This window comes from Ipomoea nil, unplaced genomic scaffold (genome assembly GCF_001879475.1).
Source record: "Ipomoea nil cultivar Tokyo-kokei standard unplaced genomic scaffold, Asagao_1.1 scaffold3069, whole genome shotgun sequence".
Lineage (NCBI taxonomy): Eukaryota > Viridiplantae > Streptophyta > Magnoliopsida > Solanales > Convolvulaceae > Ipomoea > Ipomoea nil.
Window position 1 is genome coordinate 1,010,199 of NW_017619497.1, and position 141,722 is coordinate 1,151,920.

General features: G+C 35.4%; 16 protein-coding genes and 1 long non-coding RNA gene across 26 annotated transcripts; 6 read left to right on the forward strand and 11 right to left on the reverse strand.

Annotated features, from left to right (window-relative positions):
• Window positions 1-1,909: 1,909 nt before the first annotated feature.
• LOC109165443 lies at window positions 1,910-5,334 on the reverse strand. The gene is made up of 4 exons (XR_002051551.1): window positions 5,256-5,334; window positions 3,569-3,571; window positions 2,828-2,833; window positions 1,910-1,921 (listed from the first exon to the last, which is right to left on the reverse strand). It is a non-coding gene; the product is annotated as an uncharacterized LOC109165443 (long non-coding RNA).
• LOC109165442 (translation initiation factor IF-2-like) lies at window positions 5,257-10,575 on the forward strand. The gene is made up of 4 exons (XM_019314199.1): window positions 5,257-5,520; window positions 5,630-6,577; window positions 9,990-10,073; window positions 10,160-10,575. Exons 1-4 carry the CDS (start codon window positions 5,380-5,382, stop codon window positions 10,286-10,288), a joined length of 1,302 nt encoding a protein of 433 aa, XP_019169744.1. The 5' UTR covers window positions 5,257-5,379; the 3' UTR covers window positions 10,289-10,575.
• A 4,270-nt stretch (window positions 10,576-14,845) lies between these two features.
• On the forward strand, window positions 14,846-15,445 carry LOC109164730 (E3 ubiquitin-protein ligase PUB23-like). The gene has a single exon (XM_019313277.1). The coding sequence runs from the start codon at window positions 14,846-14,848 to the stop codon at window positions 15,443-15,445; it is 600 nt and encodes a 199-aa protein (XP_019168822.1).
• Window positions 15,446-16,220: 775 nt separating this feature from the next.
• Window positions 16,221-21,449, reverse strand: LOC109165440 (golgin candidate 2). 2 transcript variants are annotated; one of them, XM_019314195.1, is made up of 10 exons: window positions 21,204-21,448; window positions 19,944-21,056; window positions 19,234-19,344; window positions 19,031-19,090; window positions 18,430-18,487; window positions 18,004-18,047; window positions 17,816-17,908; window positions 17,446-17,571; window positions 16,837-16,884; window positions 16,221-16,752 (listed from the first exon to the last, which is right to left on the reverse strand). In XM_019314195.1, exons 1-10 carry the CDS (start codon window positions 21,255-21,257, stop codon window positions 16,381-16,383), a joined length of 2,079 nt encoding a protein of 692 aa, XP_019169740.1. In that variant the 5' UTR covers window positions 21,258-21,448; the 3' UTR covers window positions 16,221-16,380. The 2 variants fall into 2 exon arrangements, with proteins under 2 accessions (XP_019169740.1, XP_019169741.1); XM_019314196.1 differs by having other exon boundaries at window positions 16,594-16,741; window positions 21,204-21,449.
• Window positions 21,450-22,867: 1,418 nt separating this feature from the next.
• On the reverse strand, window positions 22,868-26,142 carry LOC109165441 (phosphomethylethanolamine N-methyltransferase-like). Of its 2 annotated transcripts, none has more exons than XM_019314198.1 (12): window positions 25,726-26,142; window positions 25,523-25,635; window positions 25,277-25,414; window positions 25,046-25,183; window positions 24,616-24,759; window positions 24,395-24,505; window positions 24,156-24,297; window positions 23,787-24,067; window positions 23,538-23,699; window positions 23,399-23,452; window positions 23,252-23,326; window positions 22,868-23,167 (listed from the first exon to the last, which is right to left on the reverse strand). In XM_019314198.1, exons 1-12 carry the CDS (start codon window positions 25,742-25,744, stop codon window positions 23,072-23,074), a joined length of 1,473 nt encoding a protein of 490 aa, XP_019169743.1. In that variant the 5' UTR covers window positions 25,745-26,142; the 3' UTR covers window positions 22,868-23,071. The 2 variants fall into 2 exon arrangements, with proteins under 2 accessions (XP_019169743.1, XP_019169742.1); XM_019314197.1 differs by having other exon boundaries at window positions 25,523-25,638.
• A 6,026-nt stretch (window positions 26,143-32,168) lies between these two features.
• LOC109164976 (GTPase activating protein 1-like) lies at window positions 32,169-33,385 on the reverse strand. The gene is made up of 3 exons (XM_019313548.1): window positions 32,954-33,385; window positions 32,757-32,852; window positions 32,169-32,641 (listed from the first exon to the last, which is right to left on the reverse strand). Exons 1-3 carry the CDS (start codon window positions 33,296-33,298, stop codon window positions 32,342-32,344), a joined length of 741 nt encoding a protein of 246 aa, XP_019169093.1. The 5' UTR covers window positions 33,299-33,385; the 3' UTR covers window positions 32,169-32,341.
• Window positions 33,386-51,593: 18,208 nt separating this feature from the next.
• Window positions 51,594-56,765, forward strand: LOC109165833 (protection of telomeres protein 1a-like). Its single transcript, XM_019314785.1, has 10 exons — window positions 51,594-51,854; window positions 51,976-52,112; window positions 52,567-52,783; window positions 52,862-52,926; window positions 53,072-53,160; window positions 53,574-53,855; window positions 54,150-54,226; window positions 54,319-54,380; window positions 55,797-55,949; window positions 56,265-56,765. The coding sequence occupies exons 1-10, from the start codon at window positions 51,728-51,730 to the stop codon at window positions 56,487-56,489; spliced, it is 1,434 nt and encodes a 477-aa protein (XP_019170330.1). The 5' UTR covers window positions 51,594-51,727; the 3' UTR covers window positions 56,490-56,765.
• A 1,508-nt stretch (window positions 56,766-58,273) lies between these two features.
• LOC109165734 (ERAD-associated E3 ubiquitin-protein ligase component HRD3A) lies at window positions 58,274-61,978 on the reverse strand. 2 transcript variants are annotated; one of them, XR_002051584.1, is made up of 7 exons: window positions 61,372-61,978; window positions 60,346-60,834; window positions 60,003-60,218; window positions 59,291-59,614; window positions 58,944-59,186; window positions 58,487-58,852; window positions 58,274-58,417 (listed from the first exon to the last, which is right to left on the reverse strand). XR_002051584.1 is itself a non-coding variant. In XM_019314640.1 (6 exons), the coding sequence occupies exons 1-6, from the start codon at window positions 61,906-61,908 to the stop codon at window positions 58,625-58,627; spliced, it is 2,037 nt and encodes a 678-aa protein (XP_019170185.1). In that variant the 5' UTR covers window positions 61,909-61,978; the 3' UTR covers window positions 58,274-58,624. The 2 variants fall into 2 exon arrangements, 1 of the variants encoding a protein (XP_019170185.1); XM_019314640.1 differs by having other exon boundaries at window positions 58,274-58,852.
• Window positions 61,979-65,303: 3,325 nt separating this feature from the next.
• Window positions 65,304-65,927, forward strand: LOC109164731. Its single transcript, XM_019313279.1, has one exon. It carries the CDS (start codon window positions 65,304-65,306, stop codon window positions 65,925-65,927), a length of 624 nt encoding a protein of 207 aa, XP_019168824.1.
• A 6,800-nt stretch (window positions 65,928-72,727) lies between these two features.
• Window positions 72,728-73,594, reverse strand: LOC109164732. The gene has a single exon (XM_019313280.1). The coding sequence runs from the start codon at window positions 73,592-73,594 to the stop codon at window positions 72,728-72,730; it is 867 nt and encodes a 288-aa protein (XP_019168825.1).
• A 170-nt stretch (window positions 73,595-73,764) lies between these two features.
• On the reverse strand, window positions 73,765-75,367 carry LOC109164733. The gene is made up of 5 exons (XM_019313281.1): window positions 75,334-75,367; window positions 74,983-75,216; window positions 74,712-74,891; window positions 74,422-74,485; window positions 73,765-74,287 (listed from the first exon to the last, which is right to left on the reverse strand). Exons 1-5 carry the CDS (start codon window positions 75,365-75,367, stop codon window positions 73,765-73,767), a joined length of 1,035 nt encoding a protein of 344 aa, XP_019168826.1.
• On the reverse strand, window positions 74,685-79,167 carry LOC109165555 (aldose 1-epimerase-like). Of its 2 annotated transcripts, XM_019314371.1 has the most exons (6): window positions 78,902-79,167; window positions 78,750-78,799; window positions 78,468-78,594; window positions 77,451-77,555; window positions 76,710-77,353; window positions 74,685-74,705 (listed from the first exon to the last, which is right to left on the reverse strand). In XM_019314371.1, the coding sequence occupies exons 1-5, from the start codon at window positions 79,122-79,124 to the stop codon at window positions 76,731-76,733; spliced, it is 1,128 nt and encodes a 375-aa protein (XP_019169916.1). In that variant the 5' UTR covers window positions 79,125-79,167; the 3' UTR covers window positions 74,685-74,705; window positions 76,710-76,730. The 2 variants fall into 2 exon arrangements, with proteins under 2 accessions (XP_019169916.1, XP_019169915.1); XM_019314370.1 differs by lacking the exon at window positions 74,685-74,705 and having other exon boundaries at window positions 76,519-77,353.
• A 1,905-nt stretch (window positions 79,168-81,072) lies between these two features.
• LOC109165557 lies at window positions 81,073-81,783 on the reverse strand. 2 transcript variants are annotated; one of them, XM_019314373.1, is made up of 2 exons: window positions 81,589-81,783; window positions 81,073-81,362 (listed from the first exon to the last, which is right to left on the reverse strand). In XM_019314373.1, the coding sequence occupies exons 1-2, from the start codon at window positions 81,737-81,739 to the stop codon at window positions 81,103-81,105; spliced, it is 411 nt and encodes a 136-aa protein (XP_019169918.1). In that variant the 5' UTR covers window positions 81,740-81,783; the 3' UTR covers window positions 81,073-81,102. The 2 variants fall into 2 exon arrangements, with proteins under 2 accessions (XP_019169918.1, XP_019169917.1); XM_019314372.1 differs by having other exon boundaries at window positions 81,073-81,387; window positions 81,587-81,783.
• A 2,301-nt stretch (window positions 81,784-84,084) lies between these two features.
• LOC109165554 lies at window positions 84,085-99,608 on the reverse strand. Of its 2 annotated transcripts, XM_019314368.1 has the most exons (43): window positions 99,391-99,608; window positions 98,290-98,365; window positions 97,513-97,593; window positions 97,336-97,416; window positions 96,892-96,968; window positions 96,757-96,811; window positions 96,613-96,661; window positions 96,249-96,386; window positions 95,880-95,961; window positions 95,630-95,708; window positions 95,498-95,535; window positions 95,228-95,422; window positions 94,963-95,038; window positions 94,756-94,836; window positions 94,555-94,635; window positions 94,211-94,287; window positions 94,042-94,096; window positions 93,889-93,937; window positions 93,591-93,728; window positions 93,072-93,153; window positions 92,827-92,905; window positions 92,100-92,146; window positions 91,657-91,868; window positions 91,210-91,297; window positions 90,988-91,107; window positions 90,785-90,903; window positions 90,637-90,709; window positions 90,424-90,543; window positions 90,053-90,121; window positions 89,780-89,950; window positions 89,649-89,696; window positions 87,679-87,820; window positions 87,452-87,549; window positions 87,217-87,361; window positions 86,729-86,814; window positions 86,542-86,652; window positions 86,280-86,354; window positions 86,046-86,111; window positions 85,766-85,954; window positions 85,578-85,688; window positions 84,667-84,747; window positions 84,352-84,542; window positions 84,085-84,321 (listed from the first exon to the last, which is right to left on the reverse strand). In XM_019314368.1, the coding sequence occupies exons 1-42, from the start codon at window positions 99,490-99,492 to the stop codon at window positions 84,360-84,362; spliced, it is 4,125 nt and encodes a 1,374-aa protein (XP_019169913.1). In that variant the 5' UTR covers window positions 99,493-99,608; the 3' UTR covers window positions 84,085-84,321; window positions 84,352-84,359. The 2 variants fall into 2 exon arrangements, with proteins under 2 accessions (XP_019169913.1, XP_019169912.1); XM_019314367.1 differs by having other exon boundaries at window positions 84,085-84,542.
• Window positions 99,609-119,131: 19,523 nt separating this feature from the next.
• Window positions 119,132-120,296, forward strand: LOC109165289 (uncharacterized protein At3g17950-like). Its single transcript, XM_019313980.1, has 2 exons — window positions 119,132-119,475; window positions 119,577-120,296. Exons 1-2 carry the CDS (start codon window positions 119,392-119,394, stop codon window positions 120,126-120,128), a joined length of 636 nt encoding a protein of 211 aa, XP_019169525.1. The 5' UTR covers window positions 119,132-119,391; the 3' UTR covers window positions 120,129-120,296.
• Window positions 120,297-124,374: 4,078 nt separating this feature from the next.
• On the forward strand, window positions 124,375-129,440 carry LOC109165283 (serine/threonine-protein kinase 11-interacting protein-like). Of its 4 annotated transcripts, XM_019313973.1 has the most exons (7): window positions 124,375-124,959; window positions 125,238-125,495; window positions 125,755-125,997; window positions 126,169-126,318; window positions 126,420-126,748; window positions 126,839-128,013; window positions 129,112-129,440. In XM_019313973.1, the coding sequence occupies exons 1-6, from the start codon at window positions 124,519-124,521 to the stop codon at window positions 127,263-127,265; spliced, it is 1,848 nt and encodes a 615-aa protein (XP_019169518.1). In that variant the 5' UTR covers window positions 124,375-124,518; the 3' UTR covers window positions 127,266-128,013; window positions 129,112-129,440. The 4 variants fall into 4 exon arrangements, with proteins under 4 accessions (XP_019169518.1, XP_019169515.1, XP_019169516.1 ...); XM_019313970.1 differs by having other exon boundaries at window positions 126,420-128,013; XM_019313971.1 differs by lacking the exon at window positions 129,112-129,440 and adding an exon at window positions 128,321-128,495 and having other exon boundaries at window positions 126,420-128,013.
• Window positions 129,441-129,638: 198 nt separating this feature from the next.
• LOC109165285 (surfeit locus protein 1) lies at window positions 129,639-134,284 on the reverse strand. The gene is made up of 6 exons (XM_019313977.1): window positions 133,979-134,284; window positions 133,762-133,859; window positions 133,069-133,307; window positions 131,909-132,083; window positions 131,534-131,820; window positions 129,639-130,142 (listed from the first exon to the last, which is right to left on the reverse strand). The coding sequence occupies exons 1-6, from the start codon at window positions 134,133-134,135 to the stop codon at window positions 130,073-130,075; spliced, it is 1,026 nt and encodes a 341-aa protein (XP_019169522.1). The 5' UTR covers window positions 134,136-134,284; the 3' UTR covers window positions 129,639-130,072.
• Between the last annotated feature and the right edge of the window lie 7,438 nt (window positions 134,285-141,722).

The window sequence follows — 141,722 nt, forward strand, 5'->3', positions numbered from 1 at the left end:
AAAATTCAAAATTATAAGGAAGGATTTGAGGTGAGGAAACATGCGATTCTACTGTCATGCCTAAGGAGGATTAAGGGGAGACAAAACACAATTTCAGGTTCTAAGATCACCAACACCAATTCGGAGATTACAAGCCAGTGTCATAGTTAGAGTAACCCCGAATTGAAGACAAGAGTCACCCCACTTTCGTGATGCATCAACTCCCTACAATGAAGCCCAGACAATCTAAATCCCTAAATTCTCTACTCTCATAGAAGAACAAAGGGGTTGCAAGAAGGGGTTATGGGATATCATTCCAACTTTCATTGCGATTGGATTCCCTACAAGATTAGTGCTAAGAATGTTGTGCACCACACCTTAACACAAGAATACAAAAAATCTCTCACATGCAACATTCGGAACCCTAATTTGGGTTCTACCCCTTTTATGCAATAGATATCAAATAGACATTAGAATATCGTATCATCCTCAACTCAAATCCTAACTCACTCATATTCTTAGCAAGTAAAACAAAGACATAAAAGAAATAGATCATCATGAAAGAAACAAAGATTAAAACAATAAATAAATTTATCTTCAAAATGAAAATGATTCTACAACCCTTTTTGGGGGATAGATCTTCAAATAAGAGGAGTTTATGCTTGGGGATATATCTTGAAGGATACAGTAACTAAACAAGATAACACGAGCACATATTAACAAGAAATAAATACGAAATAAAGAAATAGAACTTAAGCTAGGGATCATTATCATCTAGATGCATAGCAAAATCTAAATATTTGGGGAAAATCACACAACCAAGGAATTGATGGGATGCACATTGGTATCTTAGTCTATAAGCCACTCTCGTGGTAAATAAATAAGAATTAGAACAAGAAATTGCCCCACTCTCGTGATGTATCAATTTCAAGTTCTTCAAACACAAAAAGCATTTAAAGCCCCCAATTTTTCCTATTTTTATAAGCAGATATTGAGTTTATGCAACGAGTGGCTCAGAATCTTAACTCAACTCTTTTTTTTTTTTTTTGTGGCCAAAATTCTTCCAAAAATAATGTTAATGAATGTTGTACACCAAACATTAACAATATGCAAACACAAATCTTTTACAAACATATGAACCCTATGCTAGAGTTATCCTTTTTTGCAATGATCACAAATTAAGCATCAAGATAGATAATACAACCCTAACTCAAGTCCATAAACTAATTACTCACACATATTAAGTATAAACATTATAAAAGCACAAGAATAAATCATAAATAGCATAAATGAAAGAGATAAAAAGAAAAGAGAACTTATCTAATAAAATGAAAGAACAATCTTGAAATTCATACTTCAAATCCAAGATTACAAGCTTCAAAAGTGTTAAGGAACCTAAATCTAAGCTTAATCTAACCCTAAAATATGAAAGGAAATGGTAGAAAATGACTAGGGCTCAACCATGGTTCAGAATTATGAAAATAAAGCTCAATTCGTGCTTAAACGGGTGGTAGAGCAGGTAGGGATCGAACTGCCTGGTCAACGATAGTCCAACTCCTTCCAAAATGTTTAAAAAATTCATTTTATATGCCAAAGGCGGACTCCCTTTTGGACGGCCATCCAAGAGGTCGTCCAACCCCCTCCTAAAATGCTCAGAAATTCGGTTGGCACGGCCTCCAGCATGGTCGTGCACTTTCCTATGCATTTTGACCTAAAAAATTTTAGAATTTGACTTGATAGTTTTTATCAAAGTTGTAGCCCTTCGAGTTTACTTTCAAATTGAATAAGAATCATTTTATTTGGACATTTTTATGCTGATATATGATCAAAATACTAAGATGTCAACATATTGAGCGGGAATTACAACTCCATGATCTTTTGCTACACTTTTGCCTTGGTTTGCTCATGTGATCAAAACCATTGAATACACCACTCTTTGCCTCTCTTGAAAGTATTTTAGCCCTCTCTTTAGCTTCACCTTGTCTACATTTGACTCAAGAATCATTCAAAATGCCCCAATAAACATGCAATTGTTTTCAATTCTGCAATTTATGCACCATACGATATAAACAAATGAATTAAAACAAATTTTTCCTAAAGCCAAAATATTTTTCAATCAAAATATGTCTATATATGGTGTAAAAACATGGACATGAATGCACTTATTATGCAATTTCTAAAGGAATGCATGAAAGTCTCTCCGAAGGTAAACCAAACTAAATACTGCTGGTTCCATCGACAAGTTGGGCACGACACTGACGAGTGTCACATTATGAAGAGACAAGTAGATGAGCTCATTCAGAGGGGATATTTTAGTTAATTTGTGAAGCGCCTAGTTAGGGTAACAACAACAACATCAGCAACAAGGCTAACCCAATAATGTGTGGTGAAAGAGCGAGTGCCCCGAGCCATCCGATTTTGGCACAAAAAAGAAAGAGTATGACAAGATCGCAGAGATGAGACAAGGAGTTAGAAGATGAACCCGCATAATATATATATATATATATATATATATATATATATATATATATATATATATATATAAACAAAAAAAAAAAACAAAAAACAAACCATCCACTAAGAAGTAGAAGATCCATAGCAAGATTTGTGTAACTATTGATCATGGGCCGTCTAGATTAATATTTTCATCTAGAAACAAAATACGTCACTTCCATTTTAATTCAAGTCTTGAAAGATTACAACGGTCGATGCCCTGTCTCGACCATTCTCATCCAAAAAAATCATCATGCCCTAATTGTGTGGGCGGTCAGACCTCGCCCATCCGACGGATGTTATGGTCACTTAGCTACGAGAGCACTGAAAGTGTTGGTTAGGGGCTCACTATTACACACAACTCTAACGAGAACATAGGGTTTGACCCCTACGACACCTAATGAGCAATGGATTCCATTGAGAAATACTTGGAGATTTGCCCAATGACATCTTTGACGCACATGTACCCAAGTCCAAAATCATGATAATTCGAGTTAGAAGTGTGTGATTTATCTTGGCGTGAACCGTGGAGCGGGTTGAAAAAAAAAAGAGTGGAAAAAGAAGGTGGGAGAGGGAGTTGAAAATTTGTTCGAGTCTCGCGCTCAGCCTACTCGAATCCCAACTCTTATATGTGCAACGATTAAGATAAGAAAATAAATATATAAATAAAAAGCAAAGCAAAAAAAATAAATCAAGGGGGAGGGGCAAAGGACCTTCCTTGGCCGCCCAATGTCAATAAAAATAAAAATAAAAAAAAATAATTAATTAAAAGAATTATTTTATTATTAGAAGGTCAAATTATTATTACTCCTTAGCAACTCCTCTATGCTCGTAGTTTGGGAGTAGGGAGTTGGTGACGAGATATTTGATGAGTCTGCACTATTATTACTCCTTAGTTGATTTCGATGTGCTTGCAGCTCGAGAGTAGAGGGTTGGTGACAGGAGGACAAGGTACTGGACCTGACCCGGAACGCTCTTGGTGTAACATGAAGGAGTCAAATCAACTAATGCAATTAGATAGTAACGGTTAAGAGTCAAGCAAAGAGCATGTGGAACGGTGCACTTAACGTAGAGCACAATCCACTTATTATAGCACCGCCTCATCAAATTAAAGAGCAGGAGTTATGGAGGGTCAGCGCACTTATATGGAGAAGAACATTGCACTTATGGAGGAGAACGTCACACTTATTAGGAGGTCGTTGCTGTTATTATTATTACTAGTAATTCACCCGCGCGATGGACGGAAAAAATTATGTTATTATAAATATAAAAAAAATAGAAAAACTAAAATATTTTAAATTATTTAATATAATAATATTTTTGAACTTCCATTGGTCAAGTATTTATTATTTTTATCGAATACAAAATTATAATTATAATTATAATTAATATTAAAATTATAATTTTGTATGGTTAATATAATCTCTAATTATGTGCATATTCAAATAAACTTATAGAGAGAATTTACATAATTACATTGATTTATTCTTAATTGTATTTCATCTATATTATAATTTTCACAATACGAATAATAACTAAGATAATTACATTTGGAAAGCAAATTTCAAATTTTGTATGTGTAAATTTAAACTCTAACTGGACACATTTTTTATATGATTATATAATATATAGCTATTTTATTTTTCAAAAGTATATTTTTTTATATGATTATATAATATATTGCTATTTTATTTTTTAAATGTTGTGTTTTTTTTTTTTTTTTTATAATAAAGGATGTTGTGGCATTAATTGTAACATTAATTATTTCCCAAACCATATAGCTTTATTATGTAAAGGATAACCGTCATGTTTTGTAGTTATCCACCAGTATAAAAGTTAGGCCCATGTGCTAGGTGCGGGACATACTCTAAATTTTGTATTTAGAACCATAGCAACAAAACTCTACTTGTTTCTATCTACTTGCTTCCTTAAACATATTCTGGTATTAATATTACTGTCACTTATCATTGCCCTTACTCGATGAGAAGTATGAAGGTAAGAATTCTATGAGCATTGAAAGTTTGAGTTTGCATGAAATTTCTTGTGGTCTAGTGGCACTGGTGTAGTATATACTATCAGATATGACTACGAATATAATACTAGGATCAGTTCCGGGTCGGGTTTCTCTCCTTGTTTGCTTGTTGGGTTAAGTTCTCGAACTCGGGACTCCTGACAGTGGATCGGTGGCCTCCGAACAAATAGTACTAGTTCTTAAGTAGGTGAAAAGTCTGTCATTCAGTAATAAATGCGGTATTTATAGTGAAGGAGAGGAGACATGCTCTGGGCCCTCGGTATAGAGGGCACGTGGTGCTTATACACAAGGTTAGACCAGGGACAAAGGGGTTGCAGGCACATGTCGTAATATGTTTGAGGAGATATGACCATATCAAGGATAGTTCATTAGGTCGGTTCACACATCGCTCTCCAGGAGACCCGCGGGAGTGCCCACCCGAGAAGTCGGGTGAGAGTTTAGGTCGAGAAGTTACAAGATGTGGTCAGGTCAAGTCCGCCTATCATCAAGGATCCACGGCCGACCATCGTACCTACAGTCGGGAAATAATCACTATTAGGCAAGAAGTGACTCTCCCAAATGAAAGGTCATGGATTCAATTTTCAGTAGAGATAATTTTGACTCTTTGTGTTTTAGTAGGTTGAGAAAGTAATTATGAACAGATACTACATTATAACATAGTCAGTACTAATCAAAAAATAAATAAATATTACTAATTAATGACGTCATATCGTGGATGTCCAAATAATATAATTGAGCCTGCATTTTGAACTGTCCAGATCTCACTCTCTCTTTTTCTTCTTACCATTTCAAATCCCTAGATACCCAAAATCCTAAATTTATCCACCCTATATATATACACACATATCCACAGGTGTCAATCACAACACTCTTCAATGGACCCACTATTATCTTTAACGGATCCACTACTACTTGCCGGCGCCGCCGATTCACCACCGCCTGCTGCTGCTCCGGTGGTAGCTGAAATGGCTAACCTCACCGCTGCTCCTGTCGACAGCCAGCCACCTTTCGCCGAGGTACCATGTTTTTCGCAGCTCAATTTGCTCTCAATTCTTGTTAAGTTTTGATTTTTTGATTTTTCCCCCCTCAGAGTATTTGATTGTTCTTGTTGGGTGTGTGAAACAGATGATAACATCGGCGATAACCGCGTTAAACGAGCCGGGCGGGTCGAGTAGCAGAGCCATAGCGAAGTACATAGAGCGAGTCTACTCGAATCTTCCACCCGGTCACTCGTCCTTGTTGACTCAGCACCTCAAGCGCATGAAGAGCGGCGGTGAGCTTGTCATGGTTAAGCACTCTTACATGCTCCCTGGATCTGCTCCTCCCCCACCGGATTTTACTCCCGGCTCGAAGAGAAAGCCCGGTCGCCCTCCCAAAGGCAGATCCGAGGCCCAGCCCGAGTCGTGGGCTCCGGATGGGCCGGCGGATATCCCGGCAGAATCCGTGTTTGGTTTGGTTGGATTAGATGGTGGGCCCGCGGTTCCTGTTTCTACGGCCGCTGCGGCTAACGTTGTTCCTGTTCCGGCTCGGAGGGGCCGTGGACGGCCAAAGAAGTTGAATTCCGACGGAAAAAGCACCGGAATTCTTCCGACGCCGCAAAATTTGAACCAGAATGGAGGAGGAAGGAGGCCGGGGCGTCCTCCAAAGACCGGATTTGTGCCGGCGTTAGGTGTTTCCGGTAGGCCCAGAGGTCGACCTAAGAGAATCGCTCCTTCTACCGGAATGGGGAAGTTGAGAGGCCGAGGCCGACCCAAGGCGATTGCCGCCGTCGGCATTGCTAAGAAGCTCGGAAGGCCACGTGGCCGGCCGGCAAAAAACACTGTGCTTATGGGCGGCGCTACGGTTGGAGCTATCAATGTTCCCATTATTGATGGTGAGGCGAGGAATGCAGCCTTTCCTGCTACAAATGGAGTATTGCTCCCTCCAAAACGACGAGGTCGTCCTCCTAAGCTGCCAACTCGCACTGCTGCAGGCCCTACAATGCGAAGGGGACAACTTCCCAGGTCTGCTGTTAATGGTGGGATCAGGAAGCCCAGAAAGCTCAGTGGAAAGCCACTTGGTCGCCCAAGAAAGGTAAAATTCTTCACATTTTCTGCTAGAGCCTAGAGCTTATGTGAAAGTTATGGCCTTGATAGGATGCTAGTTTTCGGACCCTTTGGTATAGCTTATTGCCCACCTAAATCATGCATTCTTTACTTTCTGTCAATAGTATTATTTCTTGTTCTTGTTAATCTCAATACCCTAAGGTCCGTTTACTAACAAAAACTGTTCTCTGTTTTTTAATTTTTCAGTTTTCATTTTCTGTTTTTTGTTTAAAAAACTTGTTTACTAACAGAAAATTGTTCTCTGTTTTTTGTTTTCTAATTTTGTTGAGCTAATATTTAAAATATATTTTTTGGATATATTCATTTGAATGACATGTATATGAATATATTACTTTTACTTTGAATTCTAATATATATGTGAGATTTCAATATCCGATATCTGGACCGAACTTGTATTATGATGTAACATAATTAAAAATATTCAAACTAATAATCTATTGAGTTTAATCAAAATCTAAAACATTATATAGAGTTTAATTCTTAATTTTGATAATGTAAATAATGTTTAACTTTAAAGTGTAAGCAAATAAATTATATTTAAATAAGTAAAGTAAGTAAAAAAGATATAAGATAGTGATAAGTAAAATAAGATGATAATGAATGTAATCATAGTAATGTGGTTATAGTGACATATAACTTAATAGATGATAGATGATTCTATTTTCCATTTCGAAAACAGTTTTTGAGTGTGTTCCAGTTTTCTAGAAATTTCCAGAAATTATTTTCAGTTTTCAAAATGGAAAATTGTGTTTGTTGAGCATATAATCATTAATGTGCAATCCAACTATTAGCTTAGGCTTTTCGTTGAGATGGATCACATGCTTCAATTGTGTTAGTAAACATGTTTTCCAGTTCCCGAAAATTTTTAGAAATTTCCAGTTAGTAAATGGCCCCCTAATATATCAATTTATCTTGTTATGTCTTTTTACAATTATAAGCTTTTTAAATAGCTAATTTTACGAAACTTTTTAATTTCAATTAGTTTACTTATTAGCTATTAGCTTTTCAGCAAGTTGTGTCAAACAGAGCCTTAGTGCAGTTTACTTATGAATGTTCTGCATCTCTACTGGAAACTTAACATGAATTATAAATCTTAAGTAACATTATAGTAGAGCATTGTTTATGTATATGTGATGATGATATGCTAAGTGAGATTTCTGCCTGGATGTTCTCATCTCTCAACTTTTTAGGATTAGTGTTATTGCCCATTTCCATAATGTTAAATTTACAATATGCAGTTACTAGGAACTATTAGAGTGTGGTCATCTAATGCTTCAAAATAATATCAAACATAAGATGAATTCTATATCCTCTGTTTTCGGTGCCAAAAAGGGTGAATTATATATCTATATCTATATCCTAACACAATAAAAAGGACCTTATGTGCACTTAGTAGCTTTTATAAGAGAATATTTCTTTATCCAATGAAGTTTCTATTTCAAAAAGGTTTTTTAAGTTTGTGGATAAGCTTGCTAAACTTAGCGTTGTTCCCAGTTATAACCAATTTTAATATTATCTATAAGCCTAATTTAATTTGACTGGAAAAGAGGGAGAAGCTTTAACCACACTATTATTGTCTGTGATGACCTGAATGCTGAGTATCTCTAGTTTAGCTTAACCTTTATTTTATTTTATTTTATTTTTTTCAGATTTTTATTGGATTGAGTTTTTATTTTTTAACCCATTCTTGTGCAAAATGTAAGCTTTTATATCAATTCATTATTCAGGGTAGTTTTGACTTTTATATAGAATAAAAGCTCTTTTGTTTTTAAATAAAAGATAATGATCTATAAAGCTAATTTAATTTGACTGGAAAAGAGGGAGTAGCTTTAACCACACTATTATTGTATGTGATGACCTGAATGCTGAGTATCTCTAGTTTAGCTTAAACTTTATTTTTATTTTATTTTTTTTCAGATTTTTATTGGATGAGTTTTTATTTTTTTAACCCCATGCTTGTGCAAAATGTAATCTTTTATATCAATTTATTATTCAGGTAGTTTTGACTTTTATAGAATAAAAGCTCTTTTGTTTTTAAATAAAAGATTAATAATTCATGTTTACTTGTTATTAGGCCTTTGGGCTGATAAAACTTTATAAATGCAAGAGCTCTAGCTCTCAAGATTTGTCATTGGCTGAGCTTGAAAGTCATTACGAACCACACTGAAATTAGTTCGATATGGTTTCACGCTGCTTGCATGTCTGCTATTAATTATACATATCTTTCCTTCCCTTCATTATAGACCGAGACATCCTGATTATTTCCAGCTATTTAGTCAGCTTCTGTAATCATAGTTCAAGATGAAAAATTATAGATTTAGGAAAGAGCATGTAAATAATTTTTCCAAAAAGCTTATTATTGTTGTGTTCTCTGATTTGAAATGTTGTAAATTTACTTAGCATTAAGCAAAGCTGTGAAGTATAGATTAATGGTTATGATATCCTTTTCCCTCTCATAAAAGTGATCGTTACTGCATGTTACATCTGGTGTTGTAAGATTGTAATCTCTTATTATCAATGCAACTATTATTATTTTTTTTGACATGATGCAACTATTATTATAGTTAATAGGGGAAATGGCATTTTTAGTCTCTTAGTTATACCTGTAGTGTAGAATACTAGAATCAGTCCCTAAGTTATTAGAGGTATAAAATTAGTCCATCTGATTTAGCCCTAGTGGCTTTTTAGTCCCATCTGATAGAAATTGTTAACTTTTTTCAGAAAAAGAAAAGTGTGAGCCCTAATTTGGTATAGTCTTTTTGGTTATTTGCATAGGCTTGTTCCTCCTACAAAATGATTTGGTCAACCCACTTCATTCTCAGCTAAAAAAGTGTGAGAATCAGTCCAAGATTGAACTGGTTCTTGCACTTTTTTAGGTGGGAATGAAGTGGGTCAACCAAATCATTTTGCAGGAGGAAGAAGGCTATGCAAATTACAAAAAAAAAAGATCTTTTGCCAGATTACGGTTCACACCTTCGGTTAATCAGTTAACAATTTCTGTTAGACAAGACTATAAACGTCACTTGGGCAAAAACTAAAGGACTAATTTTACACCCCTAATAATTTAGGGACTGACTCTATGCCACAGGTATACAATCATTATTCCATGGACCATGAATAAAAAGTACATTTTTAATATACTAAAGGTATATTATTTGTATACTGAAAGTACATTATTTGAGTATTGAAGCTACATTATTTTGTATGCTATCAAATAATGTACATTCAGTATACGTAAATAATGTACCTTTAGTATATTAAAATGTACTCTGCAAAAAATTTGCCCACGGGTAGGGATTGAAAATGCCATTTTCCCTACTCCCTATTGGGTTGCAAACTACTACTTATTCAATAACTGCCTCCATGTTTGCCGGTGACAGGATGCAACACCGATAGCCGCTAAGGCTCTGGATTCTCAGCAGTTGGCGGCTTTTCAGGACCTTAAGATCAAATTTGAAAACCTGGTTAGTCAAAATCCTAGAATTGCGTTAATCTTGTGTACCCGCTTCTGCCCCTAATATTCATCTATGGATTTTGATGCATTTGACAGAAAACGAAAGTGATGGAGACTGCTAGCATTATAAAACCGTGCTTAAACAGTGAAGCAATGCCAGTGACCGCAATAGCGGCCTTGCAGGAGCTTGAAGCTTTGGCAGCAGGCGATGCGAATCCCGTGTAAGAAGGAATGGTTGGCTTAGGCTGTGTAGTGTTAACATTGTTTAAATTTACATGTTGTCTGTGCAGAGATAAAGCCCTCCAAATAATGGTAATCTGTAGTGTCTTTAGTGGAAGAACATAATTTGGTAATTTTTGATGTGTAGGTTTGAATTTCACTTTCTGTGTGTTGACATGTATTATCATTCCAGATTTTATCTCTTGTGATGAATTGTGTCATTGTGTTCAAGGCCTAAAGCCAACCATTTTGGGTGCATTGGTTTAAGCCCAGTAACAAGTACTATTTACTTACAGTATGCATATGGTTATGAACATTCAGTAGAACTCTATGTTCGTCTAAGTTACAATCCTTCCAGATGTTCTGTCGGGCTTGGGGGTCTTGGGGTTGGAGATTCTGTGTTCATTTTCTGTCGGGCTGGGGCTTGAGGGGTCATGGGGTTGGAGATTCTTTAATATACCGTTCATGTATATATTGTATTCATTTAAGATTGGTCCTAAAACTTTTAGTTTGAACGAATAAATATTAATTAAGAAAATTTCTAAGATGTTGATTATACTCGATATCATTTAAAAGTAAATAGTTTTGAGTTTATATTAGGTACAAATTAAAGTTAATATTATCTTCACACTTTTTGACTCTAAATTTGTATAAGAGACATGATACCGATTGACACCTTAGTCTTCTCATAAAAATTATTAAATGTCTTAAAAACAGCATTTTATGTTAAAAAAGTCTTAAAGATAAATATTCCAAAACCAAATCATTTTGGGGCATTGAGCTCAAAGTGAAAATTAAAACCAAATTTTGCATATAGTTTTAACCAATTGTTGTTTCCAGTCAATTATTTTCATTTCAACTGCATGAGGTTTAAATGATGATCAATGAAGAACAATCTAAACGATAAAATGATAATGTTGATAATAGGTTCATATTATCTCACATAATTTTTATAAAATATGAATATTGTAATATCAAAGTATTTCTATTGGTAGGTTTTTTTTTTTTTTTTGGTTGATTTTATTATTATTATTAACGCTAGGATTTTTTTCCTCGATTTCTGGAGTAATTGTTTCTATTTCCTATCAAAATTTATCCACTCAATTTGTAATTCATCTCAATATCTCTTCAAATAATCATAGGGATAAAAAAAAATTAAATGTCCAAAATAATCTCAATCAATATTATCCATATCCACATCCAAATTATCAATAATCATATCCTCCTACACCTCCTAATCATGATTATCCACCCACCTCATTATCGATCCATATTATTCTCCCAATTTCTATTATCCTCCTCCCAATTATAACCGGATTTCTAATGGACCAAGAAGTAATAGTACAAATACGCCCTCTCCCATTCAAATGTCTCAATTTTCCTCATTCTTTACGTGCACAAACTAGTTTACATAATTTGACATTTGATACTTCATGATACTCGACTACCAAAATAATTAAAGACTAATCATCTCAACGCGAGTGTACAACAAATTTGGTCCTCTCAAGATGACATTGTTTTATCAAATTTGTGGCTTACAATTATCAAAAATTTTTAAAAAAAGACACTAATCAATTCGGAAATACTTATTAGCAACCTATTGCAAAGTACTACAATGACCATCGTCCTGAAGGAACAATATATCGAGAATTGACAAGTAAAAGCACATTTAATTTTAATCACATAAGAAAGAAGGTTTCCGGTTGCAACTCAATCTTAAAAAAAAAAAAAAAAAAAAAAAAAAAAAAAAAGAACAAAGAGGTCAACCAATCGAAGTGAATGACGAGGATGTGTTGGTAAGCGTTCATGTAGAATATAAAAGCAATTATAAGGTGTATGTTGCACTTTCCTTATGAACATGTATGGTACTTGTTTAAAAATTGTCCATCTTTGAATCTAATGTGTCTTCTAGTATCTGCACAATTAAAAAATTGAAGACGTCGTCATCTGAACAATACATGTCTACTACGATTGAAGTGTCTAAAGCAAGATTGTTGATTTTGAGGACGTTGAAGTTTGCACACGTCCTACTAGGCAAAACGCTGCTAAGAGAAAAGGAGAAAAAAAAAAAAAACAAACAAACAAAAACAAACTAGGAACTTCCAAACAAGATTTACAGCTATATCATGAAAAAGATATTTCCACATTGAATTTCATGTATTTGTAATTTTTATTTATGTTCTCGTATTTTAATTTAATTTACTTCATAATTGAATTTAATGTGATTTTGTTTGTTTCAATTAAATTATTAAAATTTTATTTTTTAATTCAAAAATTATGTTATGTTATTTATTTTGATTTAAAATTATAATTATAAATTTGAAATAAAAATTATAGTAAAGTGAATAAAATAATAGATGATATGGAGGATTAACGCTCACAAAATGGAGAGAAAATGGAAGGGATTGAGATGCCCTTAGCTTGTTCTAAGGGAAGTGAAATCAGGGTAAGAAATGTGAGATTTTCAAATATAGTATTTAGGAAGTGTTTGGTTCAATGGATGTTTTAAAATAATGTAACAATTTCAGAAATCTCATATATAAAACTATAAAAGTAATTGCGAAGGGAATGTGATTCTCATGGACATTATCAAAAATGAACTAAAAGCAAACGTCACATTCCCTACAATAATCTTACCCAAAAGTTATATCGTGGAACGGTGTTGTTACATACTCTCAATACATCCTTATTTTTTTCAATTTTAAATTTATTTTTCTCTTTTTATTTTTGTACAAAATAAAATTAATATACAAAAAATATAGAGTTAATACCCAAAATCGTCCTCGACTATAGTGGTTTTTCTCAATTTCGTCCTAAACGACTTTGGTGACCTAATATCGTCCCAGACTTTTGTGTTTCGCTCAATTTAGTCCCAGACTTTTGTGTTTTTGCTCAATTTAGTCCCTCATTTGTTATTCTGTCCATTTGGTGTTAAATAAATAGACAATTCAGTAATTTTAATATTGGCATCTCTTTACTCATAGACATGTGAACTGCGAAATCCCTTTTTTTTTTATGAATTACTCCTAGAACTACTCCTAAAACTACGAATATAAAATTTGATTTGCAGGTCCAGGAGTAATTATGGGTGTAATTCGTACAAGAAAAAGGAATTTAGCACTTCACAAGTTGAAAGTAAAGAGAGATCAATATTGACATTACTGAATTGTCCCTTTATTTAACACCGATTTGACGGAATAACAAATGGAGGACTAAATTGAGCAAAACACAAAAGTCTGAGACGATATTAGGTCACCAAAGTCGTCTAGGACGAAATTGAGAAAAACCACTATAGTCGAGGACGATTTTGGGTATTAACTCAAAAAATATATCATTAAAAACTCTAGTTGAGATCATTTAAATGACACCCATATTGATATATTTAAAAAAAAATTAAATAAACCTATAGTTAAATAAAGTCATTACTTTAGTGTAATGTTTATATAAATAAAGCTATGTTTTTATGAACATATAGAAATAACATTATGATCTACTACAAAATGAATGAAAATAGATATGATGTACTTGCATTTTAGTTTTTATATACATTAAGATTTAGGTTTATGATTATATATAACAAATATTATGAACATAGTACATGATTAATGTTCTTAATTAAATATGATGTGCATGTAATGTAATTTTATGTACATTACATTTTATTTTTATAAACATATAGAATGAATATTATGAAAATAAACCAAGTTTTCCGCAATTTAATTTGCCAATCTTACCTTCCCTTCAATTGGGGCAAGGAAATGTGATACTTTGTATTACATTATTCACATTCCTAAGTTATTATATATATTTTTTTGAATGCTCCTAAGTTATTATATAAGATAACTTAAATCAAATACTTTAATTCACCAACTACCTTGTAGTATGATGGTATCCCAATTATCATTTCATTTGGATGGTCATAAGTTCAAATTCTGATAATGGAGACTTAGATTCAATCAGCTCAAAATATTTGAGAGAGTATAGAATAAAAACTACATTGAGTATTCCAAAAAAAAAAAAAAAAAAAAAAAACTTTAATTCATATTTGGTAACATTCATGGGAATAATATTTTCTCACATTCTTAAATTATGTGAGATTTCCAAAGCAAGAGTGTTACATTACATCAAAACATACTTTAAACCAAACACCCCTTTGTGAATTATTTTAGGGTGAATCAACGATTTGGTCCCTCACTTATTCGCGACTTGTCAATGTTGTCCCTGAATCACATATTCATCAATTTAGTCCCCGAAAATAATTGTTTTTCGTCAAATCAGTCCCTATGGCCGTATTCCGTCAAGTCTCAGGCGAGAGCTCCGATTTGCCCTGGACATTTTGGTCTTTTCACGCCTTCTTCTTCATTCCATCGTCACCGACGTCAACTTCACTTCTGATGATGAGTTGTTGACCCCAAACGTCACTCTCCGGCGAGTCATCCAGTCGTGGTGCACCCACCACGCCTCCCACGGCGTCGAGTGTTTCCCCACCCCAAAGCCTCCGGTGACCAAGTCTCACATCCTAAAGCTCCTCCAGCAAGCCAAGTCGACGCCGGAAATGCAGTGATGCTTCTCAAATCAATGCTCGAAACCACAACCTTAAACCCCTCGTTATCACAGCTCACGACAAACTTAAACCCCTCATTTTTCCACCAAGTTGTCCAAATCTTGCGAGACAATTTCTCCCGCAAGGCCTCCAAATCCGCGCTGCACCTACTGGCCAACGTTTGCCAGAGAGGGAGGAACCGGATCAAGGCGGCGGAGGCCGGGGCGGCGACCGTGCTGATCGATCTACTGCTGCACACGAACGAGAAACGATATTGCGAGTGGAGTCTGAGCGTACTGGAGCAGCTTTGCCGGTGCGCGGCGGGGCTGGCGGTGGTGTCGAGGAAAATCCTGAGGGTGTCGCAGGTGGCGAATGAGAGAGGTCTGAGGATCTTGTACTCCATCGCCAAGTTCTCTGCTACTCCCAGTGTGGTGCAAGAGATGTTGCAGCTGGGAGTGGGGGCGAAGCTGTGTTTGGTTATACAAGTGGATTGTGGGGTTGGGAAGAACAAGGAGAGAGCTGCTGAGATTCTCAAATTGCATGCTAAGGAATGGAAAAAAAAATATTTTTATGCTTGTAAAGAATTACTCCGTATTCAGCTTCTTTGCTATGTTGAGTGACAATGATAACTTCATGCAACACCTACAATGTATGCATTCCATGAATCCTGTTGTTGGAGGCTAGTGACCTCTTCACATTTTATGTCTTGTCCTGCAGAAAATCCATATGTGCTTTTGATATCTTCACTGTCTGGCATTTGTCGCATCCAAAAGTGGACACAGCGAAATCCGGCCTCTTCCAAGCAGTCTTTAATTTCAGGCAATGACCATCTGGGCATTTTTTAAAAACATGGTTTTTTTGTTTTGAAGTGAAATAGCCATGAAGCAGAGACTGAAAATCAATCTTCTAACGGAAGAAAAGCATACCGTGAAATTAGGAGCTCCCTCCGGCTAGCTTGAGCTTCTCCGGCGAAGCTTTGTCGGAGTTAATGAAGAAGAAGAAGTGAAAAGACCAAAATGCCCAGGGCAAATCGGAGCTCTGGCCTGAGACTTGACGGAATACGGCCATAGGAATTGATTTGACGAAAAACAATTATTTTCGGGGACTAAATCGATGAGTACGTGATTCAGGGGCAACATTGACAAGTCGCGAATAAATGAGGGACCAAATCGTTGATTCACCCATTATTTTACTAACGACCTATGAAACTCTTGCAAATTTTTAAACAAATTCTCTTCAAAATAAATTAATAAAAAGCATAACTTAATTAAAAATATTTTGTACTACACGAAGTGATGAAGATTTTTTCATTTCTGATTTTTGATTTTTTTTTTTTTAATTTTTATTGTTTTGCATAATGCACTACTATTTGCATGAAACTAATCCAGTTAAGCCTTGGCCAAACTCCAGACCTCATGCTTATGATACCAGCATTTATATAATTTTCTATATAACTGTGTATAATACTTTGCCAATAACTGATAACCAAACACCTATTATTACATCAAAATGAGGTGAAATTGACATAAATCCACCCAGCCACAAACAAAACAAATTAGATCCTTGCAGTGTTATTGATATTCTCCAGGGAAACTGCAGCACCAGTGGCCACTTCAGACACTGAAGAATTAGACCTTAAAATGTACATGACCCAGAGGTGAAGACAGGCGAGGTAAACGAGCGACCATATTCTCGCCTGCGAGTTTCGTCTCAGGAAAACGGCGCCTGCAGAAAAGATGGAGTCTAGTTGCCAAACCAATGACCAGAAATGTTGCTGACCTGAATGCATTCTTTCCTCGAATGGAGACTTCAGTTTTGGATTTCGAAGGCTCCAATCGCCCGACTCCAAATCGCTGGTTGATGAGGTACTAGGAATGTCGGCTGAATCCAGCATTGACTTGTTTTCGTCCAGTGTCCTTGAAACAGCCTAGATAGATGAAACCATGACCAAGGTTTAGTTTTAAAGTTACGGGAGATGAAAAATGTACTTCAAGAATGATTGATGACTTGCCTCGATTTTAAACAATAGTGTCGCCTTCTGAGAGGAGAGTGACTCAACCTGAAAGAATGAGAGAGATGTTCGATTTATTTGTCAGTTTGGCATTTCGCTCATCCAACAAAAACGAATGTAACTTCAAACTCATAGTAAACAAGCAGATGTATACCAAAGAAAGGGGAAATGTGCCCGCATGGGCAGCTCAACTGGTCATAGAGGTGAAAGTTGGAAAGAATGACATGGGATCGAGTCTCACCAGCGGCAGTGTGGGAGCAACCTCTCAAAGTGAGGGGGGCTCCTTGTGCGGTGAGTTACCATGATTTACATCCTCCCAGATGCTCTGTCGGGCCGGGGTGTGGGGGGCCCTTAGGGTTGGGGTTCAACCTTTTGGAAAGAAGAAAGGGGAAATGTTCATTTTATTTGAACATAAATGGCTATTAATGGCTATTAAGATCTTTGTAAATGCTCTGATAAATACACTTGAGGAACCACTTTCCATCCACCAACTTAAATAAAGACTAAATATAATGCGTTCTTCTGATTAAACTCTGCCATTTCAAAACAATTTCACAGCAACCAAGGGTTTCAGTTACAGATTGAATGATGGATGTTTGGAATTCAAACCTGGGCCTGTTTCTGAATCAAATGGTCAGTCAATTGACCAAGCCTACGCTTTAGCTCAACTTCCACTTCAGTAGGACTCTCCAGTTCTCTCTTAGTTGTATCAATGCTCGTTTCCAGTGTCTTTGCCTATGTTGAATCAAGTTTAAAAGGTAATAAATTAGTTTCAGTAACATACACAAATCAAAGCTGATTAAAATTACTAATATAATCATTGTCACAACTCACAAGGTTATACTAAATCACATAATAACATAAAGTGACTTGGTACCAGTTCTAACGGATTTGGCAAAAAAGTTCTCTATCAGGAGGATGTTTATCTCAAAATACGTTCATTTTATAAGGTCATACTTTTCACGAAAAGTCAGTGCACCTTTTCTTGCAATATGCCCACTTTATCTGTTAAGAAAGAGTACTCCGCCTCAAGTATCTCCCGTTCAAATTCAACTCCTTTTGATGCAACCAACTACAAGTTGTTTCCATAAACAAAAAGCGCAGTAAGTTGATATTACAAAACAAATCTTACTCCATTTACTACTTGAAAGCACAGAAATTACTTACTTTATCTCCACTTTCTTTAGTTTGAGAAATCTTCCTTCTTAGTTCTACAACAGGAAAACAAATCTTTAATTGGTAATAGATCGAATTCATTTCTTAAAGATTCTAAATTCCTATTTGAATCCTAATGAAACCAACTGAACTGACTTTTAGGATGAAATAATTAGTTTCTTGTGAACTGTGTCACTGTGAGCAGATAACAACAAAGCAAACACATTCGGAACCACTTGAGCCCAAAAGAATACGGAGTATTAATGCAAACCATTTATAGACCTTATTTCACCTTGCACAATAGCCCAAGATTGAAAGTCCAAGTAATTCCACATATTTTAATATATATGAATAATACCAAAATGCATAATGTATCTTTAAAGCTTTAACAAGCATTTTTTGTTATGTAAAATTCAAACAGAACCTTAAAGGTTATACCTTCTTGAGCTGCTTCTTTCAGCTCAACTTGTTCACGAAGTTCAGTAACACGATTAACCTAAGTGCCAAAGAAAAAAAAAAAAAAAAAACATACATGAGATAATCAACAAGTAAAATATGTATACTTAAATAAACTGAAAAAGAAATTACTATGGAATGATCCAAGTAGAAAAAAGGGAACAAAGTTAAACACAACACATGCATCAAATGAGCACATACATTGAACAAAACATGATGCTTTGGTCACCCTTCCTCGGAATAATAGATAGCATGTGATTATGTGAACATCACCATTTAATTTTCATCACCCTCACCCCCACCTCCACCCCCCAACCAAAAAAGAAAACTCAAATCCTCACTGATTCACCACACAAGGGAGATTAATATAAAGAAAAAAGCACGACATGTGTCTTAAGGTAAGTGTAATCCATAAAAGATTCTACACCCCAGAAGAAAGAAGGAAAATGAGGGGCCAATTATATCAGGGTGCTAAGTAGCTAAACAAAGATATACTCCAGATTATTCAAATAGACAAATAGTCAACAATAAATGGTATTTTGAAACACCACATATAGTTGGAGTCAGCTTTTTCATATTGTACCTCTACTTCAAGATTCCATTGTGCAGTAGCAAGTGACTTTGCAAGCTCCGCATTAGCCGTCTGCAAGGTGTCACATGTGAATTAGATCCCAGCCTTCCAAATTTAAATTAATTTTAACATTTGAACTAGAAAATCCACGTCTAGAAACCAAGAAAAGAAGAGTAAATAGAGGCAAAACAGCTTAAAAAATTATCTGGAATTACCTCAAGTTTTGCTAGTCGTGTCAGGGTTTCCATTCTAGTGCTGTTGTGTTTTTGCTTCTCTAACTCAACAGCTTCCAATGTTTCCATCATTTTTGTCTGTAATTCAGAAGCCTAGAAAAGAACAACTAGTTATTACAGAGAAAAAAATTGATAGAATAACTAGACATTGTCAAGGATATTGAGCAATAAACAGAAATTAAGTTCTCAAAGAAAGTGGTTGTGATGAAAAGAATAAAATTTAGGTTAGTGAAGAGAATGATCAGTATGAAATAGGTTACCTTGCAAATGATCAATCAGTTTTCCTCAAATATAACTCTTTCCCAAATCCCAATGTTTAAAGTTCCAATATGTTTCCCATTGTACAATAGCAAAGCAAATTGTTTAAAGAATACTCAAAGCAATTGATATGGGTGGCAATCTTTTTGTAAGGTTAACTGATGCTGACTAAGTAATATGACCTTAGTTACAGAGGAACACTAATATTACAAAAATAAAGACATACGAAAAAGTAATAGTCTACATGTCAAGGCTCCATAGATAAGCTTAAGAAACAGAGCTTCACTGGGGAAAAGTTTTCTAGTTGAGGAGATTATATAACAAGTTCATTCAATCTTCTTCCAAAATATTACATAAACTGATAAACCTCAACTCAGTGACTTACAATTAGAAGCTGGAAAGAAATTATTGAGTCAGCTAGACCCTATGCTTACCTCTTGTGCTTGTTGCTTGGCCCGCACTTCAAGTATTTTTTCTAAACTCTGCTTCTCCCCTTCCAATTTAGCTACCATATCCTCACGCTCTCTTATTGCTTCAATTGCTTTTGCAGCCGCTTTTTCTGCCAGAATCTGCTGCCTTCTTTTTCTCCTTTCTTCTCTTTCATGTTCGCTTCCTGATGAAGATGTTGAATCCGTCTCAGAGTCTGATTCTCCATCACTTGGTGAAGAAGAGTTTATCTTCAGAGAACTTTGAGAACCCACTGTAGGGCCATTTTTAAACCTCTGATTATCGTTTGTCTGCGTCTTTAGATCCAACTGCCCATTAATAGTGGCAGACTCCATCCCAATAGGGGAGCCCTTATCCCATCCAACATCTCCATCCTTTATAACATCCACATGCTGATCCATTGCTGTACTCTTTTCATCATTGTTCCCATGCAAAAGGTTCGAAGCCTCATTCCTTCCATCAGAATGACCTTTTTCTGAACTGTCTCCATCACTTTTTAATTCCGGGCTTGAGCTTCTTGACGACACATTTACCCCATCACTAAATCTCCCATCCCGCGCACTATCATTCCCCTTATTCCCTAATTGACCATCTGGCTCACTCGAACTCTTTGGAACATTATTATGAAACTTCAGGCTCTTTTTCTCACCTAATGCCAACAAACTGGAACCAGAACCCAAACTCCCTTGAATCCTACTGTCCTTCTTCAAACCCCGAACCCCTCCCGCTCTATTGCTAATGCGAGCAGTGCCCAGTGTGGGGGTTTTATTCGGAACACTCAGCAATTCCGTCCAATCAGTATCCGTAAGGGTACTAGTATTAGTACCCGGCGGCTTAGGGCTCAAACTTGCTGGTGTAACAACCTCCTTCTCCTTTTTATAATTGGAAACGCCGTAATTCTTACTATTCTCACTGCTAACCGCATTCAAATTCCGATCCTCCCGTAATTTTCCAGCAAAATCCTTGCTTTCTGGTATTTTCTTTTTTAGCTGGTCCTTCAATGGCTTACTCTCACTGGGTATAGCCGAGATTTCAAGATCTAACCCATCAGATCGGGCCTTTTCGCCCTTCTTAAGTGATTCAGCTGCTTGCTGATCAATCTAAGCCGTCCAGAAACAAATCAAGAACAATAAACATACTTAAATTCCTACTGACTGAGCAACAGTAAGAGCGAGCGTAAAACGAATCTAATCTAATTCTTAGAAAAAGAATTGCAGTAAATATACATGAATGTGGATAGACGGTACCTGCTGGAGGATATTCTCGGCAGCTTTGAGCTTGGAGGAGATCCAGTGAGCCATGAGGAATCGGATTGCTTGCGATTATTGTTTTATTCAAGAATCAAGATCAGTGGAACGCTAATTCCTCACGCTCGCTCGGTACATTTTACCCAAATGCTGGTAACGTTAATGAAGAGAAGACGAAGACGAAGACGATGCAGAATAGAAGGCTAAATTTACAATCTGAGGTCGTTTGGTGACGGTTGTTTGGGATTGAAACTGTTGGCCTCAAATACTTATATTCATTGTTTTTTTTTTTTTTTTTTTTGTTGCTTGCAAGAGTTAAAAAATAAATAAATAAATAAATAAAATAAGCCAAATATGAAAAATGTTAGAGGTACTTTCAAGAAGTATAACTAATGCCACGTTTGTTTCAAAAGTCCTAATTTCTAAAGTTAAAATAATCATGTGTATACATATATTATTTTTAAATTATAATAATTATTTGGAGACGGGTATCGCGTCAAGGACGGGGCAAATTATATGTTCTATACTTTCTCTATCAGTCCAAGTGTCAAGGACGGGACAAATTATATGTTCTATATTTTCTCTATTTGTTGCCAAGTGTCAAGGACGGGACAAATTATTGACTCTTGCCTGCAACAGATAGAGAAAGTATGAAATGCAACTCAATGAATACTCGTTTTCCATGTGAAGTCCTGGGAAGCTTCGAGAGTGCCACCCCTTATACTTTCTCTAACCCCCGGACATTTTTTTAGGGGAAGGGGCTGCGCTGAGGAAATGGGCAAGAACGGGCACTAGCCGACTGCTATGTCGCTTCCCGTAACAGTATGGCGAGTATCCAAAGAATTCGAGGTTTCAGCTCAATAATAATGGCGAGTATCCAAAGAATTGGAGGTTTCAGCTCAATAACAAGGACGATAAAAGTGCCAATACTCAAAACATAAGCGATTTCGAACATCATATACAACAAACGAGTTTTGTTATTTAATTAATGAATGTCATAAATTGATGATAAAGGACTTATGAGTTTGGCCTTATGAGTTTGAGTTCCTTGACCGAGTGGCTGGGACCTAAAACTAAAGAAAGCCCTTTCGCAACCTTCAGATGAGGGGCAGGGGGCAGATTAATATTTTTATAGCTTATTAAAGATGCTATAATTTTTAATAAAAAAAAAATTATAATACTTTTAAATTATTTAGGGGTTAAGAGCTACTTATGAGAAAAAAAAAATATAATATTAATTAAGTAATTGATTGATTGTTACTAAGAAAATCTGCTCCGTCTAGATAGGAGATTTTGCATTTAAAAAAAATTAGGAAAAACTGTTTTTCCTTAATCTATTTTGAAATCTTTCCTTAGAATTTTTGTCCAAAACAAATTCTTTTTTGGCAGAAAGTTTGAAATTCTAATGTTGGCAGAAAGTATGAAATTATTCTTTTTAAATCTCGTTGTTATTGGTTACTATTTTTACTTAACATGGGAGAGAAAATAATATTTTTCGGGTATCGAGAGAAACTTCAATTATTATCCTGATGTGTATTGATTAAACTAGTATAAATTGCACTTTACTTGGGGTTGAGGTTGTCATAGAGAAAATAATATTGTCATTACGGAAAAATGTTAAATAAGGAACAAGATTAAAATCACTGGCAGTATAGTAAAAGAAATGATCATTAAAACAAACTGGATTTCAGTCTTCAACATAACACATTATTATCATGGGAAGATACCAACTTATACAACATATGGTGCCATTATTACATAGCAAAACATTCACCCAAATTATTGAAAACGACACTAGGAGGTTTCATCAATACTAAGCCCATATGTTGTTGCTTGTTGTCATAATGTTCATTTCAGAAGACATCACTTCACTTCTTGGCAATGAACAAGCCCCATCTCTGCTCCCCGGATGAAGATCTCGCCAGCTTCGCCCTCCACCCATCAACGATATCATTGTAGTCCTCCTGCACATTCGTCGTAAGAAAGATTAGTCCCATCCCATGTAGTGAAAACACACACACACACATATAGCAGATGAGGGAGCATACTTCTGAGAAGTCTTGGATAAATGCTTCTTTTTCCTTCTCCACGGTGTCTAACTCCTTCTGGAGCACGTTCATGAACTGTAAACAAACGTGTTAGATCACATAGCCCGGATAAAAATCATTTTGTCATATGTAAGAATTAACAAACACCTGATGAGATCGATCCTCAGCAATGACGTCATTGAACCCAGCATCCTTGATCATCTGTTTTTTTGCACGGTTTTAATGTAATGTTAAAAGAATAAACGGATATTAATGCCCAGAAGACGATGACAATTTCTATGAATACCTGGCCATATGCTGCTACATCGTGTAAATCATATCCTCTGTGTTTAATATACTCGGCAAATTCTTGTGATGGAGTTCCAGCTGCTTTGCAGTAATCAGTAATGAGGAGTTTACCCCCTGGCTTCAGCCACCTGTAGAAAGACTTGAAAAGTGCAGGTTTGTCCTGAAAAAAATAGAAGCGACCCCCATAAGTGTACATAAATAGAGTTTAAACGAAGATTAAAGGTGTCCATGGAACAAGAGTTAATACATGAATGTGAAGAAAGGTGTCACGGCTGTAAATCACATCCAATGAGCCATCAGGGTATGATTTCCTGGTGCAATCAGCAACCTCAAACTCAACGGTGCATTTGAGGCCAATAGCACGTTCGATAGCGAATGAGATCATGTTAATAGAGAGGTCAATGCCAACAACATGAACCTCGTAGTTCTCAGCCATGTAGAAATCACCTCCTCCAATACCACAGCCAACATCTAGGACCTTTTGCCCCGGCTGGAGATCCAATTTGGCAACAAATTCTTTAGTTGTCTCTGTTCAAGAACAGAGACAACAAAATCAGAGAAGCAAACAACATATATAATTCTTATATGCACAAGATGTGTGATTCACAATCCATACCAAGCCCTCCTGTGCTCACATAGCCTTGTCCAAAGACTCGCTCATATCGTAAAATGCCACTGCAATTATATTGGACAGTGTCCAAGAACTTCTGGAATCCTCTGTCATCTTCCGAACTAACTTTCTGCCATGTCCAGCAAATCTGCAAGGTCAAAGCACCACAGAATGAATTTATTGTTGATCTGATTGAAAAAAACAAAAAGCAATGACAGATGGCATATGCAGCAGTAAAACTTCACCTGATTTTGATTCTTCTTGTTTCGTACATAAGCTCCAATGCACTTACAACCAATAAGAGAGAGTTCAAAAGACTTCCCTTTTCCAGCATTCAATTGGCATTCTTTGAAAACCTGTACTTTGCATAGATCAGTCTAGGGCAAAACATCCACAGAAACTCAAGTGGGTTTTTGAAAGGACAAACATCAATTAGGGTTGAGTTGAAAAGTAACAAAGTTTGCACCTTAGTATAATATCTAGGTTCTCGATAGTGAGTTGGGTTGTTCTTTCTCTTGTGGTCTCCAGATTGATGGAAGCATGATTCTCTGAAATATATGTGCCCTCCAACTTTCAACCATCTGACCATTCTCTCTACTAGCTTCACAACCTACAAGCAAGAAGATGGATGAACATATTTCACCTAAAAATCAACGGAAAATGACAAATTCAAGAATCAAGACAAGTTTGAGGAAAGTGGAGGAAGGTGACCCCCCACTAGAACCAGCAAGGGAGTTGAACCTTAATTTGCCAAATTTGCAAACCAAGTGATAAACATGTAACTATGATGTCTGTTCTATCAATAGTTCATATTGCAATAGCTTGAGTAACTCATCAATTTTCATATAGCAGGCAAAGCTATAGAAACTTCAAAGTAGAAGACTTGAAAAGCTCACCTCATTGTCAGAAAGATACATCAGTAACCAATTTGAGAATATCAAGTCCAGTGACTCATCAGAGAAGTTCAAATCTGGAGAGGTCACATCAGCACACATAAACTTGACATTTTTATAGTGCCCATTGATGACTTCATTCTGCAAAGTACAAACATTCAAAAGTAAGCAAAAACATAAAGAGAGAAAATGTGCAGAGAAAGAAAGGTAATCCTCAAAACAAGTGTCATAAACCTTCTTGATTGCACTTTCAATGAAGTCCAATGCTATAAGTTGCCCAGCTTTCTTGGCTAATTCACCAGTGAAACGGCCAATACCAGCACCTAGCTCCAACACTGATTTCCCTTCGTATGGGGGAAGCAGTGCAAGCACCTGGACATGAAACCATAATGAGACTCAACTCATTTGACTCAAAGAAAAACAACAAATATGTACAAAACAATCACAGTAAAAGTTGTATAAAGACAGTAAAAAACATACTTCAGGTCTCTCTTCTTTGTCAAGATCAACAGCCTTAGAGTCGAGCATCATAGCCTCCACCGTAAGATCAGCGGAGTGCTCCATCCAGTAATTCTTCTGGATCTCGCGTTCTTCTGCTAAACACAACCGCATTGAATCAAAACTCAAAACCAAAACCAAACATAAATCCAAAAACAAAACAAAAGACGTAAACACAATAATACCTTGAGTAATGGCAGCCATGATTATAGATTATAGATTGTAGATTATAGATTAAACAATGAAACTTTGATGATACTGGAGATGGATTGAGCAAACTTATAGAGAAATGAGAATGTAGGTAGTTGCAAATTAGGAGAAGAAATGGGGCTATCGGCCTTGGATTGCGATGCGAGATCTAGAAAAGGTCCTGGATCTATGGTCTTTCACTCTCCCTCTCTGATGCATCGGCTTGCAGAAATTTGCGCTGTGAATGTGTGGGTGTGAGTGAGTGATTCAACTGCAGTTTAAGAGCGAGAAATTGCGTTGAAACCAAAATAGTGTTTTCCGGTACAGAAAATGAGAAAAGAGTGGGGGCTGCTCTCTTCTGTGGCGGTTAATCGTTGTAGGCGTTGTGATGAGGAGACAAGAGTATCAAAACAGTGAAAGATTGGGAGTGGTGGAGTACTGGTGCATCAGTGATACTCTGTATGAATTATGATCCATTCATGAATGGACACGTAAGGCCTTTTTTTTTTTTTTGGTTGGTGTGAATCAACCCACTCTGCCACTAAAATTGTGTATTTGTGTTGGAGCTATAAAGACATGCATTAGTGTAAATCTAAATTTAAACTATTACAAATGAGATCGCGATGATCACGTCACTTCATGCAACCTGACATAGAAATATACTTTTAAATTAATATATCAACATTTGTATATCGCTTAATAAACATTAAAAAAAAAGTGTAAAATATATTATTATTTCTTTGATGCATGGGATGTGCTCAAGTGGGTTGAAGAGCACAACACGCTCAGGGGGCTAATGTATGAAACCATTAAGGAAATAAAACTGGGGCAAGGACGATTTTCAAGGATACAGTTCAGAGCTATTTGGCGTGAGCAAAATTATGTTGTAGACTGACTTGCCGGCATTGGTGCCCGCCTAGATGATAGTTGGAAAGAACACATCTCCCCCCCCCCCCCTCCCCCCACCCCCACCTCGGGGTTTAGTGAATTTTATCGACGACGACATGATGGGTATCCCCGTCACACATCGAGTGGTCACTGCTATGTAAACTGCATTAACCTGGGGTCCCCCTCCTTTGTAATCGAAAAAAAAAAAGAGATAATAATATATTTTACTCAAATATATTATTGGTGACCCCCTTGTAGCTACTATCTACATTAAGCATCCAGGCGTACTTATTATTTCTTTGATATCAAACAAAAGCACGTCAAGTAAGAACTCCAATTGTTCGCCCTAAAACCTTGTATAACTTGGAAGCAATCAATTTTAATTTGCACAAAATCAAGGCCTTTGACCTTGATCCAACTCAATGCCTCACGACATCAAGAGTCTCAGTCTCTTTTGGACTATAGATCATATCCCTCTTTACTAGGCAGTGTTTTTAGCCAGGCTTGACCCTTGCCCAGGACCCATGTTGGGAGGGGGCACACCCCACCCTCTACATATGTGTATATAGTATATGTATAAGTATATATAAGTAAATGATATACACAAATTTTATATAAAGACAATGTAGTTTAGTTGGTAGATAAAGTTGTTTCTATTATTATAAAGGTTATGGGTTCAAAACTTTTTGTAATGAATCATTTAAGCTAGTCAATGTCTTATCAATATAAAAAGTGTGTGATTTATAATGTATTTTATATTCAAACTATTTTATCCAATTAATTATGTTTCATATTTTATTATGAATATTTTTTATCGCGTTTTAAAATATTTTGATTTTTCACTCTTAGTTAAAAAGTTTTTAGCTCCATCAACTTTTATAAGTTTTGTTTTATAAATTTTTATTAATAATTGAGTTATTATTTATAAATGATAACAATGTTATTGTTTGTAAGTTTATTTAATTTTAAATTGTTTATTCTTTTTTGTTATATAAATTATACAGTAATTATTTATTTATGAAAACACTGATGCAATTATTGATTATTTTATATTTAGAAAAGCATCTACTCCGTATAATTTTTTTTTTCATAATTATTGTTGCATGTGTATGTAAAATTCTTAAAAACTTGTGAATCTTATTCAAGTTATTTGATATTAGTATTGTTTTTCTTTATGTAATTTAAAATTTAGGTATAAAATTATATGTTAACTTTAGGTATGGCCTATTTTTTTCGTCATGCCCCGAACTTATAAAATGATAGGACCGGGCATGTGTGTTATTTATAGATATTACCCAAAGGCTATTCTTTGCTCAAAGTTTCTATTGGAAATTTGATGAACATATGTCGTACCCAAAGACTATTCTTTGCTCAAAAAAAAATATGTCGTACTCTCCCATGATTTATGGCAATTGAATGTACATTATAAGAAAAATAAAGTGATATGAGAAATTAATTGCTCAATTTTTTTTTTCTTTGTCCTATTTTTATTAGGTTGGTCCTAATTTTACTTAACCGGTAAGAGTTGATTATATTTTGGCGTTGTTAGGCTTCAAGTTTGCCTATAAAATGAAATGAGCAACAAATATACATTGGTTCATCATATCAACCACATCTTTACTTGTTCTTTCAATTCCCTCATGGCTCTACAACATCAACTGTCTTGCAAATTTTAGCTACAATGAATTTGCCGATAGCCAGAAGACTAATCCTCCATCTAGGGATCGAACCCCCAACCTCATGCTTAAAGGATGAGGTGTTGAACCACCATGCCAACCATGTTGGTTACAAATTTCTTTGATAACATGCTTATCCTTGCATATTAAAAAGAGAGGAAACATTAACATGCTCAAGTGGGGGATACAAGAAAGCAAGCACCTTAGCATTTTCCTCATCTAGAAACCAACTGTCCTGCCAAATTTGAATATGTTTCCCATCACCCACTTTCCAACTAGAGTTCCTCCTTTTGACATCTTGGGTTTCCATTAAACTTGTCCAGATAAAAGATGGTTTAGTGCTATAAGAAAAAAGACTTTGGAAAGTATCTAGCATTGAAGAGCCTTGCAACCAATGAATCAGGGAGTTGGATAATTCGCCAAGATTGTTTACTTAACATGGTAATGTTAAAGTCCTATAATCTACGAAAACCCATACCACACACCATTTCATAGGAAGAAAAATGTGATCTCAATCATTCCACTACCTCATTATACTAGTTGTAAACATGCATGGTGTGCAATTTAAAAAATGTCCAATAAACAAAATAAGCTAATAAAACATAATTAAACATTGCAAAATAAAGAGACAAAAGGGAAATAGAACTTATTTATTGAAATGGATGGTAAAGTATTGAAATCCAAGCATGAATTCTTCAATACAAGCTTCCAATATGATAAAGAACCTAAATCTACACCTAATCTAACCTAAAATATGAAAGGAAATGAAGAAAATTGACTAGGGTTCGAATAGGCCGAGGGTTAGAACCAAGTAAAAATGGGTGAAAACAGGCTTAAAAAGTGAATAGGGGTAGCCCCACGGGCATACACCCGCCCGTGTACCCAAAAAAAATAAAAAAAATAAAAAATAAAAAAATAAAAAAACCTACTTCAGAGAGTAGTGCCTATGACTCTGTGAGGTACCCCTCTCCTTGTGAAATTTTCTGACAAAATGACTTTGTTGCTATTTTTGACCAATCTAAAGTCAGAATTGAATGATGCTGGATAGTTTCATAAACGTTGTAACACTTTGAGTTTTCTTTCCAATGGCGTAGAAATCACTTGATTTGGACATTCCCATGCTGATGAGATATGGTCAAAATACTAATTAAGACGCCAACATGTTGTGCGAGAATTGCAATACCTTGATCTTTTGCTATACTTTTGCCTTGGTTTGGCCAAATGACCAAGACCATTGAAAACATCATTCATTGGTTCTCTTGGAAGTATTTTAGCCATCTCTTTAGCTTCAAATTGGCTCCCATTGACTCCAAATACATCTAGAATGATCCAGTTGACTCCAATAATCTCTAAAATGAATGAAAATACTCCTTTTTTCTTCAAGTGAGAGGTATTGTACCTAAATGCACAAACAAAACAAATAAGAGATCTTTTAACATACATAATATCTACATTTTGGAACTTGAAAATGAGATTAAATATGGGGTAAAATGTAAGTGCTCAATGTTGCTTCCAATGGTATTGCCTCTCTACTTAAGCCATATGGTCAAACCACACATTCTTAGTTTGCCATACCAAAAAATTTACATGAGGATTCAACATGTAATATCTCACAAGCAGTGATCTTGCTGAATTGACTATAAAGTGCAAATGGGTCATTTGGGGATTGAGATGAGACACCTATGATGCATAAACATTACTTTGAAGCGTTGAACATGACAATAAGAGATTTGTTAATATTTACTAATCTATCAAGTTCGAGTATGACATTTGGAGGAAAAACTATCATGATTGGTGGCCTGGTAGGTATTTTAGACAAATACTATATATCATACCAAATGGATCAATACAAGATATCAAGGACGGAGCTAGAAATTTGGTTGAGGGGGGGCGAAACAGTACATACGGATTTAGAAATTTTTTCCAGTAAAGGCGAAACATTAAAACAAAAGAGATAATTTAAAAATAAATAAATAAATTACTTAAGAAATATAGTTATAAATATTGTTGGATATGGACGAAAAATAAAACACATCGAAACTTTATAAAAATATAATATTCATAACAAAATATGAAACATAATTAATGAATTGTAAAACTATGTCAATACCAAGATTTGAACCCTTGACTTCTCTATTGCCAAATATATGCTCTATCACCTAATCTAACTCATTCTTGTTAACATTTTATAATTTTTTTATACTAATACTAAAACGTGTACTATATATACATGCATATATACATACAAAGACTATATGGGGTGGGGGTGGGGGTGGGGTGGGGTGAGGGGGGCAGCTGCCCCCCTGGCTCTGTCCCTGCAAGATATTGTTGCTTCTAGCATGAACTCATTGTATTTGTGGAGTAGTTATAAAGTGCTTCAGTTGATTAAAAATCTCATATTACAAAGCATGGACGCAGTGGATAACTTTTCAGAACTTGATTCATTCGCAAAGTGGATTAATGATGTGCGTGATTGAGAGGTTGGCGGATCGAATGATGGATCATAGATATACAAATTCCGACTGGAAATATACTAATGTCGCGAGAGGATCCAATTGAAACAATTGTTGATAGTACGTTTTCTACGTTTCATTCTAGTAATTTTGATTTAAACACCCTTAATGGTAGTACTATTTTGGCACCAACACTTATTTAGTTGACCAAATCAATGATTTGTATATTGGCAATTGTATGTAGCTATATATAGAGTTAGCAACTCATGAGGCCTTAAGTCCTTAACGTGTGATGAGATGGAATGTTGAATATTGCTCTTTAATTATAAATATTGTTTACAATATAAAATTTTTAATAATTTGTATTTTAAAATTGTAAATGTATCAGAGGACATTTTACCTTCTTTTTTAATCTACATAAATGCAATGAATCCCGTTTTGTTGTTGCATTTATAAAATATTTTTATTTCGAAAATATTTTTATTTCGAGTAGTTCATATATATAATATAACATTTTTTTTTTTAAAGTTAATACTTCTTATAAGAATTTTATACTATTTTTGTATACTTTGTGTGTGTGTGTATCTATGTGTAGTTTTCATACTATAAGTACATTTTAATTATTTCAATTTAATTTTTTTGCATTTTATGTGCTATCTAGTAACATAATGTTTTATAATATATGTTGGTAGTATGTTGTGATGTTCAATATAAACAACCGATTAAGCATTGCTAAGGAAAAATGTGGATAGTGCTTCCGTGCAACCGATGCAGATTCACTATTAAATATGCAAAAATGCACCATATAAGGTTCAGAAATGCACCAATGCACTACACCTCATCACACCTAATGGTGCATTTTCGAACACTTTGTGGTGTATTTATGTGTACCTAATGGTTAAAAACTATACGGACGCACGAAAACTTGACCATATATATATATATATATATATATATATGGGCGGAGCTAGGATTTAGGAATGCGGGGGGCCAATTACGATAATTGTCAGAAAAGCAAGATCTTTTTGTTGGAGCTGAAATTTTTTAAAACTTTTGGATGAGACTATGGGAGTGGGGGTGGGGGGCTGAATTTTTTGGATGAGAATGAGGCTGAATTTTGGAGTAAAGAGTACTCTGGAAGCTTTTGGAGCTGGACTTTTTTCAAAGCTTACAGTAAGGGGGTGTTTGGTTGGGAGGAAGGAAATGAATTGCAATTAGGTGAAAAAAGAATAAGTTAGGAATAATGTAAGAATTCAAATTACATTATTTGGTAGAGAGGAATAAAAATTATTAGGGACGTGAAAGAAAAAATAGTATAAAGACTACAATATCCTTCCAAACATTTTAATTGAGACCTTCATTGCAATTCCCTCCAAGCAAACACAGTACGTAATTAAAGCCTTCATTGAATTACAATTCAATTACAACTAAACTACATCCAACCAAACAAGGGGGCAATTGGCAACAAAAAATAAAATAAAATCTTATAATATTAATATAAAGAAACAAAAATAAAAATTGGAGGGGGGCAAGGCCCCATGCATTGTATATGTGGCTCCGCCACTATAATAATATATATTATTAATGTATATATATTAAGACTGCTGCTTGGAGCCAGAAGGGAGATTAATCCACTGGATTTGGATATCAACCTCACCACTCTCGACGTTCTTCAATCTGAGACACATATCCTGTGTGACCTTCCCGTCTTTGATAACCACGCAGGATTCTGCAGCCAGGCAGTTTGATCTCCCCGGTGGAACTCTTGCAACTATTCTCTCCTCATCACTGTTATTATGATTATCCATCTTCAGGGCCTCTAGTAAATGCTTGATATCGATTTCTGCATATCCCATTTTGTCGTCCTTGCTAAATGTATCATGATCATACACAGTCTGCATGCAACATTAATTCATTATTATTCCATTAAAACACACATCCTGACTGTTGAACATATAACTATTAATGTGCAATCCAACTATCAGCTTAGACTTTTAATTAATTACCTACCACTTTAATGGGAAGACTGGGATCTGAAACATAAAGGGTCAGGTCTTCATTCCACTCAGGATTCACATCCCTCTTCAAAACATGAGTCCTCAGCTTCTGCATCATCATCATTCATAAAACATATATTTAGGTTCTGATCTCTGAATCAATGAAATTGTCTGATCGAACACAATCAAATCGATCCAGAAGATACGTACCTGTTTACCCATCTTGACAATAACGTAAGGATCGCTACTGCGAGCATCGCGCACGGCCAGGTTAATACCTCGTTTGATCCGAACTTTGAGAAGGCCTAGGAGGCTGTCCATCTCCACCTTGTTGCCGGCTGAGCCGCTGCGGCAGTGGCCGGACCCCTCCGACTTCTTGTGGCTGGACCCCTCCGACGATTTCTTGTGGCTGGACCCTTCCGACGACTTCTTGTGGCTGGACCCCTCCGCCGACGTCTTGTGGGACTCATCATTTCCTCCGCTTTTGCCACCGCTTCTGCCGCGCCGGAGCCGGTGAATCAATGCTATGGGTACTCTAATTCCCGGGGGACCCATCTCTTACTGGGCCCCAATAATCCTTCAATTCCCTAGCTGTTAATCGTGTATGTTTCTACGTAATAGTAATACTAAATTTACTTTTCTGATTTTCGAGGAGGTAGTGTAAATATATATATATATATATATTGGTTGTTGGTAATAATGGTGATCGTTTAGATGGTTATTACTGGCCAACCAATCAAAGTGGCGTTGTATGAAGAAAGAATGTACGGAAATGATATAATTTGAGAATAGTGCGGAGTGCAAAGTACTTGTAAAAAAACATGTAGCTAGCTATTTTCTTTCTTCCAATTAAATTCGCAACATTTAATTTGGTTCACATAATGGATTCATAGTTGTATGGTTTTGACTTTTGAGATTATGAATCTTATTTCATATGAAATGGAATAAGCAAATAATCAAACATTATAGTGTTTGGTTTAATTTGCTGAACAAACAAACTTCAAAATACAAGAATATTAGTCTTTATATAAAATGTTATTATATATATATATATATATATATATGTGTGTGTGTGTGTGTGTGTGTGTGTGTGTGTGTGTGTGTGTGTGTTGAAACTGGACTAGCTATGCATTCAACCAGAAGAACATGGATGCACACAGCAGATGGAGAACGGAAGGAGTGTTTATTGATTATGTGTATTACACAGAGAAGAAAGGAAGACGCAGCAATATATACAAGCCTAAGGGCCAAGAACGGTTATAACTGCCAAACAAAGTGAAAAGACTCTATTACCCTTCTTTAGTTGGAAGCTTAGTGAGTTGAGGTCTGACCTTACTGGTTTGCTACCTTGCTGCTTAGTGAGCTAAGTTGAATGCTTGGTGTCTCCTTCATCACCCCCCCCCCCCCCCCCCCCCCCGTAAGCTGGAGCATGCATGTCTTGGAGGCCCAGCTTATCATGGAAGGCATCAAAGAGGGGTCTGGATAGAGCTTTAGTAAATCCATCAGCAAGCTGCTTGTTGGAGGGAATGGCTAGCAGCTTGATCACCTTTTCATGCACTTTTTGTCTTACTAAATGGCAATCAATATCTATATGTTTAGTACGCTCATGAAACACAAAGTTTTCCCCAATAGCCACAGCCGATTTATTATCACAAAACAAAGCAACAGGATCATGAAATGTAACCTTCAAATCTGCCAACAGGAATAGCAGCCACTGAACTTCACAGGTAGTAGATGTCAAAGCCCTGTACTCAGCCTCAGAAGATGATCTTGAAACTGTGGCTTGTTTCTTTGTTTTCCAGGATATCAAGGATTGTCCAAGGTAAACACAGTAACCAGTGATAGATTTCCTGGTTTCTACACAAGATGCCCAATCTGAATCAGAGAAGCTTTGGAGTTTGATGTCAGAATTTGAAGGATAAAATAGCCCTTTTCCAGGTGAACCTTTCAGGTATCTCAAAACCCTGTGAGCTGCTATCAAATGAGTGTTTCTTGGCTTATCAACATGTTGGCTAAGCTGCTGCACAGCAAAGGAAATATCTGGCCTGGTATTGGTTAAGTAAAGAAGCCTGCCTACTAGCCTTCTGAAGTGTTCAGGCTTGTCCAACAATTCTCCTTCCAAAGCAGTTAGCCTCTGACCTGTATTGAAAGGAGTCATTGCAGGCTTTGCATCAAGGAATCCATACTCTTTCAGAATCTCTAATGTATACTTCCTCTGACACAGATTAAGCCCTTCAGGACTTCTAAAAACTTCAATCCCCAAAAAGAAATTGAGGTGACCAAGATCTTTTATTCTAAAAGATCTATCTAAGAATTGCTTCAACTTATCAATCTGCATAGAATCTGTTCCTGCTAGTAGAATATCATCAACATAAACCAGTAGGGCAGTGAAAGAAGATCCTGAGGTTTTGGTAAACAAGGAAGGATCTGCTGCTGATTGTTGGAAGCCATTATCTAGGAGGGACTTAGTAAGCTTGGCATTCCATTGCCTACTAGCTTGTTTAAGGCCATAAAGAGACCTTAGCAATCTACACACTTGTCTAGGTTTTTCACTGTGAAAACCAGGTGGTAAAATCATGTAGACCTCTTCATCAAGATCACCATGTAAAAAAGCATTGTTAATGTCCAATTGCTGAATGTCCCACCCTTTTGCAATGGCAATAGCCAAAAAGGTCCTGATGGTTGTCATTCTAGCCACAGGAGAGAAGGTCTCAACATAGTCTACACCTGATTGCTGTGTGTAACCCTTGGCAACCAACATGGCCTTATATCTCTCTATGGATCCATCTGCCTTAAGCTTAACTTTATAGACCCATCTACAACCAATTAGGGACTTTCCTGGAGGCAAATCTGTTAGAGTCCAAGTATTATTCTCCACCAGGGCTTTGATCTCACTGTCCATAGCTTGTCTGCATTCCTTGTGTTTTACTGCTTCATCATAACAGTGGGGCTCATGTGTGGCATTGATGGTCAGCACACATGCTTTGTGACTATCATTTAGATTATCATAAGAGATGTATCTGTCTATGGAATGAGGGGAGGTCCTCACACCTTGACTGAGTGTAGTTGTGGATTGACAATAATAGTCCTGCAATCTAGGTGGAATACTTCTTGTTCTGGATGATCTCCTAGGCTGCTGAGTAATAGGACTGTTAATCACAGGACTATTTTCTTCAGTAGAGTCAGAAACATCTTCTTCCATGGGATCATCTTCAATCATGGGGCCAGTTTCATATGCTGCTGTCATCTCATCATTATTTCTCAGCTCAACATTATACTGAATGTGTTCTTCATCAGGGTTGGATAAGCTGCTGCCAGTGTTGACCTGGTCATTAATAGTGATATCCAACTCAGTAGGGATCAAAGGTAATGAGAGACTGATTCTGTCAGTTGTGTAGCTGCCATCATTCTTTGTTAGCTTAAAAGGGAAGACCTGCTCATGAAATATAACATCCCTGGAAATGAACACAGTGTTATCAACAATATCATATAGCATATAACCCTTTATATGGGCTAGATGTCCTATGAAGACACATTTTCTGGTTCTTTCTTGCATTTTGCTCCTTCCCTGTGATATAGTGGCACCAAAACATAGGCATCCAAAACACCTAAATTGCTCATAATCCACAGATTTATCAAATAATATTTCAAAGGGTATTTTTCCATCAAGAACAGCAGTAGGCAATCTATTAATCAAAAAAATAGCATGGAGGACACAGTGGCCCCAAAGTTTCAAAGGTATGCCTGATTGGAACCTCAGTGCTCTTGCCACATTGAGTATATGTTGATGCTTCCTCTTAGCCACCCCATTCTGTTGAGGTGTATGCACACATGATCTCTGGTGCTCAATTCCTTTCTCAACAAAAAAAGTTGTCATGAAGAATTCACCTCCATTATCTGTTCTTACTGTCTTAACTTTGACTCCAAACTGTGTGTCAACATATGAATAAAAGTTATGGAAGATATGTTTTAACCTCTGACTTATGTTTCATCAAGTGTAGCCAAGTGAATCTACTATGATCATCAACCATGGTCAAAAAGTAGTGTTCTCCCTTAGGAGATGCAATGGCAAAGGGTCCCCACACATCCATATGTATTAAGTCAAAACATTTAGCAGTCCTAGAAGTACTTATGCGAAAAATGGACCTCTTATGTTTAGCAAAATGACAAGTGTTACAAACAAACTCAAAATGTTTGTGTAAACTGGCAGCTTTTATTCCTTTCAATTGTGGAATCTTATTCAAGGGATAATGCCCAAGTCTATTATGCCAAAGTTCAATGGCCAAGCTATTACAACTTTTCTTAGAAACTTTGTCAAAAGAATTGTTTCTTTTCTTTCCAGGAGGATGAACCGGCTGATACAAGCCATCCTTCTCCTTAGCAAAACCAACCATCATCCCAAGATGCCCCTGAATATTGCAAAAATCAGCCCCCACAACAATCTCACATCCTGACTGTTTTGTCAATTTGCTTGCAGATACAATATTGAAGGCAAAGGATGGTATATAAAGCACATTCTGCAGTAATATATTTTCATGCAATTTTATTTGTCCTATATGTGTGACAGTCACAGTTTCCTCATTTGGCAATCTAACAGAGATCCCTTGAGCTTCACAATAGTCATCAAAAAAATCTAGAGAACAGACAATGTGGTCTGTTGCTCCTGAATCTAAAATCCACATATCAGAAGTACTCAGAACAATATTAACACAATGGTTAGAAGAGCACCTGCCTTGATTGAAATCTGGTATGAGCTTGGGAGTAGTCACAGTGATGGCAGCATTAGTGGAGGACTGACCTTCCTGATTCTGCAAGAGGGATAGTAACTTCTGAACCTGCTCAGCAGATAATCCCACTTCACTCACCTGGTTCACAGAAGCACCTGCAACCTGCTGTATATCCTGATTCTGTTTTCCCTTGGTTTTATATCCTGGAATCCAACCTGGGGGGTAACCATGTTTCTTATAACACTTCTCCACTGTGTGTCCAAGCTTATCACAATAAGTGCATTTTGGAACATTCCTATTTCCATTATTGTTGAATCTCCTTTTGTTGTTAATAGCTGAGGCAGCCACAGCTACTTGTTCATCAGTGGATTGAACACTATGCACAGCATTGGATTGGACAGCTTCATAGTTCCTCTGGCTATTAGTGTTTCTGAGCTTCCTTTCCAATTTGAGTGTCATGTTAAGGACCTTTTCCATGTTTGGAATGGGATCCATGACAAGAACTCCAGCTTTAACTGTTTCAAAATCACTACAAGAAAAATCGCGGTTTGCGACGAAAGAATTCTGTCGCGAAAATGCGAAATTCCGTCGAAAATCGCGTTTCGCGACGGAATTTTACATTTTCGCGACGGAATCCATTCCGTATTGTCAAGGCTTGTCGTATTTCATTTCGTGACAGAAATAATCCGTCGCAAGCGGTGGCGACGAAAAATGGTGACGGAATTGTCCGTCGCGAAGTAGGCGACGGAAGTCATCCCGTCGCGAGTCCATCGCAATTTTGGCAACGGAAATGTTTCTTTCTGTCGCCTTCGCTTGAAAAATATTCCGTTGTAAAACTCATATTCCGTTGCATATTTCTGTCGTGAAATATAACGACGGAAATAATTATTGTCGTGATTCCGTCGCTAACCTTTCCGTTGCATATTTTTTCTTCCGTTACAAAATTTCGTCGTAAGAAAACGACGGAACAAATTTCCGTAGTGATTCCATCGCAAAATATTTGGTCGCAAAGTTTGTTTTCCGTCACAAAATTTCGTCGTACAAAAATAACGGAACTAATCACTGTCGTGATTCCGTCGCGTTTTGGGCAACAAAAATCTTTCCGTCACCAATTTCGTCTCTATAATGACAATGAATATTCCATCGCTAAAATCATATTTATTGCGATGCTGGTAAATTATTATTATTTTACTATTTTTTAATTTTGATTATTTTGTTAAAACTCTAATATTTGTATTTAAAATGTTAATATGCAAACTAAAATACAATATAATTTGTAATATAAAAGCGATACTACTTTGTAGTTCAAAAATTTAAATGTTGTACTTAATACCAAGTTCATATCTAAACATCAATATAGTAATCCATAAAAAAAAAAAAATCAATATCAAGTTGAATTCGGTTGTGATGAGGGTGGTGATGATACACCAGCTTTCTCACTCTCAAGAGCACCTAATCTTTGTTGTATAAGGACCATAGAAGCCTTCAAATTCTCAATCTCATCTTGCATCTTTGTAGAATTAGCATTGTCTAAAGGCACGAGGTTGATGTTATATTGTCTGATGTGTTAACATTTATTGAACCACGAATAAAGGTACCATATGAGCCAAGCTCATAAACTTTTCTTTTCTTATTATGTCCGCCAATTGCACCATAGTACAATCAACTCTCATCTACTTCACCTCCATTTTGTGTTAATACATCCAGTTGCAATGCAACTTATTCTGACAAAAAAAAAAAAAAAAAAAACACAATAACGCATAATTCGAACAATCCAAACATAATCACTTATAATTTAAACATTAAATTATAAGTTATAGCTGCTCTTTATTGATATGCACTTATAGTTGCTCTAGTTACAGGCTTTTATTGGACTAAAAGATTCCAATTATCCTTGCAATCTCTTTTGAACTTTACATGAATATGATTGTAAAAGTATTAGTCCCCATCTTATTTCTGATTCACTGTATTCATGAATTAGACCTGCCTCAATTGTGTAATAAATTAACAGACATTATCAACACTTATAGCAACACTACAACAACACATGTATGTAATTAAACATCTCTTCTCTTTATCATTGTAGAGAAGATAGCTATATCAAATTACCAATAAGATAGAATGATACTCGTTTTTTAAAGAAATGTGGTTTTTAATTGAAAATAAAATCAAATTTCATGGTTGTGTTTTAAAAAGTTTTACACCAATCACTAACTATTATTTTGATTCACATTTCTAGTGTGTAAACCCATGAACCAAACACATCCATAGTATTTTCCTAAATCTACTAACAAATGGATTTAGATTGCTGATTTAGAATCAGGCAAGTAGGAAATCGGCCACCTGAAGAAAGGGCAAAACATAAAAACAAACTTGACAATACTTCATTTGGCAAAAAAAAAAAAAAAAAAAAAAAAACATAATTAAGATTTAGTAAACACAAATGTTGCAAAAAGAAATTCCCACATTTTTACTGAAATTAATTCTCAACAGGAAAATCACATCTGCATAAAATTAATCCATCAAAACTCACATTCACAAGAAGAATTACACAGTGCAGGTACATACGCGTTCCCTCAAAATATGCCAATATCATCTATATCATTCTCAGATGATTAATTATAAAGTTAATTTTACCATCTTATTTCTTTTGTGTATATTTAGCAAACACATTCAATTTCTTCCAACCTACGAATTAAAAAAAAAAATCCTCTAATTTAAATCACAAATGTGAAAATTAGAAGAACAGAACAAACTCCTTAATACAACTAAACCATTGTCCATTACTAAACTAGAAGACAATCAAGACATACCTGCCGGTTGGTCACCGCCTTGCCGGAAGTTGATGTCGCTGCTGGCTTGATGCACGTAGCCACTCGCCAGTCGAAGTCTCAACTCTCAAATGAGTGTTGCAGAGTCGCAGCCGCAAAAAGCCAAAAAATACTTCTTTTTTTTTTTGTATATCCCAACAAAAAGTGGAGAATTGCAAAGGGTTCATCACCAAAAAGATACATTTACACCTAAATTAAAAGAATCACAAATCTGAATTACGAATGGTATCATCATTTGATTTTGATGTCATTTTCCTTTACTACTGATGGACAATTTAATTAAGTCCTCGCAAGTGCACGAGTCGATTATAGAGATAGTGTGCTTTAGCAAGGGTCGATCCCTCAGGGAATTGTACGATGCAATTTAATAACGGAATTGACTTGATAATGTAAAATACTAGAATCAAAAGGCAAAGATAACGAGCAATAAAATTCAAAAAAGTTAAGCAGTAGTATTAAACCAGAAAGCAGAATTGACAGAATAGATTAAAGGGAACGACAATCAAAATGGATAAGACTAAGTAGAAACGCAGGCAAAAATAAAGGCAGGAAAAACAATAAATTAACCATGAAACAAAATAGGGAATACGAGCTAGATTAACTAAATTAATTCCCTCTACAGATTAACTCATGCTAAATTAATCAAATTCAACACAATTAATCTCAACACTGAACATAAAATAAAGCTTAATTCAATCGGCAAATTAAACATTATCAAAACTAGAAGTTCATGATGATTTTCTTCATATTCCTAAACTAGCAAACTTAGCAACTCATTTCAAATCAATAATTGAAAGCAATTGGGAAGAAGAACAATTGAAAGCAACTTAAATCCTAACACTACTGCATGCAGACTAGAAATTTAGGAATTAACAAATACAGAATATTGCAATTAATCATCATTCTTAGGCACTAATCTTGATAATTAACATAATAATTAAAGAACTCAATTCACAGTTTTGGAATTAAAAAGAATTCCAAACAGTAGAACAAATTAAGGAAAAATAAAGAATGAGAAAAAGAAACAGAGGTATGCCGTTCAGGATTATTGCCCAATAATTTGGAAATAACTTTGCATTGGAGAGTTAAGTTCTAATCTTGACAATAGAAACTATTGGCAGAACAAATTAAATATGCTAACCATAAAAATGTACTAAATCTTGGAATTCGGCACACCACGAAGCAGTATTCGAAAATTAACAACTTAACAACTGAGGAATTTAAACAAATAGAATTGCTAAGAGTTGATGAAAAAGAAAGCAAAACCAGAAAAATATGATGCCAAATTCTCGCTGCTTCCTTGGAAATTCGCAGAGGTTGAACAAAGAGATTCAAGCCAACGACCGCCCTGGAAATCGTCGAAGCCGCCGATCGATTGTGGTATCAAGATGGTGTCCGGTTCGTGATGAATGATGGTCCCCCTTTTATACACTCATTCTCCAACCGCTTCTCCGAGCTCCGATGCGACTTTTGCTCTCTGCTTTTGACGGAAATTGTTGCAGCCGGAACTCTTGCGCTTTTCACGTACGTCGACTTGTGGAAGAGGCCGAAGGAATCTACTCTGTCAAATGGGTGGTCTTCAAGTCTTGGATCAAATGGATGGACTCACAAACATTAAAACTAACCAAATAATAATAAAATACTAAAAACACAATCTCTATTTATAAAACTAATTACAAATGAATTATAAAAGATTATTAACAATTTAAAATAATAATAAAGATAACTTAGTTATTTGAGATGACTAACGCAGTTTATTAACTAAACTAACAAAATAATAATAATTATAATAATAGTAAATCTATTGCTAATGCATTCAAAAAAAAATCTATTGCTAATAATAATAACTTATAATGCTAATAAACTACTAAAAATCAATATTTATTTACAGAACTAATTATGAAATTAATAATAAAAGTTAATACAAAATTAGGTAAATATTGCTTATTATATATAAAAACTTATTTAAAATAATACTAAAAATAATGTTTATCAACTACCTACAAATAAGAATAATAATTTCACAAATTTCCAAGACAGCCTTAAAATTTACCCCAAAAAAAACTCGGCATTGAATTCGCGAATTCCATATCAAACCCGAGCCGCAGTGGCCGGAGCGGCGGCAGCATTTGTGGCGACACCAGTCAACAAGGAGATGATACCCATGGCGTCAGAGCCTGAGTCTGTTGCTCGTCGAAGTAGAAATATTTGGGGACGCAGAAAGCTTAATGGGCGCAAACAATGGCGACGCTCACGAGCAATGAGGTTACCAGAAGGGATCCCAGGTTGGTAAGGAAAAGGATGAAGACGGTGGAGAGAATGAGGGCGGCGACAAGGGGAGTTACTCTGAGAAGGAGGCGACGAAGATTGGGCGGCATCTGTGGAAATTTAGAATTTAGAATTTGGAGGGAATCGGCATCACAGCTGTGGAAATTTAGAATTTGGAAGAGCGGCTATGGAAATTTAGAATTTAGATATTACGTAGTTGTAATTTAGAATTTGGAGGAGCCGTTTGGTTCACAAAATCTTGGATTATCCACTTAGATGTTTGATTTGGATTGTGAAATATAATATTACCTTGTTTAATTAAGTTTTTTATTTTAAGTTATATGTTATTATTATTATTTTGTTTTGGTAAATTAATAAATATTTCAATTCGGTTAATGATTAAAGATTTTTTAAAATTTTAGTTATCAATAGTTTGATTATAAAATATTGGTTAACTAAATTAACATATCAATTAAGTGTATAGTTAGTGTGTGTGTCTATATATATATATATATATATATATATATATATATATATATATATACACACACACACACACACTAAGTGTAGTGAGTGAAGGTTGGTACCCTATACTCAATATTTCTATCAATTCATATAGGTGTGATTGAAGGTTTGTAGTCTCTGCATTTCTATACTTATTGAGTTGTACATCTACACTATAAATATTATATCATCATTTTTAACGGACAAAATTATCTTACACTATTAAACTTTGGTCAATATACATTAAATTATACCATAATTATATTTAATCATTTATCATATACTCCGTATAAATTTGTACGTTAACAATTATTAATCATACCATAATTATTAACCAAATTCTCAACTATACTTTTTAATATATAATATGAATTCTACAACTATAAATTTTATGATATTATATATATATATATATATATATATATATATATATATATATATATATATATATATATATATATATATATATATTAAAATAATTATAACTATGATTTTAACATTGAATACTAATGTTAGACATTTACTTTTGCGCATCGATGAATAGTTGTAAAATTTAAACTTCTAGTAAAAGTAATACTAAAGATGAATAGTTGTAAATAGTTATAATCGATAATAAAAAATGATGTCTTAACAATTTTTATATTAAATTAAATTTATAATTCAATATTGATTAAACAATAAAACTTAACTTAATTTTTGTTAAAAGTGAAATTTATTGTATTATAATATATTTATTGATATTGTGAAATACTACATATGTCCCTAATTCCTTGTCACATTTGCTTTTTGCACGATTTTTATTGCAACGAAACTAGTGTTTCTACCTTTCCAATTATGCCCCTTAGAAGTAGGTGTCATTTGTACAAAGTATAATTGTACTTACCTCATTAATTGCCTATAAATTTGAACAAGTCAGTAGGTAAATTGAGAAATGTAAAATTATAGTTAAGTTCAATTTTAGAAAGAAAACACTATTTCAGGACTAACGAAAAATGAAAATAAGATAAGTAAAATAGGATGGATGATGAAGTGTTTAAAAAAGTTATGCAATTTAGTTATAGCATATGAATTCATATGCAATTTTAATTTTACATTAGAGTTTGAAAATTTTCTACTTATAATACCAAACCTAGTGCAAAATTTGATCATTAAAAACTTATAAATTTTACTTAAAAGAGTTATATATTCTCGCGACGGAAAGAGCGATCGTCGCACGTTCCGTCGCCATACTCAAATGTGAAATCTATCTTTGCACCAAACATATTCGTGACGGAATCGATTCCATTGTCTCATTCTGTTGTCAAAATAAACTTTACTAAAAAAATTAAATATTTTAGTAACGAAAATAATGATCATCGCAAGTTCCATCGCAGACCTCAAACGTCAAATCTATCTTTGCACCAAGCATCGCAACAAAATTAATTTTCGTTGCTAATTCCATCGCCGTAGCGCGATGGATATGTGGGGCATTGCATTTTTCGTCGCCAATGTGCTAACATATTGGCGACGGAATCGATTATGTCGCCTCATTTTGTAGCGAAAATAAATTTTACTTAAAAAATTAAATATTTTAGTAATGGAAAGAACGATCGTCGCAAGTTCCGTCACCAACCTCAAACGTCAAATTTATCTTTGCACCAAACATCGCAACAGAATTAATTTTCGTTGTTGATTTCATCGCCGTAGCGCGACGAAAATGTTGGGCGTCGCATTTTCTATCGCCAATGTGTTACCATATTGGCGACGGAATCGAGTCTGTTGTCTCATTATGTAGCGAAAATAAACTTTAATTCAAATTTTAAATATTTTCGCGATGGAAAAAATACCGGTCGCAATTTTCGTCGTCAGCCTCCGTCGTCAATTCCTTGGTGCAAAGATTAATGGGAATATTTTCCACTTTGCGACAAAATATCACAACGGAATTTATTCTCGTCGCCGATTCTGTCGTAAAACCGCGACAGAACCATCAGTCGTTGCCTTTTCCATCGCCATTGTGGTGACAGAACTTAGTTCCGTCGCAAAATTCGTCGCCAAAATGTGGGCGCCAAAATTTTCTATTTTTTTTCTCATTTTGCGCCAAAAATCACTATGGAATTGAATTCCGTTACCATTTCCGACGCAAAATCATGACGGAACACGTTCCGTTGCAAAAACCGTCGCAAATCGACAACGGATTACATTCCGTCGCGATGTTTCCGTCGTAATTCATGATTTTTCTTGTAGTGAATCATCATTTAATCCTTCTAGAAAACGGATTATTTGGTTATCCTCCCTTTCTTTCTGAATTTTCTTAAGAAGATTACATGAGCATCTAGGGCTACACTCACATACTGGAATCGGTCTCATAACCTTCAATTGTTCCCACAAAGCGTTGCTTCTAGTGAAGTACTCATTCACGGACAAGGCACCTTGTGTGTTTCTAAAAATTTCATTCTGCAACTCTGCTATTTTATGAGGATCCGCCTGGGAATATCGTTTCTCGAGAGTGTTCCATATGTCCCTTGCATTCTCGAAATATAGAACACTCTCTGCAATGCTAGGATTAAGAGATTTAAAAATCCAAGCACATACAATATTGTTACATCTTCTCCACTGATGATAACTCGGATCAAGCTCGCCTGGATTTGGTGTGCCTCCATCTATGAATCCGAGCTTGTTCTTCACCTCTAGAGCGATCTTCATAGATCTGCTCCACGAGGCGTAGTTAGTCTCTGACAGAGGAGGCGAAACCAGGACAGTATTCGGATTCTCGGTCACATGGAGGTACATCGGATCATCCAGATCATCTACTCGCCGGCTAGGATTGATCGGAGCTTGATGTGTCACGTTCTGGCTAGTAGAACCTACACCTTGCCCGATTGTATTTCCGGCACCATCTTCTTGCACCACCGCCGCAGCGTAGCTCCGGTGTCGCTCTGATACCATGTTGAAATGGACTAGCTATGCATTCAACCAGAAGAATATGGATGCACACAACAGATTGAGAACGGAAGGAGTGTTTATTGATTATGTGTATTACACAGAGAAGAAAGGAAGACGCAGCAATATATACAAGCCTAAGGGCCAAGAACAGTTATAACTGCCAAACAAAGTGAAAAGACTCTATTACCCTTCTTTAGTTGGAAGCTTAGTGAGCTGAGGTCTGACCTTACTGGTTTGCTACCTTGCTGCTTAGTGAGCTAAGTTGAATGCTTGGTGTCTCCTTCATCAATATATATATATATATATATATATATATATATATATATATATATATATATATATAGGTTTAAATTTCAGTGTGGGTGAAGGTTTCCCGTGCGGTAGTGCGGGTGATTAATGTGCGCGAGTTTTGTACTTAATGTGCGTGAGTATTGTGCTTAAGGTGCGTGAGGTTTGTGCTTAATATGCGTGAGTTTTGTACTTAATGTGTGTGAGTTTTGTGCTTAATGTGCGTAAGATTTATGCTTAATGTGCGTGAGTTTTATGCTTAATGTGCGTGAGTTTTGTGCTTAATGTGCGTGAGTTTTATGCTTAATGTGCGTGAGTGTGTACTTAGTGTGAGTTGTTGTTGAAACTTTAAAGTGCATGAGTTTGGTGTTTAAGGTGCGCGAGCCTTGTGCTTAAGGTACGTGAGTTTTGTTCTTAATGTGCGTGAGTGTGTACTTAATGTGAGTTGTTGTTAAAACTTAAGGTGCATGTGTTTTTGTGCTTAAAGTGCGTGAGTTTTGTGCTTAATTAAGGTGCGTGACTTTTGTGATTAAGGTGCGTGAGTTTGTGTTCTGAATGTATTTTGTTTGTGTGTTTAATGTGTGTGTTGTGTACTTAAAGTGTGCCAGTGTAATGCTTAATGTGCGTCCACCCGCACCTGATCCCTTCCATATATATATATATATATATATATATATATATATATATATATATATATATATATATATATGAGGGCTTTTAGGTGCGAATTGTCCGTTCAGGAAAAAAATGAAAACACATGTCATCTGCCCACGTGTTCATATATAACGGATGAGAAACATTGATTTAAGAAAAAATTAAATGCGGTGACATTTTCTTAAATAATTGAACATCGAAGTGTAAGTAAAATGTATTACAAGTGCAAGTAGCAGTTTCATATAGTGCACTGTGCACCTAAGCGCAAGTAAAATGTATTACAAGTGCATGTAAAATGTATTACAGGTGCAAGTAAAATTTACATTGAGCATCAATACTAAGTGCACCTAACGTTATAACTATGTACACCTAACGTTATAAGTAGTTGCACCTAGGTGCACGAATGTTAACAAGGTAAAATTACTTGCACTTGTAAGTGATTTTACTTGCAAAGGTGCACCATCTACTCGCACTTATAACACATTTACTTGCACCAAAGTTCAAGTTATTTACGAAAATACCACCGCGTAGTTTTTTTTTTAATTACATCTGATTCGTTAATTTGGACACGTGAATGACTGTCATGTGTTCTGGTTTCTCTCATGGCCGCGTTAGTTCGCATTAGAGCGTTCCATATATATATATATATATATATATATATATATATATACTACAAGAAAAAGCGCGAATCGCGACGGAATTTTTCCGTCGCGAATGGGCAATATTCCGTCACGAATTGCGTTTCGCGACGGAATTTATTCCGTCGTCTATCCCCTTGTCGTATTTTGATAGACGAAGAAATAATTCCGTCGCCACTTTTGGCGATGGACTTCGCGACAGAATATTTCCGTCGCCATTTGTCGACGGAAGTATTCCGTCGTCCATTTAGCAACGGAACTGTTTTTGTTGCAAATCTGTTGTTATTTCTGAACCGAATATTCCGTCGCCATATTATCTTTTCCGTCGCCCATTTTGCAACGAAAATGTTTTCCGTCGTAATTTCGTCGCATCATTTGCAACAATATATTCCGTCTCAAATCTTATATTCCATCGCGTTTTTGAATAATTTTAAAATAAAATTGTGATTTTAAATAGTAATGAATGTTTTTAAAATAAAAGATAACATAATTCTAAATGAAGTTAAAATAATAATAATACATTACCAATCCACATTTCATACATAATATAATCGTCAATTCAACTCTAAACAACATAATACTACATTATCAATCCACACTTAATACATAATTAATGGACACTGTTGCTTTCAATTTGGTAATTGAAGGTAGAGGATCAACTGAGGAGGTCTATCAACCAATTCTACCTACATTGCACCATATCCTGTATATCAGTCGCTTTGTATGTTGATTTACAGCATTTCAATATTGTACCTACAACAAAAAATGTGTGTAAAATGGTAATATTAACACACAAAAGGACACATTTCCGTAAGACAATATATGAAGCTACATTTAATCAACTTACAATATATTATATTAAACCACAGAGAATGATCTAATTAGAGCTATATTAAATTAATTTGTAATGTGGAGTTTATTTAGGTCTTATCAAGCTTGTACAGTTGAGGAGGAGGGACAGTGACGGAGTTCTGCTGCACGACGACGGATGGACGACGACGGCTGCACGACGACGGATGGACGACGACGGCTGCACTGCGACTGCAGCGGCTGGACGGCGATGGTGGTGCTCCGTTCTGCGATGGCGTCGAGGAGTGTTTGCGTTTGGAGTGTTCTGAGGAGTTGTCGAGGAGTGTCTAGGGTTATAAATTTTATTTTTTGGGAAAATTTTAATTTCATATCAAAACGCCACCGTTTTTTTTTTTTTTTTTTTTTTTTTTTTGAATACTATTGGCTCTATTACAATGTAGTATCTGTTCATATACTTTCTCAACCTACTGAAACACAAAGAACCAATAACGCCTCCACTGATGCTCGAATTCACAACCTTCCAAATGGAAGTCCAACCCGGATACCATTAGACCACAAAGTCCTGGAAAATAAAATTTAATAAAAATATTGCGACGAATCTAGTCGGTCGCAATTTCCGTCGCAATTTTTAGTCAATACACCAAAATTTAATTTATTTAACGACGGAATCCAGTTAGTCGCAATTTCCGTCGCCAATTCGCGACGGAACGAAAATACGTCGTCTTTTCCGTCGCAAAATAGACGACGTAAATTAGTTCCGTCGCAAAATGGACGACGTAAATTAGTTCCGTCGCAAATTCGGTCATGATATTTTGCCGCCAATATTTCACGGGCTTTATTTTATCTTTGCGCCAAGTTTCGAAATTAAATTCTGTCGCCCTTTCCGTCGTCATTCCGCAACGAAATATAATCGGTCGCATTTTCGGTCGCTAAATTGCAACGGAATATTGTCCGTCGCGATTCGCAATTTTTCTTGTAGCGATATATATATATATATATATATATATATATATATATATATATATATATGCACTTCAACTCTAATCTTTAGCACAAATTTCTATTTCTATTCATATTATAATCGAAAATATATATATATATATATGCACTTCAACTCTAATCTTTAGCACAAATTTCTATTTCTATTCATATTATAATCGAAAAACATAATAAGTGTGAATGAAAGTTATACCCTTGATTTATGTCCCTTTTTTCGTTAAGTTTTTTTTTGTCCATTATGCTATAAAGGTTGTACATTAAAATATTTTGGACAAACATACCCCTACCGTTATAACTTCCGCTATCTTTTCCACTATTGTTACCATGCACATGTATCCACTATATATTTTCTTATCTTCTTCATTAATAATAATATATACACATTAAATATTTGAGTTATATGTTAATTATTACATATATATAAATAAATATAAAATTTATAAAAATGATTTACATTATTATTATTATTATTATTATTATTTAGAATAATTTAAATATCTAAAATCTAAATAAATTTAAAATTTTAATATAATGTATTAATATTGAGCACCTATTTTTTGCGCATCGCGCATAAAAAATACTAGTCATTTATATAATAAGCAATCACAAACCAACAACACTTAGAGGGTGTTTGATATATACTTCCACACCAATTAACTTCCTGTGAAAATATTTTAAAATGAATATATTTGATGCATGTAATAAGTAAGTTTGATAGGAAATTATAATTAATTAAAATATTTAGTGTTACCCTAAAAACATAAGAATTAAATTACTTAAAAAAATTAATTAAGATTTTTGATTCGCTTTCATACCATGATTTTTTTAATCTCAATATATCCCTAATAGATACAAACATTGAAAAAGACAAAAGTATAATGAATAATTCAGAGTTTAATAAATCACTTGTAAATTAATAAATCATATGTCAAAAAATTTCCGTTTGCAAAAAATATTCAATGTACATATGTAAAAGAAAAGGTTGAGATAGACACATTTCTTTTATAAATAGTGTTGTTATCCTTCATAATGATGGGAGAAACACATTTCTTATATTTATAACAGATTTTTAATGTAACACAAAAAGTATAAATACATAATTGTGTAAAGATATTTTTGATAAAATTAGATTTTACTATTAGTGGTTAAATAGTAATTTCACTCGTGCGATGCAATAAATAAATTTGTGGTAATATATTAAGAATATTTAAATCGATATATAATTATTTAAATTAGAACATCAAATATTATATAGTGCAATTAAAGATATGTTTAGATCGTTTATGTATTTTGAAGTTATCATTGCTTGAATTTGTGTAAATAATTGCTCAAATTAATAGCCAATTATCTAAAAACCTATTTAGGCTAGATTTATCCCTCCAAATCTTGCAATTGCAAATATAGGTGACATTTTTACTTTTTGGATTTGAAAGCTTGCACAATTTAGAAAGCTTTCAAATGGCAGCCTTTTGTACTTTATTTATTTATTTTTTGTTTTTATTTACTCCATATTTATTAAATTTTGTTATTATTATATTACAATTACAATTATAATAATAGAGCAAATACCATTTTGGTCTCACTAGAATTAGTAAAATGACAATTTTGGTCTACATATTTAATTCATACAAATTTTCATTCACGATTATTGTTTTAATACCAATTTTCGTCCACAACTATTGTTTTAGTGTCAAAATTCATCACGTCGATCACCCCTTCGTTTAAGACATGTCGAAATATGAAATTATTAAGGATAGTTTCGTGCTATTCAAATTAGGATCCCTATTTGAACATGAATAAAGGGATTTAAGGTATAAGATCTATCCCAATTCGTAGTTTTTCTCATCAAATTAAGGTAGGATGAGGAGGAGAACTGCGAATTGGGATCGATCTTAGGGCTTCAATTCATTTATTTATGTTCAAATTGAAATTTTAAGTTGAAAAGGACGAAAATGCCCTTAAAATTTTTAGATTTTGGGATGTCTTAAATAGATGGGTGACTGACGTGATGAATTTTGGTACTAAAATAATAGTCGTGGATTAAAATTGGTACTAAAACAATAATCATGGATAAAAATTGGTAAAAATTAAATAGATAGACCAAAATGATCATTTTGCTAATACTTGGAGGATCAAAATTGGTATTTGCTCAATTATAAAGATAGTGTAAGTATTTGAATGTTTGATGACCAAAGTCAGGTGGTCAATAATATAGAATTTAAGAAGCGAAACCCGAATACGAATCGGTCCTGCTCAGCAAATTATTTGCCCGCTCCATTGATTTCCCTCCTCGTCGAGTTAAGGGTTAAGTCTGGAACTCTTCAGAAACCAAAGAGAGCAAAAATGGCGAGGAGTCACGATGGCCATAAGTTCCTTCAGATAGTAGACGCCATGGTTTCAATCAACCAAAGAGTCAATCTCATTGGCGTCGTCACCGAGAGTGGCCTTCCAAAACAGTCCCGTGGCACTGGTAAAACGCTTACTCAAAACTCAATTTCTTAACACTCCGTATACTTTTTTTTTTTTTTTAATATGCGCGGATTGAATTGATTTTCCCTTTTGAAAAAAACTTTTTGGTGAACTCTATTCAGATTGTTTTGTTACGATCAGGATTATTGATGAATCGCAGCCGAAGCATGGAATTTCAGTTAACTTCTTCACGGAGACAATGGAGATGCTACCTCGAATGGCGACAGAAGGAGATATTATTCAGCTTTGTCATGTTGTGGTACTATTATTTTACACATTTTTGAATGTTTAATAGTTATTTGTTTGAAAAATAAATGTTATTATCATGTTTAGCTGTGAACCTGAACTGCACAATGTGCCTCTTTGTGTTTCCTAAAATAATAGTACAAATTTTCTGATTAATATAACATTTTTGTCCTGCTTGCCAACTTTTTGGAAGTGATAGTGCTTCATACAATCATACCTGAGGTGCAAAACTGCTATATGTTCTTATGAGCCGCTTTAACATATTTGATTTTCGTTTTATGATGTTTGTGCTGCATGCATTGCTTCTTAAGTTTGACTGACCAGTGGAAAAATGTAGACTGATTAACCATACCAAATAGGTGGAACAATTGCATTTATGGTGCAGTTGAGTTGAGCAAGTATTCCTTTTTTTAGCCTTTCAATATTTCGAAAAGCAAATGGTTACTGATAAAACATATCTTTTGCAGATGAAAACTCATGGACCTGATGTTTATGCTTTGTTCAACAAGAAGTTTTCATCATTTGCGTTATATGAAGGAAAAAACAGTACAAGCTTTACGCCTTACCAATGTTCTGCTAAATTTAATGCCAGAGAACAAGATAACAAATTTATACTGGGCCTTCGTCAGTGGTTGGCTGGTGAACAAATTGATGCAGGTGCTTCAGTGACAGGCTTGATGACAGGTTGAGAATAATTGAGTTTATGGCTTCTAATTCAGAAACTTTTCTCCCTGTACCTCTTCTGATCTTTTTCCTTGATAGGGTCAACTGAATTACTACAATTGAAGGAGTTCAAGGAAGGTGTCCGCTTCAATTTGGTTTGTAAGGTACTTATTTGTATGCAGTCTCCTTTAGCCCTAGCACAGACAAAATCTATTGCCTATTTCTTCAGAATTATCCAACTTCTGCTGCATCTATTGCTGAAAATTGCAATTATGATAATTTATTACTATTTCTGCTCTTCAATGCAAGGTTCTTCATGCATGGGAAACTGAAAGAGAGGAGTTGATGCTCTTTGTGTGGGATGGTACTGACACTCCACCAATTGCTATAAAATCCAAGTAATAATCTTCATGATTCTATATTTCCATTTATTTTTTTTGGGTTAATTACCAAAAGATACACAAACTTTGATCCAACTCACAATAGTAGCATGGCCTTTAAATAATTATCAATCAATAAACAAATGCTATTTAGCACCTAACAGTATTTCATCTGCTAAACTCAATTAATTTTTCTGTTAGTTCTGAGCTTTTCATACATTTGGAATTTTCTTTATGCTTTAACTGTTTATTTGTATTTCCTACTGAAAAATTACTAAAAATTGAAAAGGAAAAAAAAAAAAAAAAGCTTTATGACAATGACCTTGTAATTGATCTGGTAATTTGGATAGACAAAATTTACTTTTTAATTTGAAATCACTTATGTTCAGAATCTTTTTTTTATTTTATTATTATAATTTTTGTATTTACAGCCTAGAAGACGAAAAGGAAAATCCACTTCCTTTACATTTGGAACCTATTCCTTTATCAAGAGATGTTTTATGTACCTTCCCAACGGTTGGAACTGTTTTAAGAGTGACTGTTGATTCTAGCAATGTAAAGTTTGGTCTCGACTGCATTAAAACGGGTCGATGGGTGAAATTCTTAGGCTTGAGATGTGAAGTTCGTTCCTCACTATGGTGTGCTTTTCTAATGCCATTTACAAAATTTTGCTACTTGTCTGAAGACAATGCCCTTGTAGTACAGCGCAAAAGGTATTGTTGCTTGAATTCAGCACTTTGTTTCCTTTTCTGTAGTAGATGGTTTGTAACTGTTCAAACAGCATGGTTGGGGTTGGCTTTGTTTTTCTAATAAGAAGCATGGTTGTAATAGGATATTGGGCATGAAGTACATTTAAAATTGGACTGAGTTTATTATGAGACTATGAGAGGTATAAGCTTTAAAGGTTGGGGTTGGCTTTGTTTTTCTAATAAGAAGTTTGTTATGCCTCTAGTAGTCTACCATGCAATGCTTATTTTATATACTATTGTTCACAATCTATACAACAGGAGTTACGATGATCGTTTTTATTCAAAATGGGGACATATGCCTCTAACAAGTTTTCCTTGGCATTCTGGCATGACAGGTTTGGTTTCTATGTTTACAGGGTATCCCTATGTTTTGACATGGTAACTGGTCATTTTTTTTTTTAATTTCTTTAATTTCTGAAATTTTCAGGGACTTCATGTCCTAAGAATGTGCCCTTCGTCACTTTGATGAATGTTCTAACCTATCCAGAGGTATACCGCCTTCTCTTTGCTCTCTCCTTTGAAAGTTCTTTGATAATGGATGGCAAACAATGGAGGGACATATACCTTATTCTTCTGCCAGATAATTCAACAATTTAGGCATTTATTAGACTTCATTTCATGTCAAACTCAGGGTAGAATGTCTGGGATTAATTAGGCTCTTCTAGGGGGTTGAATTGCATATAAATATGCTTGTAACTTTTTTTTTGTCAACTGTTTTACTTGCCTTGGTTAAGACCTTGAAAAGTTGGCTGTAATTCTAGAGTGCAAATTTAGTCAGCATTAGACAGTTTTTGTCCATTTTCTGATTCACTTTAGAATTCTCTACATATGTGGGGTTATCATTGACGTATAATCAGGCTTACAAGGACAAGAATAAGAGGCATCAAAACTGAATCTTTTAAGGAGAGTATATATTTGTTGTACAGTAATTAACAGTTGTGGACATATTTTGTACCTTAGAGTTTAGAATTCATTTATTTTATTTTTAAAAGAAATGAATGAATGTTTTCAATGATAGAAGTTCATTTTTATTTTCTTTTCTTATGCCCCTTCATATTCTATTTTCCTTTCCCTTTCCTGCTAGGCTCACTTGAATGCCTTTCTGAGCTCTTGCATGATGAAATTATACTCCATATAAGATTTGCTAGTCAATGTAGGATCACAATATTTCAATTGGTCCATCATTTTTGGAATTTCCATTTTCATTTCTTCTTTTGGTTTTCCCCTATGTAAATCTCAATAGAAGCTTTGTTATATTGTGGTTGAGGCTCAAAGACAGTTTACTTAATGATCCCATCCCCTTTATTTTGAGTATTGTCATTTGTCATTATTCTGATTTTTGAAAATGTTAAGCCTTTTTGCCCATTTTATTACATATATATATATATATATATATATATATATATATATATATATATATATATATATATATATATATATATAGGCCATTGTTCAAGTGAGTTCACCTCTTCCCATGAGTCCGTGTGGACAGATCTGGTCCATTAAAAGCTAGAGATCAATGGTCCTAGATTCTCCCAACTGTGATCTAGACCATTGATCTCTAGCTTTTAATGGACCAGATCTGTCCACACGGACTCATGGAAAAGGGTGGACTCATTTGATCAGGAGTGTGTGTGTGTGTGTGTGTGTGTGTGTGTATATATATATATATATATATATATATATATATATTAATGGGGTGTATCTGATGGGGGAGATGGGATTCATGCTCCAGTCTATTACATGGAAAGTAGAAATGGGTCTGAAGCAACACCCTAAACGCAACAACGGTGAAGCTATAAGTGGGGAATATTCTGATATGATCATGCATGCCTTGTATGCTTAGTCATTCAATACAGCTTCTTTTCAGTCAGATACTCAGATTATTGAGTTTATGTGCTGTAGGTTACATATAAGTATCGTTGTGTAGTTCGAGTAGTAGCAGCATTACCATGGCAAGTTTCAAAGTTCCGTTCACCTTCAGGAATCTATAGGATCAGGTTGACACTAGAGGATCCAACTGCCCGAATCCATGCTTTTCTATACAAGGATGATGCGGTAAATTGAAATTCCATTACTCACATTTTTCGCTCTGTAATCTCATGATCATTATTACCAACTGTACTATAAGTAAATTGTAATTACTGCGCCCAAAACACACTCATGCCTATATAACCAGTTACACATTCATAAATTATGTCCCTAATTAATCAATTCTGAACATATCTTGCTTTATGTCTAAAATTGCATTTACAACTGTGGCTATTAAGATTGCAATTCTTGTTGCCACTGATATCTGCTGCTTTTGTAGCTAAGATTTGATTGATTATTTGGATTGTACAAATTTATTGATAATGCTATGCCATTACTCAGGAAGAGTTTTTTACTCATTTTCCATCACCCGATGATGTATTAACAAGAAAGTGGAACTCGTTGCTTGGAATTCCCAAGACCGGTGATTATAGTGCAATAGGCAATGCTTCCAGAAACCCGCCATGGATCGAGTGCTGCTTGAAATCTTATTACCTGGACAAGAAGGATGCTTGGGGAACAAGGAACTATCAGATCTTCATGACAACTCTCTTAGAACGGCCATGAGCAGGTCAGCAATTGTGAATCCTAATCTTTTGTGCATCAATTGTGACTGCTGCGCCATCTGCAGTCTTTTTGTCGCTCAAACTCAATGTGTAGAAGTAGACTTAGATTGCCACCTCATCTTTTGTTGGGTATAGTAGCCCTATGGCCTCAGTGATCTTGGCACACACCCTAAGTTATCAACTCTTTTGGTACAATTATTAGGTCAAACGATATCCGAGGTCCTTGTATTATAGTGTTTTTGTTCAATTTAGTTTTTATACATTTTGTTCAATTTAATCTATGTATTTTAAAAAGTGGTTCAATTTAATCCCGGTACTTTAGAAAGTGATATAATTAAGTATAAAAATTAGGGGTGAGCATCGATTGGTTACGGTTAATAACCGAATAATCGATGACATTTTTTAAATCTCCATAACCGACCGAAACTGACCGAACATACACTTATATCGGTTTCGATCGCTTATTTCGATAACTGAATAACCGACCATTCACAAGTAATATTACAAATAATATATATATATTAGTTACTGTATATGTAGTTATATACATATTTACAGAAAAAAACTTTCAGTAAGTTTATTTAGTTACTGTATGAATTAGATTTACATAACTAATATATTATAATATATATATAATAGTATCGGTTATTTGATGACCGCGATTATTACACCTTCATAATTGATAAATAATCGAATAGCCGAATAATTGAATTTTTTTTAGTCTTATAACCGATATAATCGACTGATAATTGAAATTATCGATAACTAATAGTGTTAATAGATCGTTAGCTTAGATGATGTGGTGCTGACATTATTTTTACCACATATTATATATTGTTTTATAAATATTTAAAATTAATTATGTTTTACCAATAATATATTATATTAATATATCAAAAATAAATAATTACATATATGTTCACATTGAGATTTAAATAATAATTAACTTATTAGTTACTACATAACAAAAAAAAAAACCTTTGTTATGCTAAATTAAGTCTTCACATTTCTTTGTTAAGCAATAGGTTTAGTCTTCACATTTCTTTGTTAAGCAATAGGTTAAGTCTTCAAATCTCAATCACCGTGTTTGGTAAAATAGTTAGTCTATAGACTAATTTTAACTTATTTGATCAGTTGTTTGACTTGGTTTAAAAATTAATATAAGTGTTTGGTTAATTAATTTTTTTTACTCCAAAATGTTAAAATTCAAAAAACTATTCAAAGTAACTTTTTCAATTAGTTTTTTGAGAAAAGAAATTATACCCGACAGCCTATTAGTTAATTTACCAAGCACATTTTTACAATCAACTAATGTTATTAACTAATTATACCAGCATGTATGGTAATTATTTATTTTTGAACATATTAATATAATTTACTATTGTTAAATAGTTATTTTAAATATTTATAAAATAATATTTAGTACTCGTATGTACTAAAGGTCACTATTTTCTATCATGCTAGTTAGAAAGAAAGATTGAAATAATTTTAACTCAAATTGTATTAAAATAAATTTTTAAAAAAATATTCTAATTGCACATATTTTTTTTCCGTTTTATATATTAGTACATACTGCATAGAGTAACATGAAAGTGTAAAATACATATACCGTACTCTAGTCTAGGTCTAGGTCTATAAACTCCATAAGTAGAGCAATACGGAGTACTAGACTATTAGTAATTGCTGATAATATTTTTAAAAAAGAAAAACATGTATTATAAATACTACCAATCCATTGCCATATCTAATTTATATGAGTTTCAAATAGCTGACGAAAAAAAAAAATCAGAACTCAACACAAATTCAGATTTATCCGAACACAGTGAAAAATTAACAAGACATTGAAAATGAAAATAAGCTAAGGCTTTGTATATTTCCCGGAAGAAACTTCAATTGGGTGGTAGGCTATCTACGTGACTATGTTAAATACTTCAAAAAAAAAAAAAAAAAAAAAAAAAAAAAAAAAAAAAGAGAAGAGAAATCTTCTTCTACCTGCACCTTGACTATGGTTTTTTTACACTAGAAAATGGCCAACAAAAAGGCCGGCTTCTTTTAGCAATAGGATGGAAATGAAGCTCCTGTACATCTTTCTGCGAAAAATTTCTCCTCCAAACACAAAACAACACCAATGTTAAGTTAATTGACAATGGGCATATCCTGCTCATCTGGCTGATGAGGAGGTGGAGCCTCTCCAACAAAAGCAGCAGCAGCAGCATGCCTTCGTTGACGCTCGCGTAGGTAAAGCACTGTTAAAAGGCAGACGATGAGTGTAAGTATAGTCGCGTTTCCTTCTTCCATTAGCACATCCTCCACCCATGTTTCCAGTTTTGGATAAACTTCCAGCAACGAATCAATCATATCAACCTATGATATAATAAGCCAAAAAGGTACCACCCTAGTTCAGTTCAAAATCTTGACGAGACAAATATTTGTCAATTGGAAAATAAGATGATACCATGAAGCTGTCAGCATAGTTCATTCTTATCCACAAGCTTGCAAGGGCGAGTGTTACAGGCAACTTTGCTGCAGCATCATTATCCAAGGCTTGATCATAGTAACGCTTTGCAAGGTGAAGATCAAATGGCAATCCTTGGCCGTGCTCGTGCATGTACCCCAGATTAAACATGGCTTGAGCATTGGATTGTGATTTTGCATGCATATAAGCCTCTGCTGCACGCTCATAATCTCGTTCAGTACCCTGTTAAAAATGAAGGTATAGAGCTCAGGCAAACCAAGCATAAGAAGCCAGATTGATTTGTGTTATTAAATAATAAGCTTATCCCTCCAGAATTATTCACATACCCGACCATAGTAGTATGCATCTCCAATGAGCAGGGCAGCATGTTCATTACCCTGCTCAGAAGCTTGCCACCACAATGCATGGGAGCGCTGATGTCTCTCTGCATCTGTGCAAATTCCCGATCCTCCCATGCACATACTCCTTGGTCCATATTTGTCAAGAATCCATGCTGCATTACTTTGTGCAACTTCATATCCCAACTCTGCCATCCTAGAGTACAGGAGAAAAGCTTTCCCAACATCTCCCTTCAAATACGACTCTAATGCCCATCTAGACAAAGAACTCCATGGTCCACGCTCTGCAACTAGTTTGTACAAGGCAGTTGCCTGAAATCATGCAGACAAGAATGATTATGATTGGAGTCCATTCAGCACTAGAGAACATAAAAGATGTGGGCAAGCTCAGGTATTTGTTGTTTCAATTTTTCTACACAAAATGACACCTAAAAGAAATCCATTTGTGGGAGACACTATACAAGGAATCAGTAATGATTAATGAATGTCAAGAAAAGCACACGGGTTATCTACCATTAACCCCGTCAAGTCCTACAAGATCTTGTGCACTTATTCAATTGGGTAAGTAATTACTTGTATGATTCATATTATAGCAAAATATTTAACTCACACATGGTAAATGTGCTTTGGAAGGCAATATGGCTGACAAAAACTTGAAAAATAAAGTAAAAAGGTAGGCATACAGTTTTACTTGACTTACCATGGGAACATTCTTTTTAAGGCCCAAACCAGTATGGAACATTTTTGCCAACTGATAAAAAGCCTTAGGCTGACCCACATTAGCAGCTAGTATAAAATACTTGCCAGCCAGCTTCAAATCCCTCTTTACCCCGATCCCTTTCAGATACATCACCCCAAGGTTGTAGAATCCGCCAGGCTCATCGTTATCAGCGGCCTTCTCAAAATACTCTTTTGCCTGCAAAACAAGGTTATCAGCTTACAACAAAAAAACAAGAAATAGCCTTTTCAATGTGAAAACTCAAGGTTGGTTGAATAAGATAAAAGGTAAAGAAAAATCAAATAAAAAAATGAGTAAGCGCTACCTGGGTATAGTTCTTTTCAACTCCAAAACCTTTAACATAAAGATATCCCATGCCATTATAAGCTGAATAAAGCTGTTGCTTGGAAGCAAGTGATAACCACTCTAAAGCCTTGGTGTAGTTCCTCTCAACTCCAGCTCCTCTTACATATATTTCACCAAGAAGTTCCATTGACCTTGGTTCACCCTTATCGACAGCCTTCAAAAACCACGATAATGCCTTGACATGATCACGTCTCACTCCCCTCAATCCAAAGTAGTAGAATATACCAATTTTATACATTGCCCCTGCATTCCCTTTCTGTGCTTGGTATTCCAAAATCTGGAAGTCCTCATCCTCTTCTCCTCGAGACTTCCTCAACGCGTCTTTATTTTCCTCTGTTCCAGTATGTATACGAACTGGTTCAATCACAGGGGAGTCCTTTGAAATTAGAAAACTATTTATAGCAACCTCTGCCAATTCAGCATATAGCGTAACTGCTTTATCATGCATCTGCAACCAACAAACGTAGAATTCATGCATAAGCAGTTATCCTTCACTCGTGCATCAGAAAGAAAGGCAACCGACCACAATAAATAATAAAATTGTACTCCACATTCTCTTCTAGCAGGTCTTAGAGTTTACTATGGTTCTACTTGATGAAAATCTACTCAGATAGACAAAGATCTACTAAACAACAGAAAACAAAACAAAACAAAACAGTTACAGTTATTGAATCCCCATAATGAAGTAAAATGCTTTGGAAGTATTTTGGGGCAAACAAAAAGAGTTAAGAATGAGAAATATATAAAAAAGAAACAATCCTTTATAGATATTTCAGTTTGGTTCTTGCTATCAACTGGAAATATTTAAATTCCACAGTTTCTTACTCCTTAGAAAGCATCATAATTCCTCATTATTTACAATATTAAAATTAAAATGTTAACTCACATAAAAAAATCAGTCTCATCAAACCTGTTCTATAGATCAAAACATACCTATACACAAAAATAAAGATGAAATTGTATAAATGTGAGGGATGAAACTTACTTCTTGGCGAGTGTATGCATAAGCAAGTGCCATCTTTGATTGCATATTGCCGCCCTCAGAAGCAAAATGGTGGAACAAAAACGACTTGGCTTTGTTCCTCTCCCTCACCATTCCCATACCGTACAAAAACCCCATCACCGACTGCGCGTGCGCGTGTCCCGCGGCGGAGGCGGCCTCCATCTGCGACGCGGCCTCCTCCATACCCCTGGCGTCCCCCCGGCTGGAAGCGGTCACGATCTTCCTGACGGCCTTGTAGTACGCCGCCTCCTGCTCGTCTTGATTAACCGGATCCGTGCCTGGCTCGAAGATCGGGCTCCATGAACCCGGGTCGAGCTCGTGGTCTGGTTTCGCATCGGAGTCTATAAAATCGTCGAATCCGGGCTCCGTGGAATCAGTTTCGGCGGCGGCGGTGGCATCAGTTCCGAGGTCCTTGATATCGTCTTGTGAGATGACGAGGACGAATTGCCGGGCGAGTGTAGCAACCGGAAATACTACGGCGAGGAGTAGGAAGAAGTATCTGATTTTCCGATTTCGCATCTCCGGTTGACGATTATTTTTCTCGGCCACCTAGGGCGACTATGTTCGTCTCTGATTAGATGGGCGAAGAAGCCGGTTGAATAATTATTATATGTTGCGTTTTCCACGTCATGACTGCCACAACTACCTGTAAGATCCCGCCACGTCAGTATGGACAGATAATTTCATTCACTCCTGCCAATCCTCCCTCCTTAAATTAAATAATAATGTCTTTCATTTTAATTAAAATTTTAAATTTATAATGAAAATTTACATTTACTATTTTATAATCAACATTTAGTATAAACTTGATCTTATAATCATGTAGTAGAAAAAAATTAAAGGGTAACTCCAGTCGAGTTGGTTGAACAACCTTAATTAAATTGATCAAATAATTAATTTAATAATCACAATGTTAAGTTGATCAATTAGAATCACATTGATCAACTCAGTTATATACTTTTACGTCAATTAAAATAGTAAGAAAACTTTTATTTAAAACTATACCTTTTTTTTTCTTTTTATACAAAAACATACCATACTTAAAGTGAGCAAATAACCATTATAATCCCATAATATAATCAACTAACACAAATTAAATATCCAGTAGCCAATACAATCGGTGGCGACCGTGGCTGCTGTACTGCCAGGAGGGCTGACCGGCGGTAATGCCGCGGGGTTAGCTACTGGCAGGCAGGGGCCCGAGTCGATTATTGTGGCGGCTTCGAAGAAGAGAAGAGAAGGGAAGGGGATGGTGGTGATGGGTTGGAGGGTGTGGATGTTGCAATGGCTGAGGTTTCAAAAAACTTGTTCAATGCGGGTTCTGGTTGCCAGATCCGCCCATCATCATGAGTACCCTCAGTTGGAACTGTCGTGGCTTGGGCAATCCACGAACAGTTCGCGAAGTGAGTGACCTGGTGTCACGTAAGAAGCCTGACTTTGTATTTCTTATGGAAACTAAGGTTGGCAGGAGTCATGCTGAGTGTGTCCGTGTCAGTCTTGGTTTTGATGGCCTGTTTTTTGTGGATAATGATGGGTTGAGTGGTGGATTAGCTTTGCTATGGAGGAAGAATAATACGGCAATGCTTATGAGTTATTCGAAGAATCATATTGATGTGGAGGTGAGTATGGCTGGTTTCCCGAATTGGCGTATGACGTGTTACTATGGGTTCCCGGAGCGTCATAGGCGGTACGAGGCATGGGAGTTGATTAAATCGTTAGCATCACGGTCTGACCTACCATGGGTTATGATTGGTGATTTTAATGAGCTCCTGTATCAGCATGAGAAGAGAGGGTGGGGGGGGGGGGAGGGGGGGAGGGTGGGGGGGGAATCCACATCCTGATAATCTCCTACGTGGTTTTGGGGAGGTAATAGAGCATTGTGGTCTGTCTCAGTTACCGATGAATGGGTACCAGTTTACATGGGAAAATGGTAAGGGGACAGCTAACTGGATTGAGGAGATATTGGATAAGGTTCTGGCCTCGCAGAGCTGGTGTGGTATTGTGCAGGGAGCCTCCGTGATGAATATACTGACAAGGAAGTCGAATCATTCTGTTTTATTTTTAGGAATTCGTGAACAGCATGGCAAGCCGGGGAAAAGGGGTTTTCGATTTGAAATGGCTTGGCTATATGATGAGGGATGTAGGAAGGTGGTGGAGGAGTCATAGGAGCATGGGAGAGATAGGGGTCTGCAGGAGTGTATTCTACATTGTGGCGATCGTCTCTCGAGAAGGGGGGGGGGGGGGCGGGGGGGGGGATCGGTATCATAAGTTTGGTGACTGCATCCTGACTCTTAAGAAGGAGCAGCTACGTTTATGGGGACGTACGGATCCGGTCTCTCTGACCGAATTCCAACGTCTAGAAGGGCTACTCACTGGTACGGAGGCGCAGGAAGATGCATACTGGAAGCAAAGAGCCAAGCATCACTGGCTCAAGAATGCCGATGCCAACACGACGTTTTATCACAGGTATGCCTCTCACTGTAGAAAGAAAAATACTCTATCTCGTCTTATGAATGATGATGGGGTGTGGGTGGAAGGAAATGCCATGACGGGTGTTATAATTGATTATTTTGGTAAGATTTTTTGCTCTGGAAATCCTGCCCCCGGGGAATCGTTATTTCAGACAATAACACCTAGAGTCACCCAGGCTTAGAATGAGATCTTGTTGAGGTCTTTTGTGATTGATGAAGTAAAGAGTGCCCTATTTGCAATGTTTCCTGATAAGGCTCCAGGCCCTGATGGAATGAATCCGGGTTTTTATCAGCAGTTCTGGGATGTGGTAGGGGGATGTTTAAGATTTTATTCTAAACTGTTTGAATTCATGCTCTTTTCCCTCTGGTTTAAATGATACGGATATTGTATTAATCCCGAAGAAAAGTATGCCTGAACTGGTTACAGATTTGAGGCCTATAGCTTTGAGTAATGTGGTATACAGGATTATGGCAAAAATGATTACAAACAGAATGAAGCCAATGATGGGAGATATTATATCGGACTCACAGAGTGTTTTCATGCCGGATAGGCTAATTACAGACAATATTTTGATTTTTGATAGTTGCGGAGGTGGGACATTATTTGAATAGGAAGCAATGTGGAGTAGTTGGCTGGGGAGCTCTTAAGTTGGATATGGCCAATGCATATGACCGAATGAAGTGATTTTTTTTTTTACAAGGAATGCTTGTAGCTCTAGGATTTCATGAAACATGGATTAAGCTTATTATGTTGTGTGTTTCCTCTGTATCCTATAGTTTTTTGATTAATGGGGCGCGGGCTGGTTACCTGACACCCACACGTGGCCTAAGACAGGGGATTCCCTATCGCCTTATCTGTTTATTATCTGTGCGGAAGGATTGTCCATGTTGTTGCAGCAGGTGCAGAGGGGTGGCTTGATTCATGGGTGCAGGGTTGCTAGGGGTTCACCCCCAATCTCTCATTTGTTTTTTGCAGATGATAGTCTTTTATTTTTTAAGGCTAACAGGCATGAGGCCACGCAGGTTAAGAATTGTTTGTCAGCATATGAGGCTTTCTCGGGGCAGGTGGTCAACTACCATAAATCCAGTATATGCTATAGCAAGAATACATCTACAGGGGACAGGAATGAGGTGGCACAAATTTTACAGGTAGCTCAGGCATCTAATTTTGGGAAATATCTGGGCCTACCCTCATTTGCGGGGAGAAATAAGAGAGCAGCATTTGCATATATTGAGGATAAGATAAGGCAGAAGATTGGGTCCTGGAGCAAAAAGTTGCTTTCACAAGCTAGTAAAGAAATCTTGTTGAAAATTGTGGCTCAAACAATGCCTACCTTTTCGATGGGGGTCTTTTTATTGCCTATTCTGTCTGCACGGCTATTGAATGGACAATGAATAGATATTGGTGGGGACAGGAACTGACCGGGGAATTCATTGGAAGGCATGGGACAAGTTGTGTGTCCCAAAGAAATATGGGGATTGGGTTTTAAGGACCTAAGAGCATTTAATCTCGCAATGTTAGGAAAGCAGGCATGGCGGATGCTAACGAATACCAATTCACTGGTCTCTCGCGTCTATCAGGCCAGATATTATCCTAAACATACCTTTTATGAAGCACAATTGGGGAATAATCCCAGTTTCTGCTGGCGTAGCATTATGGCAGCTAAGGAACTAGTCTGTGGCGGAGTAAGACGGCATATTGGGACTGGAAATTCTACCCTGATTTGGGAGCACCCATGGCTCCACGATGATTTGGACCCCTTTATCCACACTGAGATGCCACCCCAGTTAGCAGGAGCTAAAGTAAGCGGATTGATTGATCCGGGGACTAGAACTTGGGACCACGACATTCTTTCAGATATTTTCCAGCCAAGTGATATACCCCGTATTCTTAAAATACCAGTATCTCCGGAATATGATGATGATTGGTATTGGCATGGGGATCTTAAGGGAACCTACTCAGTTAAGAATGGCTACAAGCGTATTGTAGGAAATTATACGAGTAGTAATGATGGAGCTTTTGATAAATGGCTTACTTTATGGGGATTGAAAATACCCCCAAAATAGAAGACATTTTTATGGAGAGCTATAAATGACATCATCCCCACCACAAATAATTTGCTTATAAAGAGAGTGGATGTGGATCCTACTTGTGCCATGTGTGGAGTTATACAAGAAGATACATTGCATGCTTTAGTATCGTGTGGTTATGCTAATACCATATGGGCACTATCTAACCTTCCATTTCCCAATATTGTGACAAATATTTTTCATGAGTGGTTTAGTGCAATCTTAAATGTTCTAGACACTAATGGGATTATATTTGCAGCTGCAATTCTTTATCACATATGGAGAGCACGAAATACAGCGGTTTGGGATGCCTGCTTACCCTTACCCAAGAGAATTGTTGCCAATGCTTTAGCCACCATGCACGCATGGAATGCCGTGAACCATGTTATGACTCCCGCCGGAATGGCTGCTACCACTGCGACGGCCGGACTGCTGCCCCCGCCAATGCCGGCCGATCCAGTAGCTATGCCGGGCAGTACCACCACAGCAGCCTCACGCAGATGCTTCATGGATGCTGCCTACCAACATGCTACAAACACGGCTTCGGTAGGTGCGGTGCTACTAGAAGCCGATGGAAGGTTCGTTACGGCATACAATGCCCCCTTGCCGACTTGTTTTTTCCCACTTATGGCCGAGGCTTTTCCGTGCAAGGAAGCTTTATCTTGGTTACGAGACCGTGGCGAGCGCACCGTCCAAATCTACATGGATTGTCAAATGCTATGCAGTTACCTGTCCTCAAATGGACCACCACTCAGATCATACATCGGCTATGCCGTTGATGCCTGCAAGATTTGCATTAATACTTTTGATTTTTGCTCAGTTAATTTTATTCCTAGATCGCAGAATTTATTAGCTCATACTTTAGCTTCTACAGTTTCAGAACAGTCTACAACTTTGTATTGAGACACAGTTCCCCCTGACTCTATTCTGGTTTATCTATAAAATGACCACGCAAGGTTGCCTTCAAAAAAAAATATTCATTTACAAGTTACAATAATTAAGTATAATAGCAAATAATAGGATTAAATACGCTATTAAAATGGGACAAAAATACGTCTAATTAGTCTCGTAGCACACTCATCTAAGTAGATGCAAAGCCACACTTAATACTTGTGTTCAATGATAAGGTAGGGGTTGAACTCTTTGTACACGAAAATATGTAATTTGATTTTGAATTGAAACTAAATTGAACAAGAAACTTGAGTTATAACATGGTGGGGCGGAGGTGGAGAATAGGATCCCCATCTCCGAATTCATCCATTGTTTCCTGACCTCGCCCCATGGTAGGGATAGGGAATTACCCCATCCCCATAAGGATTTTTTGGGAACGGAGATTCTACACCTTGGGTTTTTAAATTATTTTTTATTTTTAGTACAATATAAAACAATATTTTATTTAATTTGTAAATTTATATATTTAAATATCCAATCAATATTTATACTTACTATATATATATATATATATATATATATATATATATATATATATATATATATATATATATATATATCCCCCATTTTAATTTTCCGCTCAAAATAGTCATATACTATTAAGATTTGCTTAATATTATAAAATAGTGTAATACAATTCGTAATAGAATATATTGTTTCATACTTTCTATTTGTACTACAATTCTACATTAAAATTCCTATTCCAAAAAACAAATAGTGTAATACAATTCTTAATAGAATACATTGTTTCATACTTTCATATTCGTACTACAATTTTACATTAAAATTTCTATTTGTAATACAATACAACAATATTAAAATTCATATTTCTATTCAACAATATTATATTATTCATTTGCCCGTTAAAAATTATATTCTCTATTATTAGTTTTATAATTCCCCGTTAATTCTCTGTTAAATTTACTAAATTTTAAACTCCCATTACAACTCAACTGTTAAATAAAAAATTCTTAAAAAGTAAAAACATGCATGCTTAATTCTCCAACCTGTATCTTCTGGCAATCACATAGATATATTGCCAATAGTCAGAGGACCATTTATGGTATTAACTCTTTTAAAAATAAGCTATTAGCTTCCTAACTTTTTTTTTCATATATTCTTATTATTTTAAATAAATGACATCATTTACCCCTCCCAATTTTTTTTAAAAAAAAAAAAAAAAACTAATTTTACCAAACACTTTTAAGCATACTCAGATATCTCTTCAGTTTTTCAGCTTCTAAGTTATAGCTTTTAAGCTTTCAACTACCTTTTCAGCTAAGTTTGTTAAACATAGCCCATGTGCATAAAAATAATACTTCAGATACTTTTTTTTTTTTTTTTTTTTGAAAATAAAGACTTCATTAATACAAATTGTTGACAATGAAAGGAGGGCAAGAGGACCACTCCTGTCGTGACAAAGAAAACATGCTTCCGTAACAAGTCTAGAGCATCACTAATAACAAATCTTTAACATCAGTAATAACAAGATCAAAAGAAAAATTCTCCCCATTGTGCTTTAAACTTTGGATAATTTGGAGAGCATCAGATTCAACTTGGACGTGGCTGAGTCCATGGTTCTTTAACCAGCTTAGAGCTTCCCTAACGGCCATTGCTTCAACTTCCTTAGGTAAGAACAATCCTTTCCCTAGAATACATGCTGCTGCAACAAGTTGTCCAATGTCATTTCTTAGCACCCATCCAAACCCCATGCGATTGTTGTTTGTGTTAACTGCTGCATTTGTGTTAAGTTTCAGATAACCTGGGGGTGACCTCTCCCAATGTTGAACTGGCACTACTACAGAAATGATATACTACGTCGCTTAATAGAAGGCGGTTTTTTAAATAACCGCCTTCTATTATATTTTGTTATACTACGACACATAATAGACGTCGGTTTTCTAAATAACCGCCTTCTATTATATATTACGGCACATAATAGACGGCGGTCTTTAAATAACCGCCTTCTATTATATACTAGGACACTTAATAGACGGCGGTCTTTAAATAACCGCCGTCTATTATATACGGCGTCACTTAATAGACGGCGGTTGTTAAATAATCGCCTTCTAATATATATTTACGTCACTTAATAGACAACAGTTTTAAATAACCGTCTTCTAATATATATTTACGCCACTTAATAGACGGCGGTTTTAAATAACCGCCGTCTAATATATATTTACGTCAATTAATAGACGGCGGTTCTTAAATAACCGCCGTCTAATATATATTTACGTTACTTAATAGACGGCGGTTGTAAATAACCGCATTCTAATATATATTTACGTCACTTAATAGACGGCGGTTTTAAATAACCGCCTTCTAATATATATTTACGCCACTTAATAGACGGCGGTTTTAAATAACCGCCGTCTAATATATATTTACGTCAATTAATAGACGACGGTTCTTAAATAACCGCCATCTAATATATATTTACGTTACTTAATAGACGACGGTTGTAAATAACAGACTTCTAATATATATTTACGTCACTTAATAGACATCGGTTTTAAATAACCGCCTTCTAATATATATTTACGGCGGTTTTAAATAACCGCCGTCTAATATATATTTACGTCAATTAATAGACGGCGGTTCTTAAATAACCACCGTCTAATTTATATTTACGTCACTTAATAGACGGCTGTTGTAAATAACCGCCTTCTAATATATATTTATGTCACTAAATAGACGGCGGTTTTAAATAACCGCCTTCTAATATATATTTACGTCACTTAATAGACGGTGGTTCTTAAATAACCGCCTTCTAATATATATTTACGTCACTTAATAGACGGCGGTCGCCGTGTAAAGGTGTGATACTCGATATTTTTTTGGGCATTGTACGAGGACCGTATGTGCATATGACTAATTTTATTAAATTTTCCTAAATTAATATTATTCATTAAGCTTAATAGTTTCTTAATCCAAGAAAACCTAGTATTTTCTAATTATATACATGTGCACGTATATTATGTTCCTACATAGCATAATTAACCATCTCTCTTGTGGTTTGATGGTATCTGGTATGGACTTTCAAAAAGGCAGTCTTGGGATCGATTCCCATCCCAAGCGTGGGTCGGAATATTGTTGATAAAAATGATCCTGGGCCCTACATTGCACCCTGGGCTCGGGGTGAGCCCCCCCTCCCCCCGAACCATAAGCTTGAGCCCCCCTGAACCCTGAGCATAACTCATTGCACCCCCCTCCCCCCTGAACCCTGAGCATAACTCTGATTGTGGTGCGCTTGGTACTTGGTAACCAACAGGATTACAGGGCGCTTTCACCGAATCATAAGCTTGAGCCCCCTGAACCCTGAGCATAACTCTGATTGTGGTGCGCTTGGTACTTGGTAACCAACGGGAACAGGATTATAGGGCCCTACACTGCACCCTGGGCGCCTTCCCTGAACCATAAGCTTGAGCCCCGCTAGGGCCCTACACTGCACCCTGGGCGCCTTCCCTGAACCATAAGCTTGAGCCCCGCTTGGTACTTGGGAACCAGGGAACAGGATTACAGGGCCCTGGGCATAACTCGGATTGTGGTGCGCTTGGTACTTGGGACCCAACGGGAACAGGAAACCCTGAGCATAACTCGGAACTCGGATTGTGGGGGAACAGGATTACAAGTGGGAACCAACGGGAACAGGAACAGGAAACCCTGAGCTTAGGGAGGGGTGCGCTTGGTACTTGGTAACCAACGGGAACAGGATTATAGGGCCCTACACTGCACCCTGTGCGCCTTCCCCGAACCATAAGCTCAGGTAACTCGGGGGCCCTGGGCATAACTCGGATTGTGGTGCGCTTGGTACTTGGGACCCAACGGGAACAGGAAACGGGTGCGCTTGGTACTTGGTAACCAACGGGAACAGGATTATAGGGCCCTACACTGCACCCTGGGCGCCTTCCCCGAACCATAAGCTTGAGCCCCGCTTGGTACTTGGGAACCAACGGGAACAGGATTACAGGGCCCTGGGCATAACTCGGATTGTGGTGCGCTTGGTACTTGGGACCCAACGGGAACAGGAAACCCTGAGCATAACTCGGAACTCGGATTGTGGGGGAACAGGATTACAGGGCCCTGGGCGTAACTCAGCAGATTGTGGTGCGCTTGGTACTTGGGAACCAACGGGAACAGGATTACAGGGCCCTGGGCATAACTCACCCAACGGGAACAGGAAACCCTGAGCATAACTTGGGGGCCCTGGGCATAACTCGGATTGTGGTGCGCTTGGTACTTGGGACCCAACGGGAACAGGAAACCCTGAGCTCAGGGAGGGCCCTGGGCATAACTCCCCCGGGAACAGGAAACCCTGAGCATAACTCGGAACTCGGGGGCCCTGGGCATAACTCGGATTGTGGTGCGCTTGGTACTTGGGACCGAACGGGAACAGGAAACCCTGAGCGAGCCTGAGCATAACTCAGATTGTGGTGCGCTTGGTACTTGGGACCCAACGGGAACAGGATTACATGACTCGGATTGTGGTGCGCTTGGTACTTGGGGACCCAACGGGAACAGGGTCCCTAGAGAAGCGCTGGAGATACTCGGATTGTGGTGCGCTTGGTACTTGGGACCCAACGGGAACAGGGTCACTAGAGAAGCGCTGCGAGATACACGGCGGTTCAAATAACCGCCATAGAAAGTTTTTATTTACAAAGACGGCCACTTACACGGCACTTCAAGAACCGCCGTGTATTTATAAAAATAAACGCCGTGGTAAGTGTGTTTTGTAGTAGTGTGGAGAGATACCCGGTCTAGAGCTAGTGTCTTTGACATTTACAATGTTGTTCAAATCCTTCAAGTAACGAACAGATCCCTCAAGAAGAGTTTTGGGATTTGAGGACTTACAATTCCAAACATTATCATTGCGGGCAAGTCAAATCTTCCAGCAAATCAGCAGTAGCAAACAACAATTATTTGTATCCAACTTCATCATGTGATGGTCAACTCATTGTGCAAAGTTGTTGAATCCGCCAGTGGTCACAGATAAATTGCTTAAGCACCAGATTGAAGTAGGGGAAAAGGGGGAGTAATAACCTTAGCATTATCCGGACCCGGGAGCCATTTGTCATCCCATATTTGAACCGAGTTACCATCTCCAATCCTCCACCTACTATGTTTTCGGATGATCTCTTGTGTCTCTCTGATGCTGCTCTAGATAAAAGATGGGCTCCCCCCTTTCTTCGCTTCCAGCATGGAGCAGTTCGGGAAGTATTTCGCTTTATAGACCCTTTCTACCAAAGATGATGGATTCTGCAACAGCCTCAAGAATTGTTTCGAGATCATAGCTAAGTTGAAATCTCTGAGATTCCTAAAGTTGAGCCCTCCCTAGTTTCTTGGCCGTGTAAGGTGGCTCCATTCCTTCCTGTTGATGCCCTTTTACCTCTAGTTTCTCCCCTCCATTAGAAGGAGTTCATGGCCCTCTCAATACTTTAGATACATAAAATCAACAATACTGAATCTATGTACCTACTTGTACTTACAATAGTGATTTTTATGAACAAATTTATATACCTAAAGTAATTATTTTATGTACTTATGATTTATTTAAAAAATCAATATAAAACATCTTAATTAGAGTTTTTAATGAATTTTTTTTATACATTAATTTTATTTGTACAAAAAAAAAAGAGTTAAAAGAGATAATTTTTTTTAATCAGGTCCACAATGTAACTACTATATATATATATATATATATATATATATATATATATATATATATATATGTGTGTGTGTGTGTGTGTGTGTGTGTGTGTGTGTGTGTGTGTGTGTGTGTGTGTGTGTGTGTGTGTGTGTGTGTGTGTTTTTTTTTTTTTTTAACACCAAAACGCAATAGTAGATTAAACCAAATTTGCAATACAGCTGGGCGGGATGGATTCCCACACCCCTAGGACAGTAGAAGTCCCCGTTGCCTGTGCTAGCACATTATCTACGTTGTTCGCTGACCTCTTAACATGACGAACTAAGATGTTCCCAATTTCACGAGAAATGGTTTGACATTGCTTCACAATCATTCCTACATACGACAAATTCGCAGTAGCAGAATTAAAACTAGAGCATAAACATAAACAGTCTGACTCAACAAAACACATATTATGGCTACGACTCTTTAACCAAGATAGCGCTTCTTTGAAAGCTATGGCCTCTGCTAGGTACACTTCACTCACACATGGAAACTTCCCACTGCATGCCGCAATGAAACGTCCCTCGTGGTTACGTAGAACTACCCCGTAAGCTGCATCACCACCATGAATTGAGGCGTCGACATTACACTTCAAAAACCCCTCCGGCAGCGGTATCCATATAGTCGGGGACCCTTGCATGCCGGCGGTAGCTTGGGCAGTGCATATTGATGAATAAACTTGCACCCAAGCTGCTAACTGAGCCACTACGAGCTGTCGCATATCCTGTATCTGCCATTGCTTGACATTCCACACCACATCATTCCTTGCCTTCCACATTACCCAAAACTGACACACCATGGCTATACCCTGTGTGCTATCCGGGTCTCGTAACTTCCCCTGCACGAACTCTACTAGCGATACACCATTCAACACATCTGCCATACCCCACAGTTGACAAGCTAGAGGACACTCACATAAAATGTGAGCAATGGTCTCTAATGCATGGTTGCAGAAAGGACAGCCCCCTCCCACGTATACCCTCTTAGATCTCAACACTTCACGTACAGGCAAAATACCCGTCATGCAACGCCATAAGAAGCATTTTACTTTGGGAGGGACACACAAATGCCATAAACGCCGCCACTCCACAAAAGTCAATTGGGCATGCTGCTGGGCAGTCATCAGTTCGTAGCCTTGCCTCACCGTGTAACAATCATGAATATCATTCCTCCAAAACCGTACCAAACATCAGCTTATCCCGGAGATATCGGCGTATGATTTATCCTGCACACATCAGTCGGCAAAAACAAATCAATAAGCACCTCATCATCCCAAACCCCTTCCGGAGTCATTTGACTATTTTCCCTTGCCACCCGCAACTCCTCCACACAGGCAGTATGCAAACGAGGGTCTTCTTTATCCGCCAGCCATGCCGGCCCCCAAATTAACGTATCTCGCCCATCCCCTATCCTGCGTCCAATCCCCATTATCAGAAGCTCTTGTGCAGCTAGGATGCTACGCCAAATATAGCTTGGGTTATGCCCCAACGTGGCGTCCAGGAAATCACTGTGCGGGAAATACCTAGCTTTGAGGAGTTTACACACAAGCGAATCCGGCTTGATGAGTATCCGCCACCCCTGCTTAGCCAATAGTGAAATGTTAAACTCATGCATATTTTTAAAGCCCATTCCATCGTAACACATGGGTAGAGCAAGCCTTGCCCAACTCATCCAATGTATGCCCCTTCTTTCAGCCCCTCCACTTTGCCACCAGAACCTGTTCATAATATTTTCAATCGTAGTGCATGTAGGCTTCGACAATAAAAACACTGACATAGCAAAAATGGGCATTGACTGTGCGACACTCTTTAACAACACTTCTTTCCCAGCCTAGAAAGTAACCTCTTCTACCAGGCTGATACCCTATCCCTCACCCGTTGCTCAATATAATGGAAAACAGACGACTTATCACGCCCTAGAAAAGATGGAAATCCCAAATAATTCCCAAATTGCGTGACTTGTGTGACACCAAACAGAGTAGTAACATGGTGTCTCGCTTGTGGGCAAGTATTCTCATTGAACATAATACTGGACTTATTATAGTTTATTAACTGACCTAAAGCAGCACAGTAAGCCTGGAGACAATTTTTAACCTCATATGGCTCGTTGTCATTTGCTTTAAAAAAAAAAAAAAAGCAAACTGTCATCCACGAAGAACAAATGGGTGACCAATGGAGCTCCACGGGCCACTCTCACTCCATGAATATCCCCCCTTGCCTCGACCTGCTGCAATAACAGTGATAGCCCTTCAGCACATACAATAAAATGGTAAGGAGATATCGGGTCGCCCTGGCGAATCCCTCTAGTGGGAACCACCATACCTACATCCTCCCCATTTAACATAATATTATACCGTACAGAGTTAACACATAGCATCACGAGGTCAATGCACCCACGGTGCTAATAACATACCCTCCAAGAAACCCCACTCCATATGGTCATAGGCTTTTGCCATGTCCAACTTAAGCGCAGCCCAGCCCACAAGCCCCTCCCGTTTCCGCCTCAAGAAATGTCCAATCTCTCCCGCCACAATTATGTTATCCATTATCAGCCTATCAGGCACAAAAGCACTTTGAGAAGTTGAAACAATAGAATCCAAGACAACTTTCATACAGTTTGCCACAACTTTAGCAATGACCTTATAAGCTACATTACATAAAGCTATAGGTCTTAAGTCCATTACTGACTCCGGGACCTTCTTTTTCGGTACCAAGACCACATTAGTATTATTCAGACCAGAAGGAAACTCTCAGTTATTTATACAGGCAATCGCAAAATCTATAAGATCCCTCCCCATTACTGACCAAAAATTCTGATAAAAGGAAGGGTTCATACCGTCTGGGCCTGGCCCGGGGCTTTGTTCGGCACCATTGAGAACACAGCATTTTTCACTTCTTCAGGCAAGACTGGTAAAGAAATATATGTTAATTTAATATTAAATTATTAAATATATATCTCATTTTTACTTAATATGTTTTTTGTGTTTACCTAGCAATTTATATCGTGCACTAGGACGCGCATTGCATTGTGCGCCCTGATGCAAAACGACGTCGTTTCGTTTTTTTTTTTTTTTTTTTTTTTTTTTTTTTTTGAAATTTCGCTATCCTGTGTCAGTTGTTAATTTTCTTTTAAAAAAATTTTATGTTAAAAAATGTACATAATTGTATACTAAAATTAAATGTACATAATTGTATAAAAGAATGTACATAATTGTATAACAAAATACACATACTTTTTTTTTGAAAAGATAATACACATAATCTAACATAATACATAATACACATAAACTCTTAACATAATACACTTAATTTTTTTTGTTTCGGATGTACATAATTGTATAAAAAAATGTACATAATTGTATAAAGAAATGTACATAATTGTATACTATAATGTACATAATCGCGTCAACTCCCTACATAACTTACCAAAACGACGTTGTTTTAGGAGGCGCGTGATGTACAGTGCTATGTGCGCCGTGGTGCAGGGTATAACGATTGCCTATTTAAAGCTTACAACATGTAAGATTTGAAGCCTTTTAATGGCTAGGTTAAAAGCCTTCAGCCCGACCCATGTCAATTGTAGGCTTAAGCTTAGTCGAGTTGTTATACCATGAACAAAGGTGAATCAGGGTCTAAAATACACAATTTACATAGTTAATATTTACAATTTACATACTAATGTTCACAATTTACCTTTTACAAAATTCTGAACATTCGTTCAATATATAAATTATGTATTTTAGATCCGAATCCACCTGAGTCCACAAAATAATTTGCTAGCTTAGCCTATATAAAGCCTGACAGGCCCAAGCCAGGCCTAGCCTATTTCCACCCTTAGTTAGAAAGGAGGGTAAGTGAAAATTTAAATTTCAGCCATGGTTATTTAAATAGAGCCAGGCCTAGCCTATTTCCACCCTTAGTTAGAAAGGAGGGTAAGTGAAAATTTAAATTTCAGCTATGGTTATTTAAATAGCTCTTCTCCCAAATACAGTACTGCATGTCTAAAAGGTACTCAACACAATCCATTAATTACTCATCACTGTCACTCCCAAACCTAACTTTATTCCCAGCTGGTTACTAAAAAATTACCATTCTAAGGCTATGCCTTTACAAGGGAGAACTTTATTGTTATATATTATTAACTTCCTAAACAACATCATCTTACTCAACTGAAAACTCAAACAGCATGGTATGCTGATACTTCTCGCCCGGTTGAACAATAATGGATGGGAAATTTGGGGTGTTGATGGCATTTGGGAAACCCTGAGTCTCTAAACAAACACCTGCATGCTTATTGTAAACAGCTCCATTTTTACCGACAACTCCGTTCACATAGTTAGCGGTGTAGAACTGCATGCCAGGGGCATTGGTCCACAGGTTAAGAACCCTCGAGCTCTTGGGGTCTTTAATCTTTGCAGCGTGTTTCAAGCCCTCTTTCTCGTCTCCACAGTCGAGCACATAGTTGTCGTCGTATCCTATACCAACCTGCTGGATGTCACGACCAATTGCCTTTTCAGTGGTGAAGTCAAACGGGGTGCCTTTGACAGGCAATATTTCTCCAGTTGGAATGCTGTTTTGATCCATTGGAGTAACATGGTTTGCCCATAGCTGAGCAGTGTGTCCGAGAATGTCCCCAGAACTGTGGCCGGCAAGGTTCCAGTATGTGTGTTGAGCCAAGTTGACAGGAGTAGGCTTATTCCCGGGAACTGCTGCCATGTCGAGCTTCAATGTTGTCTTAGAAGTAAGTGTGTATGTCGCAGTAACAGAGAGATCTCCCGGGAAACCTGTGTTCAAGGGAATGAGGAAATCACCAATCATGAGCATCTAATATTTCCCATTAAGCATTCATTCATGAGAGCTGAGACAGAGAATAGTGCATACCTTCCTCCCCATCATGACTCTGATATTTAAAGGTAATCGAGGGGCTTTCGCCCTGCTTCTGTTCAACAACCTCCCATACAACCTTGTCATACCCCTTCTGTCCACCTTCAATAGAATAGTGAAAAAAAGGGTTCAAGTAAATGAAGGAAAAGAAAGCAATCACAAACTACATAGTTTTTGAAATAATAAACCGTACTCCATTACTCCATATTTTTGCCCCAAAAGGTTGAATCCCCCCAACCCCAATGGCCTCCCACACCCCGACCCGACAAAGTATTTGAGAGGATGTAAATCATGGTAATTTAATGGCTCAGTAGACAGAGCCAAATGCTGGTACGCACTAGGAATCTGCCCACTTTGGACATAATCCCCACACTGCCAAGTTTTGAACCTTGGTCTCTCGCTCCAAATAGTGCCTACTGAACCAGTTAACTAAGCCCGTGTGGGCTCCATTACTCCATATTTTGTACCACAAATGCTGATGATGCCATGCCTAGATGATTTGAACGATTGAATTAAGTGTAACTCAGGTAACAATGTAACATATGAGAAGAATTGTTCTGAAAACATTTATTTTTGCAAAGTTAACTCCAACATAAGCACCAAAATTTAGATGTCCGTGAAATGATGCACTTCCTGGTTTGACATAAACTGGCCTTGTATCCCAGACTTCCAATTTTAAGAACTTCATACTCTGCAATTTCTTCCCGTGTCTACATTTCCCTCTTAAATTGTTCATTAATTCTCGGCCATGAGAGGGTCCATCATTCGGTGTCAAATACTAGGCTCTCAAAATATTATCACTAGCTTGAATCTTGAATCCCTCCACACAATATTCATTTTCTTAGAATGCCAAACTTAAGTATGAAATGCAAATATAAGGATGCAGGATATGAGGTCAAGCATTTGATTTTTCCCTCATATACTACAACAATTAAGCAAACAAAAAGATGTCAAATTCATGGATCATAGGTGAAACATTTAATGGAAGTTCTTGAGATAGCAGAGAACTACTACCATGTAGACTGTTAGGGGGATTGTTAATTGCAAGTGAATATTCAACTCCATTAAGAGTGAACTTCCCTTCTTTGATCCTATTGGCTACCCTGCCAACAATGCAACCAAAATAAGGTGCCATTCCTTTCTGAAAAACCACCAAAAATAAACCAAATCAAACACCAGATTAATCTCATCACCAATCACCAAATCAAAACCTATTGAATTAAGAAACCATAAAATCAAATCAAATCAAATCAAATGAATTCATGAAAAGGAAGCCAATCTTGAAACGCCACTAACCAGATAGGGTTCAAGTGTATCAAATCCGAGAACCACATCATCCAATTTCCCTTCACAATCCAGTCCAAAAAGAAATCAAATAGAGATTAGATTTTCAGAAATAAAAAACTAAAAACACAATTGAAAAGAAAAAACAAATGATATAGAGTTACCATCTTTATCTGGTACAGACAAGGAGAGAATAGTGCACCCAAAATTGGAGACTTTGACTTGCGTAGTGCCATTGTTGAGTTCAAAGATCTTTGGCTCCGCCATTTTTAATTCCTGAAATGTTGACAGCGAAGATATATATTTTCTCTGCTGAGGAAAACGAAGGAGCAGTATGAGAATCAAAACTGAAACTGAAGCAGAGAGATGGAGAAAGGTTATCCGCATTCTGCATTACTTCCGGACCTACCTGCTTTACAGCTTCATCTCTGCAATTTTTTTTTATTTTTTTATAAACTACAAACAAATAATCAAATTATTTGAAAATAGCAATTAAGTCACTAAATTCAAAAAAAAAAAAAAAAAAAATCAAAATCATCCAAGAATCTAAAAGATAATCACAATTAGTTTTTTAGCAGCTAAGTTTTCGATTTTTTGCTTACTAGGAGTCTAGATTGCTAGTAAGGATTGAAATAGGTTAGGCCACTTCATAAGTTCAGATACTGATATACCTAACTTCTTTAATAAAAATGCCTAAGGCTTATTTTAAAACCTATTAAATTAAATAAGCCTAGACTTATATGTACAAATTTTTATAGACTTGGTCCACACAAGTGACGCAACTATGTGAATCATGAATACAAGATACATTTTTAATATACAAAAAATATATTATATGTGTACTGAATGTACATTATTTAATAGTCTACAAAATAATGTACTGTACACATATAATATACTTTTAGTATATAAAAAATGTAATTTTTTTATTTACACATTTATATAGACCATGATCCATAGAATAATGATGGTATATGTACTATATTGACTTTCAAGCCTACATGCCCGACCTATATGGTTATTTCTTAAGGGGCGTTTTGTTCACAGAATGTTTAATATACAAAAAATACATTGTATGTGTACTGAATGTACATTATTTAATAATATACAAAATAATGTACTTTATGTACTCATATAATATACTTTTAGTATATTAAAAATGTAATTTTTTTTATTCGGACATTCTTGTTTTTTTTTTTTTTTTTTCAGATTTTGTTTTGCTTTTTTTTTTTCTTTTCTTTTCTCTTCCCTTCTATATTCTCTTTCATAGTCACACATGCAAAAACTTCTCAAAATCTATGTCTATTGGAGATGCTTAGAGCAACCACATAAATGGTTTTTGCTCGATTTTGAGGAAGAAAAAACCAAAATATGATTTTTTGGCTGATGGGAGAGGTGGTTTTTATTCCTGCAAATTTAGATTTTTTGTGTGCCCCAAGCTTTGAAATGAAAGGAGAAAAACAAGCTGCCAGGTGCGCGTTTTGTGCACCTGCTACGCCTAATTGGCGCGTGCAATGCGCTAGGCGCGTAAATAGCTGCTAGTTTTAATTCTTTTTCTCCTTTTTGACGGTTAGTTTTTGCTTCTTTTTTTTTTCATTGCTTTTCTCTCTCCTCCTCCCTCTATTTCTTACATGGGTATGACAAAAACCAAATAAAATTCTCAATTGATGTGGCCTCAATAATTAGAATTTTTCTCTAAATTTTTTGTGGATCCCAACATTCACCTCATCATCCACTATATCACTTAATCTAAAAAATTCCTCTCATTAATTTTAAGTTTTTTTTTTCTTAAATTTTTGTGGACCCACTGTTTTACTCCACTATATGTTAATTAATTAAAATAAACATACCTACATTGAAATGTCGTCTTTTCTTTCTCAGTTGGGAATAACCTTGACGTTTTTGAAGTAGCTTTTTAGTCAATTGCAATATGTTTGCCATCATTTCTTCTTTGTTGAATCATCACTACTATTATCATCCATGGGATGCCAAGTAAGAGGGAGTGATGACATTTTAGTGATTTTACTAGTAAGAAAAATGTAGATGCTGAAGTGTAAAAAAAAAAAAAGAGTAATATAAGTAGATGTATGTGAAAAAGTATTACCCTATTTATAGGCTAAATTTATTAAAAAATATATAAAAACAAAAAAGAGTTAGTTGTCGTTGCGGCAGCATGCACAAATAAAGAATGAATGCTATTTTATAAAAAGGTTATTATATAGCAAATATAATATTACCACCTACTACATTTAAAACAATATAAATAAAATTACAAATTACAAGAATATAAAATTTTAAAAAATTACAAACAAGGAAATTAAAAAAAATATCACCTACTACATTTAAAACAATATAAATAAAAAAACTATGGTGGAGGTTGAGTTTGCCAACGTTGTCTAATATCATTACAATACTCTAAATGTATAGCAAGTTGATCCTCCGTCATCTCCGATGTGTCCTTCATCAATATATCATATTCTTTCAATTGGATATCTCTTGCATTTGTTTGTGAACATCTTTCCAACATTTTTATTTGTTTTTGTATCGATGCTTGGATAGCAGTGACATCATCATCATTGTCGGTGTAGTATCCATTTCCTTCCAGCTTCTCTTCCCTAGTCACACCTGCAAAAAACTCATCAAAACCTATGCCAATTGGAGATACTCAGCCTTAATAATAAGATTTTTTTTTTTTTTTTTTTTTTTTTTTTTTGCGGACTCCTACATCTATTGTATCACTCAATCTAAAAAAACTCTTCTCCTTATTAGTATTAGGTTTTTTTTTTTTCTTAATTTTTTGTGAACCCACCATTTTACTCCACTATATTTTAATTTATTAAAATAAACATACCTTCATTGAAATGTCGTCTTTTCTTTCTCAATTGGGAAGAACTTTGACGTTTTTGAAGTAACATTTTAGTCAACCGAAACATATTTGCCATCATTTCTTCTTCAATTGAATCTTCAAGATCACTAATATCATTAAGAGGGAGTGATGACATTTTGCTAGTAAGAAAATTGTAGATATAGAAGTGTAAAAATTTGAGTAATATGAGCAGATGCATATGTAAAAAAGTATTACCCTATTTATAGGCTAAATTTATCTTTAAAAAAAAAAACGAAAAATAGTTGCTGCCGTTGCAGCAACTATCCGTTGCAGCAACGAATAGTTGCTGCAACGGCAGCATGCACAAAGAAAGAATGAGATTGAATTTCAATCTCATTCTTTCTTTCTATATTTATATATATATATATATATATATATATATATATATATATAGATTAGCGCTCAAATGCGGCAGTGACTTTAGGTGCGGCGGTGCGGTTATATCAGCATCGTCCATTTTGCTTAATCTAACGGCAGCGGCTAATTTCTGAAGATTTAAAGATTTAAGCGTGTCCTGATAAGTGGGGGGTGTTATGGTAATTGTAGTGGTCATTTATATCGGCCGCTTCTCAGAATACACCAACAGTGTTAACAAAAGACACCAATAGTGTTAGGAAAAAACACCACAATGAAATGCACAAATACACCAAAAAACACACAACACACTCAAAAAATACACCATATAACTCACCACCCCAATGGTGTATTTCTGAACACTGTGTGGTGCTTTTATTCATACCTAATGGTGTGTTCTGGTGATGCATATCTAATTTGTGACATGTTTTTTTGGTGTGCATTTTCTAACATGGATGGTGTATATTTGTATAACTATTAGTACACACACACTGACCGCATGGGAAGGCGCGGGCGCACCTAAACTTGGCACCAACACGAATCCTCAAATACACCACAGTAAGGTTAATAATGCACCAATAACGAACATAAAACACACAACACTATGATTTGATCTATTCAGGTGCCCAATGACGACTTTAACCTTGCAGTTCGCGTAGTGTGAGAACGTGCGCGAAAATATCGGAAAAGCCTGGATGAATGTGATTCGTTGAATTTATCTAATCTAATGGCCTACATTTAATCGCACCGCCGCACCTAAGCGCACTGCCGCACTTGAACCTTCCTCTATATATATATATATTTTTTTTTTTTTTTTATTTTATAAATATATGAAATAATGCTATTTTATAAATATATGTGTAGCAAATATAATATTATCATCTACTACATTTAAAATAATATAATAAAATTAAAATTAAATTGCAAATAAAGTAAATAAAATTACAAATAATATAAAATTAAAAATAAAATTACAAATAAGAAAATTTTAAAAATATCACCTACTACATTTAATAAAACAATATTAAAAAAAAAAACACTATGACGGAGGTTGAGTTTGCCTACGTTATCTAATATCATTACAACACTGTAAGTATGTAGCAAGTTGATCTTCCATCGTCTCCGATGTTTCCTTCATCAATATATCATATTCTCTCAATTGAATATCTTTTGCATATGTTTGCAAAATCCTATCATTCCTTTTGCCGTGTTGCAATTTCATTTTTTTTTTTAATATCTTTCCAACATTTGTTTTTGTTTTTTTTTGTTTTTTTTTGTTTTTTTTTTTGTTTTTTTTTGTAACGATGCTTGGATAGCATCATCATCATCATCATTGTTGGTGTAGTGTTCTTTGACTTTTCGCTTCACTGCATTTTCCTCATTGGTCAAGAAAAAACTTCTTCGCTACTACCATCTCCACTGCCTTCTACAATGGCGCTTGATGTTTAATTGGTGGATGATTTACTCAAAGATAGTTGACGAGCTACAAACGAGGGTACCCAGCATGAAAGGTCTTTAACTATGACCCATACATGTTCGTAGCCAAATTTGTCTTGACCATATATTTGTTTGTACTCCTCGGTAACACGTGGATAACATTCCCGTCGCTAGCACCGCTAGAGCACATTCCTTGTAACTTACAATAAATTGCATAACTCAAAGGTTTTAGAACGAATAAGACCCCAATGCGTCTTTAATCTTTGGTGAGTTCTCCATGGCTCACCTTTAGGGTGATTGACGTAATATTTTTTAACGCGCTTCCAAAATGTTATACCCTTTTAGTCATTGCCAACTTTTTGATCTTATTCGTATAAACATTTTGTCACCCTCTATACTCCAAACTTGTCGATGACTTTTCCGAGTTGGCCGGTGGTAGAATAATTGTTACATCATTTTGGCCTTGTGTAGAAAAAGGCGCAAATTGAGAAAATTACATGTTACCTGAAAATTGGACACTTTGTATGTTGATTGAAAATTGTGAAAGACCCTGCAAATTGAGAATTTTGAAATATATGTGCAAATGATGGAAATTGAACATTACCCGAAATTGAAAATTTTGGAGAAATTTAGAATTTTGTGAAGATGGTTGGGAAGTAAAGACATGAATAGCAGGCAGAAACACAATTGGCTGAAGAAGATCATATGATCCTGAGAACAAATTAAAGAAGGAAAATTTAAAGTCCAACAATGAATCATGAACTAAACACCAGAGCTCCCAGTAGCCAGGTTGAATTCAGCATCCTATTATTCAAAGAATTATTGACATCCTATTATTCAAAGAATTATTGACATTATTAACCGGTGTTTTAGTTCGAGGAGAGATCAAGCACCGGGGTGCATTAACCGTCACCTTCACTGTGCCTCGATATACAATGGAGCGTTCAATATGCTTTTCCCGATGAGCCAAACAGACGCATTTTCTCTGCAACCACGGCCTTCATGGCTTCCTTCGCAGAGTTCATCACGTGAACGAGGTCCTTCTTGGGGCTACTCAGCGTTTCCATGTAAGCCTTCCGCACCTCAGTATTCACGTTGAACTTTCTCACCCCGAGCTTTATGCATTCCTGGGTGTAGCAGTGGAACAAACCGAGTTCAGACCATTTTTAACAACATTGCATTTGAAATTCGAGGAGGTGTCTTGGAATGAATGTCTAGTCGAGGTGAAATTTAGGGGTTTGTTATGTGTACCTCGATGATTTCCTTTGACAAGCCAGACGCTCCATGGAGAACGAGATGAACTCCTTTCTTCGAACACAAATCATAGAGATCCTGGACAGACAGACAATACAGAGGCAAGGATCAGCATTCGGGGGCATGTCATTTTAAAGCAAAAATATCCATTTTTTTTCGAAAGTTGAACTTACCAGGATCAAAGTTTAAGCCAAACTCAAGTAAACTAACACAAAAAACAGTAATCGACACTTACAATGGGGTGGAGGAAACTTTTACTCCCTCCTTCCCATAATGGCTGTCTTATTTTCCTGTTTAGTACATCCCAAAATAATGCATACTTTTGGTTCCTGGACGGTAGATTGTGGACAAGGTCACAAGTTCAAGCCTTAGCAGCCGCAGACCACAGTGTGGGAGTTCCATAATCCTACCAGGCACTGGACCTCCCACCTAATGGACCACTGAGTCACAGTGATTTACTCATCCACAATCCTGTCAGGCCGGAGTGTGGGGCCCTCGGGGGAGGGATTTCCCCTTTTGTGGACAACTTTTATGTTTCTAACTTACACCTTTGTGCATTTTGTCTTTTGTCTTTTTTTTTTTTGGAGTACTGTTGACTCTGTTACAATGCAGTATCTGTAACAGAGGCTCCACTGAGGCTCGAACCCACAACCCATATAGGAGAGCATTTGGTGCCACTAGACCACAAGGTCCTTGGCGTCTTTTGTCCTTTTAGATTACCCTTTTTAACTTTTTCACTTGGTGGGTCCCATTTGATTGTACTTCTAATGCAACCTTTATGGGTGAACTTGGAAAAAAATTTAAAATCTCAATTGTTTCCTTGATAACCATGCCAAACACAACTAATACAGCCTTTATGGGATTTGAGATACAAAGAAGGAAAAGAAAAGACGAGAAGTGTGATTGACCTTAAGCAAATCGAGTCTGAGATTTGGGCCGCTTGGAGGGTATTTCCCATGGACATTTCCGATGCACACTGCCAACGCATCTATGCCCGTGGCCTCAATGAAGTCATTAGCCTGAAAATCAGATGCAGAAGGATGGATGATATTAGCAATGGACCGTATTCCATAAACTACGAGTATTAAAAGAGCACCTGATTGACATCGGTCAGCTTAGCTTCGTAATCTTCCACAGTCAAGTCATCTTCTGTACCCGACAATCTTCCCAACTCAGCTTCGACCAATAAATTTTTCGAGTGTGCCAAAGCAGAGATGTACTTTGTGTAAGGAGTGTTCTCTTCTAATGGCAGGTGTGAACCATCAACCATGACTGAATCAAATCCCTGCAAAATAGAAGCCAATTAATTACACCCACACTTATCGAGCTCGAGCCCAAGAGAAGACTTGGATCGAAGAAACAAACGAGAAACTTACCATCTCAATAGCTTCCAACAACTCTTGCTTCGAACTTCCATGGTCAAAGTGAACCGTAATAGGAACCTGTCAATAACACTTGTGAATTATACTTGCAAGAAGCATTCTTAATTTGAAACATATCTGATACGCAGCCAGTACCAACACATAAACGCATAACTTAATCATATACATAATTTTGAACTCGGGTTTTTATATTCAACTTTCTTCAACCAGCTGGAAAATGCCACTTACGGTAGCATGTGCTGCAGCCGCTATACAGCATGCAACGAGCGGAATTCCTCCTTCCTTGAAGGCACTCGGGTGGATCTAGAAAAGAAATATAAGAGTTTAAAGGAATATCATCTAAAAGGAATATAAATATAAAACTTTCATCTTTAGTGTTGCTTTACGTTTAAGCATCTTTTAGTATGTCACTACAAATCGCAAACACTATAGAAAGGCCTTGGTAGAATTGAAATCTTGAAATTTACGGTCTGAATGTGAGCATTTAAACCTGTAAAATAGCGGGACTCTTTTCATCCTCTGCTGCAGCAACAACTGCTTCAACTCCTTCCATGTTATAGACATTGAAAGCACCGAGAGCATATTCACCCTTTTCAGCATTCTATTTGCAGGAAACACGTTCTTAGAGAACTTGAGTAGAAAGAAAACGTGAACTTTTCATGTTACAGAAATCTTACCGTAAGAAGTTCTCTAGTTGAAAGTCTGCCCGGATGAGCCCACCGTTTCACTACCTCTGCCAGAGCTTTACTGTCACCAACATTCCCTAAGGAAGGCATTTACAAGTCAAAACAATTTTTTTTTTTTAAAAGGGAAAATTAACCAGCTTGGTTGGCGTGAGTGGCCGTGCACTCTTGTCCCTTAAGAGAGGTTGGGAGTTCGAACCCCCTCTCGTATGGAAAAACCAATCTGGCCAGCACTTTGCCCCTTAATTGGGTCGGCCTGGTGCGAACAGGGATTAGCAGTGTTGCAAAAATCGCGCCTAGGCGCTAGGCGGTCCGAGGGCGCCTAGCGATTTTTTCAACATTGGGGATTAGTTTAAATATGATAGGGGCTTAAAGGTGCCTCCTACAGTTAGGGTCTGCTTAGGACACCTCGTGGTCTGACCAAAAAAAAAAAGGGAAAATTATAGAGAACAAAACTGTGACTATTAAAGAGCCAAAAGTACCAGGAAAAACAATATATGGAACTTCAGGATGTCTGCTTTCTGGACCTAACTGCCACAAAGGAATACCAGCAAGGGCTTGTCCAACGATTTTGGCACGTTTTGCTTCAAGAGCTTTTGTTGCTATATCTGATGAGGTGATTCCGCCCTGAGATACTCATGAAACGCAAATCTCGGCCCTTAATTAGAATCACTAGAAAAAGTAATTAGAATTAAATGAACAGAACTACTCAACTACCTTTGCAATTATGTAACGAGGTCTTGTGGTTATCCGCTGAACGATCTCCACCAGTGCAGAACTGACCTTGAAATTGATCTCCAAACTCTCAGAAGCAGCTGGTTTTCCATAACGGAAAATTAGCAGAAGTCACAAATGTGCATAATGCGGGCACGACATTTAGGAATTAAATATTAGAAAAAAAAAAAAAAATTGAATGGAAAGAGAAGCAGACGAGGAAAAATTACTTTTCCCCGTAATAAGCTCTCGGCTGGTCATTATAAGAGTGTCTTTACGACTTTTAAGAAAAACATCTGCCATTTCAGCTGTTCGATTGATTTCTTCCTCCCTCTCTTTTGATGTCTTCATGGCAACTCTATCAACTGAAATCTATAAGGTTACAGAAAGGGCAAATTGAGGTCACTATGAAAAACTCAGATATCGAAAAATAGGTAAGACTTTCACAGTGTTGAATAATAGGAAAGTTGTCTTAGTTTCCTATTCTTATTAGTAGTTTCCTATTCCTATTAGGACTAATTTAGTATCTAGTTTAGTATATATAGAGGTCCATTTTAGTATAGAATATACATTAAGAGAGACAATCTATTGTAATCTTTCATTATAATATATTCTCTTTATTCTCTTGTTCTTTGGTTCTCACATATTTTGCTTCCGCCTAACTGGCGGGTGGTGGTTATTCTCCACCCGCCAGACCTATCAATCCCTCAATTTCAACATGGTATCAGAGCCTACTTTCCTAGGCTGTTTTTCTTCAAATATTAAAACCCTAGCTTTCCGCCGCCGCTGCCGCCACCGGAGGGTAACCACTGTCGCCACTGTTTTCTCTCATTCCGACGCACTTCTAGTTGTTGTTCAAAGCAACTAACACCACAGCCTTCACCGGAACGTCGTCGCAAGCCTGCAGCAGAAATTCGGTCGCCATTCGTCGTCGCACGCGCCACCACCGCCGCCGAGATCTGCTATCGTTTTCCGGCCAGATCTCTCTGCTCCGATCTCCGTTCGAGACTTCGTTGCCACCATTGGATTCGTCCCGAGGAGACGCATCTATCTGTGTTTCCCAATCTTCCGCAGTCGACAGTCAACGCCGGTCAACTTCGCCGGTCAATGGTCACTTGCCATTTTTGGATTTTTTGGTGAAATTTGAAAGCTTCTTTGGGTTTGTTGCCGAACATTTTCCCATGGTGTTTGTGTTTTGGTATAACCGTGTTTGTTTCTTTATCTCCGGTATGCCTTATCCCATGGATGATCAGTTTCAGCACTACTATAAGGCCTTTGATTATTTCCCATGTTTCAAGTAAGGGGGAGTGTGACTATCTACAATTGGTGTGCTATCATTTACTATTATTTGCTATTTTATCTACTATGGGCTCCCTTTGCTATTCTTTGCTCCCTTTCTGCCTCTACCGCTCTCTTGTGTTATCGGGAGGTTGTTCATGTTTAACTCTATCCTTTGTGTGTTCATCTTCATTCCCGAGGTTCATGTTCAATTCTGTCCTCGGTGTGTTCATTCCCAAGATCGTGTTTAGCTTCGTCCTTGGTGTCTTTGTCTTTATTCCCAAGGATTGTGTTCAGCTCCGTTCTTGGTGCCTTCGTCTTCTTCCCAAGGAAGGGTCAGACATAGCGCAATCTCTTTTGAAGTCATCCATCCTCGAGTGCTTATATTGTTGTGATGGTGTTCGTGTTTTCCCTTGGTGCCTCCATTCCCAAGGATGTTCATGACAAGCTTTGCCCCTGGTGTGTTCATTCCCAAGGGTTGCATTGTCCCTCCGAAGCCATCTCGCATTGTTATCCTCTAGTTGCATTTAATTTTCACTTGTAATTTTGAGTGAGGTAGAGTGCTTGTTTTAATCCAAGCTTGGAACTTCAGATGTTCCAGCTTGAGGGGGAGTGTTGAATAATAGGAAAGTTGTCTTAGTTTCCTATTCTTATTAGTAGTTTTCTATTCCTATTAGGACTAATTTAGTATCTAGTTTAGTATATATAGAGGTCCATAGAAGTATAGAATATACATTAAGAGAGACAATCTATTGTAATCTTTCATTATAATATATTCTCTTTATTCTCTTGTTCTTTGGTTCTCACATATTTTGCTTCCGCCTAACTGGCGGGTGGTGGTTATTCTCCACCCGCCAGACCTATCAATCCCTCAATTTCAACACACAGCATTCGGGGAAAAATATTAGGCATTTTAGGCTACCTCTATTGTCTTCAGCACATTACCAAATTGCAGTTTCAGTTCTTCAACCTGTGGAATGGAAAATTAAGCAATGAAAATAAATATTTTAGATGTCACAGGAACAGAAAACAAATCCAGCGAACCATTTTCACCTGCTTTGTCGTTTTTGGAACATATGAACCCACAACGATAAGTCCACCACTCTTTTCCCTATTTATTCCAACATCATTGGGTGAAATTGGAGGTATTTGTCTAATTCCCACCCGAGCAGAAACAAAACTAGCAGCAGTCCGGCACAAGAAATGTTTTCCTTTCAATTCTGCCTATAACCCAGGAAAATAGAAATAAATGTTTATAATTCTCATAGGGACGATAACAGTAAAATAATTCTTCCATAAAAATATAAAGTAAAGAGTGTAGAGAACCTGAAGCATCCCAGCTGCAAATACAGCAACATCCCGGTCACTGGCAGCATTGACTATACATGTTGTGCCCTGTTTCAAAGTGTAAATATATGAAGCATGTTAAGAGTCCCACATTGATAAAATAAGAGAGAACATATGGGCCTTAGGCCATAGGTTAGACTAGCTAATTGGTTGGATTCAATCTTTTAGTGTGGTTTGACCCATATGTATTATAGCCCAGTTGAGTGACCCTGGCCCAATCTTGGTTTCTATCATGGTATCAGAGCCTGTTAGCTAATCCAAACTTTACATGCACTTCAAAAAACAAAGAAATATGACGCAATTACATTAGAGCCATGTGAAACTTGACAAAAGAGGATTGTGGTTTATACCTTCTTCAAACTGCAGAGATGTTCACAAACAGCATTTGGCCCGCCTTTTCTCAAAAGCTGGATAGTAATAGATGAAACAGTTCCAGCTGGGATGCGTCCTCTAGTTTTCTCTTCCACCCACTATAATATTAAATAAACATCAAATAATAAGTAATCAATTAAAGTAAATATTTACCACTAAATTGTTTCTCCTAAACAAGGAAAGGTATGGACCTCACGAAGGTTAGAAGATTTATAGCCAAAAGCAGCATCTTTAGCAAATTCCGTCTCACCTGCAGGAATAAGTCTGTAGGGAACAAGCTCGTTAAGCAGTATATACACTCATCAAATAAGGGCAGATTCTGTAAAGAGTAAAAAGTACCTATCAGAGTCTGCAACATAGTGTATATCTCCTATAGTGTAACGGCCTCCTTGCAGGAAAAATGGGCATATTATCCATGCATCCATCTCATCCAGTACAGAAACAGCAGCATCTGGTTCCTGAACATAATAAATTGTCCATTTTTTGTCAAGTGAGTTAAGAAATGAAAGCATAAATCTGACCTGATATGGCCTAGAACTTGCCTCAGGAAAATGACCACGTAAAGTAGAATCACCCCTCAGCACTACTGTGTAGTCAGCATTCTCAACTGATTTAGCTGCAGTCTTTAAGTTTCTACAGATATCGGCTATCAGTGTACTTGCCTGTCAACAGTCTCATTGCAAACAAAAGCATACTTTATTCAGAAAATCATTACAAAAACATAACAAATTTTCCAAATTGTAACTTCTTAGAAGCTTTTGCACCTTCTCAGAACTTAATGCCCTAGAGTTGGTCAAAATGAAGAAGCATTTAGGCTTTTTTCTGAACTCTTCAACAAGTGATCCAATACTCCTGAAAATATTTATATATAAAACAGATTAAACAGCAAAACTGTTACTTGTCCTGTTGGTTTCAAGATTCAGTTGCTTAGCATTAGTTATACATCCACGCCTATTTTAACTTCAATTCTTGATTTGCTTTTTCCCTGTCCTAGCTAGCTGATTACCTATTTTTGTCCATTTATGTTTCAACATTTACAATTTTTTTAAGTGTATGTAGTTGCATTTTCAACAGTTTTGAAGTCAGTATTTTGGATTTTTTTTTCCACAATTCGATATTCATTCAATGTCAATGAGTCTATTGAAGCGCTTTGCAACCTCCAAAGATCTCGGAATATATTTTTATCCCTGTACTTCATAAGAAACACTTACCACTCCGTCAAGACCTCAATATCATGGACAGTTTGAGTCCCAGTTGGATCATCATCCAGAACGACCAAAGTTTTGGAACTATTTTCAGTAAGTTTGCATATATCATTGATGGGATCCTCAGGCCACTCAGGTGGAAGGGAATTTAGGACTGATTCTTTACTGAGAACTGGAGATTTCCCTTCAACAGTTACTCCAGTCAGAGTTTCATACACCTGTACAATTATATGGAAATGAGAAAGACATGAGAACAATCCACGTCATAGAACAGCAAATAGAAATAATTTAACTTCTACCTCAGAAAGTAAATTGCGATGTAACAAACTTATCAGGCACATCAAATGCTTATCGAAGGAAAAACTCGGATATTTTGAGCATATTTCATTACTAAAATTATGCTAAATATTATATTTTTTTTTTTCCTCACAAGCAGTTTCTGTCCATACCTTCACAACACCAGCATCATCTATTCTACCCCATCCAGCAGCAGAACCTACCATGAAACATTTTTTTTATTTGTATCAGTTGAATGAATTTGATTATTCATGACTTATCAGATACTGTTTTCTATCAGCATTGAAGATTATATATATATATAGGTCCATAATCAGGTGAGAACCAACCTTAACCTGAGAACTTGTAAAGGATTGCACCACAATTACTACATGATTGTACGCACCCGGATACGATTGCACCGCAAGGTCCTTCAGGCATGTCTGGGAGCCATAGCAATGCAATCATGTAGTAGTTGCAGTGCAATCCTTCACAAGTTCGTAGTTCGCAGGTTAACGTTGGTTCTCACCTGATTAGAAATATATATATATATATATATATATATATATATATATATATATATATATATATAGAAATATATATATATATATATATATAGAAATATATATATATATATATATATATATATATATATATATATATATATATATATATATATATATAGGAAAGTCAAAAAGTACCATCTATTCATATGTTTGATTAGTACAAAAGAACAGATATTTATGTGAAAATCTGTATTTTGGTTGCAATTACACAAATCTGGAAGGCCCCAAATTTGTTAAATCCTGAAGGCCCAACCACAAGAGCTGCATCAGTGGCAAAAACCGGCCAGGAGTCACAATAACTACCAAATATAACTTGAAAAAGTATTGAACTGACCTGCCAAGAATAATTGGTGTGCAAGATTGGAAAGATGAAGTGGGACTCTTCGTGATGAGCATTCACGGGACACAATGCCCTGTACAGAAATAATATCAGTTGCTTTGAAACTTTAAGGGTGTATTTACTAACTGGAGAAATTCTCCATTTTCTGGAGAAATGGAAAACAAGAGAATTGAAGTAATTCAGCCTTAAAATAAGCTCTAATTAATCTAACATGCTTCATGTATATGTAGAACCCTCACCAAATCCTTTACAAAGATATTAAGTGCAGACAGTGGTGTATAATCATTCTCTATCATGTGTGGAGTACGATTCTCAAACATCCTGCAATATATCCAAACTTTACTCAGTAAAACAAAGCACCAAAATGTTTGACAGCTCCGAAAAGTAATGCTTGAAAATGGCAATGCTTGAGCATAGTCTCTAGAGCACCCAAAAGGTATATCATTATAGTCATATCAGGGCTGAAAAACCAACAATTGGGCACGAGAATTTATGGAGATAAGATTATGTGAACTTCGGAATCTTATTGTGATGAGTCTACACATATCAAAAGCAAAAGAATTTTCAGTAAATTATCTTCAAAGGTATTCAGGGATCAAACTTTCTTGTCTAAGTATCCATGCTTTCCTAACTAAGCACGGTATTAGGAAACCCGAAGAAGCAATTTCATTCTGCATTCATTCAATCTAAGATCTGAGTGCCTTGATAACATTTTCATTAGCAAAACATATCAAACAAATTATGGAGCACAATAGTACCAAGATGTTCCTGCGCTATTTGTGATGACATCAAACAACAATCGTGTATTTAGACCCAATCGTGCACCAAATGCCATTGCCTCAGCTGCTGATGCAATATGAACTCCAGCAAGTAGTTGATTTACCATTTTTACAGCACTAGTAAGAATTTAAACAGCAGTAGTTAGTGCAGGTGAAGTCAAATAAGTTTTATCAAAATTTTCACATAGTACAAACACAGATTTACACATCCAAATGAACCCACATGCCACCATCAAGAAAAGATCATGCATAAAAGTACAGCAAAAAACAAAGGTACCTTCCAGCTCCACAGCCTCCATTTATAACATAAAGCTTTTCACTTAACGCTGTTCAAACAGCAAATAACAGTCAATAAATCATGAAAAGTTCTCTGTGTATTAAAATAAATTATTTTGGGAAATGGAGGGAGGGAGGGGAGAATCTTGCTTACCAGAAAGGACACTACCAGTGTGCTTGAGAGCTTCTTCTGTACCTGATGCCATCATCTAATATCAACGTCACCCCTTGTAAGTTTCAGGTAAGGAAATTCCAAAATTTTTATAGGTGATAATTTATAGAAAATTCTTCATATATTGAAAACTAAAAATTCATTCCCATACCGTAAGTGTTCCATCAGAGGCCCTCTTTACACCACCAGAAACTGGAGCATCCACTAATTTCAAATTCCTCTGTTCATCTTGGAAATTTTCAAATGTGTTATGTGACAATGAAAAAAATGACAAATGAGCAGAATATAATGAATACATGAAAATGAAAAATGAGGACATCTAAAGTATCACATAAACCGAATATTCAACAAATGGAAATAAAGCGAATGATTAGGCAAATATTGGCAGGGTTTTGGAATTTTCAGATAAACAGAAGTAAATCAAAACTGTCACTAGATGTCAATTGCATATATTTTTAGTTGCATCAGATGTAGATTTGGAATAGAATAACATACTTTGTAATCGCCGCTCCAGTTGGCTGACAAATGCCGGAGAAACCGTGGAGCAAAGGATAATAGATGCTCCAGATGGAAGTGCTTTTAACAGCAACAGACAAAGTTAGTCCCACTTACAAAAAAAAAAATAAAAATAAAATAAAATAAAAAATAATAATAATAATAATAATTACTCCATATAAAACGAAAAACGGATATAACCTGACACTGCACCACTTTCACCATAAAGAACACTTTCAGCTTGAGCTTCATTGGTGACCATTATAACAAGCACATCAACATCTGAAAGAATAAAAATATTAGAATCAAGAATTTCTAAAGGTGAAGATAGTAACATAATCCTTATAAGCACCAGAAAATGTGTTTTAGTTGGAACAGCCAATAGCTTGAATATACAGTGCCAATTACCTTGTGATACTTCAGCTGGAGTGCCACCAATCAAGCCACCTTCATTTGCAAATCGAGAGAGTGTCGGTTTATATACCTAATTTGAAAAAGAAAATCATTAAATTCATGACTATGAGTTTCAGAAACATCATAAAAATACTAATGCCATGAAAGACATGTAGATCTCATGAAAAAACAAAAGCCTATATTTTATGTCCGTAAATACACTTGTTATGCATTACTGGGCAAGGATCTAGTATTACAACGAATGAAAGGGTCACATTACATCAAAACCAAGGACGGAGAAATTTGATTTCAAAAGGTGAGTTGCCATGCCGAATCCCATTGCTCCAAGGCCAACAAAACCAATTCGTTTCACAGAATCTGAACTGGCAGTAAGTTGAGCAGCCAGCTCCTCAGGACGGTAGCTTTCAGCATTGACTGCTTCACTGATGTTTACACCAAGTAACAGCTCACAAACCTGTAACATAATGTTTGTTTAGCATAGAGAAGCTTCTATAAGAAAATTCCTCTCTAATGGCCGAAAACATATGACCTTGAGCAACGAATCATCTTCTTTCCCCTGTGAGAATCCTGCAAAAAGGAAACAACCATCAAGGATAGAACTAGACCAAAAAACACACGTAGCATAATGTGATAGAAAAGAAAAGTAGAACTGCATACTTACCTGCTACAAGTTGTTGATAGGCAACTGTCAAAAGGGGAATAGGGAACACCATTGACTTTGCCACGTCTAAAACAGTCCCCTGAAATGCCAAAAAAAAAAAAAAGGGAATTACTAGGGCATATAGGAAGTTGACAGAAATTTGAGATTTCATTGAAAATACCCAAGTTGATGGTCTGATCAATATATATAGAAAGGAACTATATCTGAATCTGATGAAAAAAAACAAACAAACAAACAAAACCAGTCTTACCAAATTCTGAATAAGGACATCAAGGAAATGATGTTTTGTTTGGCTACCCTTTAATAACTGGGGAACATAGTTTTTGAAAACCCTGCATATTTTTGGACAAACATCAAAAGAATCATTAATAGCATAAAAAGCTTGAGTTCCAATAATTCAATTAGCATGGTCAGGTCATCTATGAAATGGAACTAAAGAAAAAGTAATGGCTATCTCTAAGGGAGTTCAGAAGCTGCAAAGTCCTGCTCAAGAAATCTCTGGTACTATTTACAAAATAGAGCAACACAAAACAGCAATATATATGTTATGATGCAGCAAATAGCAATATTTCTCAGAATTCTTGAAGAGGAGCTGACAAGCATCTACTTATTAACTTACCATGAGTTTCCAGCAGCATTAGATATAATATCATAAATTATCCATGGATGAATCCCGGCTTGAGTACCAAGAGAAATGGCCTCAATAGAGGCAACAAAATGAATTCCCTCAAGAAGTTCAATCACCATTTTACTTTTGCTGCAAGGGAAAAATAAAGCATATGTTTACCCATCACTATAATTATCCCATAAGTTGCTATTATGAATTTATATATGTTTCTGTGTTACATTTTACTTATCTTGGTATAATATCACCTTATCATTGAGCATATAACTCCATAACACATAAAAACTTGTTAAATTTACCCATTTTCATGTCTATGAAATTTTTTCATTACTCAGGAGAATCCAAAAGGAAAACATACCTTCCAGCACCAAGTTCACCTTCAAAGATGTAAAGTTTTCCACACATTGCTGTCAAATAAAAAATGGGTGTCATCCAGATATGCACTTTGCGTGACTAAAAGGTTAAAGACTAATTTAAAATTATTTCTGACAAACACACATACCAGAAAGAATAGGCTGTGCTCTATAAATGGACTCTGACCCTCCTGAGGAAATGATCTGAACATCAAAGATATAAGAAGAAAATCAACCCCAAAATAAACAGTTAAGAGGGGGTGGGGGAAACTTGTACACTTTACCATTAATTTCCCATTCAAATCTTCTGAAACTGCCTTTGAGACATACATGTCAACAAAAAAATCTATCTCATAGTTCTCTGCAAGAGAAAAAAGAAAGATGAAGGCTTCAAAAGTCAGCCAAAACTCTAGCCATAATTTGATAGAAATTCAATGCAGATTATCCCAGCCATCAGAAAATTTAGACACCCATTGCAAAATTGGTTACGTTTTTCATCTTGGCCTTTTTATCTGTGATTATTTTGAGGCAAATAATATATCTGAGTACTAATAGGTTCTACATGCACAAAAAGAATATTGGCATTTTCTGCTTATCAGAGTGTGTTAACTGTAACTTTAGAAAAGGTATCATTTAAAAGTCTAGTAATTCTCCAAGAATCAAATCTAAAATGCCATCCCAGTTGGACACCAAAAGGGAAGTAATAGGAGCTCAATGTAGAAATTTACCTTTTAGACTTATACCCAGCTTCTGGACATCTGCAGGTGATATAGTTGAATGGAGGATGATCACTGCATCTTTGCTTATCCCTTTTCAAAAAATATGAAAACAGATGCACCTTAATAAAACCCATAACACGGTAAACAGAAAAATTATATTTATATTTTGGGAAGATCAACACTTACCTTTTAAAACACCCTCATGACCAAAGACTACATCTTTAACTTGATCAGCATGAGATAGCAATATGACCAAAGCAGCTACTCCTACATTCAGGAAAAATTTTAAAAAAAATTCAAGGGTATTTAGTTGTAGGCTTGTAGCAACTTCTTTTATAGTCACACATGCACATAATATCCACAAATTTTGATTTTTTTTTTTTTTTGAGTAAATATGAAGGTTTTATCTTTTAATATTTAAAAGATAGGATGGAAATAGAGGTTCCAGAAACAACTATCCTATTTTTTTTTTATATCTGTAAATGAAGCACATAATTATGTATGAATGTACAGAGTAATTGGAGCACAAAAATTATGTATAGTTGTGCAGAGTAATTGGCAAAGTAAGTGATTTCTTTTATTTGGCCTTCCATATGATTCCTGTATCCAACTGGTTGTTTGATAAAACTTATATCAATTTAAGGATGATGGGGGAATATCTAGCTCTATTTTAGTGCATCTTTTGTGCCACATGGTATCACCAAAGTTTAACTAATTTCTACTCGAGTCAACAACTAGTAGAATTTTCAAAGAAGAAGAAACGAATGGCAGAAACAAGAAGTCAGCTTATACATCATAACGTTTTGTACTCCTTATTTAAGCAAATCAAGAATAATGATATATAATTCATTGTCTTAGTAGATAATTATGACCACATCAAGCACATAATTTATGAGGAAAGAAGTACAAAAAGCAAAATATTACGGAGTAATTAACTACATAAATGAAAACACTATATCTCACCTTTCCCTGCCTCAGTTGGATTTTCACATACTTTGCCACCCAGTTTTGAGAACTTATCAATCAAAGGACTGAACGTCTGTCGTAAAACCATGTTGAATAAAAAAGAAAGTTAATTATATGTGAAAGAGTACCATTCTTAAACAGATCAACCAGAAAGAGATGCACATGAGTACTTGCAGACAAACATGAATCGAAGAGTACTGTATATTGATAGACTATTATTCTATATATTGCCCAAAGAAGATAGATAAGTTGGGCAACTTCAAATCATGTAAGAATATAGAAATCTGGGTGCTATAAGGTTAGGCTGTTGAGCAATATGGATTATTTATACTGCCGAACTGTACAAAGCAGAAGGCAACTTAACATTATGTAATTATATCTTTCCGGGCATTAAGTATCAACAAATCTTTAATCTCTTCAACTTAATAGTGCACCAGCATCATGAAAGAAAAACAATGACAAGACAACAGATTCGTTTAGTCCTTCTAAAGCTCCCTTCCTCGAGAACACTTGCAGCACTACTCAGATGACCTTAAAATCTTTAAGAGAAAGAAGTAGAAAACTAGAAATAAAGACTGCTGCATTGTAAATCAAATATTCTTCTCAATCTCATTGAAGCAACAATTGTTCATTACACCAAGCATTTGGCCTTTCCTCTTTTTTTGGGAACTTCAGTGATGAACTTGACCATAGAAAACCAATTTATTTTGATGCAATTATTTCACCCAATAATTGACAGTACAACACTTTCCAAAATCATAGTACTTCTGACCAACAAACCATTCCCACATCTCTTAATTGATAAAACTATCATTCAAATCAAATGTTGGCTAAAATGATTGAGTACAACGTTTACTTTCTTGATCTCAATGTTCATTAAATGCTCAACTAACCCGTTTACTGATCTAAGTGGTGATTCTTTTATATCTACAACTCTGAATAATCCCATGCAATCCAATTCAGATAACCTACAATCTAAAACCCCAGAACAGGTAAGATCACGCACCCTAAGAAATCATGAAAATTTCATTTCTATTCTTAGCGTTGAGTATAAAGGGTAAACAAAGATTCCAAAAATAAATAAATAAAAACCCAGACCTCAAATGCTTGGATGGAATAGCCAGAAGTGAGTAGAGAAGAAGCCAATTCCAAGCTGATATCATCCAAGCCAACAAACCCAACCACTTTTTGAGAAGCCATTATTATTGCAAAAATGGCAGAAATTTATGCTGAGCAGAGCCAAGTGAAGACTAAAGAAGAGTGAGTCGAAGCAGAGAAATTAATCAGGATTTTATACACCAAAATCAAAGTGCTGACTGTGAAGAACGTGGCATATTCATCTTAAATAGTACCTCGGAGTAAATTCAGATTGTCTGTCTTATTGTTGACGAATACCAGGTACCTGGAAAAAAAAAAATTAAATTTTCCTCTTATTTAACAAAAACATTTCCATTTATAACTATATATATTTAGTGAAGGGGATAATGTTTTCAAGCTGAAATGAGAAAGAAAACACGATTAAATATTCATGAATTATATATTTTCAAGCTGAAATGAAGAAACGGTAGTATAGATTAGAGTTCAGGTGCGGCCGCGTCTTAACATACTGTCAATTTAAAGGCACCAATAATTATACAAATATGTACTAATAACGTTAGGAAATGCACAATAAAAAATATATAAATAGGTACGTACCGCCAAAAACGAACTATTAAGTATGCATAAAAGCACCACACAATATTCAGAAATGCACAATTATGGGTGTGAAGTTATGGCGCATTTTTTTGGGTGTGTTATGCGTTTTTTGATGTATTTATTCATTTCATTGTTGTGTATTTTCCTAACACTATTGGTGTTTTTTTTAAACGGCCGCGCTGACTGCACGGGAAGGCGCATATATATATATATATATATATATATATATATATATATATATATATATATATATATATATATAATATTAATTGTATATGATACAATTATGTATTGTCTCAATAATTATTGATAATTATGGACAATTTATGTTAATTTACTTGTAATTCTTTACCAACTAAAATCACAATACGGAATTTATTCAATAACTATGAGTTTATTTGTTATTCAAAAAAAAAATATTAGTAATAAATTTTAATAATAATTAATAGGAATACGGGTCAAATAAGTCATCAAACTACGTACTAAAATGCAATTAGACTATTGAACTCAAAAAAACATGCAATTAGATCCCTAAACTAACAAATTTTATACAATTAGTCCAATTTATAAGTTTTTCAAGTTTCTAAAATATATATATTTTAAAATAATTATTTAAATTTAATTATTTAATTTTTTTAAAAAGATAACATCGCCGCCGGAGACGAAGAAGTTTCTTCGCCTCCTGCCAAAGACGAAAATGCTTTCTTCGTCTCCGACCATGGAGACGAATCCATAGCCAGAGACGTCTCAGGCAAACGTTTTTAAAAAATAATAATAATTAGTTTTAAATAATTATTTTTAAAAAATATTTTAAATTTGGGATTACCTGTTAAAAACCTGAAAAACGTACAAATTGGACTAATTGCATGAAATTGGTTAGTTTAGGAACCCAATTACACATTTTTTTTAGTTCAATGACCTAATTGCATTTTGACAATCATTATGCTATGGACTCGTGTCCAGCATGCATTGTGGACACGGTAACGGTGTCGTTAATGACACTGTTATCTCCCCACCATTTTTTTTTTTTTTATTTCAGACCGCTTTGTTATAGGAACATATATTCATAATTTGATTACTATATGTTCATAATTGTAAGTTCATAATGTCAGAGCTCTGTGTTCATAATTCCATAACTGTACATTCATAATTGCATAACTGTACATTCATAATTCCGTAACTGTACATTCATAATTCAATAACTGTAAATTCATAATTTTCGAAGCTCCATGTTCACAATTTTAGAACTCTATGTTCATAATTGTAAGTTCATAATGCCAGAGCTCTGTGTTCATAATTTCATAACTCACATTCATAATTTCATAACTGTACATTCATAATTCTATAACTGTAGATTAATAATTTCATAACTGTACATTCATAATGCCACAAACGAATAACGCCGTTAACAGAGACAAATTTTTATTTTTTTTTTTAACTAATGCCACATTTTCCCTGAAAACGACGTCGTTTTGGAATCATGTCCACAATGCATTGTGGACACGAGTCCACAACATAATTTGCGCATTTTGATGTGTAGTTCAATGACCTATTTGACCCTTATTCATAATTAATATAATCATGTATCGGAACAAATTCCACTTTTAGTCCTCAACTATTGTGATATTGTCACATTTAGTCCTATTCTTTTAATTTTTGTCATATTACATCCCTGACTTTGAGCAACTTCCACCTTTAGTCATCGACTGTTGTGGCATTACTACACTTAGTCCTATTCTTTTAATTTTGTCATATTACATCCATGACTTTAAACAACTTATACTTTTAGTCCCCGACTATTGTGGCCTTGCCATATTTAGTCCTATTCTTTTAATTTTGTCATATTACAACAATGACTTTCATTTGATTGTCACCATTAGTTTTCCGTTAAAAATTTCATTAATTTACTGTTAGAATTGACAAATAACAAAGGAAAAATTCTTACCCACATATCGTAACTCATATTTTGAACACATTAGAATTGTTGTAAATATCAAATGACGTAATATTGTAACTTATATAAATATGAGTTACAATATGGTAAGGATTTTTTTCTTTGTTATTTGTCAATTTAAAGATATCACTGCGTTTCAATATTGTACCTTATAGAAATATGTTTGAAACATGAGTTACGATATTGAGACACAGTGATATTCTTAAATTAACATATAACAAAAGATCTTTGCACATATCGTAACTCATAGAAATATGAGTTACGATATTAAATCATTTGATATTTATAATATTTGTAATGTGTTTGAAATATGAGTTACGATATGTGTAATGACTTTTTCCTTTATTATTTAAATTGTAACAGTAAATTAACAAAATTTTTAACAGAAAATTAATGGTGGCAACCAAAGAAAAGTCATGGATTTAACACGACAAAATTAAAAGAATAAGATTAAATGTGATAATGTCATAATAGTTGAGGATTAAAAATAAAAGTTGCTCAAAATCATGAATGTAATATGAAAAAAAAAAAAAAAATATGACTAAATATGACAATGTCATAATAGTCAAGGATTAAAGTGAAAGTTATTCAAAGTCAGTAATATATCAATATTAAAAATAAAAATAAAAGACTAAATGTAAAAATATTATAATAGCGACTAAAGTAAAATTTGCTCCCAATATAGAATATTATTAGTACGACTACTGTACTATATGATTGTACCGAAAAATGGACCTATGGTATTTATTATTAGGTTGAAAATGTAGGCTATGTAGGCCTTGCATGTCATCATTGTATACTTCAATTTTTTTTTTTTTTTTAAAGTACATCCAAAAGTTAAAATGTAAAAGAATAAAAACGATTTTTTTCTGTCTTTTGAAAGAATAAAAACGAATTTATTAATTTCAGTTTTCATTTTTATCAGAAAAATAGAAAGAAAATATATTCATTAATATTTATTTTTTTATAACACTTTTCACAAAAGAAAACATGAAAATATCTGAAATTCAATTGTTTTCTTCATATTGTTGTCTTACAAATGCTACTGATGAGTAATAATAATATCAAGTGGTATAGGTATATGTGTTTATCAAGTCATATTTCGATATTGGCAATATCTTAATTTTATTGTGGGTATTCAAAATTTTGAATGATACTTTTTAGACCCAATGTTTGAAATATCTTTTTTAGTATTTTGATTATATATATATATATATATATATATATATATATATATATATATATACACACACACACACGCGGTCAGTGTTTTCGTGAGTCCACTCTGTTATATGAGTCTGTGTAAATAGATCTGAGCCATTGAATATTTGAGATCAATGGCTTAGATTTGGCTAATTGTGCAATTTCGTAAATGTGCAACTGTGCACTTCACTTGCACAGTTCCGTTGCACAGTTGGCAACATCTAAATCATTGATCTGAAACATTCAATGACTCAGATTTGTCCACACGCACTAATATAACAGGATGGACTCATTTGACCACTATAGTGTTCCCGTGAGTCTACCCTGTTATATGAGTCCATGTGAGATCACATGGATAATTGTGGCGAATGGCTGTAAGGTGGCGATGGCTGCATGGTGGCAGGTGATTGCATGGTGGGTAACAGATGGATGCATGGTGGGTGGTGGATGGCTGCATGGCGAGCGTGGCGCGACGCCTGGGGTGCTGGTTGCATGGCAGCATGGCGAGGCATGGCATGACGTCTGGGGTGTTGGCTGCATGGCAGCATGGTGGCAACAAGGAGATAGGGCGCGACAACGTAGGACACTTGTTGGTGTGAGCTGGTCTGCTTGGGATGATGTACACGTGGATGGTGTAGGTGGAGCCAGTAACAGTATAAAAGGGGGAGAATGTCCGGTTAAGACACACCTAAGAAACATAAAGACTCCTTTGGTTGAGTGGTATGGTCTTCTCCTTCTAGTTGGCATATCAGGGTTCATGTCCTATTGGTAACATAGTTTGGGCTGGTGTCTTGGACTTTGTACATACTATTTTGGGCCTAGTGCCCTGAGCAATAATACTACTATTTCTCTAACCCCTATTCTGTGCCTCTATACCTAGTTTCAACAAAACCATCAACATCCATTTTGGAGGGACATAGAATCTTATAGGAAGAGTATAGTGATTTGAGAAAAGTTAGACAAGTGTTTTGAGAGAGGTCTGAGATGAACGGTCTTACACTGATAAAAGTCTAAGAGATTAAAGGTTAATTTCATCATTGTCATATTTTTCATGTTACGTGTAAAAGGAGATTAAAGACTTAGAAAGTGAGTACACGACTGAAGATGTCAAATGATTCGATTTTTTATTCCCTTATTTATTCTGTATTTTGTTGTATCTCAAAATATTACATAATACAATTATACAAGCATTTTTTTTCCAACAATCACGTGGAGCAATAGAGATCATATGCTATCTTTTTTTTTTTTTTTTTGAAAGGACTAAGGCTATTTTTACTCATACAATTTTCTCTCACTTCCAAAATGTCATATCATTAAATTTGTAATTATTTACTATTCACTCTTCATCCATGAAATTATCTCTCCTATTTCATAAATAGTCCCAATATCACATCATCTTATAAAAAAATTATTTATTTTATCAACAAAATAATAATAATAATAATAATAATAATAATAATAATAATAATAATAATAATAATAATAATACTCAAAAAGAGACATTGCAATTTTGATGGAGCGTTATGCTGTGCAACCGTGTGCACCATGCACCATGCATGGTGCACACGGTTGCAAAAACGACGTCGTTTTGATGTCCGACTTAAAAAAAAAAAATCAGAATTGCATAACTACACATCCATTACTTCATAACTATATATCCAGAATTGCATAACTACACATCCATAACTTCATAACTATACATTAAGAATTGCATGCATAACTACACATCCATAACTTCATAACCATACATTCAGAATTGCATAACTACACATCTAACTTCATAACTATACGCTCAGAATTGCATGCATAATTATACATTCATAACTTCATAACTATAAATCCAGAATTGCATAATTACACATCCATAATTTCATAACTATAAATCCATAATGTGAAATTATAAAACTATGAACATATGTTCACGTAACTAACAGTAATCTATTTTTTTTTTTATTTAAGTAAAACGACGCCGTTTTTACATCTGTGTGCACCATGCATGGTGTGTGCACAACATAATTTGCCAATTCTGATACGCCAGTTGCAACATTTGTAATTCTGGCATGTCAGAATTGCTACACCCTACACGTCATTTAAAAAAAAAAAAAAAAAAAAAAAAAAAAAAAGCCATGTAAGCCTTGCAATGAGTGAAATTTCAAGGTTGTGGATGGCCTAATAAGAATTATTTATAATAAACAAAAAATAATTTAGAAATTTCTAAGTGAATTTTTAATTGTTTAAGATTTTGTAACTCGATGATGTGTTTGGTTGAAAGGAGTGAATTAGAAAAGAAAATGAATTGTTTGTTTACAGGTATCATATAGTGTACAATACTAATTAAATTTTTAGTTCTACAATTGCACTTTTTCTTGGATTCAAATTGATTGTTTGTTTCGTGAGTATCATTATTTTGTATAGAATTAATTCAATTTTTATTCATATATACAATTATGCTGTAATTTATGAATTAATTTAATTTGATTATTAGTTTATTTAAATTAGAAAATTTATAAATTTAATTGAAGGCTGTGTTCACTCTTAAATAAAGGATGTGTAATGATAAAATGTTGGAAATGTAAATATGTTTTGTGATTCAATTATTAGAATCAATTAAAAGAAAATTAATTTTTTAAAATGACTCTGTATTTAATCGTCAAAGTAGTTTTAAGTGTGTTTGGTTCACAAAATGTTATATTACCTAAGAAAATGTTAGATTTGAGAAATGTTAGGTTCGTGTGTTTGATTAAAACTAAGGTATGTAAATATAAACATACATGTTTAGTTGAAGAGTTATCTTTTATGTTACTAGACTATTGTCCCGTGCGATGCACGAATTATTATTAATTTAACAAATTTACAAATTAAATTTTGACATCCTCTGAATTAGCAAAGAAAGTAATGATTGTGGAAACAGAAAAACGTACTTGAGTTCTTGAGCTCAAAATTAGTTTGAATAAAAATGTAAGTATAATTATACAATGTAATATTTAATATTTTTAAAAGTTTAATTATGCTATTATTATGTTGATTTTAAAGTTTATTGTTACTTGTATTATTATTTGAATTTGAATTTTTTTAAAGGAATTTGAATTTGAAATAACTACTTTAATTATATAACTAACGTATTTAAATAAAACTTGTAAATAAAATAACGGGCGATATTTGTCGAAAATCTCCACCAAAAACTTATGCATTTGAAAAAGATTATTTATGTAAGAACGATATATATTTTATATTATCTAATTTCTCCTCTTTATATATGTGGAGTCAAATTAATTATAATTGAGGTTTAAATGAATATATACACAAATTATATTAAATATAAAACTTTACCAATAAATTTGAATACAATACATTTTTTTTCATATTTCATTATGCTTTAATATATATAGAGATAGAGCTATAATAATAAAATATAAATACACATAATAACTTCAAAAAAATATGTATAAATACATCTACCCACACAATTAATGCATTCATACTTGCTAATCTTGTTTATATCAAAATGCATTCACACTTTGGAGGAAAACTTTGTGGCTAGATTCTGCTTTATATATATATATATATATATATATATATATATATATATATATATATATATATAAAGATAATGATTATTTTACTTTAATAATAATAGTTTTATTGGAACCGAGTCCACTATAAACCGGGTATATAGGTACAAAACGGGGTAGGAAAATAGTAACTTTCTTATCTCGGGGCGCTAGGTCCAAAAGAATACGTACAAAGTCCGAGATACTGGCCCAAAATGGTGGCTCAAATAATAAAGAAATAGAGAAAATTTCAATTTTGGTCCACTGACTATTGGGGTTGTGTTAATTGCAACACTTGACTTTCAAAAATATTAATTAAGTACCTTGACTATGCAATTTTTATCAATTTTGATCACACCGGCTAAATTACCGGCCAAATGTGACCGGAAAATTTAAAATTAACAATTAGTCTTAAATGGGAGGGGCAAAATTGTCATTTCATGTGACTTTCTTCTTTTCTTCCATTCCTTGCACCGGCAACTCAAGTTATAACCAAAATAATGAATAGAAATAACAATGTTATCGCAAGGAATTGAACCCTGGTGTATACCAGTAGAAGGGAGGAGACTCAAACCAATGAACCAAAAGGGATTTAGTGAGCAAGGGATGCCTTTTAAGTTTTGGGAAGGCACCCTACTTATATTGTTGAAAGACTAACGGATGGTTGACAAATGGACAGCATTGAGCAACCTTCATTCTTGGCCACACATGTGTCCCCCCACTACTTTGCTTCTAGCGCACTCCTATGTATAAGTGAAGCTTCCTGTCCTTTAGTACACAAGATGCGTGGTAGCTTGGTGGACACCCCCCCAATAGAGATGGACCAACCATCCGTTAGTCTTTCCAAATAAAATGGGTCCCGGAGTCCCATGTCCCATGTCCCCATCAAATACATTTAACATATTTTCATGTATTTTAGTAAACTTCAAAATTAAAATAAATAAATAGAGCAATGGTAAAATATATAAGTAAATGATTTAAAAATAATTAATTAAGATTTTGACTTTAAGAAATATTAAGGTAGCAGAAAAAGCAATGGATTAAACAATTAGTAAAAATATAAGTGAATGTGAGAATACCTAAAGAAAAGAAGAGTATCTCACATTCTCTTCACAATAGCTAAAAATCTTAGAAACAAGTATCAAATATAAATGTCACTAAATTTTATTACTTTTGTGCAATTGGATAACTGAACTTAAAAATTAAGTGTACAATCGAACCATCAAACAAGCATAATATGTGCCATTGGGATATTTTTATGATTTTTTAAAATGAAATTTAAGTTGAAAACATTTCATTCTTTCATCTCAACTAGTATGATAGAGGAAAGGGAAATTCTTAGTGCATATCATATAAGTAATATGATCGGATTCTACTGAAAAGAATTGGAAAAACGTCTCAATAATGTAATTGCACATATTTTACTTGTTTAATGATTTAATTGCACACTTTTTAAGTTCAGTAACTCAATTGCACAAAATCGATAAGTTTAGTGGTCTATTTGACAATTTTCAAAATCTTATGTAGAGGTTAAGTGACATTATGAAAAATTACATAATTTGAACCAAACATGGGAATACTATATTACCAAGCAAAATATAATATTGGTTATTTTATATATCTTGAACCAAACACCACTGAAAGTACATTTATTTAAATGAAAAAAATATTAAACTTAGTCAGTAAAAAGTAAACCAGTCTAGCTATATTATTCTTCATAACTTATCAATTAAAATTTTGTTGTTATCAAGTTAATTAACACTTCGATAAACTTAGTTAGAAGTGTCTCATTTATAAACATTTTGTAGATTCTAAAAACATGATGGGTACGTGACATTGATACTTGTTCCTAAGAACTTTTAAATAGATCTTAGCCTACATACCTACTCCATATCGGAGATTAGACTTACCAATGGGGCAAGCCATCTCTAGCACATGCACATGCAAATGCACATGGTGTTACAATTATATATAATTGCCTGGACTGAACTACATTTGAAGCTTCAACGTAAGATATTATTTCTGTCTCCAAAGAAAAAGACTAATTGGAATCATCCAAGAAACTTCATCAAATTAAACATATATTAACTTTAAACCAATGTAATATTTGAACTACACATGTCATATTCAACTGCATGCAGTTTCTTTTGGTTTGGACTACTTCAACCCATAATTTTAAGATCATGTTATGTTTTTTCCTAGTTATCTTATTCGGTTCAAACTGAGAAGTCTAATAAGCAGCTATCACAAGAAGTAGAACTTTGAATTGTGATTACCAAGTTAAGTGTTCGATCAACTTAGTTAGAATTGTTTGAGTTTTAGAATATTGATTCCATTTTGTATGTGAAAATCTGAATGGAATAAAAAATCATAGGTAATTTCATAAGCTAATTAAACTACGTGGATTATGATAACCAGCAGTCCAAGTTTCGCTGATGGGTGGGCAGGTGTTATTTAATTCTTAGCTTTAATATTTTGAAATGCTGCAATGATTTCACCATCTATAAATCACTTGGGTGCATAAATGCCACACAATTTTTAAGATCCCACTTAATTACTTTTATCAAGATCTTGTAATTGTGAAAAAAAAAAAAAGTAAACTGATTTACTTCTAATCTATGAATAGTTGGTGAGAATAATGATCAGTTTGATAAGTAGTGAAATTGGGGTGGTTATATTGAGGATTGTGAAATTAGAATAATTTACAGTTTTTATCAAAATTTTATTTTTCAATTAAAAATTCAATGCTGAGAGAAGTAGTGAACTATGTTAATTGCAACATTATCAAATGGATGTTTGAAAAAGAATTAGATCAATCATTCTAACCATTTTTTCAAGCACAATCTAAGTTAAATTAATGGCCACGTTTGGAAAATAGCAAATTCACTAAAGTTGTAGAGATTTGCAATTGGATCGGACCGGCTAATAACGGGACCTTGATTTAAAATAATATCATTTCAAGATAACATAATTAATCGTCATTCGCATATTTCACGCATGATGCACTTATACTGTAATGGAATAAGGTTCAAATTGGCCACCGAACGTAACCTGAAAATGCAATTAGGACACTGAACGAAAAAAAAGTGCAATTAGGCCACTAAACTCTCCAAACGTATGCAATTTTACCGGATAGCAGGTTACCATCAATTTTAGCAGGTTACCTGCTTATGTGGCAACTTAGTTGGCATTTTAAATAATTGTTAATAATTAATTTTAATAATAAATTTTATAAAAAATTGGAAAAAATTAAATAAAAAATAAAATAAAGTCGTTTTTATTTTTTAAAAAAAAAATTTTAATAAAAAAGTATTATTAAAAATTAATTAAAATTTATTAAAAATGCCAACTCAGCTGCCACGTAAGCTGATAACCTGCTAAAATTGAGGCTAACCTGCTATCAGGTGAAATTGCACATTTTTAGAGTGTTCAGTGGCCTAATTACACTTTTTTTTTCGTTCAATGGCCTAATTGCATTTTTAGGTTACGTTCAGTGGCCAATTTGAACCTTATTCCTACTGTAATATTTATGCATATTTAAATTTGTTTATGAACATATAGCAACAACATTATTAACTTGCTACATAGTGAATGAAAAATATATATGATGTACTTGTAATTTAGTGTTTATGTAAAGTTTAGATTTATAATAATACTAATTTTTACACGCGCATTTCGCGACTGATTTAATGTCCAGCTTTAGTTTGTATTTAAATAGGTAACTCAAAGTATATAAATGCAAGATTATATAAGAGAAGTTCATTATAGTTAAAATTAAAATTAATGTTTGCACTTATCTAAAAACAATTATCTAAATAGTTATTGTAGTTGGTATGGTATTACGCAGTAGATATTACTTTTGGTTGGAATTACTCTAAATTTTGTTAATTCACTTATGGATAGGTTTGTCATTGTTTCGTCTTCATTGCTTAGCTTGCCCATTTCTTTTTGTTGGTAGTGTCTTATGTGCAATTGGTTTATTGGTGCTAGTTTGTAAAAAGAACATATTTGAATCTAAAATAGGTCAACAATATTATTGTTGTTTCAATTTCATAATTATATTGGATTTAAAGGTGTTGGCTTTGTTATATGAGTTGCAAACATGAATAGCGTAAGAAGAATGAGTATGCATTACTTGCACAAATTGAATGCTGAAAATATACCAAAAGAAGTGATAGAGAATGGCAAAATCATATCATCGGCGCATCTCTTTCACTTATATACGGGAGATGGCTAAGCTAAAGGGAGTTAATAATGCACACTCTCTTCAATCTGATTTGCTCAACCAAAAAACACTTGAAGGCTCAACAAATTCTCCAACTTGGATGAATCAATCTTGAAATCTGGTTTGTATGAAGCTGCAATTGTACTAAACATTTCGCATTTGACAAATTAGAGGGGATTGATCCAAAAGTATTGTTGTTATTAAGGAGGAGTCACTACTTATCGTGATGGAATCAGTTGAAGAGGCAAGCAGTACAAGCCCATTAAATGTCATAGGAATCAATGATTTTGGTTGGTGAGGCTCAACGTACTAATTGTTGCCACTCCCTCGTCTCCTACCTTTGCTTCAATACTCCACAAATTTGACGAACCCATAGCATATGCTGGCCAATTAGATGCAATTGGTGACTTCAACATCAAAAAATCAATTTCAAGCTCGAATGAGTTTGACAGTAGCAACGATTCCAATGGACGATTTGTTCTGAACATTTCAGGTATGGTACGTGTGAGGTCTTTTGGATCAAATATGCATATCACAAAAGCAAGGTGATTCAGTGATGCTTTTGTGTTCTTGATGCATTGAGTTCGTTATAGAAATGATAAAAATTGGTGAACTAGAATGTGATGTTTAATTAATCAAATTAATTGGAAGCGAACTTCAAACCAGTACTTAGAGAACTTTTGACAACTCATCTAAGATTGAAATTCTTACATTGTGCACCTAAATTTCAAGAAAAATACAGTAACTTTTTGTTCATTTCTTTTGTATCTCTCAATTTGTTTGATTTTCCTCTTTTTTTTTTAAAGGTAATGACACAGTTACTTTTAAAAATGAAAATGAAAATATTTTTTAAAACATTTTACACCTTATATTCTAATGTTCGATGGGTCAAAGCAACACATTGTCCGATCTAGGAAGCTGGTCATCAATAGATAACCGACAAGTTCATACCTTGAGTGCCACCTTTCAAGCCTCTATAGAAGAAGAATATAAAAGAAAAGGGATAAGAGATAGCGATATGATGTATAGTGAAGCTAAACGTAATCCAATTCCAAGCATGATTGTTTTAAGTCCCACCATAAAAGTCCTCTGTAAAAAGAAACTACACTTGAAAAAGGCAAATATTCCCTCCTCCAAACAGCACATAAAACAAGTTTTCTACTCTAATCTAATTCACATCTTCATTCTTGTACGTACAAGCTAGCTAGATATATATAGGTATTTGTCTTTTTAGTAAAATAGTTAGTTTATAGTCAGTTTTGTCTTATTTGATTATTATTTATTGTTTGACTTGGTTAAAAAATCAATATAAATGTTTGGTTAATTAATTAGCTTGTAACTTTAAAATGCTAAAATTCAAAAAGTTTTTTAGTTAGGTTTTTGAGAAAAGAAATTATACCAAACAGTTATAAACTATCAGCTAATTTACTAAATACTTTTCTACAATCAGCTAATGTTATCAACTAGTTATACCATCTAATTAACCCAATCAGCAACCGCTAACAGTCATTTACCAAACAGGGCCATAGCCTTGTTTGGTAAGTGGTAACATAATTAGCTTATCAGCCAAATTTGATTTGTTTGATCACTATTAACTGTTTGGCTTGGTTAAACAGTCTGAGTTTTAATTAACTTTTTGTAACAACTTAATGCTTCAAAACACTAAAATTCAAAAAGCTGTTTTTTCGATCAACTTTTTGAGAAAATCATTTTGCATGTAATCAACTATCAATTAACTGCACTTTTCAAAAAAAAAAAAAAAAACTATCAATTAACTGCTAATTTACCAAACATATTTATTTCTACAATCAGCTAATGCTATCAACTAGTCAAACCTACTAACTTAATCAGCTAATCGCTATTTACCAAATACCCCATAATGAATATTATTTATACTTATATTTTAAATAGAAACTAATTAATTCATTGCAATTGTAAATAAAATTCATTATAAATTGAATTATGTTGTTTCTTTTGTCCTAAAATAATAATTTTGTTCAATTATATTCATAGTTGTAGTAGGTGCTAGGCGCTAGTCGGGCGCTCGAGCAATGCCTAGCGCCTAGGCGGCGCTTAGGCGGAATATAGGCGGGCGCCAAAAAAATAATGGGAGACTTGTAGTTTTACAATTTTAATGAGGATGTTTTCAACATTCAATCAAATAACACATCTAAATAAATGAAATAATGATAATTCATAAGTCATAACATCAAAATAATATTAAAAAATAAAAATACTCAAATACTTCAATCATCCAAAAATTCAAAGTATCAAACTAGTATACCGACTGCTAAACCAGACGAAATCGGAAGAAATCGAAAGAAATTGACCGACTCAGCTGAGTTTGCCAACTAGGCTGATTTTGACCAATTTCGGCCGATTTCGCCGCCTAGGCGCCCATCCGATTTTTGGGGTGCCTAATGGAGAAAGCGGAATGGCCTAGGGGCGCCTAGGCGCCGCCTAGACCGATTTTTAAAACAGTGAATTTATATTTTATTTTCTATTTTAGAAAATAGATATCATTTTTTAAAAGTTTTTTTTTTCCTCAAAATAGTTTTCTATTTGGAAAATAGGTAAGATACGGACATATATTCTACTCTGATAAATTTTTTTTAAATTATTTTCATTTGTATTTGTGTATTAAAACTTTTTTTGGTGGGACCTGCTAGGATGTTATTTTGGATAATAGAAAGAGTTTATTACCGAAATGGTCTCTTGACTATTGTGAAATTACCAATTTGCTCATTGACAATTTTTTGTGTCCAATTAAATCTCTCGACTTTGAAAATGTTAACCATTTTGGTCCTCCGTTAGATAAGTGTTGAAAATCTGTTAAATTAGAGGGCATTGCTGTAATTTCACTCACTGACCGAACTGCCCACGGCATTTGTTTACAAACGAAGGGGGAAAATCCCCAATTTTGTGAAAAAATAGCGACCTCCCTTCTCTCCTTCAGGCGAAAAACAGGCGAAGGAGAGAAGATTCCGATCGACGAAAAACATAGAACAAAACAGGCGAAGGAAAAACATAGCACAAAATAGGAGAAAAATTAGGGCTTCCTAGGTGAAAACACAGAGGATTCTAACCTCCCTTCTCTCCTTCAGCCATGTAAATGCCTCTGCCACCACCGCCGGGACCCCAACTTCGCCTCTGTCACTTCTTCTCAGCCATCCTTTATACCTTGCTCAAGTTCTACTCAAATATCGAAACAGGAAAAGGAAGGCCAAAATCTCCAAGTTCAATTTGAGAATATCCATCTACAGATAATCTTTCTAAGGAAATCCTTAGCTTCTAGCGCATCAACACCTCCGGCGCCGCGTAATACGGGGTCCCGACCACTGCCGACATCCGGCCGCCGTCTCATCCTCGGAACCACTCCACCGACCCGAAGTCGGCGAGTTTGAGGTTCCTCTGCGCGTCGAACAACACGCGTTGTCGGACTTCACGTCTCGGTGCGCGACACCGGCGCGGTGGCAGAAGCTGATCGCGGACATTAGCTGCTGGAAAACTACGGCGGCTACGGGCTCCTACAGCCGCCACTGCAATACCCTCACGTAGAGGTCGCCGCCGTCGCAGAGCTCGATGACTTTGAAGAAGTTTGGAAAATTTTTAGCATTAGGTTTTGTTAAGCTATTTTGCTCAGCAGTTGAAATTTTGAGATTTGGGTTTAGGGTGTTGAAGAAGTTTGGGTTTGGGTTTAGGGTGTTGAAATTTCAGGCCATGGACGAGGGGGTTTGTTGCCTCCGTCAGGGAGCTTCGTCATCGTACACCTTGAACAGCCGGAGGATGTTGGCAGTGCCGGTGAAGAGTTGGTGTCACGTGAAATTCCATCAATACCCTCTAATTTAACAGACTTCTAATACCTGACCTAACGGAGGACCAAAATGGTTAACATTTTTAAAGTCGAAGGACTTAATTGGACACTAAAATTGTCGATGACCAAATTGGTAATTTCATAATAGTCGATGGATCATTTTGGTAATAAACTCTAAATAGAAATGTAGAATTGGACAATGGGAAAAATAAAATGAAAAGATGGAGTGGAAAAAGTCAAAAGGTTGCTTGGTAAATAGCGGTTAACTGATTGGGTTAGTGAGTTTGACTAGTTGATAGTATTAACTAATTGTAGAAAAATATTTGGTAAATTAGGTGTTAGTTGATAGTTGATTGCATGTAAAATAGCTTTTTCAAGAAAAAAACGATCGAAAAAGCTATTTTGAGCAGCTTTTTGAATTTTAGCATTTTGGAGCAATAAGTTATTACAAAAAGCTAATTAATCAAACTCTCATATTGATTGTTTAACTAAGTCAAACAGCTAATAATAGTCAAACAAGCCAAAGTTGGCTGATAAACTATGTTACCAAACATGGCCAAAATCTTTTTCTAAACTAAATCGGCAGAAAGGCTTTTACGGAGTATTATTTTGGAAAATGGGTCAGATTGGCTTCCCAAGTCAACTGGATAGTGCAATTGGGTCTCCTAAAAAAATGCTTCATTCAAATCCCTTAAACCAGTAAAATTATTCAATTGAGTCCAAATTGACTTGTTTAGTAAGTTAATTCTTCGTAAGTTTGACAGTGTCTTTTAGTTGTTTTTTTTTTTTAACTTTTTATTATTTATTATTTATTAAAAATTATTAAAAAAAAAAAAAACCACCGGACAGTTGTGGTTGTTCGGTATTGTCTTCCACAATCTGGAACGAGGGCGGTGGGCCGCTGCCCTCGTTTTAGATCTGGAGTGGAAGAGATTCGAATGAAGTTTTTTTTTTTTTGTACTATCTATTTTTAGAAAGCATGTTTATAATAAATGAGATAATAATTTTTCTCAATTGGAAAGAGTAAAGTATTAGGGTGTTTGATTCAATCAAGGATTTTAAACTCTTTTACCCCAAAAAAAAAAAAAAGATTTTAAACTCTATTATTAGATTTCAACTCAATTTACCTTATTTGTTTTACTTTATTTATTTATTTATTTATTTATTTATGAATGTTATTCAAATTATGAAGGAATGAAAGTGTCAAAGACCTTGTGATTGAGCAGCATAGCCGTGACTTTTTAAATGAGAGGTCTCAAGTTTAAATTTCAGAGAGCATTGACTCAAATAATATACTTTTAATATATTAAAAATTAAAAATATACTTCTTATTTATAGTTCAGACCATGATCCATAGAATAATGATTGCATTCATGTCACCCCGTTTCTTAGAATTAGAACCCTTCGAGAGGGCCTTTGTCCGAGAAGGAGAGAGTGGCCGAACAGTCAAAAGTGACAGATTATAAATATGTTAGAAATTTTTCTACATTTATTCTAATCCAACCTCTCCTACTTGTTTGATTTTAATTTCAATTATGATATCCCAGCCACTTATGAAAACTATCTCAATATTGTAAGTTTATAATTTATAAAATATAAATTATTTAGTTTTATAAATGCATAAATAAATTACAATTTAATAATTATACAAATAACTATCTCAATTGGGTTCACAAATCAGTTTGCCCAATCAATTCAAGCTATTGAATACTTTATCTAATCAGCTCCATTTTTTATACTGACTTTTAAAATTGTAAGTTTATAATTTATAAAAGGGAAAATCAACGATTTGGTCCCGCAATTGTTGACAAATTGTCAATGTAGTCTCTCAATCCCTTATTCATCTATTTGGTTCTCGAAATCAATTATTTTTAATCGATTAAACCCTTCCGGCTGTCCTCCGTCAACCAGCCGGTGAGTGGTCCAATTAAACATGGGCAATGTGGTCATTTCTTAACATTGTTGGCAAGTAAAATCGGGATAAATTTGTCAATTCATTATCTTTTTTCTTCTCATCTGACATGGAATAGAAATTCCTGGGGAAGTGGTGGTAATTAGAATTCCAAGACATGAGTGAATTGCAAATTTACAATTACCTTCAAGCAAACAAGGGAATTTTAGAAATTAAGAAATTATGTAGGAAATGAATTGAAATTTTCATATACCAAATAATCTATTTTAGTGTGAAAGTAAAAGTTAAGAATAAAAAATGCAAATTAGCCCAACATGAAAACATGTAAACTTGGGTCACGCTAACATGACACGTCACGACACACTTGACATTACCAATTGACTATAATGCCATTTTGACCTATAATGATTAACTTTATTATTTTCATGTTTAATATTCACATGGACTTTATTTTTTACTGTTCAATTTTCTTTTTAAATTGTACTTTTAGCGCTTAGATTATTTATTTATTTATTTAAATCCACCTTTTAACCTAAAGTGCCAAAAATCCTACACATTTTAAAATTCTTACTAAATTTTACTCTAGTGTATGTATATGCATTTTAAACTAAGGGCCGTTTGGAAAGTAGAGAAATGACTTCTGGAAAATGATTTTTAGAAAATGAGTCATTTTCCTGAAAATATTTTTCTTTTCTAGTGTTTGGTTGCATTTGGAAAATTATTTTGGTATGTTTGGTTTATTTTCTGGAAAATGAGTAGAATTGTGTAATTACATATTTTAATTATTTTATTTAGAATATAAAAATACATTTTATATGTTTGAAACTTAAAAATAAATAAATAAAGGTTCGGGTATCCGTTTGGTTTCCGACGGAACCCTTAAAAAAATTTAAAAAAAATGAAACAGCAATGGCGGAAGTCATTTTCCGTCGAAATGGGCACATTTTTCCCAGTCAACGGAAAATGTTTTCCGTTGATTAGATTTTCCAAGTGTTGCCAAACACCAAAAATCCGGAAAATGATTTTCAGAAATCATTTTCCGGGTTTCCAAACACAGCCTAAAAACGAAATATTTGATTTGAGTATTGGGGCAACTCCAGCCAAATTGGTTAGCCTGTTAATTTAGTAACCACAAGATCCTGAGTTTGACTCCTAGTGAAAATAGTATATTGACCTTCTTAGTTTGAGCTGACTATGGATACCTTAAGTTCGTCTACCTCATTAAGTAGCGTTTCAAAATAAGCTAGTAGCTTCCTAACTTTTTTTTTCCATCTTTGTCCTTAATAGTTTAAAGAAATGACATTCTTTACCCTTTCCAATTAAAATCTTTTTCTCTTTTCCTTTATCCGCAACTTTCACTGCAATTATTATTATTATTATTATTATTATTATTATTATTATTATTATTATTATTATTATTATATGAAGGAGACTCGCAACAATATTGCTACTTCATTATGGGATATTGGGATGCTAGAGCATGATTATGTTAATATTTTATTTCAAAATGTTAATTTTTATTTTTTTGAAGAGAAAATGTTAAAGTTTAATATGTAAACAAACTAATTTAAATTTTATGAAGATGCTCTTTTTTGTCTTTTTACATTTATCATCTTATCAAAAAGCTAATTTTACCAATCACTTTCAAGCATAACAGCTAGCTTAATAGTTCTTCCGTTTTCAGCTCCTAGCTTATAATTTTTTAGCTTTCAGCCCTTTTTAAGCTTTCAGCTACCTTTTCAGCTATGTTTGCCAAACATAGTCATTTTGTGGTCTTTTTATCGGTCATAATTATAATTCACAATGTAAGATTTACCTGATGCATATTTTCAAATAGTAACAGAGAATCAATAATAATAATATTCAAGTATCACAAATGAAATTAAATGTTCATAAATAAAATAAACTCAATAATAGTATAACACAAAAGAGCGGTGCTACATACCGTCTACATTGGTTATGGGTGAAATTAAAAAAATACATTTTGAAGAAAAGTATTATTTTTTTAAGATTACGTTTTTCTTTTGAGATTTTCCTCATTATTTCATCCAGCCCAACAGAGCATTTGAGATTCTCCTCATTCTTCCAAAAAGCATTTGAGATTCTCCTCATTCTTCCAAAAAGAAGAACCCCAACTAAACATGAACCACAGAGACTAGAGCTCACTGCGCACGAGGAGCCCCCCTCACTGACTCGATCCTTGGTCATTCTTCCAAAGTTTCACCTCTATGACCAGTTGAGCATTTGAGATTCTCCTCATACTTATATGGGTCAATTGCACTATATTTGAGATAAGATACAAGATTTGAACTTTAACAACGATAGTGTGAGAATTATGTTTAAAATGAATAGATTCTTTGTACCTATCTGTATTTGGTCTGATTTATTATGTCATTGAGTGACCGTAATTTACATCATTCTAAATGCTTTATCAAATCAAATGTAAAGAAACCTTGAGTTGAAATTTCAACATTTTGAAAGAAGATATTGTTTTACAATTTCCTCCAAAATTCCCTCTCTCTCTCACCAGTGAAGTATGATTGCGTAGTGCGGCCTTTCCCTTAACCCAATCCCACGTTTAGCTGGACCGCCATTCATGAAAACTCACTCTCTTACTCCAAACCCCCTTCCCATATCTTTCCTGTGAATCACCGCCTAATTTTCCACCTATCTTATCCTTCTCTTTCACTAAATTCTTCTCCAATTTTCACCTCTCAATTTTAAACTTTTCAACAAAAAATAACAATGTTAGATCCAGCCAATGATCTGCTTCCGCCGCCTTCATCTCCCACCAATTCTTCAATTTCTTCCTCCGATCTCGATACTGAGGTGTGGAATTGTATTATGTTCTTCGAATTTCGGTTTATTAGCTTGTATTTTGTTGTTTTTGTGTAGTGAATTTCAAATTTGAATGTGATGTGCGTGTGCAGTCTACTGGTTCGTTTTTCCATGATCGGAGTATTACCTTGGGGACGTTGATGGGAGTCACATTTCCCGCGCTGGCGTTCAGAGCTCCGTCGCAGTCTCAGCAACGGCAGGGCGCGGCGGAGGCCGCAGGAGGCGACAGCGGCGGCGCCAGGAGGAGGAGTAAGAGTGCGAAGAAGAAGAGTAGTAGAGTGGCGGCCGTCGCGGCTGCGGAGGAGGAGATGCATCGGCGCTGGCGGCGGCGGAGGTGGTGGAGGTTTTGCAGGGACGACGGCGACTCCAAGCCGGCCTCGCTGGGGGAGTTTCTCGAGGTGGAGCGGAGGTTCGGAGACGTGGCGTTTTACGGCGGCGGTGCCGCGGCGGCGGAGATTGAGGGCGTCGCGATGGAGGCGCAGCCGAGGAATGGACGGGCGCTGTTCGCCGACGGGAGAGTGTTGCCTCCGCCGGAAGCGGATGAGGAATCGACGGCCGGTGAAGCAGGGAGCGGCGGCTTGTGCCGATTCTCGGTGGTTTCGCTTTCGGGGATTTGCACTGGTGGTGCGGGATGCGTAGGATAATTAGCTTTTTGTTTTAAACACTTTTTTGCTTTAATCTTTAATGATTCACCCCATCTGCTACTTTGATTTGATATGAACTGTGATTATGATTATGGCCATTAAGTACCGTATTTATGGCCTTCTCAAATCTGAATGCCATTATGCCAATACCCAAATACATTATTATCATTTCCGCCTCATCACTTCACTCATAATCTTCCTCCAAAAAGTGAAATACCCAATCTCTAGAGCTGGACAAAGTATTCGGAAAGTTATAAATTACAGTGACCACTTTAAATATAATTCTGGCACTGTCATATCAGAAATTCAAACCTTAATTTCTTTTTTCAAATAATGACTAATAAACTCTAAATTCGTCACTTCACTCATAATCTTCACTCATTTAAGGATTGATGTTTAATAAACTAATTAAGAAAAAATAGAATAATTAATAAAAATTTGAAAAAAAAAAAAGTGAAGTAGGCATAATATAGAAGTTTTTATATTTAATTGTGTTATTTATATGCATTAAATATTTTTTAGTGGTTTTCTTCTTAAGATTATTTTCTAATGTTAATTAGATTTTAGTGAATTGATTGATTTCATCGTGATATCAATTAAAATGAAGTCACACAAAATATATTGGATTATATTGGTGTGATTAGTTTAAGTTAGATAACACTATCTATGTAATGTGAATTCAAATATATTCTTCTCTTTCATCAATGGAGGATTTCACTAGGTATACGGTGTACAATCAAATATATACAATCTCAGTCACCAAGCCAATTGCAAGATTGTCAACCGTCATTTTCACATGAGTTGATCACGGAGCCATTTCTACATGAGTAACAATCAAGCTCATTTAATTAGATTATAACATTTAAAAAAAAAAATTGGAGAACTTAGATAGATCAAGATAGAGTCCTTTTATAATTTATTTATATAGTCTATCAAATATTTTTGTTCAGATCCAAATCACCCAACAAAATTAGAAATAATTGAAATAAAAGGAAAAATGAAATCACCCAATTGAATACCACATGATCATAACCATGAACAACATTGTTTCACTCCTATGTGTAATATTTTCACTTCGGGTGTTATAAAACAATCCCATAGATTGACTTCATTTAATTCTTAGGCTTAACAATAAAGTCAAATTAATTTCACATACATACAACAAAAATTGAGTTCCAATTTTATTGAATGCATTAATTATGCTGAACGCCTAAATTTAACTCAGGAGAAAGACTCGTATACATATGCAAGCATAAACTTAGAAGAGGACAGCAAATGAGAGTTGTTCAATTGCAGACTTGCAGGCAAGGCAAGAGTACGGGAGCAGACGAGCGGTGTTTGTCAGCGAATAAAAATTTAGTAATTACGGATTTGAATTTACTTCTTTATAATAATAATAATAATAATAATAATAATAATAATAATAATAATAATAATAATTATTATTATTATTATTATTATTATTATTATTATTATTATTTGATTTGATTTTTTACCGAATCGTTTGGTATAACAAGATCCATTATTATTCGGTTGTTCAATATACTACCAGTTCAGTTTGGTTCTAGAAAACTGAACCGAATTGCTCACCCATAAACTAAGCTAAGGCGGGGGTGTATTCAATCAAGATTTTTATATACTTTCAAAGACTTTTAAAGTGATGGATTTTAAATGACTTTTGTATACTCTTTTTAAACCTTCATAGAATCTTTTAAACTTTCATAAATTTTGTACAACTCCATAAAATTATGTATGACAAACATTTATAAAATTCTAACAACTTTTTCATATTAATTAAAAAGTCTACAAAAAGTATATAAAACTCTAATGGGGTGTTTGGTTGGATGTAATTGTAATTATTTTCCTACCTTATTCCATGGCAATGCAAATTACAATGTTCGGTTGGAGAGAATTGCAATTCAATGCTTGTAAGAAAGGAAAAAGGAGAAGAAATGAAAACTATATCCTTAGTTGTTATTATTTTTAGTATTAGTATTATTAGTATTACACAATATAATGACATTTTTGTCTTTATACCACTCCTTTCCTTCTCATTCTCAATGATTATATTACTTCACCCCAAACAATGTAATTTGAATTCTTACATTATTCACATCTTATTCTTTTCTCTACCGAATTGCAATTCATTTCCTCTCAACCAAACACCCAGTAAATTGAATACACCCAAACATTACATAACTTCCATAAGATTTGAATACACCCTTACACCCAAATGTAAAACTATTTTCTTTTAGCCATAACTTGAAAAATTAAACTTAACACACACACACATAATAATAATAATACTCCGTAATAATAATAATAATAATAATAATAATAATAATAATAATAATAATAATAATAATAATAATAATGATGGACATATGTCTACATAAAATTAAAAGGAATAAGGGTCAAATAGGCCATCGAACTGCACCCAATAATACAATTAGGCCATCGAACTTTAAAAAGCTACAATTGGGTCCCTGAACTAACCAATTCTATTCAATTAGTCCAATTTGTAGGTTTTTCAAGTGGTTAGCAGGTCACCAATTTTCAAAATATTTTTTAAAAATTATTATTTAATATTAATAATTAAAATTTAAAAAAAAAAAAAAAAAAAAAAAAAAAAAAAAACAAACAAACAAACAAACAAACCAGATCGCCGGAGACGGAGAAGGTTTCTTCGTCTCCGGCTATGGAGACGAAGATAAGTTATCTTCGTCTCCATAGCCGGAGGCGAAGAAGTTATCTTCGTCTCCATGGCCGGAGACGAAGAGACTCTTCGTCTCCGGCCATGGAGACGAAGAGTTTCTTCGTCTCTGGCCGGAGACGAAGGAACCTTCTTCGTCTCCGGCCAGAGACGAAGAAGTTAACTCCGTCTCCATGGCCGGAGACGATAACTTCTTCTCTTTTTTTTTTTTCTTTTTTTTTTTTTAATTTTGAATAATTATTTTAAATAATAATTTTTAAAAAATATTTTAAATTAGAGGTGACCTGCTAACAACCTGAAAAACCTACAAATTAAACTAATTGAATAGAATTGGTTAGTTCGGGGACCTAATTGTAGCTTTTTAAAGTTCGGTGGCCTAATTGCATTATTGAGTGTAGTTCGATGACCTATTTGACCCTTATTCCAAATTAAAAATAATTATAATGTTGTAGCGAATAGCAATTAAAAATAGACATATGATTAATAAAATAGAAAAACTCAATTATATTTAAAATTTTATTATTGTTACAAACGACAACAAAATTTTGTTGCGGTTTACAGTAACATAATTTGTTAATGCGAACAACAAATTATTGTTACGGTTCGCAGCAAAAGAAATTGCTTAATGATGTTGGCATATTTTTTTTTTTAATTTTTGTTGTTGTTGTTGTTGTTGTTGTTGTGAACAGCAACAAATGTTGCTATTTGCAACAACAAATTATGTTGCTGCGAACCGCAACAAAATTTTGTTGATGTTCACAACAAAAACTTCAAATATATATATTTTTAATAAATATGTGTAAAAATAAAAAAGATAAAAATAAAAAGTATATAAATAAAATATATATATATATATATATATATATATATATATATATATACAAGTTATGAAGCATACCATATAATTTGGTAGGAATGATTCAAACAAAGAAAAAAATCTATAGAAAAAATTAAAAAGTTTGGGATGGGAGAGTTGGATTTCAACTATTCATTATATTTGTGAAGAAAAAGTCTACATAAATCATGATTTAGTAGAGCCTTTTTTTGTGTGTGTGTAAGCCACGAGCTAGGTCTTTCTTTGTCCGTTTAACAGTCCAGGTCCACCCGACAAATTCTCTTTCGCTCCGGGAGGCACAGGAGCTAGCCCAAGAAAAATTGTCACTTGTGGGAATCGAACCCGATTTAGTAGAGTCCATAAAAGTTAATAAGTTGTTAGAATACCTGTAGGCTTTTAAAACAAAAGTCTTAATCCAAGTATATTTTAATGACTTTTTAAAAATCTGAATCAAATACTAGGTGACTATTAAATAGTCTTTATAACTCGAGATCAAATACCACAATCTTTAAAAGTTTATAAAAATCTTGATTATATACACTTTTAAAAATAAAATGACACATATATATAAATTTAGGATAAAAATGAATTGGGATAAGGATAAAAATGAATTAACTGTATTTTTAAAGATAAAAATATTAGAAGGATTTATAGCTGTTATCAACACGTCATGATAGCCCCACTCATGCAGCCAGGTGTCTCCTGGAATAATGCTTCGCTTAACCTCACCTCAGTCCTCGCCCACGTCGTCTCCCATGGCGGTTCTCCCTCCCGATAAACTATTAGATTATAATATGCATTTGGAGATCCGAATCCATATTTAAAGGTCCGAATTGACAGAGATGGCGATAGTTACCGGAGACTGGTATGTCGACTCACTGGTGAAGTTCGTGGAGAGCCATGCGGAGCTGTTGATTGAAGGGACGCTAGTGCTCAAACTCAACCCTGTCGGCCTCCACTACGTGCACTCCAGGCTCGAGGCGCTGGCGGAGTTAGAAAGCTTGCTCGCCGGTGCTCCGGTGGATTACTTCCGTGCTTACGTCTCGGACCTAGGTGACCACCGCGCTCTCGAGCAGCTCCGTCGGATTCTCTGCCTCCTAACGTCGCTTAAGGTCTTCTCCGTGCTGCCGCCCCCGGCCAGGGACCCCTCGCCTCTGTCGCTGCTGCCTTTTACCAGGCTTAAGGTTCTGGAGCTAAGAGGATGTGATCTCTCGACCTCCGCCGCTCGTGGACTTCTCCAACTCAGGCAATCTTTGGAGAAATTGATTTGTCATAACTCAACTGTGAGTTCGATCTGGCGTATCAATTTTATTTTATTTTATTTTATTTTTCCTATTTGATTGGTTTGGTCTCGATTGAAGAATCAATAATTGTGCTGCACTATTCAGTATTCACATTACATTTTCATTGAAGAAACCGGAAAAGAGATAACAACTACTGAACAACCGAATGCAGAATATATAAATAAAAAGTAATCTAACATTACCATCCATTTGTTCTCCAGACTATGTTTGTTTGTAGACTTCATATTGTAATTCTCCTTTTAATGGAATTGGCTTAGGATGCATTACGGCATGTATTTGCGAGTAGAATAGCTGATATAAAGGATTCTCCACAGTGGAATCGGTTGTGGTTTGTTTCATGTGCTTGCAATGGTTTGCTTCTCATGGATGAATCCTTACATCTCCTTCCCGCTGTCGAAACACTTGATTTGAGCAGGAACAAGTTTGCTAGAGTGGATAATCTTCGAAAGTGCCCCAGATTGAAGCATCTAGATATAGGGTTTAATCACCTTAGAACTGTTGCATCATTTAGTGAGGTAAGGCACAGCCTTCTATTCTGCTAATTAATGGAGAAGTTAGAGTTAAATTATCGCAAAAATCATTTTATTAGCATGACTTGCTCATTGATGTTCATATGTTACTAGCATCTTTTGTGCTGATGAATTTAACTGGATCTGGGTAGAAAATATATGAGTAAGTCATTTGTTATGTTTAATGGTAGTACATTTGCTTCTAGTTAGTACAGGGTAGAATATTTTAAACCAATATATAGATAGTACGTATTGCTCTATGCAGGTTTCATCTCATATTGTTAAGCTTGTTTTGAGGAATAACGCTTTGACTACATTGCGTGGGATTGAGAATTTGAAATCACTTGAGGCACTTGATCTATCCAACAATATAATCTCTAGTTTCTTTGAGATAGAAATCCTTGGTGGACTGTCATCTTTGCAAAATTTATGGTTAGAAGGAAATCCTCTTTGTTGTGCAAGATGGTACAGAGCCCATGTGCTCAGCTTTTTTCCTTATCCAGACAAAGTAAGTTGTCCCACTCTCAAAGAGTCTGTTCAATTTTGTTTGTTTTTTTTTTCTTCACTTTTTTTGTTTTACTATTTTAATTTCTAATGTAAAATTAGATTAATTACTTGAGTATTAGCTATTTTAGTATGAACTAAGACTTCTTTCCTTTATTTTGCTTGTATGTATTAGTTGAAACTAGATGAAAAGAAACACACAAAAAGTGATTTATGGAAGAGGCAAATACTTATTGCCAGGAGGCAGAAACGCCCTGCTAGTTTTGGATTTTATTCATCAGCAAGAGATGATACTAAACCAGAAGGAATCATCAACACAAAAAAAGTACCCTCTTATGCTAACCAGCAGTTTACATTAACTAAGTTAATTTCTTTTCCTCATATGCCTTTAGTAACATTGAATTTCCTTTCATATAAAATTTCCAGAAAAAGGTACCCCGATTTGTTAGCATTAACGATGCAGAAGAAAGTACATGCCTGTGTTCAGATGAAGATTCAGTCTCTTTTGTTAATGAGATTCATAGCAAAGAGAAGAATGCCATTTCAGATGAAGAATCTGGAATTGTAGATTTGATGAATAGGATTGAATTTATTAAGAAAGAAAATAATGGTCTATGGTTGCAGGAGTTCAAAGATTGGATGGATTGTGACAATTGTGTTGTGGGTGTTAATGGTAAAGGGACTAATTTAAAAGCGGAGAAAGGTAAACAAAGGAAAGGAAAGATGAGAGGCAAGCAGGATGATGAGAGCTCAAGGTACATATCCAACTCTGTTCAATTTTCTGGAGAAAATGGCAATATGGAAGTTCTAGAATCTGATACTTTCTTTGCTGAATCATCCCTTAGTTTCAGTGAAAAAAAGTACACTGATCAGATAAGTGAAACAGAATCAATGGTTTTTGTGGGTCATGTTGATTTGAACTTTAACAGTATGAAAAGCACCAGAAATAACCAGGAGAATGTTAAAATTTTAAATGATGAGGAGCTTCTTTCTGGACATGCAAGAATCTCTCCTTTTGATTCTTCTGAATTCCCCTCTCAGAACAACAGTTTCACGACTATACCTTCAATTAATACTACTTTGGATGCTAGCCATGGATCACCTCCCCATTACAAGGAGGATATTTTGTATCAACGCCTCAACTTAGAAGAAGAGTTTCTCCAGCTATCTTCAGAGACATTCTCTGTAGCATCATCTGATACCGATACAAGTTCCAGTAAAGATGATTCTGCTCAGTATGGGGAATTCATATCTCCGAAGATCAATTTTTAGTTGAGGATATCTATCTCAGATATGAGTGTGCATGGATGGATTAAATTTTTCCTGCAAAATGTTCCATAAATGATGCAATTATGAAAATCTGCCTTTGAGCCAAATTCCAAGCATACCTCATCCAGCTGTATCGAGGTTCAACAAACAGATAGATCCTCAATCTATTTTATAGAAAGTTTGGTGAAGCAAGAGGAAAATTGGTTGGAGAAGAAAATACCTTAAAAGGAAATCTTCAAAGAGAATGATGTCTTCCACTACCTGAGGAAACTAATTCAAGAAGACAAGATGGAGCAAGTAAAGAAATCCAATTAAAAATCAATTAGAGATGGTGAAGATGGGATTTATTCTGTAAGCAATTTCCAGAAACTTGCTATTGGAGATAACTTGTCAAAGGACTACAATAAAAGAGCGTGGAAACTATGGAAATGAAAAATCAAACAGAGACGGTGAAGATGGGATTTATTCTATTGGGAAATTACAGAAAGCTGCTGTGGACATATAACTTGTTGAAGTGCTAGGATAAAAGTGCATGTAAATTGTTTAAGAGTCTCACGTTGAAAAAATAAGAGAGAATGTATAAGTTTATAAGATCATTGGTTGGATTCAATCTTTTAATGTGGTTTGACCCATGTGCATTATAGGACTCTAGCCCGCCCAATCTTCTAACAGAAGTAAGAGTTAATGAAACCATCCAGAAATGCAGGAGGTGCCATTGTTTGCTCCAGGAACAGTCTAAGTGCATTGACAGGTAATGCTTCAACTACAACACTTTCTTTAGAATATTTAAAATTAATGATCAAAATGATGTGCCTGTTTTAACTTTTAACAGTAAACTCAAGTTAATGAGCACTCTTCTTAAAGTTTTGAATATGTAAAATTTGTTATCAAGCTCTAGTGAGCAGTTTATTATGGCATCTATATTTGAAACAGTAATATATGGCTTTATTACCTGCTTAAAATTTACTTTTGGTAGCATTAGCTATGTTATCACATGCATTTTAGTATTTATGCGAGATATATTTCCTGATCTCAATGGACATTAGTTGGTCCTTTAGGCTTTTTGGAGCTTGGTGTGGAGTATCAATCAATCATACAGGTTTGGTAATTAAACCCAATGATCATTTTATGCCTGTTTCTAAATGATTCAAATCTTTACTAGGTTTATTTAGGCCCTTTTACATCCTGTTTGTACTGTTGACAATAAACGTGTATATAGAAATTTCTTCTTTATTTTTTTAGTTCATTTTTTACCAACAAAACAATCCTAACTAAAAGTCAAAATCTCTTATGAGAACGTTTCACGGATCTTTATTTGTGAGACATGTCGGATTTTGCTATAAATATTGCATTTTTCCTCATAAGTATTACAATTTTCTTCATAAGTAATTCTTAAATCCTAATATTACATTAATTTAAAAGTATTACATTTTTTATAAAAAAAAAAAAATCCAAGTATTACACTTTCTCTCATGAGTACTAATTAATCAATTTATTTTGAAAAGTATTACATTTTTTTCTCGTAACTCTTCAACCCCTTAATATTACATTTTTTTTTAATTATATTTAAAAGTATTACATTTTTTCATAAAACTATTACATTTTTTCTTTATACGTAACAAATAATTTATTCATGAATAGTATTACATTTTTCAACATAAATATTACATAAGACGATCTGACAAGAGAGTCTGTCACACTTACTAAAAATTTAATTAGTAGTTAATTCAAGTATATTTAATTCCTATATAATCGACTAAATGATTGGTAGGATAGGAACCTTTGCTTCTACTTTATATTTAGTATCACTGCCTCACAGCAGGTCCCTTGCTTCTGTGTTTATGTTCAGGGCAAAGAACTGACCACTAAGCTAAGAGGAAAAAGGCGTTTCACAGATGCAGTACCAATCAGCCAAGAGAAGCCAAGTCTCTGGTCTCTTGATATGGCTCTCAAAGATACTAGCTTAGTAACAAAATGCAGTATAATAATATAAATAAGGGTCTAAAACAAGACCCAAGTACCATGTAACCGTTTTCTTTAACAAGAAGCGGAATAAACTTGTTTCTAACAAACCACATTAAACAGAAATTAATGTAAATAAAAATTATTGTACCTTTCAAAAAAAAAAAAATTATTGTACACTGTATAATGATAATTTATGTAACACATTTCATTCCATTCGTTGGGTCTGAGCTAATTATCCTCCGGTTAAGAGAACCATCTTGGAAGATTATTTCTGTTCAATTTAGTTGAGAATACATTTGTCCAAACTAATAAATAAAAACTAAAAGCAGAATACCATCAGTCAGACCAAAGTTAGAACTAATTAAGTACGGAGTAATTATTCTTATAATACTTTTGTATGTATTTAAGATATGCAATGAATGGGGATTATTTATAATAATAAAAAAAAAAATTACATTAAACGTCTGATGAAAATTTGACAATGACCAATTTAGCAGGCCATATGAAGTTGTAAAAGCTAACAAAAATGAAGGCTTGCATTATCTGTCTGAAGTTGGGTAAAATTGAAACAGAATCTTAAAAACGGAGAACAAATACCACAATGTAGTAGTCTTTTCTTCACCCATCAAAGTTTTCACTTTTCAGCAATGTCACCACTTCCAAACAATTTGGATCTCGGTAGCATCTCAATGAATGCAATGCTGGTTATTTGGAGTGGCAAATATAGAACAGGATCCGAGTTCTCTACCTGACTGCTTACTGCTTAGACAGAAAAACATCTATTGCTGAAAGATATAAGGGATTTACTTGTGAATCATGAATGTCAGTGTTCCCCTTTGGGATTGCTATCTATGCCCTTTCTTTGGCTTAAGTCTTTTAAAAGCCATGAATGTCACTGCAGCTGACAGAGAATACCTGCACAATAATTTTAAAATGACAATAAGGTTTTTAAGGTAACACTCCTAGAATACATACACACACACACACACACACACACACACACATATATATATATATAGGGGCAGGATCAAATGAGAACCACTAGTCCGGTGCGAATGTGTAAACCGCACAATCTGACATTATAAGATGCACAATCGTAAATTTTAGGGTGTGTTTGGTTGATGGGTTTTGCCCATAAGAATGAGTATGAAAGTGATTGTTATTGTTTGGTTGATAGGTTTTTAGAACACTACTATGGGTTTCGAATACCCCATGAATTGAAAAACTCATACCCAAATAAAATAAGGGTTTCATTCCCTTATTCATTCTCAAGCACTACTATTAGTAACCATTCTCATTCCACCCTACTACCAAACATGTTAAATACTTTCACCAAAACCCATTACCATTACCAAGTATTTGATATCCATTCCGATTCCGATTCCGATTCCGATTCTCATGTGCGAACCAAACACACCCTTAAAGATGCACAATCCAAATTACAAAAGTAATTACAGAAATGCGTGTTTCCAAGATGCACAATCACTTATCCACGAATGCACAATCAGGCATTACATTATGCACAAAAGGCCGAAAGGGGGTTTGCACGTTCCTATAGGAAAAGTGGTTCTCATTTGATCTTGCCCCTATATATATATATATATCTTCATAATTTCACCTAAGAAAACCTAAACAGAATCATATAGTAATCTATATATATATATATATATATATATATATATATATATATATATATATATATATATATATATATATATATAGTTTATGTTCTTCATAATTTCACCTAAGAAAACCTAAACAGAATCATATAGTAATCTAATATCAAATCCGCAACTAGCAAGAACAAGCAAGAACAAGCTATCACTTCAGCTCTACCTGCACTTCCCATACTGCAAGCCGTAGCCGATGTGGCAAACTGGCAATTCAAAATAGGCACATGGTATTCAAACTAAATCTACCTCATTATCCATTAACAAAGTATTAGAACCAAGACACATCCAAAGTTTTCACAACAGCCAATTCCCACGACCATTCATTTCACTTTTATCATTATATGTTTACTTCATATGCCAAAGTAATGAAAGTATAGAGGATTTAGCATTCACTTCACTCTCATTATATGTTTGGTTCTCCGTATACCCAAGTAAGAATGCAGCAAAACCTCTTTATCACAGTCAGTTAAAACTGCTAAATCAATGAAGAATTGAATAGTAGTAATTAGGGCATACTAGGATGGTGAAGTAAAAGGACAATTTGACATTAACCAGATTATAATAGAAAAAACATTAGGATAAGAAAGAAAATTATATGCAATAGTGTAGAAAGCATTAAGGAATAGGGAATACCATGTCAACATGTAGTTAAGATGGTCTTGAGGCATTACGGAACTGCTAATTAATGTATTTAAATCCTTTGGAACTGGGTATGGATTGCTGGGATCAACATTATCATTGACGTCTTCAATGTAGAGTGTGGTCTCGGGAAACCCACAAGCACGCGCAATTGCAGGAACATCAACATAAAACCACTGGTAGGAACTTGGATCATTTGCCGGAACGAATATGCTAGGCTTTTCACTTCCTCGAACAACTCCAACAACTTCTACAGGAGCTACTACAGAAGGAACTTCTTCCTGTTGATTGAACACAAGGCACTATTATCTAGAGTTCATATCATATGTCAGTATTTACAAGGCCACCAAAAGTATAGCAATAAAAAACCTCTATATACTTGGGTTTCTTTGACCAAAATCTCCACCAGGAACTTTTTTCATTTTCTGGAATGGACGAGGATATTGGAGTTGAAGACTGTTTATCATTTTCTGACACTTGTAGAGACTTGTCCCTCCAACTGCGTGGTACCCATCCTCTATTGACGAGAATTGGCGATTGGGTGCTGATCAATGAATTTTTAAATTCATTTAGATACAGAAAATGATATGCAGGAAAAAAAATTAATCTCATGCTCTCATTTTTTTGTTCTTTTTTTTTTTTTTTTTTTTTTTTTTTTTTTTTTAAATTTTTGTGTAATAAAGAAAGATAAGAGGCCATATTATACAGAATTCAGAGATTTGATATATGAAACGATATGAATAATTAGAAGAGGATTGATTACAAGAACTACTGATACTCCATATTTATTCCTCATTTTGACCATGCTTGAAAAATAAATACAGAAACAGTACAGAACAAAAATTTCACACTCAAGAAGCTATGGTCCATCACTTCTTTGTTTTAGAAATATATTATGGCCCTGTCTGATAACATAGTTAGCTTATCAGGCAATTTTGGCTTATTTGACCACTATTAGTTGTTTGACTTGGTTAAACATTCAATATAAGTGTTTGATTAATTAGCTTTTTGTAATAACTTATTGCTCCGAAATGCTAAAATTCCAAAAACTGCTCAAAGCAGCTTTTTCAATTAGCTTTTTGAGAAAGTCGTTTTGTATGTAATCAGCTATTAGCTATCAGCTAACAACTAATTTACCAAACATCTTTTTACAATAAGCTAATGCTATCAACTACTCAAACCCACTAACCTAATCAGCTAACAGCTATTTACCAAACACCCCCTATATCATCTTCAAGATTATACTAATCCAGTCAACCTTACATCAGTTGCTTGCTCTGCCTTCAATATCTAGATGAGAAGAATATTCGGTCATATGTGGGTTCAAGAGAACAATCCTAAAAGAAAGAAAGTTACTCAAAAGACACAGAAAGAACTAGTTTGTGATATACCACTCAAATACAGGGAGCTAATTACCCAGAACCACAGCTGACTCTAAGCAGTTTATACAAGAAGGGAAAGCAAGAAACATGAATTCACAACAACTACCTCAAGAATGGAAAACCAAAATTCTATATGTTGCACTCTACCTCTCTGGGTCATCAGAGACTGGCTCAAGAGGAGTAATAATGTAGTAGCCATTTTCTGTCACCCCTGAAATGCTTCTAGAACGGGGGCCAACATAGACAGACTTCTCCTCATTGAAAACCCCTCTACATAGCACCTTCCTGAACTCCAGGTTATTAAGATCTTCACTAGAATGTGTAGCCTCATTACATTTTAGAGGTTCCATTTCCAATCTATTTTGTCTGTACTCCAGCATCTCAACCTATAAGAATGGCAATAACACATCAGCAAATATCAAACTCCATTTCCTCTAAACACAGGCAATTGAGTATCAAGTAGAACAATCGCGGCGGAGGATATTAGTATTGTATCAAATAGCAATCAAAAGTTTGAAACAAAGGATCTATATATATATATATATATATATATATATATATATATATATATATATATATATATATATATATATATATATAGACATTACAAGTTGTACAATCCTAATTTCAAATTAATTACAAAAATGACACCGCATTTTTTTAGAAATTACTTTCCAGTGTGCTTTGATAGTAGTTTTTCAAGTGCACAATCAGTCATTACAAATTGCACATTGCACAAAATAGTTCGCAGGTACATACTGGAAGACCGATTCTCATTTGATACTGATTCTATATATATGCCAATAGAAGTTGTATGAAGAAGCATGAAATTGGAACGACCTTTTCTCGTCTTCTGAAGATTTGCCAGGTGCCAAGACCAAATGTGATAGCTCCAGGTACGAAAAGAAAAATCTTGGACCATGTTGACCGATCATTCTCTGATCAGAGCATCAATGAAAAAAAAAACTGCCAGATCAATAGCTTAAGAAAACGATTAAACCTGAGATCTTTTGTTCCAAAATTAATACACTCCGCGTACATATATACGCAAACTTGCCTGAAGGTTGATTCTGAGAGACACTGGAGACAGCAGGCGCAGCGGTTGAGAAGGGAGAAGAGTGTGGGAGGTGAGGAGCCCACTTGAAGGATACGGCTGAGCCGCCACCTGCACGGAGGAGGATTCTCGTTACACTTCTGGAGACGGCGGTGGCCATGATGATGAAACTGGCATTTGAAACGTCGTCGTTGTATAGCCAGTGTCGATCGAAAATTCGAAATTGGAGCAAAACTTTTGGGGTGTGAGACCTGAGAGGGCTTAAGCGCAAAAGTGAAGTGAAGAGGGTTTTGCGGTAATTATCCCCTGCGGAGGAGTGCACGGGCAAACGGTCCAACACCTTGCAATGACGGATCCTACTCTAAGATTGCAATTATATCGTGGAACATAGTCCAAAAACGATGCCGTTTCTTTAAGTAAAGAAACGGCAGCTTTTGTAAGTAAAGACACGGCAGCTGTTACAGCTTAATGGAATGTGTATTTTTGGTATGTTAATTACTAAATGAAATTACAGTATATTTAAATTGACACTACAATTCTGCTCTGGATAATTGTTATGCTGGTTGTGTCCTCAAGGATTATTTCAATCTTAAATGACAGTTTGATTATGTGTCGTTTCGCTTTATTCATAGATCAGCGAATGAGCTTGCTCATGCGTTGGCAAGGGAAGCTTCTTCTCAGTCTGGTCCTCGTAGTTGGTTTTCAGTATATCCTTCATGTATTCAACAGTTAATTTCTTATAACTAATATATTTGTTTTTTAGCTTTCAAAAAAAAAAAAAAACTGACATTGCCTCACGTATTATTTTTATATTATCAAATGAAACTGCAATTGAATTGAAATGAAGTTATAGTTGTATTGAAATGAAACTACAGTGTATACAAAATGAAACAAAATAACAATTTCACATATTTGAGTGTATATTGTCCAGCAAAATTGTAGTTATATCAAAATGATACTGTAGTTGTGTTGAAATTAAACTGTAGTGTATATAAATGAAACTGAATAACATTTCACATATTTGAGTGTATATTGTGCAATTAAAATGTAGTTATATCGAAATGATAATGTAGTTGTGTTGTAATGAAAGTATAGTGTATATAAAATAAAACTGAATAACAGTTTCATATATTTGAGTACAATTTCGCATATTTGAGTGTATAATATCGAATGAAACTGTAGTTATATCGAAATGAAACTGTAGTTGTGTTGAAATGAAACTACAATGTATACAAAATGAAACTGAATATGTTATACAATCAAAGTTAGTTTTAGCGGACGGCACGAAACGGTGCGGAACAGGTGGTTTCTTTTCATTAACAGCATGTTTGGTTCACGGAATAAATTTTGAGGTAATAGGAATGCTATTCCATAAGGAATAGAATAAGAATTGTTTTCTATTGTTTGGTTCGCGGAAGGAATAGACTTTAGGAATTATATTACAGTGTTTGGTTGGTTTAAGGAATAGAAATGATATATGTCTTAAAAGACATAAATACCCTTATAAAAATATGTGGTGGTGGCGGCGATGGTGATGGTGGCGATGTCGGTGGTGGTGGTGGTAGTGGTGGCGGTAGCGGTGGCAGTGGTGGTGGTAGTGGTAGTGGTGGTGGCGGTGGTAGTGGTAGTAGTGGTGGCGGCGGTGGTGGAGATGGTGGTGGCGATGGTGATATATATATATATATATATATATATATATATATATATATATATATATATATATATATATATATATATATATACACACACACACACACACACACACACACACACACACAAAAGGGTGTTTTCGGTATTAGACTACAAAAGCTATTCCCGAATACTTGGGAATAGCTAATACCAGGGGTCCCCTAGGAATAATTATTCCCCCTGCAAAGGGAATAGCTCATTCCAGGGAATGCTATTCCCAACCACGAAAAGACAAACCAAACAATAGAATAGGTATATTCTCGGGAATGGTATTCCATTCCCGACCTATTCCATAAACCAAAGACACTGTAAAAGAAACGACACTGTTGTGATGTTTGGACTAAAATGCATTGTGGATCGCGGTCCACAATATAATTTGCCAGTCTAAGAGCATTCCCATTAGGGGATTTAGGACCAGTTTTTGAGGAGGAATAAGTGAGGTGGAGGAGAGAGAGGGAAGAGAGAGAGAGAGTATATGGGGTTATTGCAGGAGGATGGAGTTTTTTGGTCTCCTTGAGTGGGCCCCACAATAAAAAAAAAAAAAAAAAAAAAGAGCAGGTGCAGTCACCTTGTGTGGAGTGCACTTTTGCGCCCAGACAGGCGCGTGTACTACACGCGCTCATTGGGCGCGTTTAGCGACTTTTTTTATTTTTCTTTTGTTGACATTTTTTTTTTTGTTTTTACCTCCATTCCCTCATTTTCTCTTTCCTAATCACACCTATAAAAACTCCTAAAAACACACAAAAAACCCCACTATTGAGGATATAATATGATCAATAGTGTCCAAGACTATTGGCGTGCCCTTCATGCACTCGGCAGCCTCGGAGGCTATAGCCACTAGCCTCCGCATGTGTCCCCTACAATTTCCTATAAATACCCAGTTAGATAATTGTAGGGGAGCCTTTAGCTCTTTATCTCTCTAGAATACATGTCGACTCGGGAACACCTACGGTCCCATCTACTCGAGCCCCAACGTCCAAATACACATTATTTAATAACACATATTCATATGTATATCCAGTAGAATTTACCACATCAGTTAGGCACCGTTTGTGGGGACCGAAAACCCAGTCGTGACGGGGAGGAAAGTTTCGAGCGTGCAGTGTTCGACCTCCACTCTCAATTGCCTCTTCGACTCGGACGCTGCAAGTCGGATCATCCACTCCCAATTCAGTCAACTTTGACACTACCAATGTAGGTGAAGTTTACCCATTCTCCCAGAGCCTAGTGGTAAATCCTTTTATGCTCAGCTCGGTTCCCGGATGGGACTTCGCCTCTCTAAGGTGGGGGCACCCACCTCCAAACCCTTTCACGGTGGACTCATTTCCATATCAACCCATGTTCCAACCACACCCGTGTGTGTGGTCTTCCCGATCTTCCCAAGAATGCCGTTGGCATCGACACCAATAGGCGTTATAAGACAACAAAACTTAAGTCACTCGAGCAAGTTAGCCGACCAGTCCAAGTCCGACCAAATTCAAGCGCGGAGAATCTTCACAACCATGATCCCCGGCTGTCCATTCAACATCAGCTAGGACCACGTCTTTAGTCGTGGAATCACAATGAACGATCTGCTGAGAGCCTCTAGGAGGTTGTAGAGCACGATGATAAATCAACCTAGCGGTGTCGTTGGAATCCATGTGTTGAAAACCGGCGTCGAAGGTAGACATCAAATAACTCTGACCCTTTCGATCTACCGACCAGTTACTGATTAAGTCCAGCTCGGAAACTTAAACTCATGTAATATCTTGTATGTAGGACATTTTCTAGTACATGCAGCTCAATGTATTATGTTTTATTGCAATGTAATAAGATCAATAGGCTTATTTCAGACCCCCTGATTACTCGAACACTGGTTTCGGTAGAGGCAAAGGAAAACCCAATCTTTAGATCGGCGCACAACCCGACCAAAGGTCAGTATAAGCCGTTCTCTAGGCAGCACCAAGCTCGATCCATAGATCATGAATAAATCCAATCTCTTAGTTGGTAAAATCTGATCTCTAGATCACAAATTAAGTCGGGATCATATCTCAACGGCAAGCCATACGAAGTAGGTAATTAATCCCGATTAGGTCGATATTGCCACCACCGGCCTTATAAGCCCTATAAAGTAGGCAATTAAGCTCGGCTAGATTGGTTATCCCACCACCAACAACGTTTGATCGGTCAGAATACCGAGCACCTAAACAAAGACTGTAGGGGAGAAGCGTTCTCATTAACGATCACAAGATCCGTAAAAAGAACGATCCCTAGACTGAGCGCCTGAACAAGGGCATCAGAGGGGAAGCGTCCTCATCAATGATCAGTAGATCAACACAAATATCCTGAGCAAAGACTCAGTAGGGATGAAGAAAATCCGAGCAGAAGGAATGATCACTGGATCACATATTCCTGATCTGTAGATCGGAGGACGAATCCGACCACAGGTCGGTATAATCCGGTCCTTAGACCGCGAAAATGTCTGATCCTTAGATCGGCGCATAACCGACCGTAAACTACGATAGAAGCCAGTCGCTAGGCTACGATAAACCCGATCCACATATCGGTAACAAATTCGATCCCTAGACTACAGCCGATCCGACCATAAATGTCGGTAGTAGGTGGCTTCTAGACCACGAGGAAACCTATGTTGTGCAATTCATAATTGCACTTTCCTATAGCCGCCACAATGCGTAATTGGTGTGAGTGAATTTATATTAAGTGGTTGTCTTTAACAGTAATTGTGCATTTCATGTGTATATGATAGCTTGAGTATTAATTGTGTATTTGATGGGTAAATGTGAATTTATATGGTGTAATGGACTGAATGCTCGTGTGTGTATGAGCGAGCAAAATATCAGCACAGAAGATCTTCGAATGTACACTATTAATTTTGCATTGCACTGGCAATTTGCTGAAGTTACTAATTCCCTTTTTTTTTTTTTTTGGTGCTTCCCTTCTGAGGGTTCACAAAGGGTTTAGGGTACTTGTACAATATTATACTAATTATAGGGCACACAAATATACAAGATTGTGAATTACATAAACATAAATCTTTGCAATATTAGGTTGCTATATCTAACATACTCCTCATGTACATACCTCAAAGGAGGAATGCTCCTAATCCTTTATCCTTAGTAGTTTGTGTATACCATTTTTTGTAAAGTTTTTATTTATGAAAAAAAAAAGTTGGCATATTTTAGTTAGAGTTAATTCCAGCAATGGTTCTCCGACTATTGTGATTTTTCAAAATTGGTTATCATCTTTTAATTTGGACAAAATAGACCCTTGACTATCAAATTTGTTCCACCATTAGTCCTTCTGTTAACTGTTAGTTAGATAGGTGTCAAGTGAAGGGCTAAAAAGGTCATTTCATCATCGGATTGCTTTCTTCTTCCTATGCTGGTGAGTATTTGTATCTATTTCAGGCACATGACCAAACCCAAACCCAGCAAGATAATTAGGTGAGTGATTACTGTTAAACTTGCAGTACCGATTCAAATCTTTATCTACGTTCTTCTTTCTATAAACCTTTGGAAAGAACCTTTCCAAGAATGTGTCCATGGATGTCATCAACAACAAAGAAACGACATTATGAATTGTCAAAAATAGTTTTCCTCTCTCCCGATCCCGGACAATCTGCGGAACTGCGGACAGCGGTGGAGCCGTGCATTGACAATGCGAGCCAGACCGGCGGTGGACTGAGGACGACTGAGCTGGGATCTGGCAATAATAGCCATGACTACGGAAGAAACATCAAAGAACAATAAACGACCTCAAGTGGTGAAGCTGGACAGAGCATTTAAATTGGCAAAACAATGGGTTAATAATATGGGTAAATCATTAGATGATGATAAACCAAATGGAGCCATTCTGAAAGGCGACCTCCCGGGCTTGGAATTGGTGAAGTAGGGTTGTGCGTCAGACGGGTTCGGACAGATCGGGGTGACGGATCGTCACCCCAATCGGATTTCGGATTTTGAAACGGACATCCTATCCGTTCAATTCTGTCGGTTTATCCGTCGGATAATTGTCCGAACTACTCTGACGGATATCCGGTTTATCTATCGGACTAGTTCGGTTTTCCAAAAAAAAAAAAAAACTTCTAAAATTAAAAATTTTACTTCAAAATAAACAATTTTATACATGTTTCATTGAACACTTAAGTACTTTAAGCTCCTAACTAGTAACTAGTAACTACTTAACAACAAAAATAACACAAGTAAACTTAGAAAAAATTAAACATATAATCAAATTAACAAACTTACAAGTTAGAACTCAAAGTTCAAAATATACAAATTTACATATTAGCTTACAAATTTAAAACTTTGAGTTAGAACTTCAATTTTTCAAAGCAAAATAACTGCATGTAAGCAGCAGCAATCAACAATTCAGCCATCAGCATTCAGCCATGGAGCAAAAGAAAACCAGAAATCTAAAACTCCAAATATCCAATATACAACTAACATATGAATATATGATTATCTAATATTGAGTAGTCTATTCTTCTTCCTGATAAGTGATAACATAAAAACATAATAAGTTCAAAATATTACATAATTTAATGCATTGTGCCATTGAATATTGGAACAATTGATTGAGTTAAAGGATTATAGACTAAAGAGTGCTCAGATAGCTTCTTTTTTTTCTTTTCCATATCAAGTTAGGATATTGGGGGCACACAACTCCATGAGTATGGCATAAACACCACACTTCATAGGCAACATACCAAACCCAATTCTATATATTCAGAGAACATGGTGGAAGCATCATCATTGCACAATAATACTTATACTGGAACAATTAATGGATTATATAGCAAATACTCAAAGAGTGCTCAGATAGCCTTTTTTCCATATCAAGTTAGGATTGGGAGCACACTACTCAATGAGTATGGCATAAACACTACACTTCATAGGCATCATACCAAACCCAATTCTATATATTCAGAGAACATGGTGGAAGCATCATCATTGCACAATAATACTTACATTAAATAATGAATACTTATACAGTTATACTAATACCTACCCAGAAGTTAGAACTAAGAACAAATCATTACTGATTACTGAATAGTGAATATTTATACTGATACCTGAGCTCAATGGCAGCAACATTTAAAATGATACCTAGCCATGAACACTTTCCAGTTTTCTAGTTCCAATATCCTATATTGAACTTATATGTCAATATTCACGAACAAATTAAATAAATAAATAAATAAATAAATAAATAAATATATATATATATATATATATATATATATATATATATATATATATATATATATATATATATTCCCATATGCATAAAACATAAACAAATTAAAAGAAAGGCAATAAGCATATCTGATCAAATATCTACAAGTTCATAAAATGTCATTCTCGACAGGTAATAATGGAGATCGGTGGCAGAGCAAGCAAACTGACCAAGGTTTTTATCAAGGGTCTTGGAGAACTGATTGAGGGCAGGTGGAACCTTCAAGCGCTGCTAGAGGATCTGTCTCTTCCTCTGGATACGGACAACCTGAGGCCATTTCACGAACCTTGGCAGATCCTTCTTGGGTGGCAATGCTCCGCCGATGCCGAATTGCTTCGGACCTTCTCCGGCTTTTTCTTAGAAGGGGTGTTCCACACCCTTCTTCGGAGCCTTCACATTAAAGAAAAAAAACAAATACAAAAATGATTAGTTGCAGAGCAATCAGATGAAAGAAACCGGGGGATACGTAAGCAAGGAGAAAGCGCAGTAGCTCACCATTGCAAAAGGTGAGCAACTAGGGTTACGTTTGCGATGGAGGGAAAAACACTACAAGCTGATGCTTTAATATGATATAATAATAGAGAAAGAGGGGATCTTGTTCAAGAAGACCAAGAAAAGGCTAGCTTCAAATTTCATCAAGGAACGAAGCGAAATCTAGAGCTGGTGGAAGGTTGTAATGGCGATTCTCGTGAGGCCCTGGACGTCACGAGGGAGCTTCAGAGGCCATGTTCATAGACACAACAGTTTAAAAAGGTGGGTGAAGCTACAAAATCAGGGGTTCTATTAGCTATGTTCGAGATTGAACAAGTGAAGGCTAGGA

Bases quoted from the DNA above. Each gene is read 5' to 3' on its own strand.
- LOC109165442 (XM_019314199.1), top strand. From the start codon at position 5,380: ATGGACCCACTATTATCTTTAACGGATCCACTACTACTTGCCGGCGCC. The intron at 6,578-9,989 runs GTAAAATTCTTC...TGCCGGTGACAG, and splicing joins CACTTGGTCGCCCAAGAAAG to GATGCAACACCGATAGCCGC. The intron at 10,074-10,159 runs GTTAGTCAAAAT...TGCATTTGACAG, and splicing joins AGATCAAATTTGAAAACCTG to AAAACGAAAGTGATGGAGAC.
- LOC109164730 (XM_019313277.1), top strand. From the start codon at position 14,846: ATGCTTCTCAAATCAATGCTCGAAACCACAACCTTAAACCCCTCGTTA.
- LOC109165440 (XM_019314195.1), bottom strand. From the start codon at position 21,257: ATGGCTCACTGGATCTCCTCCAAGCTCAAAGCTGCCGAGAATATCCTC. The intron at 18,488-19,030 runs GTACAATATGAA...TTTGGCACTTAG, and splicing joins AATGGAATCTTGAAGTAGAG to GTTAATCGTGTTACTGAACT. The intron at 17,909-18,003 runs GTAAGTAATTTC...AACAACTTGTAG, and splicing joins CTAAAGAAAGTGGAGATAAA to TTGGTTGCATCAAAAGGAGT.
- LOC109165441 (XM_019314197.1), bottom strand. The intron at 25,415-25,522 runs GTATGTTTTTTA...TTTCATGTCCAG, and splicing joins ACAAAGAAGAGAGACCTGAA to GTGCTTGCACTGCTTCCCCC. The intron at 23,327-23,398 runs GTGTTTGTTAAT...GTTTGTTTACAG, and splicing joins CTGAGGATCGATCTCATCAG to TTCATGAACGTGCTCCAGAA.
- LOC109164976 (XM_019313548.1), bottom strand. From the start codon at position 33,298: ATGGGTCCCCCGGGAATTAGAGTACCCATAGCATTGATTCACCGGCTC. The intron at 32,853-32,953 runs GTACGTATCTTC...ATGATGATGCAG, and splicing joins TTGTCAAGATGGGTAAACAG to AAGCTGAGGACTCATGTTTT. The intron at 32,642-32,756 runs GTAGGTAATTAA...TGTTGCATGCAG, and splicing joins CCAGTCTTCCCATTAAAGTG to ACTGTGTATGATCATGATAC.
- LOC109165833 (XM_019314785.1), top strand. From the start codon at position 51,728: ATGGCGAGGAGTCACGATGGCCATAAGTTCCTTCAGATAGTAGACGCC. The intron at 52,784-52,861 runs GTTGAGAATAAT...TTTCCTTGATAG, and splicing joins AGTGACAGGCTTGATGACAG to GGTCAACTGAATTACTACAA. The intron at 54,381-55,796 runs GTATACCGCCTT...TATGTGCTGTAG, and splicing joins ATGTTCTAACCTATCCAGAG to GTTACATATAAGTATCGTTG.
- LOC109165734 (XM_019314640.1), bottom strand. From the start codon at position 61,908: ATGCGAAATCGGAAAATCAGATACTTCTTCCTACTCCTCGCCGTAGTA. The intron at 60,835-61,371 runs GTAAGTTTCATC...TGTTGGTTGCAG, and splicing joins ATGCATACACTCGCCAAGAA to ATGCATGATAAAGCAGTTAC. The intron at 59,615-60,002 runs GTAAGTCAAGTA...GCATGATTTCAG, and splicing joins TTAAAAAGAATGTTCCCATG to GCAACTGCCTTGTACAAACT.
- LOC109164731 (XM_019313279.1), top strand. From the start codon at position 65,304: ATGGGACAAGTTGTGTGTCCCAAAGAAATATGGGGATTGGGTTTTAAG.
- LOC109164732 (XM_019313280.1), bottom strand. From the start codon at position 73,594: ATGACGGGTATTTTGCCTGTACGTGAAGTGTTGAGATCTAAGAGGGTA.
- LOC109164733 (XM_019313281.1), bottom strand. From the start codon at position 75,367: ATGGGGAGGGATCTTATAGATTTTGCGATTGCCT. The intron at 75,217-75,333 runs GTATAAATAACT...TATGTAATGTAG, and splicing joins TATAGATTTTGCGATTGCCT to CTTATAAGGTCATTGCTAAA. The intron at 74,486-74,711 runs GTTTGCTTTTTT...CATCTTTTCTAG, and splicing joins TTTGTTCTTCGTGGATGACA to GGCGTGATAAGTCGTCTGTT.
- LOC109165555 (XM_019314371.1), bottom strand. From the start codon at position 79,124: ATGCGGATAACCTTTCTCCATCTCTCTGCTTCAGTTTCAGTTTTGATT. The intron at 78,800-78,901 runs GTAACTCTATAT...TGGATTGTGAAG, and splicing joins GTCTGTACCAGATAAAGATG to GGAAATTGGATGATGTGGTT. The intron at 77,556-78,467 runs GTAGTAGTTCTC...ATTCTATTGAAG, and splicing joins TCCCCCTAACAGTCTACATG to GTGGACAGAAGGGGTATGAC.
- LOC109165557 (XM_019314372.1), bottom strand. From the start codon at position 81,739: ATGTCATCACTCCCTCTTAATGATATTAGTGATCTTGAAGATTCAATT. The intron at 81,388-81,586 runs ATGTTTATTTTA...TCTCCAATTGGC, and splicing joins GACGACATTTCAATGAAGGT to ATAGGTTTTGATGAGTTTTT.
- LOC109165554 (XM_019314368.1), bottom strand. From the start codon at position 99,492: ATGGCTTCTCAAAAAGTGGTTGGGTTTGTTGGCTTGGATGATATCAGC. The intron at 97,594-98,289 runs GTGAGATATAGT...TCCTGAATGTAG, and splicing joins TCCAACTGAGGCAGGGAAAG to GAGTAGCTGCTTTGGTCATA. The intron at 87,821-89,648 runs GTAGCCTAAAAT...GTAACCTTATAG, and splicing joins ATGTGCTGAAGACAATAGAG to ATTTCAGTTGATAGAGTTGC.
- LOC109165289 (XM_019313980.1), top strand. From the start codon at position 119,392: ATGTTAGATCCAGCCAATGATCTGCTTCCGCCGCCTTCATCTCCCACC. The intron at 119,476-119,576 runs GTGTGGAATTGT...GTGCGTGTGCAG, and splicing joins CCTCCGATCTCGATACTGAG to TCTACTGGTTCGTTTTTCCA.
- LOC109165283 (XM_019313970.1), top strand. From the start codon at position 124,519: ATGGCGATAGTTACCGGAGACTGGTATGTCGACTCACTGGTGAAGTTC. The intron at 124,960-125,237 runs GTGAGTTCGATC...GAATTGGCTTAG, and splicing joins TGATTTGTCATAACTCAACT to GATGCATTACGGCATGTATT. The intron at 125,496-125,754 runs GTAAGGCACAGC...TGCTCTATGCAG, and splicing joins CTGTTGCATCATTTAGTGAG to GTTTCATCTCATATTGTTAA.
- LOC109165285 (XM_019313977.1), bottom strand. From the start codon at position 134,135: ATGGCCACCGCCGTCTCCAGAAGTGTAACGAGAATCCTCCTCCGTGCA. The intron at 133,308-133,761 runs GTCGTTCCAATT...CCATTCTTATAG, and splicing joins TCTTCAGAAGACGAGAAAAG to GTTGAGATGCTGGAGTACAG. The intron at 131,821-131,908 runs GTTTTTTATTGC...TTCAATCAACAG, and splicing joins AGAAACCCAAGTATATAGAG to GAAGAAGTTCCTTCTGTAGT.